The 144,179-nt window shown below is 43.8% G+C and overlaps 5 protein-coding genes across 12 annotated transcripts in view; 3 read left to right on the top strand and 2 right to left on the bottom strand.

Moving 5' to 3' along the window:
* Positions 1-7,264, top strand: part of LOC135898516 (sesquipedalian-1-like) — a 7,306-nt gene extending 42 nt beyond the window's left edge. Inside the window, exons 1-4 of one of the 2 annotated variants that reach the window (XM_065427486.1) lie at positions 1-146; positions 378-461; positions 2,810-3,054; positions 6,698-7,264. The exon at positions 1-146 is cut by the window's left edge and continues 42 nt beyond it. In XM_065427486.1, coding sequence (XP_065283558.1) covers positions 2,815-3,054; positions 6,698-7,207 — 750 coding nt within the window. In that variant the 5' untranslated portion in view covers positions 1-146; positions 378-461; positions 2,810-2,814 and the 3' untranslated portion in view covers positions 7,208-7,264. Of the gene's footprint in view, positions 462-2,809; positions 3,055-6,697 lie in introns of both variants that reach the window. The other variant, XM_065427485.1, reaches the window with a different exon arrangement.
* An 11,403-nt stretch (positions 7,265-18,667) lies between these two features.
* LOC135898514 (serine-rich adhesin for platelets-like) lies at positions 18,668-21,505 on the bottom strand. Its single transcript, XM_065427484.1, has one exon. It carries the CDS (start codon positions 20,990-20,992, stop codon positions 19,016-19,018), a length of 1,977 nt encoding a protein of 658 aa, XP_065283556.1. The 5' UTR covers positions 20,993-21,505; the 3' UTR covers positions 18,668-19,015.
* A 3,548-nt stretch (positions 21,506-25,053) lies between these two features.
* Positions 25,054-83,356, bottom strand: Lztr1 (Leucine zipper like transcription regulator 1). 5 transcript variants are annotated; one of them, XM_065427476.1, is made up of 21 exons: positions 83,163-83,356; positions 82,238-82,320; positions 81,972-82,128; positions 77,726-77,845; positions 77,560-77,639; positions 72,447-72,555; positions 70,785-70,923; positions 69,057-69,196; positions 67,128-67,274; positions 64,634-64,688; positions 62,925-63,128; positions 60,778-60,879; positions 59,254-59,395; positions 58,277-58,341; positions 52,560-52,676; positions 43,711-43,870; positions 42,416-42,594; positions 37,042-37,139; positions 29,428-29,533; positions 28,502-28,582; positions 25,054-26,124 (listed from the first exon to the last, which is right to left on the bottom strand). In XM_065427476.1, the coding sequence occupies exons 3-21, from the start codon at positions 82,112-82,114 to the stop codon at positions 25,933-25,935; spliced, it is 2,379 nt and encodes a 792-aa protein (XP_065283548.1). In that variant the 5' UTR covers positions 82,115-82,128; positions 82,238-82,320; positions 83,163-83,356; the 3' UTR covers positions 25,054-25,932. The 5 variants fall into 5 exon arrangements, with proteins under 5 accessions (XP_065283548.1, XP_065283546.1, XP_065283549.1 ...); XM_065427474.1 differs by having other exon boundaries at positions 82,242-82,320; XM_065427477.2 differs by lacking the exon at positions 82,238-82,320 and having other exon boundaries at positions 83,163-83,252; positions 83,322-83,340.
* A 341-nt stretch (positions 83,357-83,697) lies between these two features.
* LOC135898513 (P2X purinoceptor 4-like) lies at positions 83,698-118,180 on the top strand. Of its 3 annotated transcripts, none has more exons than XM_065427481.1 (11): positions 83,698-84,091; positions 84,782-84,965; positions 92,629-92,700; positions 93,795-93,879; positions 94,878-94,980; positions 97,133-97,222; positions 100,393-100,534; positions 101,184-101,314; positions 101,579-101,726; positions 102,349-102,450; positions 117,991-118,180. In XM_065427481.1, the coding sequence occupies exons 1-11, from the start codon at positions 83,961-83,963 to the stop codon at positions 118,024-118,026; spliced, it is 1,224 nt and encodes a 407-aa protein (XP_065283553.1). In that variant the 5' UTR covers positions 83,698-83,960; the 3' UTR covers positions 118,027-118,180. The 3 variants fall into 3 exon arrangements, with proteins under 3 accessions (XP_065283553.1, XP_065283552.1, XP_065283554.1); XM_065427480.1 differs by lacking the exon at positions 117,991-118,180 and adding an exon at positions 105,875-106,239; XM_065427482.2 differs by lacking the exon at positions 117,991-118,180 and adding an exon at positions 104,049-106,239.
* Positions 118,181-120,408: 2,228 nt separating this feature from the next.
* On the top strand, positions 120,409-137,238 carry LOC135898512 (P2X purinoceptor 4-like). The gene is made up of 11 exons (XM_065427479.2): positions 120,409-120,611; positions 121,715-121,898; positions 123,883-123,954; positions 124,025-124,109; positions 125,538-125,640; positions 126,415-126,504; positions 130,845-130,986; positions 132,035-132,165; positions 133,140-133,287; positions 133,887-133,988; positions 136,610-137,238. The coding sequence occupies exons 1-11, from the start codon at positions 120,448-120,450 to the stop codon at positions 136,733-136,735; spliced, it is 1,347 nt and encodes a 448-aa protein (XP_065283551.1). The 5' UTR covers positions 120,409-120,447; the 3' UTR covers positions 136,736-137,238.
* The last annotated feature ends 6,941 nt before the right edge of the window (positions 137,239-144,179 follow it).

The following is a 144,179-nucleotide window of genomic DNA, read 5'->3' as shown; positions in this document are numbered from 1 at the left end:
CCCACCATCTAGAGAAAGACGCATTGATCGCGAAAGTAGTGGGAGGTTCCTAAGAACCGAAGTTCAAAGAATACGAATAGCCTTGAATCAAAAGCACGCGACCGCTCGTTTGTTCACTTCTGCACATCAAATTCGTGTCTTGCAAGGTCACATATTTCAGACTTGGAAAAACGCCTCAGAGCCATTGTTATCACTCGTTTCGCCTATGTAGTTTCGCCTTTAAAGCATACCACTACTTCCGTAGTGACCCGCTACGTGCTGGCGAGAGTGTACTAGTGCTGGCTGCATTTTCAGTGGTCTGCTTATGTTGGAGCACCTTGTCACTTATGCTGCTTGTGCTACATTTGTGGATTTAGCATTACCCCTGCGGCGTGCAGGTTTTGGGAGAACTGTCACGGTACCACCGTTGCATTACACATGCCCTGCTGATGCCCTTTTTGCAGGACTGGGCGGCTGCTGAGGTGAGCGAAAACGTTAGTCGCTCTACAACACATTAGTCTCAGGAAAACTGCAGTATGCCGAGTAATCGCATCTTGTGGCCGGATGCTGTTCACTGCTGAACGGTCGCTGTGCCATGTGCATAGTGATCTTGCTCATGGGTTGACTGTAACATTTGGTAAGGTGTAGTTGATACAAAACAGGCATCTCTATATAGGTATTCTGTTATCAAATGTAGTCTTCGGTAACGTGTAACACGACGTCCTCTAAGGGCATTATGTGAAACATCATCGCAACAAATTGCAAGAGCAAACGGGAAGGCAAAGTATGGAGTGAATAAATTAAGCTTTCAAAGTACATCCCTCTTGGTGAATATGCAATCGTAACTTTTTCTATTGACCAGCTGTCGTGCAACTTATAGCTGCTACATGAAGAAATTATAGGAAAATTGCTTGAGTGTTTCAGTTGCGAGACATTGCAATTTTGATGTTATTTTTTTTTATGTCTGAATGTGGTGCCGTTTTCTGATTAAACTCAGCTATATTCTTTTCCCTCCTATGTCACTTGAGCGGCCAAACTTCCAACTGCTACAATTCACATGGCAAAAAAAAAAAATCACAGTGCATGGCAATGGCTTAGATTTGTTTCCTTTTTGTTTATACTTGTCCAATCTTTTCAGCAGAAAGTTCCAGCTATCAAAAAGTGAGGCTTGAATTGGCAATCATTGAGCACTGATTAGGTGTTCCCTCTCATATTAACTTGCCCCCATTACAATACATTAATAACAATACATTACATTAATATATAACAGAGAATAAACAGTCGAAAGTTGGCGTTACCCTTGTTCCCTTCTGTCCTTGTTTGCACCAAACGATCATATTTATATATATGGTCTACTCAACAGCGACTAGCCCAGCAACATGTACTTCTGAATCCCATTGCACTGCCTTTTAGGAATGCATCGTGGAACAGGTGTAGTTTAATGGATGTAGTAATGGCAAGCGAGAGCCAACTTGTGATTTTATTGGTAGCAGCCGGCACTTGAATAAAGAAAAGTTTGTTAGTATACTGTTTAACCATCTTTTAATGGTCCTGGTGAGTTCCTTGGTTACGAAACAATTAGCAGTTCACATGTTCACCCCTACATTGTTGATGGAAAACAATGGCATGCGCATTTATTGGAGCTGCGCTGCATGGACAGGAGCCTCTTTTGTGCTCGGAGTTTTCATTGCGGCATATTTCTCTTTGATATTGCAAACAGTAATGTTTACTACCAGTCACTGATGCCAAAAAATGGTAGGAAAGGTTACCATACTGTTTCAGCCATGTGAATCTGGTTCTTCATGAGCATGTGCATTACGTATTGGCAGGTTTGCTCATGCAGATGCCATTTACACTTACGAAAAAGTCGATTGCACTTTGTACTTAAAACATAATTTGTCATTTTATACATGCACTCGTATCTCTGTTATAATTCCAACCTGTTCACTCTCTTGCACCTTTCTTGCAGACTAGGTACTAATCTGAATTGTGCTTGTGTGCTAGCTGAAGCTTGCTTGCTACCTGCCCACAACCCTGTCATATCACCATAATCATCAGCAATGTCTACTTCAGGATGAAGCGATCTCCAATAAATATGTTCATGCTTCAGTTAACTTCATACTATGCTTGCAGGTTTTGTAATCTCACGAGTCCATCTAATCCACTACAACTTTACCCACAACCTTCGTATGCGAAGGTTGTGGGATTGTTCCCAATTTGTGGCAAGTTGTTTTTTCATCCACTTTCATTTTCCATTAATTTATCATTTCTTTATTGCATTTATTAAGCACAAGTGATTTCCCCTATGTTGTCCTTGGTGTCAATGTTTGTTGGCTTCTTATGATAAGGCTACCAGTTTGTTGCATGACCTGCACTGGCTGCCCGCATTTGTGTTGTGGACCAAACTATACTGCTCAATGTGCAGTCTTTAGCTTCCTTTCAACTTTCTTTGTCGTCCATAAAATTCCTGCCCGTCAGGCGTGAACTATCAGAACTTTCAGTTTCAGTGATATCAGCAAACTGCCATTCTTGACCAGGGAGTTCTTGTCAAATTCATTGCAATGCAAATGCTTTATGTATGCACAGTTGAGGTTGGAGTAGTCGGCTACAATTCGAAAACTGCAGTATCAGTAGAATGAGGTATCTGTATCTGTTAATATATTATTGTTTCTATTGTTAATAGTTATGTTGCTTGCAGTTGTCATGTTGACCTGTCTGTGGCTGACATTTTAAACATATTTACCTAGAAGAGGCCCCAGCCATCTTTTCAGCATTGGGCAGATCATAATTTTTAAGATATGGAACACATTCTTTGGTATCTGATGTGCAGGGACCATGAAGATAAACGACAAAAATCTGGTGAGCTTTGCTCTAAGCTCAAGCCCAGTCGACCGGGAAGGCTGGCTGCTCAAGCGTGGGGAAGTCAACCGTGCTTATCAGAGGCGCTGGTTCCTTCTCAAGGGAAACCTACTGTTCTACTTTGAGAAGAAGACTGACCGGGAACCATTGGGTGTGGTCATTCTTGAAGGCTGTACTGTTGAACTGGCTGAGAATGAGGAGATGTTCGCTTTCAAGGTAGGCATTCCCTGCACTTGTTTGAACCCTGCTTGTTGCGGAAAGAACAGACGAAAAAAAGCACAAAAAGGGAAGAAAGGTGCGGGCAGCTGTTAGTATAAACATAATGTCTACACAATGCTTCAGGAGAGAAAAAAAAAAGAAAGAAAACATTTCACCATTTAGTGCATTAACGTACAAGGAGGGCACTATATATTCAAAACATTTAAATACCAAATTGAATGGTATCCTATGTGATTCGGTCTTGAAATAGAATTGTGACTATTTGTAAATATAAATATTTTTCTAATAGTTTTGAATATTTCAGAATGTCAACTGTATGCTGGTTGGTTAGTTTGGGTTTAATGGCACAAAGGCAACTAAAACCATGCTGCGCAAACTATGTTTAACTGTATGTAGTTAAACATAATTGGAGCAAAAGTGCAATAAATATTACCCCTGCATAAACATGAGAACTAGCGTAGTGGAATATGCTACATTGATCAGGGAGCCAGACTTTACTGACTATACAGTAATAATTTGCACTCTCCAAAGAGTTGCTCTTTTGTGTGAAAGGTGGGGGGGGGGGGGGGGCTTTTAGTAAACAATGCTTCATAATGTGCAATGTAATGATGTAACCTTGCAACGGTTATGAATGCTGGAATGCGGACATTGTTAAATGTTAGTTGTGATAATGGCTGTTCATTATTCAAAAACTATTCGAAAAGCACTTCATACTTGATTCGATTCTGGCACTATTCAATTTATGTTTATGTCTCAAAATATACTTTTCACACACCGCTACAAAGACCATGTATTCACCTGCTGCTATGCTGTAATGGTTGTGGTACTCTGCAGTTAAGCACAAGGTCAATGGTTCAATTTTTGGCCATGGCAGCCGCATTCCAAGGGTGGCAGAACGCAAAAATGCTTATTTACCACACTTTGGTTGCATGTTAAGGAAACCCAGGGGCAGCATACTCAAGCAGTCGCTCTCTGGGATGTGATCACTTTCACGAGGTCTCATGTGAATAAATATTGGACACAGATATATACGATTGACATGTCTGGTGCCGAGTCACCCAAATCTCTCAGAAGTGATCATATCCCCAAAAGTGACTGCTTGAGAACGCCATCCCTGGTAATAAAAATTAATCCCTCTACTACGATGTTCCTCATATAACACTGTGCAGCTACGGTGTGGTAAATGCATGGTTGCATGACGGCAGAAGCTGAGATTGCCGACTTTTTTTATTTATGTAAGCAATTGGACAAGCGTTATAACTTTTCCTTCAAGCTCAACGTCATGGGATCAAATCTTGGCCGTGGCAGCCGTATTTCGGTGAGGGCGATGTGCAGGAACGTCCGTGTACCACGTATTAGGTGCACGATAAAGAACTCCAGGTGGTCAAAATTAATCCAGTGTCACCCACCGCTGCATGCTTCATAATCAGATTATGGTTTTGGCTTTAATTTGATTAACTTTTCCTTAACTGTCAATACTTAGGATCTCATCTTTAGCAGATGTATAGCCACGTGCAAAATGTCTACAGTTTCATTCCACTTGGTGTTTTAGCCAGTACAGTCATCACTTTAAGCCAACTGTTTTAAGGAAAGGTATTCAAGTAAATTATTGGTTTGGATTTGCATTAAAGTCCTGTAGGAATCTGTAACATCGAGGAAATTTTGTGAAAGCATGCATAGTCATCCGTTAGCCTTCTGGTCAGCTCAGTTGGTAGTGCAACATCCTCTGAAACGCAGTTGTGCCTAGGATTGCCAACTGTCCCAAATTTAGCAGTACAGTCCTCACTTTCGAGTAAAAGTCCTGACTCCACCCTGTTGATATGGCCAAATGTCCAGACTCTTACTTTTTTTCTTTTTTCTTAAACTATTTATAAACAATTTCCTTTGTACCATGCCTGACGATCGACCTAGTTCTTCTCTTTGGTTGAATTGTCATGAATATAAGGGTGATCTCATTTTTGTCATGGTTCTAGTTCTGCTGTAGGCCCTGACTGTTCATGGCATCTCTATCTGTATTGGTAGCTGTGTTAGCCTAAAAGAAATTCCTGCGGAAACCATCTCCACATGACTGTCGAAATTTTATGATTATGATTATCTGCAATGTGGCAATGCACCTTATATCGACTGCCAAAACATGTCAAGCTTAAGGCATGCACTGCAACCGTGCTACTCTCTCATGCTTCCCTCTGGATACGCTGCACCATCTAGTGGCGCTGGTGTGAAGTTCAGTTGTGGTGCATGTATGAATAGTATACAAGGTGTCTCACGTAATTTGAACCAGGCATTTAAAGAAAGTGATTAACCGTAGCTGAATGACACCAACTGCATATGGTTTGCCGTCATGTGGCACTCCTTAGAGTATTTTTTTATATTCTGCTTGATTAGTTATTTAACTAAAATGAATTGTGCAAAATTTTTAATATTCATTTTAGAGCCAAGTGCACTTCGTTGCGTTATAGAGGTGATTCAAAAACAACCGATGCAATCTTTTGTGGCAATGTACATGCTGCATGGGGATTTTTTTGGCGTTTAAAGAAAGCCAGCAAAATATGAAATAAAACCATGTGACTGCACTCGTATGCATCGTATTGCAGCGCTCTCAACCTTTCTTTGTGTGAAAGGTCTGTGCGTGTGGACCATGGCGAAGTAAGCGGCTGCGGCTCTAGACATCAGCTTCACAGTGCATCAGCATCTTTAGCTGTAGTACATGGAAAGGAAGCGCCGTCGTCCCTGATACTCTAAAGAGGGCCACATGACGGCAAACCATATGTTGATTTCATTCAGCTGTGGTTAACCACTTCTCGAAAATCCTTGATTCAAGTTACATGAAACACCCTGTTTATTAAGACAACATTGTCTGAAAACATGTGTCGTGGGTTTGATTCTTTTTAACACCCAAGAAATTTTAAACGATTCCTTCTCTCGCTCTCATTGAAGACCGGCACATACCCCGTGGCAAATACGGAGTGACATAAGTTGACGGGAAAGAGGTTCAATGAAAGGCGGTACACACCCATTGTCACATCCCCACTGATTCAAGTTAGTCTGACAGATGATTTCAAATCCTGTTCTCTCAGCACAGCAGCCTGATTCTCTATTCATTAGACCATTAATGCCCAACGATTCGAGTTGGCATAAAGAGGTTAGCTGAGGAGAAATATACAGGCATACTGCAAACCGGTTGAAGTTCCCAAAGAATGCTAATCGCATTAAAATGCTTGCTTCCACATACAGACTGGCGGCCCCTGGCACTGGCCAGCCCCCCTGTGCCGACTTTGTCCGCTAGAGAGTTGGCAGCACTAGTTGTGTCAGGTTTGATACCCGGAGCAGGGTGAATTTTTCTTCGACTGTGAGGCATTCTTTTTGAGAAACTCAAATGGATTCTCTTTGTAGGTCTATGCTACCTTTAGGTGCTATTTTCCCTTCCATTGATTAAATATTTGGAAGAGGGCAATTACTTTTAAAATATCCTTCAATGGTTCTCATTGATTTAAGTACCACTTTGGAGCTCCATCTTCATTTGCAGCACTGTGTTCAGGACTGACAGTGAAGCTGTAGTGGTATTCTCTGCAGGTTTGAAAGATAGAGTGGCAGATGTGTTCATTGCAGTAAAAGCTGTTGTTTCTTCCCTGGGTGGCAGGTTGTGTTTCATGGCTCTGGAAACCGGATGTACATGCTGTCAGCCGACACACAGGAGTCAATGGAGGCTTGGATGAAAGCATTGGCATGTGCGTCTTACGATTACATGAAGCTCATGGTTGCTGAACTGCAGCGTCAACTCAGCCAAGTAGCGGAGGCTGAGCGCCTTGCCAAATGTGGCAACACTGTGCCCCTGCTCATCGGAGGGCAGCTGCCTGGAAACCGCTCTGACAGCTGCTTGTGTGTGCGAGATACTCCATCAGGCCGTGCAGCACGTTTCAACCCTTTTGACCGCTGGAAGGAGGACGGGTGTAGCGGCAATGACAGCAGTGAAGCGGCCAAGCGAGGCAGCGGTGTCCCAACTAGCACCCCAGTGTCGTCACGGTCATCAACAAAGTACACATTTGCCGAGCTTCATCGACGGCACGGAATGCGATTTCGGAAACTCATAGAGGAGCGGAAGCGAAAAGAGGAGAAAGAGCGTGGCTTAGATCTGCTCATCGATCTCTGAGAGCTGTTTTGTCCTATAAAGAATCCTGATTTTTCTTTTTTTTTTATCAACTGGAGACATTTGCAGACCATCTGGGCCAGATATTAGTGCTGCTTATTGCATGATTTAATTAGTCTTCGTATGACCAAATGCCCTTTGCTTTTTGTATAGTCTGCTTGTTCCACTGTCTGGAGGAAGTTGCAGTTTCTGGAGAGTATGCAAGTCATCTGGAAAGCAGCAAATTTTTTAATGTCACTGCGAGGCTGTACATTATATACGTAGCACAGTGTAAGGAGACCTAGCTCACATTGAGTGCAACTAGCTTAACTTAGGCTAGTTGGTTTGCGATGTTGACATAAATTCTTGCCTTCTGTGTTGCTGAAAGGTTCCATGCTATCAGTTCATATGGGCCTGGCTGCATGTGTAATGAAATATGGTGGCACTATTCATTGCTGAAGCTAGCGACGGTCACGGTAGCAACTCCAGTGAAATTTTGCAGCAGCTCGTACATGCCTTCTTGCACTTGAGAGTTTTACACAAATATTTTGGCATATGGGTTTGCTCACGCAAGGTGATGGCATATAAGAATGACCCCAAGATTATGGTATATCTTAATAATATAGGTTGGTGATGCAGGGCTAGCACAATGGCCTAGCAGCATCATCTGCTGGGCTGATGCCTGAGTGATTTTTCTGTGCTGTAGCGATCATGCTGTTCTCCCCCCCCCCCCCCCCCGAAGTTGTGTTCATAAAAAGCTAGGAGCCCTCGCACTTAAAGTTGCTCTTAAAGTCGTGAAAAATGTCTGCAATATTTGCAGTCAGTTGTGTTGCTTGTGTTACATTTATGTCATCATGCCTTCTTAGCATGCATGAGCTAGTCATCTTAGGCGCTAGGCTTTACTTCTAGCTTATATACTTCTTATATGTGTGTATATATATATATATGTATATATATATACAGTGAAAGCTCGTTAATTCGAACTTCAATAATTCGAATTTATGGATAATTCGAGCTGTACGATTTGGTCCGGCCAAGCTCCACAGCAGTATATGTATAAAAAAGTTCGTTAATTCGAACGCGAGAAGGTTCCCTCACGGATAATTCGAACTACGCTCGCCTGGCACACGGCCAGAGAAACGCGCCTACTGCCTACACACAAGGCTGTATTGCCTCCGAAACGTGGAGAACGGCGAGAGAAGGCAAAATCGGAAAAAATTTAACCGACGCGGGGTCAGCCAGAAGGCAGCGGCGGCTGCCGGCTCTCCATTCTATGTAACCTCCGAGACTTCTTGCCCGTTGCGAATCTCGGAGGCTTTGAAAATCTTGTACAACTGCTAATGTTGGGCGGAGATAGCACGGCAAGCGCCAAAACACAGCGAATCAAGTACGTCGCAGCTGCGCTTGCAATCAAGAACGAACGAATCAGGGCCTTCGCCACCTTCACATGTTCGGCGTCTTTGTCTCGGCAGTCTTCATCGGTTGTGTACCTCTGTTTTCAGCTTAGGAGGTATCGGCCATCGCGATTCATTGTGATGGTGTTAAGCCTCGGCTAACGTTCGTTTCGGTGGACATCGGTGGTGTGGCACAGTCGGACCCAGAGCTTCGACTTGAAGATGGCGTGTGCCCGCGGCACACGCCATCACTTTCTGACCCGCCAAATTTCTGACATTCCCTACTGCTTCCAAATCGCAGTGTACTGTTGCTCTCCTTCACTTTCGTTAGTTCGAACTTTCGTTAATTCGAACTGAAGCGGCTTCCCCTTGCGGTTCGAATTAACGAGCTTTAACTGTATATATATTTTCCATTGCCAGTAAAAGCATGGAGAATTTCACTAGTGGGAAAATTTTGTGGGCAGCCTTCTAAACCTGTAGGTAGCAAAACGATATCGTATTATAGCGCAGAAAGCCAGGAAAGAAAGATTCTGTCTGTCACTGGGAATCTTTCTTTTCCAGTTTTGTGCCCTACAATATCATGTCGTTCTGCGAACACCAACTCGCCCACGAAAAAGTTATTGTGCTGTAGGCAGCAGGTGTGTGCAATCAGGCATGGAAATTTGTGTGCAAAAAAATACAAGTCTTCTGTTTGTTTTCTGTAGTGCAACTGTGTAAACTGATGGCATTGCTCTTGCTCTGTGCCACTTATGTTGTTGCACTGCTTCTAAATAGCGCCCTAAGTAACAAATGGTGACAAGTCACCAGCTAAACGGAATGGTGACACCTAAAACTAGGTCTCTGCTTTTGCATACAGAAGTATAAGAAGACTAGCAGGCAAGCAGGCACTGACCATAGTGGTTTACTTCATAGTAGCTTGAATAACAAAGTTTTTTTCACATGTAACCTAATGCCAGTTACACATAATATGCCTATTTTCTTGATGCACACCCTACTGCTCGCTGCTTCATTTGTAGGAAGTTACTGGATATCAGTTATTACTCAAAGCCAATTGTTGCCAACACTTTTACCATAAACATCAGTTATTAGCTGGACATGTTCATTCCACCATGCTTTTGTTCATGCACAGCACAGTTTGTTTTCTTCCCAAGACCACAAGAGAGTTCAGGCGTACACAGGAAACACAGGAAAGTGAGACACTTACAATACCTATTGCCTTTTCTTTCCCTCCAGCCACAACATCCCGCACCCACCTTTGTCCTTTTCTGTAAATACAATAAATAGTACTACTAACGTAAAAAAGAAACATATCAGAGCAAGTTGACCTGGAATTGTATCAAAAGTCGTGTGGTTTTATACTGCTGTCACTTTGCACAAGTACGCAAATAACACCATTGAACATTGTTATAACAAAGTCGCATCCAACACAAGAATACCTTTGTGATATTTGATATCCGTTTATTGATTCATTAATTACGTGACATATCTGCAACATTCTTTTTTATTTGCTTCCTTATGTCCTATACTTCGTTAAATAAATTTTCGACTTACTTGCATTTGACGTTAAGCAACTCCATCAATTATCTGACGAGATCATCTAGTGTGTCATACAATAGTGTTGGTTTAGGCAGTGCCTGCATCTTTAGTGCATGTGCATTGCAACACTCTCTCCACTGGTATTCATGTCGTTCTGCAAGGCAATAAGTTGCGGCCCTGTGGATCAAATGTGATGAGTAAAGCCAAACTCGGTAAAGGCCATTTTGTGGAGGGCTCACTAAGCGGGCATGTCTTGAATATCTGCTTGCAAATGAGAAATGGTATTGCGGCTTTTCTGCTGCGTGCTTCTTCAGATTGTGGGGGAGCCTCTTGAGTTTAAGGAGTTCTTCATTTGGCACTAGAGTCCTCTCAGAGTTTTCCAGTAGTACTCGAGGATTGTTATCGTCATAATAATCATCATAATTAGCCTATATTTATGTCCACTGCAGCACTAATACCTCTACCAGCGATCTCCAACTACCCCTGTCCTGTGCTCCCTGATCCCAACTTGCACTTGCAAATTTCCTCATTTCATCAGCCCACCTAATTTTCTGCCACCCTAGGCTGCACTTCCCTTCCCTTGACATCCATTCTGTAACTCTAATGGTCCACCGGTTATCTCCCCTACATATTACATGGCCTGCACAGCTCCATTCTCTCCTCTTAAAGTCAACTAGAATATTGGTTATCCCTATTTGCTCTCTCTGATTCACGCCGCTCTGTTCCCATCTCTTAACATTATGCCTAACATTTTTTCGTTCCAGTGCTCTTTGTGCTGTCCTTAACTCAGTCTCGAGCATTTTTGTTAACCTCTAATTTTCCACCTCATATGTTAATACCGGTAGAATGCATTCATTGTACACTTTTAAATGACTGTGGCAAGCTCCAAATCATGATTTGGTAATGCCTGCTGTATGAACTCCAGCCCATGTTTATTCTTTTGTAAATTTTCTTCTCGTGATCAGGGTCCCCTATGATCGTCATAATGTGAGAGTCTAAATGTGTCGAGAATTGAATGCTCATGACTGCTGTTAGTGATTAAGTTAAGTGAATGCGAAAGTCAATGGAGTCGGGAGTTTTTTATAATGACAGCAAACAGCAGGCCTATTAAAGGACATGTTTACTGCTAAAAGGACAGCCACAGGCGAGAACAAGAATTACGGCGCAGACGGTAACATCCAGCTAGTTTATTCTATGCTCAAATACGGGAATATATAGATGACGTGACTGGCACAGTATGCTCATATCGCCTTATTTGCCCCAAAAAGGTGATTTAGGAATCGTACTGGGTAGTGGAGGTCAAGCTGCATCATCGAAACTTCATTATGCTGTACATTTCTGAATTTACCTTTTTCAACAACTGGTTGTCCCAGTAGCCATTGATTGTTGTACCTTTCACACACCATGTCATTTCAATGTTGCATTCTGCACATGTTATCTTGTTGGCATTATTGTTCCGGTTTCTGGATCGTCTTTCTAGCAGTAAGCATATCCTTGAATAGCACCAACTAGGTCAAAAATAAGTTTTTCTATGTGTCCCTTTTCAATCTGTGCCAAGTACTCGCATTTCTTGCAATGTGCATGTAACACTGTGAGAAGTGTGCCATGATAAACTGTTATGTGTACAGTATATTGAAGCATTCTTTATTTTAGTAGTTCATATAGTTTTGAAAGCTTTACTGAACCAGATGCTTCTACCGAATACAACTCTGGTTTTCCTGATGCTTGGGATGTCATAAAGCACCTTGCATTCAAATAATGCTTCATTTGGCTTCATTTAGTACAAGGAACAAACAACAAAGAGCTGGAATGATATACCACACCACCTACCCATTGTATTGTTTTGTGATTCTTGCATGCAGACTTTGCAATCAACCACTTATCCCACAAATCTTATCTTTACTGCCCTGCAAGTTGCTAACTATAATATTTCTAACAAAAATGATCCAAGATGATTAATTACAGTGAAATTACGAACAAGCGTACACGTAAAATTTGTTAATAAAACAAATGGGGCCTGTGCTCATTTAATAGCATGGCCTAGATGCAGATAGAGAAATCAACATGATTGACACTGTCTAGTTCCAAGACTTTGCATCACAGCCAGCTGGCATACGCTAAAACTTGTTGCTGTCTACCCGATGCTAGAATGCACAAAAATAAAGCTATGCTCCTAGCATGAAAAGAACTTCCAAATGTTATTAAAAAGACTTGGCAATTGCCAACAACTTGCAAGTCTTTCTTGTAATCACAAGGGCCATCGAGTGAGCCTTGGAGGTCTGAACAAAATGTTAAATCCCTGCACTTGCAGGAAAGGGCAAAGTAGCCCTGTGGTGCGCTGGAAACTTCATGCGTTACTACTCCATTCAAATGGCAGGCAAGTACTTTCTGTATCATTTTGTAGTTTTCAAAACTTGCCAAAGTCGTAGGTGCATGTTGGGAAATGCAAGGCCCAGTAGTGGCTACCATTAAATAATGGGTTCTTGCTCAGCACTTGCTCAATGCGTGGTGCTATGTTTGCACTATACTTTCTGTTGGAGTTGTGTTATCTTTACTGCTGCTGTAGCACATTGAACAAAAGATGTACATAGCAGAGGTGCAGTCGCATGATAGAACCCGATGTGGATAGTAAAAGAGTGTTTGTTGGCATACATTTTACCACTAAGACATTTATTACTGTTTAGAACTGAATATTGGCAGAACAGCGGGTAGAAGGGGCTTGTTGCTCTTCCATGTATTTATGTAATTGACGTTGCGCAGGTTTATGGAAAACGAGACAAATTGTGGAAGGAACAAGATGGCTGACAGTGTTCTAACAGTACAGAGCACAAATTTGAAAAGGAACATATACGACAGGACTGGTGCTGAGCAAAACTGGAAACGAAGTGCACACCTTGTTTCATCTTTGAAGAGTGACTTGTTGGGCTAGTTGGTGCATGTTTATGCTAGGAGAATGCCAGCAAACTTGAAAAAGGGAAAGAATCAAGAGGCAGACATAGACAAAACCATCTTCCTGTCGCCTTCCTTTCATCCAGCCACCTTCCTGTTGCTTTGTCTATGTCTGCTTCTCAATTTTTTCCTTTTTTTCAAGTTTGTTGGCATGCTTTTAGTATAACCATGTTTCACGTCCTGTTTTCCAGTAGCCTATGTAGTGCAACTTACTTGGATCAGGCACACAACTATTGAGCTGCTGTTTTAAATGCAAGCAACTTTTGTTGAATCACTTTGTACTATAAAAAATTATGAAGTGCCACCCATTTGACAGAATGATTCCAACTGGGAACTGCTTCAATGTGAACTGTCATACCCAGTGAACATTCAGCATCCGGTTGCTTGTTAATGTGACGTTAATGCGAGATCTGCAATATAATTGCTCACAGTCCAATTATCTGCTCAGAAAATAAGAGCACACAAGTTTTCCTTTGTATTTTCAGCTGCTTTGTAGATATAGGTGCAATATTTTGAAAACACAATCATTACCATATGATTTACACATTGGGCTTGTTCGTTTGCAATTCCCAAACCTTGTAAAACTTCCTTAGAAGGTGTGGTCGACTAACTCTGCTGCAAAATGGCCTACAGTTTCAACAAACTGGTCTTGCTGGCAGTCCAGTCACATTGAATCGCCAAATGTTGCAATAAAACACACTTGCAGACATTGTGACCTAGTTTTCCAGCATAGTTGTCCCGAGGGATTGCATTCACTGCAGAATAACAACCCAAATTATCACATTAATTGTGCAACAAGTTTTGGCATCACATAAATGTGCACCAAAGCGCAGTACGAGGTATTGCAGGCCTAGTGCAGCCCACTTCCCAACAAATGCAGCTAGCCTCGGCAGCTGCCATGCGACATCACTGCTTTTCTTTTGCACTTTGTGTCATCAATACAAGGAAATGAGCTTGCAGTAGTTTCCCATCTTCCTCTCGTATGGCGCAACACTAATACTTGATTAACTGAGGACATAATACGTGCAGTAAAAAAAAGTTCTGTCACAGTAAAGCACAGCGCTAAGGAATGCTGTGCTCCTGCAAAAGCTGAAGTGGCTCAAGCTGAGTAGAAGGGAGACATGATGCAAGGCATAGCTATCAGCTATGCATTGGTGCCCAGCATAAACATTTACAATAAGCTGAATGAAGGAGTGAAAGACGGAAATACGTAGCTCCATTTTATGTAAGCACAAGGTGCAAATACCTGCATTTCAAGATGGACATCTGACAATAAAAATTTCACTCTGCTTAATTTAACAAAATATAATTTCTCACTTCTGTACAAATTAGGCACGCATTTCCACAAGTGACAAGATTATAATCAGCAGTATCTTGAACAAACTCTTGTGCTTTTATTTTCCCATAAAACTTCCTATTGCCAACTAGCCCCTCGCATGGATATACCCTTGAGTGACTATTTATAATGCACTGTCAGTATCTGAAAATTGCTTAATTTTATTCCCAAGTGTGGCAGGCTCTACCTAGAGGAAGTCAACATGGTAGGGCGATTCTTTGTGAATCTTCTAGCAAGTCCTCGTAATTGCAGAGTAATTAAATCTTGATTGTGTGCTCACGGTCGTGTTTCCACAAGAAGAATAGGATCACTGGCTCAAGCACATGAGAAGCACATGCAGGCCCCCATTACGATGAAGGAATAACTATTCCTTCACCATTACTGGCAGAATGCGGCATGTCGAACATTCCGTCAGACATGGTAGTGCTTTCGGTGAAGTGGCCAAGTTGGACTAAATTGAGATGGCGTCACATTGGGTATTCAATTTGCCTGCATTTCAATGTCCATGGTTTTTCCTTGCCACTACTGGACAGTATTGGCAAAACAAGTGTGCAAAAATGTACACCATGACTGAAGGGGCTATGCTAAAGTAGACATGACAGTGAAAAAGAAATATGGTCTTTTGGAAATACAATTGCATGTACTTACTTACCTCAAACGTTTATTCCTGCAAAAGCAGACAGTGAAATGACAAAAGGTAGTGCTATCAGTGCATAGAGGTCATGTAAGTTGATCGAGCTCACTGAAACTGATGCCAACATTTATTACACCATACATGGTAACATAAAAAAGTGTTAGTGATCTACTAGCACTTTCTCAATTACCTTGCAAAATGCTCGAGCCTGAAAAAGATGCTTTTGATCCACCTACACGTAGCATGAAGTTGCGAAGCAAAACCACATAGTTTTTTTATAAAGTATCACAGCTGAAGAAAAATTTCATAAGGTCCAGGGATCGAACCTGGCAGCAGCGCCTTCCTAGCACAATCGCTCTACTAGCTGAGCTAACCAAAGTGCTACAGAAAATGCAAATTATTCGACAGATAGACAGTGCTGAGGTGTCATATCCAGTATTTACAGTACAGCCTTTCTATAGGCACTATAACAATTGGTGTTACAGTGATGTGATTTCCTAATATAGACAAATTAAGGGGAAACAGGTTAAGGCAACTTCAACATATTTTGCTTTCTGCTTTTAAGAATTTACTAGGTGTCTGCATGATTTTTACTCGCATGCATAATTTGTGGCTAACTTCATATTTTGCAAAAGGATAGCAGCAGTACAAAATCACTCTTATTATTAGTTGTTAGGTGTTCTCCATGAGTGCACACAGTGCCATGAGACCAAACTCCCACAGAGCACGTGGTTACTGCAAGATATCAAGATGTCACTGGTGAATGTATCAATACTCAAATAGGAAAATGAAACGACATTCTCAAATTATCTTGTTTATGTGTGGACAAGGGCATGACAGGATATGAAGGGAAAGCTTGAGATTGTGTGGCTGCATGTCAAAGGCCACACACAAGTTGTCAACAGTTACAAGGTCCATACACATGCCACCAGATTGTTTAGTAGCACAACACTACATTGGGGAGTCTGGTTCTCTTATCACCAATAGGTAATTTTCATGCGACATCATGGAGGCAGCTCTCACCACACTAGTACCAATACATGGCAGCTACGATGTCAGTGCACTATATCACATGCACACTGTTTTGCTTTTTGACAGAGACTACCTTTCACCGGTTTAATAATGTTATCGCTTTGATGTTCAACGCAAGAAATGCCTATCGTGCTGTCATGTTTCTTGCTTACGTCGCTTCTGGACCTGGTATAACCCAAAGATGGCATCTGCAATGACATCTGTGCAAACTGTCTATAATTGCAGATTTCCTGTCACCATCAGCCATGTCAGAGTTGATACACTGGTTCTTGTCAGATTACCAAACCTGAAAAGTAATCAAAAGAGGCCACCAGGGAAGGCCAAGAGCTGATGTGCCATGGCATAGACGAGGTTTTGCCTTGAGCAAGACGACTGTGGTGTCTGACAGCAGACGACGCCCTCCCCCAACCTAACTTGACCTTTCTCTCTGGACAAAATCAGCTGAGCAATACAATGTTTAATGACCAACCTTTGATCTAGATTTTCGTGGGGATCTTAAGGGCAAAATTGCACTATACTCACAGACAACTTGCTGTGGCAATAAAGGGAAAGCTACGAAGGCAAAGAGCACACAAGAGTGCTCGCGCAAGAGCATTCCTGTTTGTTTAAGCTGGGAAATAGAAAAACTACTTATTTACAACAAAATAAGACAAAATACACCACCGAGGGTTAGATCTGGCTTGTTTTGTGGATCTTCCCCCATCTTTTGCAAAAGTGAAACTGTTGCACATGGAAGTTACTGATTCAGCATGTGTTCCAAGAAATCATAAGCCCTTTCACAGCTTGTCGGACTACCTGCTGCGGTAACACAAACAGAGGCTCTGCCCCAGTAGCTTTCTCTTCATTGCCACAGAAAGTTGTCCTCGAGTATAGACATTATTTACTCCTACACCACTGGCACTGCAATAGCATAAACACTGAATGAAAGGTGGCATTTAGAAAAGAATTGGTAGATGTAGAGCCTAGATATTTGTGAAAAGAACTAGTATCCCCCTCCCTATCTTTCCTTGTCTTTTCTTTCTTCTGGGACTTTGAGTTTGTATTTTTGAACATTTTATTCAGTAAGAGCATTGACAGAAAACAACTTCCATGAGTGAATATTTCAATGCAAAGGGTGGTTTACATGAAAAATATTTCAAGAAAATACACACAACTTGTTAGAGCACATTGTACTTGGCCTGTATGGCTTAGACTTGATAGCAGATTGACCGTTCTAGAAAAGTTTAAAGTGATTACTGATGAGCCAGAATGTTCGTAAATCACTTGCTCAACTACAGACGTCTTGAGTTTAATCAAGTGCTGAAAGCCTGTTACTATAGAGCATCATATACATAAATGCCCCCGTAAAGGAAATGCAACCAGTCTCCCTATACAAAATTCCTTCTTCTTCAAATACAAACTTACTTGCACAGCTATGTTTTCTTAACAATGAAAAGCACACCCACATATATTACAGCAAAGCCCCCCCATGTGTACACACTGTCTTTTCCATCAAGGAATATGTCAGGACACACAGACTAACTACACTTACATTTAGTGATGCTAACAAGTTCACAATTGCAGAATAAAAACAGTTCATACAAATGAGTGCCAGCTTCTCTTCTTTAACAGCCATAAAAAAAAAAAAAGACAACTAGCTGTGCCTGTGGACATTCTATGCAAAAGTCTGCACAGGTACACAGTAGACACTGGATTTTGCCATTAGTCACTTATGTCAGTTGGGCTATACTGGTCTCACTTTGAGCGAACGTCACAAAAAAAAAAACTCCCACAATCAAAAGCTTCCTTTTTTTTCATGTCGAGCATTATACTACAAATTATTCATGCATTAACACTACAGCTATAGTGCTGCTGAAGATTCTCTTACTTCAAAAAAAATCGCTTCAGCAGATGCACAACAGAAGAGCTTGCCACATTGGGTTGTTGCTTAAGCACAGTACCAGCTGTGGCAGAAAGAAATCATGAGCTAGGTTATGCACACATTCACAAATGTAAAAAAATTCCTGTAGAACCTATCTCACGATGAACGCCAACGTTAATGCGATTTGCACTGAAGAACATAGCAACACACCATATTTCCAACACCGAAACATGTCGTGTATGAGGCATGTATGCATCGGGCTCTTCTCTCATGCTTCTCACTGGACACGCTGCACCATCTAGCCGTCGCATCATGAAGTCTGCATCTGAATATATATTCAGCAAGATTGTCTGAATATATGGCAGGGGCTCAATTCCACACAGCACCACATAAATTTTCAAGGACTTTTTTGTCACTAATGAGCGACACATACCCAGTGACCCAAGTTGGTGCCAAAGAGGTTCATTGAAGAGCTGCATATACGTATAGCACACACCCAGTTACCCAAGTCAGTCCGATGGTTTATTTCGAACCAGATTCCCTCAGAACAGCAACTTGATAATCTGCCCATTAGACCACGGACTACGCAACTACACAATGATCCAAGCTGGTGGGAAATTGGTTACACTGATAGATAGCTAACAGAAAGTGCATGAAGAATGCTAATTACATCAAACGAGCATTAAATTCTGGCTATTTATCTCCTTTCCATAAGTGCTAAGGACACAGTGATGCTACAATGTCCATTACAATGTTTTATTTAAAAAAGAAGCATGAAGATCACTGTCGACAGAAGAGTATGGTGGTCAAAATACATTGCAAACAGAAGACTAGTAGCATGCACTACTTCAGCACAATTGAGAAACCACACAGGTCCAATGGGAACAACAGAAATGCTGCCGAACATTTGTGCCTAATCTGAATGATCAACAGTGTAATTCATTGTTGTGACCAGACCAATGTCATGCCAACAGTGATGATGTGCAGAAAAAGAAAGCCATAAGAAATGCAGATGCGAAGCACGAACAGCAACACACTGTAAAATAAATGAAGCAGCATGGAGGTATTCATAGTGGAATAAACAGTTTGTTCACGTATGCTTGAAGCACTGAAAGATGTCCGTAAGGCGAATGGTTGGGATGATATTTGAGACCTTCTGCCACTGAAGTAGCAGAACACGAACACCGTCCACATTTACATATGTATTCAGTGGGTCACATCCACCAAATACAACGGTTGGCCTTTGGCGACTGAAACCGGGGCCCCACATCCTTCTTGCATTAACTGACGGAACTTCGATAGTCAGATAGGATGGTCTGACAGATGGCACCCAGTCTTTAAGACTTAGCTGGATGGATTTCTGAAGACGATGATCAGAGGCTTTAAAATGGTTTGGCGACCACGATGACACAGCTTCAGCTGACTGGGCAAAGCTATTCTGTTCGAGGAAACTGTTCCCTGTCTCATCTGATTCAGTGTCAACACTGCCACCAATGTCTCCAACATTCAGACTGATAGCGCTATCATTCTTTAGTTCCTTAGATTTCATGAGCCTCTTCTTTTTTCCAACCATGGCAGACGCTGCACCACTGCTGTCCAGAATGCCCTCAACGTTGCTGCCAGCCTTGTCTTTGGCCTTTTTTGGCTTGGAGACCTCGCACGACTCCTCACGACTTTCATGTGTGCTGTGATCGACAGATGTGCTGCTCAGTGGACGTTCTTCATGAACAGCTTTTCTCTTAGCCTTGTTTACCAAGTTTTGCACCCTTTTACTGTCTGTGGGCTTGCCTCTTTTGGTGCTATTCTGCTCAGAACTTTGCAGACCTGGCCCGTCATTGTCACTTTTCACCACTATTTTATTTTCTGGGAATTCCTCCAATAGGTTCTTTTTTGATATCTTCTTACTAGGAGGCTCTGCAGACTGTACATCACCTTTCCTTGTTTGACTATGCTCTGTTATTTTCTTTGCCACTTTGGCACTGTCCATCCTTTTCACCAGTGGGCTGTCGCTTTCACTCTCCGAAGTAACCTTGCTTGCAAGTTTGGGAATGCGCTTTCTTTTTGCAAGGGAGCTATTACCTTCATTATTTGAAGCAAGCCTGTTCGCAAGTTTGGGACTGCGCTTTAGTTTCACAAGAGGGCTGTCACCTTCACTGTCTGAAGTAAGCCTGTTGGTTTTCACTGTGGCCTTGGTACCACTACCATCAGCACTTAACATTCTGCACCTCCTTTTTGCAAGGGGAACATCAACTTCACTGTCTGATGTAATGCAACTTTGTTTTGATTCTTGCTTTGTTGAAGGTGGTGTATCAACAGAAGACACATCAGAAGCTTCACTGCCATGGCGACGCTTGCGGCTGGGAGTGCTGGTGACACTCTCTGTCAACTTTAGACTGGCCGTTCTCTGGCGGGCAGTCCTGCGGGGTGACATTACAGCCTCATCTGGAGCCTTTATATCACTTGTGATAACCTCGTCTGAACCAACATCTGCGTCCGTCAAATCTGGGACAGCCTTGGTTGTTTCTTTGTCATTGCATTCATTCACAGGCTTTTCTGCTGCGTCAGTTTCAAGTGTGTTTATGTATTCCGAAGCTTTCTGGCATTTTAAAGGCTGATTGCTATCGCCGTTGGCTGCATTTTCTACTTTGCTGGCATCCTCTGAATCAATTTCACTTGCGCGTGACGCTACAATGTTCTCACCTTCTGCAGAGACGGAAACGCTCGTCGCTACAGTCGGTGGCTTGGATTCTTCACGCGTGGAAGCCGGCGTGCTGTCCCGTTCGCAGCCGTCTACAATGCTGGATGCTGGAGCCTTCGAATCTGTAGTCGGATCGCACCGGTCGTCAGGAACAAGGGATTGTTGTCCGAGCAACATGACGTCGAAAGGTTCTTCAGACAACGGTACGTCTTTCTTGGCCGTGGCGTTGAGTTCCGATATGATATCTTCAATGGTTTCCGCGCGGCCGTAGCCATTACCTTCGACGCCGGTTTCCAGCCTCATGTCCTGATGCTTAGTGGCCGTTTGTAGCGTGCCGTTGACCGTGCCGACCTTCGTTGGGGACTCCATTGCTCGAAAAACTGTTGGGTAACCTGAAGACTTGCAGTCGAAAGACGACAGCGGACGCGCAACCCACCTGCCGACTTGTAGGTCGAACGCTTGCGGCAACACTAGGAAACGTCAGAAATGACTTCGCTGGATAACCTGGAAGTCAGGCGGAATGTCTGCACGAAATTAATGCAATAATTTTAGGTCAGAATCGCAACAAAGAAACAGCTGCAGTTCAACGAACAGTAGTGCCTTCAGTAGCGCGTAAACATGTCTTCACCGTCATGGACGCGGCTGTCCTAGGCCCTACTCCCGTCAACACAATTAAAGCGTTACACTCGTACTTCGCACCCACTGCGCGTGATTCTCCCTACAAGCTCTTGGGCGTAAACAGCATAAAGGCCTACAGGCTTCGGGGACAGAAATTAGCGTACAATGACAATGGCTCAACAAAGCCGCTCGACCAGCAGTACTGCAGAGCGCTACTCTATACGCCGCCAACCCCAATACTAACTGCTGCGCAGACGCGCAGCGTGGCGCGGCGATCGACAAAGCCTACAAGCAATGCGGCTACAGTTCTAGCATGTCATTAAGTGTTATCTGGTCATTTTCTAGAAACGTTGTCGCAGTTCCTTTTTTTTTGTGTGTGTGTGTGTGTGACCTTCTTTTTGCGATTTTCTATTCAGGTATTTCTAACTACATTCATGTGTTTGTGGAACATGAACGGCATGGGCAAATAAAGCAAAACAAAAAACAAAAGAGCTAGGTGTTCTGCGATACAGCGCTCGATTCTGGGACTTCATCACCGCAATCATGCCGCTACCACACGCACCCGGTTTATGGTGGCTACCCGATTCTCTAACCAATGCCTCCTTTACTAGATGCCTGCCGCGTGACCCGAGAAGCTGGTTCCTGCCCCTCTCCTCTTTACTCTTCCCCACCCGGGTTAACCCGGGTCGGCTGCGAGCGCTAGCTGCGGTGGCCGCTGGAAACCTAAATCATGTAGCCCAGCCTCCGAGATTTTAGCGGCGTCTGCTGCAATCACGGAGGCAGCACCCACAATCTCTCGTCAAGCGATTGGTCGAGCGCGCGCCAGCCTAGTAATCGTCATTTCCTCCACAACAGGAAGTGGGTCGGCTGCGAGCGCCGTCTCTCTGCGACTACCCTGAACTACGGGAACCTCCGCTCCAATGAGAAGACTAGCGACGCGGCAGGCATCTAGTAAAGGAGGCATTGCTCTAACGCACGCTCTAGCCTGTGCTCCAGCATCCTTTGAAACCTTCGCTCTTCGTTAGCGCGCAGGGCGGCCTCGCCCCCACTGTGCCTCTTTCGCAACCTCATTCCCGCGTGCCCAGGCGCGCCTTCAACATAATAAAGTTTCTCATTATAGCCATCGAAATCATCCCATCATGAGGCAGCAATCGCGAGTGCAACCACCCGCAACGCAGCAAAAATACATGGCGAAACGGCATTATATGAAAATTAACGTGGCACCGACGTCACGTACTGCCCGACCCGACTCGCACCAGCCGCATTTGTCACACTTCCAATGGACGCGAATTATTGCTAGGCGCACAGAAAGGATTGGGCAAGGACATAAGGTCATTTCCAAACACTTTACTTCCTGGCCCATCGATTTGCTCTCACAGACCCGCGGCACCTCTTGAAGAGTTGTCCCGAACTGCGCTCATCTCCACGCCATTCACTCTTAAAAAAAGTTTGCACGCGTTGAGGTTTGTCCCACAACAATATTCATCTACCTTGCCCATATTTCCTTGCGTTAATGCTGCGCGCCGGGTGCTACCTTGTAACGAACGGAATGCGCATTATCAGCGTTACATTGCATTCTCCACAAGAATACTATCCAGCGCAGAGTTTTCAAGAACGTAAACACAAGCAAGGCAGATAATTATTACAGCGAAGTTGTATTTGGCCTGCCGATTCGTCCGTCCGTCGCCTGTACGCCGAAAACTCCGGCGCAACCCCGTGCGCATGCGCGAAAAGAAGAGAGAGAGGTGCGCGATTAGCAGCACCAGCAGTGACGTCGTTGCTCTCCGTTGCAGCCGTGCGTGCGCGCAGCCAGCGCAGCAGTTTCTCCACGGCTCCGAAATGCGTAGGCCACGCGTCATATATATTCCCGAGGAGCAAGCAGCTTTGGATCAGTCACGCCGCGAGCAGAACCGAGAATAAGCTCATCTACATCTACCTAAGTTGCAGCTCGGGCACAAGAACCGCTAGGCTTGTGCAGCCAAGTGCAAGCAGCAACTGCCTACCGAAGATCCGGCAGCCTACCACGCCGTTGTTTAATGAACCATCAAGATTAACCCAGTGATAAACACTAGGGCTGCGCGTTTCAGCTTCGCTGGTTAACTGTCTGTACGGAGTGTTTAGGTGGCGATTTTTGCGGGACAATATACAACCCAAAGGAGGAGGATTAAACTTTATTTTTGGACAGCAGATTTGAGACCTAGACCTCTCTACCTAGACAACGGCCTTGAGCCCTTGGGCCCTGGCGGCATCTTCAGCCTGCTGGATTGCCTTGAGTTGGTCTTCCAGTGCAGAGCTGAGCAACGCAGTCTCCCACTGCTCTCTAGTCTTTATTTTATTCTGTGTGGGTGTCCGAGAACAAGCCCAAACCGTTTGTAGGTCTGCCCTTTCTTGACAGAATCTACATCTATCCATGTAAAGGTCCAGTTAGTAGCAGTGGTAGGCCACCGGTTTCGAATATGTATCTGTTTGTAAGAGGTGCCATGCCGTCGCTTGACATCTACTTAGCGAGGAGTGTGCCGGGGGGAAATGGGCCCTTCCCAATTTATAGTGTTTGGTGATCTCGTTAAAGCTGGTCATCGGGTCTCTCTACGTTCCCAGTATTTGTTACGCGTCGCCTGCTTGGCCCGTCAGTTCTCGAGCCAGGTTGTGCACTATTTCGTTCCTGGGAAGGGAGGAGTGTGCGGGTGCCCATATAATGCGAACGTCTCGATCTGTGCAAATTTTTTTGAGAGTGTTGCTTGTTGAAATCGGACTACACCCATGCTGTGCATCAGGTCACCATCCGTTTATCTACAGTCCACCCTACTTACCTTCACAACACAGCTTTAGGCTGCACAGCAAGCTTTCAAACTGGAAAAAAAAAAGCGGCAGAAACCACCGCAGATGATCGTCAATGCACAGGAGGCTATGGTACTACATCAGTGATTGATAGCTTTCCTGTGTAACCTGCTGGCTATGATCAATGTAGCAATTCATAACTTTCTTGTGTAACCTGCTGCATATCCCTTGCCATGTGTGAATTACGAGACCATATGGGCACATCAGCAGACACATGAAGTGGCAGTCCGACTGCCGACCACAGTGCCAAATTACGCTGATGACACTTTGACATAGTATACCTTGTAATCACAGCAACCAGTAGCAACGCCCACTGTCCCTAACTGATCGCAACTTTGTTTCAAAGCTTATAGGTCTCTTGCATAATGCCGACAACCCTGTGCCCACACTGGCTTCCCGCCCCCATCGTGAAGGGTGAATGTGCGGGCAAGCGCAATGACGTATAGGAAGCTGTGGGAAGCTGCTACACAGTGATGGTGAAATGCTAGAGCGTCTGGCAGGTATGAAGAAGGTCCTGGGTTCGAATCCTGGTGTTGCCGGAAACCCACCGGTCTTTCTAATGGGTAGAGATGTACCACAACCCAGCACTCAGTTGTTTATATGGGTTCTCATCTCGAAAGGGAGTTCTATAGAGATTTGCGAAGGCCTTTGGGAGCCCTTTGTTACACCATATCTTTGGTGAAATAGTCAAGCCTCTGCCGCTTACGAGTGCTGCCGCCGGGTACCTACCGGTAAATAGGTACAAGCGCACTCCAGGTCCGGTGTTCGGCAACTACGGGAGTTCTAGATGCTTTGAAGAACACCAACCTGATGGGAACTTGACAGCATGGGACCGCCAGGCCCCTCATATGCACAGCCATTGTAATTGCACAAATATTTACAGTACATATCTTAATTTGTAGCTGGTAGAAAGTTGTCTTTTATTAACAAACATGGTGGCCAATAGGTCCAACAGTTGGCAACAACCAGCCAGCTGTAGAAATGTATTCCAGACGTGTATGTAATGAAGACCAGGAGTACACAGTGAACTGACAAAGATGGTGGTAGCTTGGTGTCGGCACACTACCTCAAAATTCTGTTGATTCGTATGGGACACCTACAAGAAGTAGGCTGAGAACTCTCAACAAAGTGCAGGCCCAAAACACCTTCCAAAATAATGTTCATGTTACACTATTGATAAGATACACAGACCTTTCAATTTTAGTTCTTTCAGGTCCACCCTGCTGTTCTCACCTGTTTGGCACACATTTCTTGTAAGTACCATAGAACAGCTTGTTTGCTGTCTTGCAGATGTAGCTTTGGTTAAGATTGAATAGCAGGTGGTGTCATACCCAGACCACAGGCTTAGTTTGCAGTGGTGCTACTGAAAGTGGGACACGAAGAGAGAGATGTGCAAGGCCTCGCCACCATGCCATGTTGTGCTTTAAGTAAAAGCATTTGACAGATGGATCAATTGGTCTTGTGAGCCCAACCCTGGAGTGACAAGCACAAGATTTCTGTATCTCAGTGAACTGCTGCACAGTCTAGCTGGTGACATGTTCAAGTTACAACAGTGAGATGTGGTGCACATAAAGGGCTGTGGTCAATTCTAGTTGGTCTCTGAATCTGCAGCAACAGCTGTGGAGAGGATGCATTTGCTGTTATCATCTGCTAAGCATCAATCTATACTGTGCGAAAGCAGCTTGGGCCATTTGCTAGTTGGCAAGTTCATCATAACGCAGAATTACGAGTAGACAGTGAGATTTCACTTGTTACCAGTCTTCCCAGACCTTAATGGCACATGATGTTGGTGAAAAACTTGCAACCACTACAAGCTCAGGCATACATTTGTACCGGGCAGTTTGAACCAAGGATCATTTGCAGCCACTCTCGTGGTAAGGGCTTGGATCTAGCACCAAGCTTGCCGATCCTGCAGAATCACTGCATAGACTCGCTGACGACACATCCTGACACAGCTTGGAATCACTCATGTCATCCGCCAGTGCTTCTAGGATGTCAAGCAGGAGATCTTTGCTAAGGCTCCGTATCTTTGGCAGTCTTGCAACCTGCATAAAGCATCACGATGGACCAGCACAATTAATAACAACGTAGAGGTGATATTCCACAACGCATATTTGCTGATAAGTGAACAAAAAGCATAAGAAAGGAGAGCCACAGAATGGGCAGTGAATTACCTAGCGGTTATATTAAACAATACAGAGTCAAAATGATCAACCGCTTCTTAATTCAATAAGATTCTATGGAATAAAATACAGTCACTTAATTTATCAGCCACTGAACACATTTGTTGATATCTTCCATTTTTATTTGTGAGAATGAGTTTATGCAGTCAATAATTTATCCTCCAATCCACTCCAACACCACTCAGCATATGGTCGTCATACTTGTACAGTTCATTGTCACTTCATCGCAAAGATTAACATTGAAACCGCCGAAAACAGCATCAATGTAATGCACTAAAGAATGAGCACATTTGACAAAAATTTCCTTTTTACCATAAAGAACAAATTACAGCAGAACTTGCCTCACGATGACTTTCATGGGTAATGTGATTAGCATTCAAGCAATGTAGGTACAGATGGCATTTTTGAAGTCACATTTACTTGACATATGTAGCAGTAATTCTAAGACTTCCATTGCTTCTGGCTATATGTATCAAACTTTGGTATCATCCCACTTTGCTATGGCACTTGCTTGCAAAGGTTGACCATGAGCATGGCAGCATGACAACGACTGTACGATGCTGACGTAGTGAGACAACAAAGGCAATATGATGACACTGGCAAAATGAAAATGAGATGGCGATCCCTAAATTATGACTATAGTATAACGACAACAGTTTGGTGACGACAACATGAGGGCATTAAGATGACAATGCTGCCATGATGAGATGGTAGAACGACAACTGGATGACAAAACTCGAATGACAATGATGGTACAACCAGACAGCATAATCACGATTGAATGATGACAGCATGTTTATGATAGAATGACAAAAAAGGAATGACATCGGTGGATCAACAAAAGCGGTATGATGACTACTATGTGACGACGATGATGTGATGGCGATGGGATGACAAGGCTGGGATGTAGAAGTTAGAGTGATGATGATAGAAGGACCCCGACGGCATCATGACAACACAATGACAATAAATGCATGACTGTTCGACGACGACACAATGAAGACGATGGCATGACCATGGTATGAGGACAATGGTATGACGAGGCGTGAATGACGCCAATGGCCCAACGACAACTGTATCATGAAGCTTGTATGACGACAACAGTGTGACAACAGTCTAATGATGAAGCTGGAGTGACGACGATGACATGACCTCGACGTCATGATGACGATAATATGACAATGAATGCATGATAGTGAATGTCTGACTATGATGCAATGACGACGATGGTATGAAATCAGTGGCCTAATCTTGACTGAACAACAACAGCATAATTACGATATAACGACGAAGAAAGATTGAAGTTGATGGAAAGGCAAAGGTGGCATGACAACGACGGCACGACAACAATGGGATGATGTTACTGAATGATGAGGATATTAAAACGAAAGTGCGACGACGACAATATGACGACGATGGCATGACAAGAGCTGGATGATTAAGTTAGAATGATGACAATGAAACAACCGCAACAGCATCACAACGAATGTATGACAATGAACGCATGACAACAACTGTATGACGACAGCACAGTGATGACGATGGCATGACTGTGGCCTGAGGACAACTGTATGATGACGAGTATAAGATGACAATGGTGTGACAACTGTAACACAAAGCCCATATGGCGATGATGGCATGACGAGAGTCAGATGACGAAACTGGAGTGATATGATTGAATGAGCACGACAGCAGTGTAACAATGAATACATGGCGACTGCATGACAACAATGGCATGACAAGAGTTGAATGACAAATCTGGAATGACGATGCGACAACTATGACAGCATCACGACCATGAGCACATGCCTAATGGCCCAAGCTATTAGACAACTTGGGCCTATGGGTCAGCGTAAAAGGCATGACGATGACATGATGAGAGTCATATTATGAAGCTGAAATGACGAGGATAGAATGACCAAGGCAGCATCACAACCACAAGCACATAACGAGTGGCCCAAGCTGGAAGATAACATGGGCCAATGGTTCGGCGTAGGAGGCTAGATTAGATAGGCTCAGAACGGCTGATGCAAGCAAAGAACGCTAATTGCATTAGTAATGTAATGTACTTTCAAAACAACAGTATCAGCCACAAAAGTGTACTTGAGGAGTTGGATGCATAAGAAATTTTTCTTATTTTTCCAGCTGTTTTTCACAATGCTTGTATCCGTAACAGCTCCCATGTTCCACCTTTGACAGTTTCCAAAGCACATAATAACGAGAAAATCAGCTCACTAACCTTTGGATAATGATGCACAATGAGGCTAAGGGCATGCTTTTTCATGTCTGTAGCTTGGATCCTGTCAGCTGCTTCCAGAATCTGATCATGAAGAGAAAAAGAAAGAGCACAATAAGAGCCTTTTGATGATCTTAGTGTTGTCTTTAAAAAGGAAAGGTAGTCATACTTTGCTGGGAGTCTACTTGTGAAAATTACTAAATGAAATGAATTTTGCAACAGAAAGTTGCTTTTGCTCATTGACTTTAAAATACATGATAAGCCCTCTGGGCAGTTATCTATGTTAAGATGTTAGGTGTACATGCTGACATAGATGCTTTCAGTATACACCTGCTGTTGTTTCCTACTGTTACCTACATTTTGACAATCAACTCTGGCAGGCGTGCCAAGTTTTATTGTTTTCCATTAGCACATTTTAAAAGTGAATCAAAAACTCTGACCGAGGCTGTGTCCCTTCTTCTCGCACACCTGCACGCTAGTGACATAATAGTAACAAATATCTCAATTAATTCTGTGCGATATCCTTGATATGCTAAGACCCTCTCTTCACAATGAAACATGTGTTGTAGAATGCCAGGCTTTTTCAAGTGCAAAGGTGCACTGCTCTCATTAACAAGCTAAAAGACGTAGCCCAGGGTTCTAAAGTTACCGACATAAGTAGCCTTGCAATACTGACTGCTCCTAGAGGGGACACATAGTATATAATACAGATGAGGTAGAACGCGGAAGCAACAATGTTCAGAACTTCTTCAGAGCTCCTTGCCCATCTCTTATAATAATTATCTAACAGTATCGAAATGGGCAGGGCAAGGCTATATGAAATACACTATTTCATACTGTTAACTAAATTTACACAACTGAAAAATTTTATTTGATTCAGAACTGCACAAACCCAGAGCTTAAAGGCAATATCACAGGTTTCTACTTACCTGAATAACATTTTCAAATGTTACATTCATCTCCAGGTTCTCCTTGCAGAAAGCTTGTAGGCGATTATTAGTAAAGCCATAAAAGTAAGGTGCAGAGAAAAGGTACCTGGGAAATAGTGCACATCAAGGAGAACACTGTGCAAGGACATTTTGATGGGTTCAATGCAAGTCCATATGCTGTTAGTGTGTATTATGCTGATAACTAGTCTCTTGTTTTACAGCGCAATGAATTGGGCTAGTTAGTGTATGTTCAATGTTACTGCACTATGTACAGTACACACTAATGGGGACAAGATGGACACTGAATGAAGGCACAAACTTTTGCACTTCTTTGTGTCAGTTTGTGTCTTCATTGCTATTCAATGTCCATTTTGTCCCTGTTTGTGAACAGTACATATCACAATAACAATGAACACTTATTTTATATACCAGTGTTCAAAGTCATTGATATTGTAAAACTGATGAGGCAGAGACAGAAATGTTTAGTATTAAAAAAAGCAAAAGAAAATGCAGGCAAGTTTTACCAGGTCTCTGGTCAGCTACATCAATTAAATGTGCTCTCGTGCTCCTCATTAGTACATTTACTCCACATGGTCATTGTTTCATTTTGGAGGTACAGATAGGAATGCTTTTTTATTTCTAGCTGCCTAAGGAAAGCATAAGCAGTTTTTTACAGGTTGCAAGAGCCTGAAAATATGGCGTGGCAGTACTTTGTTGCAAGGACATCCGGGGAATGATACATTGTAGGCACTCATCATCATCATCAGCAGCCTGGTTACACCCACTGCAGGGCAAAGGCATCTCCCATATTTCTCCAACAACCCCGGTCATGTACTAATTGTGGCCATGCCGTCCCAGCAAACTTCTTAATCTCATCCGCCCACCTAACTTTCTGCCGCCCCCTGCTACGCTTCCCTTCCCTTGGAATCCAGTCCGTAACCCTTAATGACCATCGGTTATCTTCCCTCCTCATTACATGTCCTGCCCATGCCCATTTCTTTTTCTTGATTTCAACTAAGATGTCATTAACTCGCGTTTGTTTCCTCACCCAATCTGCTCTTTTCTTATCCCTCAAAGTTACACCTATCATTCTTCTTTCCACAGCTCATTGCGTCGTCGTCAATTTGAGTAGAACCCTTTTCGTAAGCCTCCAGGTTTCTGCCCCATAGGTGAGTACTGGTAAGACACAGCTATTATACACTTTTCTCTTGAGGGATAATGGCAACCTGCTGTTCATGATCTGAGAATGCCTGCCAAACGCACCCCAGCCCATTCTTATTCTTCTGATTATTTCCGTCTCATGATCCGGGTCCGCAGTCACTACCTGCCCTAAGTAAATGTATTCCCTTTCAACTTCCAGTGCCTCGCTGCCTATTGTAAATTGCTGTTCTCTTCCGAGACTGCTAAACATTACTTTAGTTTTCTGCAGAATAATTTTTTAGACCCACTCTTATGCTTTGCCTCTCCAGGTCAGTGTGCATGCATTGCAGTTGGTCCCCTGAGTTACTAAGCAAGGCAATATCATCAGCGAATCGCAAGTTACTAAGGTATTCTCCATTAACTTTTATCCCCATTTCTTCCCAATCCACGTCTCTGAATACCTCCTGTAAACACGCTGTGAATAGCATTGGAGAGATCGTATCTCCCTGCCTGACGCCTTTCTTTATTGGGATTTTGTTGCTTTCTTTATGGAGGACTACGGTGGCTGTGGAGCCGCTATAGATATCTTTCAGTACTTTTACATACGACTCGTCTACACCCTGATTCCGTAATGCCTCCATGACTGCTGAGGTTTCGAAAGAATTAAATGCTTTCTTGTAATCAATGAAAGCTATATATAAGGGTTGGTTATATTCCACACATTTCTCTATCACCTGATTGATAGTGTGAATACGATCTATTGTTGAGTAGCCTTTACGGAATCCTGTCTGGTCCTTTGCTTGACAGAAGTCTAAGGTGTTCCTGATTCTATTTGCAATTACCTTAGTAAATAGTTTGTAGGCAACGGACAGTAAGCTAATCGGTCTATAATTTTTCAAGTCTTTGGCGTCCCCTTTCTTATGGATTAGGATTATGTTAGCGTTTTTCCAAGATTCCGGTACGCTCGACGTTATAAGGCATTGCGTATACAGGGTGGCCAGTTTCTCTAGAACAATCTGCCCACCATCCTTCAACGAATCTGCTGTTACCTGATCCTACCCAGCTGCCTTCCCCCTTTGCATATCTCCCAAGGCTTTTTTTACTTCTTCCGGCGTTACGTGTGGGATTTCGAATTCCTCTAGACTATTTTCTCTTCCATTATCGTCGTGGGTGCCACTGGTACTGTATAAATCTCTATAGAACTCCTCAGCCACTTGAACTATCTCATCCATATTAGTAATGATATTGCCGGCTTTGTCTCTTAACGGATACATCTGATTCTTGCCAATTCCTAGTTTCTTCTTCACTGTTTTTAGGCTTCCTCCGTTCCTGAGAGCATGTTCAATTCTATCCATATTATACTTCCTTATGTCAGCTGTCTTACGCTTGTTGATTAACTTCGAAAGTTCTGCCAGTTCTATTCTAGCTGTAGGGTTAGAGGCTTTCACACATTGGCGTTTCTTGATCAGATCTTTCGTCTCCTGCGATAGTTTACTGGTATCCTGCCTAACGGAGTTACCACCGACTTCTATTGCACACTCCTTAATGATGCCCACAAGATTGTCGTTCATTGCTTCAACACTAAGGTCCTCTTCCTGAGTTAAAGCCGAATGCCTGTTCTGTAGCTTGATCTGGAATTCCTCTATTTTCCCTCTTACCGCTAACTCATTGGTCGGCTTCTTATGTACCAGTTTCTTCCGTTCCCTTCTCAGGTCTAGGCTAATTCGAGTTCTTACCATCCTGTGGTCACTGCAGCGCACCTTGCCGAGCACGTCCACATCTTGTATGATGCCAGGGTTAGCGCAGAGTATGAAGTCTATTTCATTTCTAGTCTCGCCGTTCGGGCTCCTCCACGTCCACTTTCGACTATCCCGCTTGCGGAAGAAGGTATTCATTATCCTCATATTATTCTGTTCCGCAAACTCTACTAATAACTCTCCCCTGATATTCCTAGTGCCTATGCCATATTCCCCCATTCCGCCTTGTCACCAGCCTGCTTCTTGCCTACCTTGGCATTAAAGTCGCCCATTAGTATGGTGTATTTAGTTTTCACTCTACCCATCGCCGGTTCCACGTCTTCATAGAAGCTTTCGACTTCCTGGTCATCATGACTGGATGTAGGGGCATAGACCTGTACAATCTTCATTTTGTACCTCTTATTAAGTTTCACAACAAGACCTGCCACCCTCTCGTTAATGCTATAGAATTCCTGTATGTTACCAGCTATATTCTTATTAATCAGGACTCCAACGCCTAGTTCTCTTCTCTCCGCTAAGCCCTGGTAGCACAGGACGTGCCCGCTTTTTAGCACTGTATATGCTTCTTTTGGCCTCCTAACTTCACTGAGCCCTATTATATCCCATTTACTGCCCTCTAGTTCCTCCAATAGCACTGCTAGACTCGCCTCACTAGATAATGTTCTAGCGTTAAACATTGCCAGGTTAATATTCCAATGGCGGCCTGTCCGGCACTACATAACACCAATGAGGTAGCACTAACAGTTATGCTCTGACCACTGCAATAATGGTCAAGGGTAAAACAGTAAACGGAAGCCATTCAAACTTATCCATACTACTGATACCACGCTGAACTGCAATGGTGGCAGCCTTCCTTCTGTTTATGCCTGTTGTTTGCACCATCTATTCACACGTACATAATCATCTCCACCCTTTCGTTTACTTTCATTGTGAACAAGGCCCTTGTATGGGAGTCAAAACGTCTTGGTTTTCTTTTCTTTTAATGTTTTTGGTCGGCGTCCATTTTACCCTTGACTATGAGCAATCCCGACCAAACGAGTTTTCATCGAACTCTTGATTTCATTAATCTTTGCCAGGTGTATGACCAAGCTAATGTGACTGAAATTCGCCGTTACGTTTCCCTCATCACCCATACTTCTGCCTTCAAAGGTCACCTTCAGTTCAACTTGTCCTGCAAGTCCCAAGGTTTCATTCCTCGTTCCCGTTACCTCGGCCAACCCGTCATGTCGAGTTTTGACCTTATAGTTGTTGCCAAGGCTGAACGCTTGCTTCTTCAAGCCAGGATACTTGACTGCAGAGAAAAGATAAGAGGACTCGAAAACGAAGCCTTCTTCTCTCGTCATCATTCGGAGTTTCGGTACCCTGATGAATGTTCCCTTCTCTCTGAACCCTGATGAATGTGCCAGCATTTTTCTTCATGCAAACTTCGAGGCTTCACGACAGTCGTATCGAGGGGAAGCTACCCACAAGAACAAGCTAGAGGGCCTTCACTTTTCACACAAGCCACCAACCAGAAGTCTGACCACTACCACTGTGCACAACCTATCTTCTTACAGTCCAAGCGTTTCCGAGCTGTCCATCCTTAACCTTGGCCTCAACTTCACTACGGGACCAACGTTGGACACCAAGCGCTTGGTCTGCGCACGAGAAAATGCCGTGACCAAGGTAGAGCCTTCTCGTTGCAATGAAGACCGGACACGAGTTGTGGGTGTGCTGCTGAAATTTCGGCCCAGGCAATTCGTGTCACCTCTGACCCCAGAACAGTGCAAGGCGGTTAAGTCTTCGAGGAAACGATGATCTAGTTATCCTCCAAGCCGATAAAGACAATGCAACAGTCCTTCTGGATTGGAGTGATTACGTTGACAGCATGCTGTCCTTGCTACGGGAGAGTGCCTATTCTCATCTTGACAAGCACCCAACAAGCAAAGTACAGAAATACTTGCAAAAGTTTTTCAAGGATATGTCTCATTTCGTCCCTCCGAGGCATAAGCACCTTTACTATAGACTCCTTTGCCACAATGGCTCCGCTCCTGCTCTATATGGCCTCCCCAAGATACACAAGCCTGCTGTACCAGGCGGCCAATTGCGGATTACAGGTGGTCTCCTCTAAACGGCCTTTCCAAGTACTTGCACAGCATCCTATCACCACTTGTGGGCTGTGGCTCGACACATGTGCGTAACTCGAGTGACTTCATGAAAAAAGTATGCGATCTTAGTCTTGATAAAGACGACACTATGGCATCGTTTGATGTGACCTCCCTGTTTACTTGTGTGCCGACCAACCTCGCTGTTTACATATGTTCTGCTGCCCTCCAAGATGACGCTTCGCTGTCCAAGAGGACACCATTTAAGGTTACGGACCTGCACAAGCTTTTGCAGTTCTGCCTTGAAAATACTTATTTTGTTTTCCAAGGTTGCTTCTACATCTACATGCAACTTCAGGGAACGCCAATGGGTGCCTCCCTGTCGGTCACCGCTGCAAACCTAACGATGGAAACAGTAGAATGCTGGGCTCTAGCGACGTTCATGCCGTAACCAAAAATATTTCTTAGATATGTGGACGACTGATTTTGTGTGATAAAGAAAGATGCCCTGGATGCTTTTTCGTCACATTTCAACTAAATAGAACACACCATAAATTTTATGGTTGAATTGGAGGAGGATCATCGCTTGCCTTTTCCGGGTGTTATGGTGCAACGTGAAGGAACAGGACCTCGTTTTTATGTGTTCCAAAAACCTACGTACACGGGACACTACTTGAACTTCACATCAATTGATCCTGCTTGCCACAAACGTTCCGTCACTGTATCGTTCATACAATGTTCGCAAAAAACCTGCAGTTTTCCTAAAGACCTAAAAAAAGATTTGGAAGCCATTCATCTTGAACTTTCATGCAACAACTATCCTGCTTCATTTGTGGCTTCAGTGCAGCGTTACCTATCCTACCCTCCTAGTGCTTTCTCCGCCACATTTAATCCTCGTAAACATGCTATGATATCTTATGCTCCCAGCACTAGCAAGGCCTTAGCCCATATACTTCATTCTTTTGATGTGCACGTTGCACATGTGCCAGCGAAAAAGCCGAAAAACGTGCTTGTAAATATCAAAGACAAGCTTCCAAAGGAGCGGTACCCAGGTGTTGTGTATAACATTCCTTGTGAAGACTGCAGTTACGTCTACATCGGCGAGACGGGCAATTTTCAAAGGCGCATCAAGGAACACTGTCATGATGTCAAAAAACAAAAAGCTAACGCTCTTGCCGAGCATTCTGTAACAGAAGGACATGATATCAACTGGGGTAGGGCACATGTAATAGCCACTGAAAGTAATCTAACCTTGCGTTTGCATCTCAAGTCATTACTAATCCATGCTCATACCACGGTGAACTGCAATGATGGCAGCCTTCCTTTCGTTTATGCCCGCTGTTTGTGCCATCTATTCACACATACATAATCACCTCCCCCTTTTGTTTACTTTCATTGTGAACAAGGCCTCCATATGGGAGCCAAAACATCTTGGTTTTCTTTTATTTTAACCCTCTGACAGTCAATGACGCAAGTACACAGCGCCGCATACAAGTCCGAAAATGGTCGATGCCGTATATTTACGCCGCCATCTGAATGTTTAAAAAGCGCGCCAATTTCCTAATTTTTTCTTTTCTGTCATGTGCTGCCACTATGTGCGGATACAGGGAATTTTTTTGTGCGCTTCCCTCTCTCAGTTTTCGTTGCATGGTTTGTTTTTGTGCTAGTTTGCTCCCGCGCGTCTATATACCACTGCTCGTGCATTGGCGTGCGCGCTGGCGGGCAGCCGTTTGGATTTTGTTTTGCAGGCAGTTTCGGCTTTTTGCCCTTGCGAAACTGATTACTATCTCGTTCCTAATTGCTCAAAGGGCGACCACTTGTTTCTTGCTCGTTTAGTGCTCACAGGGGTGCGCATAAGGAAGGATGCCGCCATGCATGCCTTTCCGTTTCTTTTTTTTTAAGACTTGCGAAAACTAGTTGCCCTAGCTGGTTGGCGATAAGATGAAGATTAGTGGAAGTTTGTCACACATGTTGCTTTTTCTGATGGGCACATAACCAAACAGTTTTCTTGAGTGCGCGCACCTACGCTGTTCGATTATGCTATGGACGTACGTATTAGTGTAAGAACAGGAACATTTGAGGCTTGCGAAATATTCTCATGTGCGGATTTTCAAAGCGTTGAACTATGTGCATAAAAATGCATAAAAATTTTTATTCTGATAAGTTTATTCCCTTTTTATTGTTGTTATTCATGAATGAAGAGTGCATATATACCAACGCAAGATATTTTTTCGTACATTACGTCGCCCTATAAAAATTAGGGTAATTTTTTTTTTCGAAATAAATCCCTAAAAAGAATCGGAATCTGCAATAAAGAAAAAAATCGATCCTGGGCAGTCGCATATGGAAAAAAAAAATCCACCCTTAAAGGGCTAACGTTTTTGGTCATAATCCGTTTTACCCTTGACTATGGGCAAGCCTGACCAGATGATTTTTTGTCGAACTCTTGATTTTACTGCAATAATGCTCAATGCATGCATGCTCAAGTGCAAACCTCTGAGACAGTCCAGCTTGTACCTGTGCTGTGAGGTTCACTATGACAGTTGCTGCAAAGTGATGTTGAACACATATCTCCATGGATCAGCAGGAGAGTGTCGCTTAAAAAGCCACAGCAAGTTTCCCAAAAAGGATACAAAGAATCTTCAGGAGGCATACTGATGTCACCATAGTAGATATACCTCAATAAGGTGTTGAAGGACTGTAGGGATGGAATCATCTCACCAATGGCAATCTGAAATTTAAAATATCGATGAATAAAAAATTTTCTCATTAATCAAAAAATAGCCAGGCCGTCCAGCAGATCTTGGCGGCCCTCGAAAGGCAACGACCGAGCGAAACCGGAGGGAGGCTGCCACCCCAAAGGAGGGGCAGGCGCGGTTGACCAAAGGGAATAGTGCGGCCGCGGCCGAAGTAGAGGCGCCACACGCCGCGAAGACGTCATGGCCGCGTCACGGTAACGCCTCCCTAACAGGGGAAGGCTAACCGTTCTGCAGGCGTTCAGAACAAAGTTTCGTCACTCACTCACTCACTCTATATTTGTAAACAGGCTCTAGCATGTTAAAATTTGTATCTGAAATTTAAGAACTATCTCAATGAATAACAAATTTTTCCATTTGCAAAAATAATCCACAGTTCTTTATTTTAATTCAAAGTTTGTTAATGAGCTTTAGAATGTTAGAACGATGGCGAAGTTTTTGACAAAACAGCGAAAGTAAGAACACAGGCCGACAAAGCAGCGCACGTCAGAAGCAGAACGTGGCACAGGGAAACTGCGTACGGCAGGAACTTTTTCTGGATCTGGTTGGACACCGGATGCGTCAACGAGGTGTCCCAACACGGTAATCTGACGGCGGTAATCTGACGGCGCCTGAATTGACACTTCGTGGAGTTCAGTTGAAGGCCGGCTTTTTGGAAGACCACAAGAATCGCAGCGAGCCAGGTGGCTGCTGAATGTGGGAGAAAAAATGATAACGTCGTCAAGGTAACAGAGACAGGTGGTCGATTTGTAGCCTTGCAGAAGAGAGTCCATCACACATTGAAATGTCGCAGGAGCATTGCATAGGCCAAAGGGCATGACTTTGAACTGATATAAAACATCCAGTGTGACGAAGGCCGTCTTCTCGCGGTCCATTTCATCAACTGAAATCTGCCAGTAGCCGGATCAAAGCTAGATGGACGAGAAGTATTTCGCTCAGTGCAAGCAGTCCAAGGTATCATCGATGCGCGGTAGTGGGCACACGTCTTTTCACAGGATCTTGTTTAAGTGGCGATAATAGATGCAAAAACGCCAGATACCATCTTTCTTTTTCACAAGGACGACAGGCGAAGCTCAAGGGCCAGCTGATGGCTCAATGACCCCTTTTTGGAGCATTTTGTCCACTTATGATTGGATGACTCGACATTCAGCATGCAATACATGATAGGGATGCCAACGAATAGAATTCGTGCCTCCAAAAATTATACGGTGGTGAACAGATGTTTGTCCTAAAGGCTTTTCACTGAAATCAAACATATCAAGGTACAATTCGAGCAGGAGACATTTGTCCGTGACCTGTGCAGAGGTGAGGTTAGGTGCAATCATCTTCGCCAAATCATCCGTTAGGGAACCAGAGCTGTGAGCTGCAACTGGTGGTATGAAACCGCTCTCGGCATTCAGATTTTCAATGTCAAATTCAGAACTAAAAACGCTGGCCAAGAACATGCCAGCCAGAATCACTTCAGGGCACAGGCTGAAATTCAGAAGCGGTAGAACTACGGCATCATTAGTAACCATGACCAACGTATGCGGAACAGCAACGTTCCGGTTCCAAAAGACGTCGATGATTGGGCAAAGCACATATTCACCGTTAGGAACCTGTGGCTGGGCAGACAAAGTGACGTAAGTAACTGTCTTGGGTGGCAGATGCACACCGTGAAGCGAGCACAAATGTGGTGGAGCGGTGCTCGGAATATCGGCAAGTTGCGTCAGTCCTAACTGAAGAACGCCGGTCACGCAGTCGATGAGAGCAGAATGAGTGGATAAAAAGTCCAATTCAAGGATAACGTTGTGAGGGTAGTTGTCGATCACAGCGAAGAGAACAGAAGTAGGGCGGCCGGCTACAATTAAAGGCGCAGTACGCATTCCAAGAACAAGCAGCACGCCGCCGTCGGCCACACGAAGCACTCGGGCAGCTGCTGGGGTGAGGACCTTCTTTAAACGTCTACGTAGGCTAGCACTCATCATAGATACATGGGCTCCAGTGTCGACGAGTGCTAGGACAGGTACGCTGTCTATTTTCACTTCTATTACGCTTCTCCTTGTGGGCACACTTCTCCTTGTGGGCACAGACAGAGGATTTGCTGCGGTAGTAGGCAATGCAGCACCACCTTCAAGGGCTGCATTTCTTAGTTTTCCGAAAGGGTGCAGCCGAACGCCACCGGGGACGAAAGGCGACATGGCTGCGGCGAACAGGAAGATGGACAACATGTTTGTGGTGAATGAGACTGGTGCCCGCGTGGCGATGGTGAGTGAATGTACCATGTGTTGCTACCAGAGTTGTCAGCACTGTTAGACTCAGCGGTGGGTGAAACATTGCGGGCATTTTCATCAAAATGGCTCAGGTTGGTCGGCATGCAAGGCGTTGAGGGCCACGAGTTGCGACAGTATCGGGCGACATGACCAATGCGGTGACGGGTGAAACATATCGGCTGGCCGTCCACAGTTCTCTACTCAGTTGGGTTGCGATAACACGGAGAGAAGCATCGGGGCTAAGCGAAAATAGTAGAAGGGCATTCGTTAGCTCTAGGTTTGGCGACAGCACATACACAATGTAAACCAATGTTTTCAAGTTCCTGGCGAACGATGGCTTGTATGAGAGGAATGGAAAAAGTGGTAGCATCAGGGCTCACGTCAAACGATTTGCACCACGTCCTCTGATGGCGATGCATGATGCTGTGCAAATTGATCTTCACACGTCGACATTGCGGCAGTATTGGGAAGTCTGGCGAATGGTTGCAAGATGCGCCGGCTTTTGGCCTGCTCGAATTGTCGGCACTCTTTAATGATGGCATCAATTGTAAAGCAGCTTTTGCACATTAAAGGCCTCGTCAGCAATGCCCTTAAGCACATGCCTGACCTCAGCTTCTGTCATGTCATGATCGGCTTTACAATAAAGTGCCAGCACGTCCTGGATGTATGAGACATAGGACTCCGTAGGGGATTGGGTACGGGAGGCCAGTTCCTGCTTTGCAGCGATTTTATGGCCAGCTGGTTTGCCAAACAACTCTGTCAACTTCTCTTTGCATTGGTCCCAGCTGGTTAGCTCCTCTTCGTGGATTTCGCACCACACCTTTGCCGTGCCGCTTAGGTAGAACAGCAGGTTAGCTAGCATTAGCGTAGGGTCCCATATGTTGATGCCACTCACGTGTTCGTACATAGCCACCCACTCTTCGACATCGGCACCATCGGTCCTGCAGAAAGTTCCGGGATCCTTGGGTTGCACAACCACAACCAAAGGTGACAGCGACATAGCTGGCGACGGTGATGTTGGAGGCGGCAACGACGTTGATCCCGCATGCTCATCATCATTCATGATGCGGACAGTGATGCAACATCCACTGCAGAGCTCCGTTTCCAGCCGTGGTACCCCGCACTTCCCACCAATATGTTACGGGGATTTTGTGAGTATTGTGGAGATGCGCTACTCTCAGGTGTCCCCTGATATCTTGTTTTCCCGCATAGCTCCCGTCTCCTGTAATCTGGCTTCGCCGCGTGGCCTGATGCCCATGACAGTCGGCCTGGTTGAAGTGCAGTACGAGAGATGGCGCGAGTGTTGCGCTGCTAACACCACCTAATGGCGGGCTTACTTGGGCGCGGAATGGAGCAGGCGCATCTTCTTTGGCTCGAGATCGGCAAGCAGTGCGGACGTTCCGTGCGTGCGCTGATCCATGCTTCTGTGGGACTGTCTCACGAGGCCCCGTTTGAACGCGCCACCGTTCACGTGACCGTACGCACGAACGACCAGGCGTTGGGATCCAGAATGGGGCAAACGTATTCGCTCGCTATCTGGTCGCGGTGAGTCGGACTTCTAGATTTGTCACACGCCCATCGGCATGCTTTGTGGATAGCAAGTCGGCTAGCAGGCATTAAAGGTGCAATAAATGCCCTTGTGATTGTTTGCACTCGTGTTGTTGTTCCTTTGTCCCAAGAGCATGGGTGAGAATCCCACAGTATAGAAAGACTATATTTACAATATATACACAGGATAAGTCAGAGTAGTTGAGATGGCTGACCACCAACAACACGCAGCAGTAAGTGTCTCCAATCTTCTTCCTCTCTCTTTTTTTATCCTTCGGTAACAATATTATTCATTATTGATATGGAAGAAACTGTTTCAATGCATGTAATGTACTCACGAGAAGAAAAAAAAATCTAGTTTGTTCGGCGCATTCGGCTTGCCTTGCCGGCTGCCATTTTTGTTTTGGTGTCCCGCACTGTTACAGTGGTAGCTGTCTGTTTGTTGACCCGTTGTCATCACGCAGCAAACGTGGGATGAAAAAGATTTTTGTCTTTTCGTGGGAAATTTAATCCGCGTAATGATCGCACCCCTGAATTTGTGTCAATTTTTTTGACAAAAAAGTGCGATCATTATGCGAGTAAATATGGTACATAAGAATTTACCTGTAAATGAAAAAATAACTATTTCAGAGTGCATTTACGAAACTTGCACCAACTGGTGTTTAATGTCAAGTCTGGGTAGGCAGTCGTCAGCATACTGATAAGCTATACCTAAAGGGCTAGTTCATGATTTATAAAATAAAAATCATTTGCAAAACCAAACAGAACGAGACAACTAACTAAAACAAGTGTTGATGTGGCAGCATTTTGAAGTTTTCACAGCTTCAGATCAGCACATTAGAAAAAGAGCATGAACAACGCCACAATATTATATGCAAACCATGAACTATTTCACTTTCCATGGTTGCCATCAAATATTACGGGCTGCACATTCTATGCAAATGCAAGTCGTATAGTGCTTGACTTCTATAATATAAGAATTTTTCCTGAAAAATGCTACTTCTAGTCCTAACATAAAAAAGAAATTATTGCATTATCTAAGCTCCTTTAAACTGTCTTTCCAATGTTGCCATCTACATGAATAGTCATTTGCACCCATACCTTACATAGCACGCCACCTACATGCTTGGTGGCTGTGGTTGCAAGGAAAGGTACCCATGTTCTTGTGAACTTGCAAGTGTGGTCCACCTTCCCCATCTACAGTTTTCCATAAAAGAGGCTACACCCTGAACATCACACAGCATTTTAACAACATGGAAGAAGCTAGCGAAATATGCCCCTGGGTAATCACTACCCTGTAGTATAAAACGGTATGTATACAATGCCTTCCAAGCTGAGCAGTACAGTTTTGACAATTGAGATGTGAAGTAACATCAGCTTTTTGTAAGCTTAAGGAGCAACTACCTTGCCTTCTCAAGTAAGCATCTCTTAGCATCAATGATAGCGCTCACATTCACAGTGTTGTGGTCTGGCATAAAGGACCGGAACATGGCTTCGAAGTAGCTGCACCGAGCCACAAGCACTGATTTGTGAGCAGGGATCGGGTGTCCGTCAAGCAACAGCGTAATGTCACAAAACTCCCGACCCGTCTCCTTCAGGAAGGTCTCCATGTCTTGCTCCAGTGTCGTGCCTGCAACAATTTTTTTTAGGGACAAATAATAAATTCTTAAAAAATAATAGAAAGAAAAATAATAAAAGGCAAATCTAGTCACAGTATTGCATACTTGGCTCCTCTATAGCTTTACAAGCTTGGTTATTTAGTGCAATCTAAGATTTTAAAAATTTAGCTACAAGAAGCTCAATTGACTGACATGGTTTATGTTTCAAAGCAACAATTGAGAAACACTTTAGTGTATAAGGAGATTAACTGTAGCCATTATAGCAGTAGTGTATTAATTTCCAACGCTTGGGTTCTATAATGTGTACATACACCTGAAAACTAAATGAGTGTCTTGTATACTGTCCTCATAAAAATGTGGCCGCAGAAGCCAGGGATTGCATCCACAACTTCATCCTCAGCAGCACATCGTCAAAGCCACTGAGCTATCGTGGTGCGTAACCATAGGCAGCTAAACTAGATCTTTGTGCAAAACACTGCGGGAGAGCTATCAAATTTTAAAAATTCTAGCTGTTACCTAGGTAATTCTAAAATTACAGGTTTTTCAGTGTTGGTTCAAGTGTTTGGAACACTGCATGAATTGTGCACACAGTTTGATGATTACTAAAATTTGAAAATTGCTATTTTGTTAACTCATATTTATATTGACTACACATGTTAAAGCATGTATAAACGCAACAGCACATACAAAAACAAAATAATAAAGCAAGGAAATGAAAAGTAAAGAGACACCCATTTTCATTGACTATGCACCAGAACTTAAAAAAACCAATAGATAAACTCCAACACTTCCTCTTATGTTTACAAACTGGCACTTAATCATTCACCAAAATTACTGCCTTTACCAATTAGGCCAGAAGGGACCATCACCATTTTTGAGAAATTAGGCAAAAGTATGTATATTTTATCCTTCCTTCTAGACTAACCTATTAACCATTCTGTTCAAGTATTGACTGCAGTTATGTAATATTAGCATTATGGATACATTAAACTGTTCGTTCACTCACGTTCCTCTTCTCCAAATTCAGCCTGCTTCAACTAAACATTGGCAACAAGAAGTAATGAGTGAGTAATTAAGCCACAATGAGCTAAGCAGTCCTAGGAAGCATAAAGGCCCAAGCTGCTCACCAGTATAGTCAAACATTGGCTCAAGCAGTGAGCGTACAGCTGGCATCTGTCGGCGTCGGATGATCTCTACCATGAGTGGCTGTGCAATTGTCTCAAACTCCTTGCTCATCACAATCTGGTTGTAGGTGCTCTCCTTCACAATAAACTTCAGGCAGAACTCCTGCATTCAGGAATTGCACAGAGCCTGTCAAGCCGCCATAGCATGCCTGAGAACAATGGAGGCACTTGTAATATTAATAGAAGAGATATGACAGAAAATTTTAAAAATAAATGAAAGGGAAAGAAAATTGTGGTGCTGGCGACAAACACTCCAAGAAAAAAGAGCAATGAATCAACCACGCAAAGTTATAGATAACATCTTCATTTATAACAAACAGTTGATTATTACTGATGAAGACAATGTGACTGTCAAAATTTGCATGAAGTCAATGGTAGCCCATTTCAAACAGAATGAACATTCACGGAATAATAATCCCTCAGAGTTAATGCATAAATCCACTACACTCGCCTGGGACCACCATTAAATTCTGCACGGATTCAAGTCACTCGAGAATTAGAGAGCATTACGCATGGTATAGTGAGGCAACTCCTTCCCTGGCAACATCTCTGCATGGAGCAATAATAAGACCCTCATATCTCATATGGCAATGTAGTCAGCAATCCCACACCCCGCCTTGTTTTCATCAATAATACAGTCACATCCTTAGTGCTTTCAGTTCTCGTTTGCCTCATTTTCAGTCTCTAAGAGGGTATGTGGCTTTCACATGGAGAAAAAATGGCTAAAAATTTGATTTTTCGAAAATCACATTTTCAGTTTCTGTAACTCTTTTTATATCTGGTTCTGAAATATAATCACTGAAAATCATGCAGAAGTGCTCTAAAAAATTTGTTGTGTAAGTCAAGGTGGCTAGAAATTTCGTGAAAATCACAAAAGAAGAGCGTTTTTCAAGCCACAATAATTCCAGAACAGCGCAACCAAGCGCCACTATCTTGGTCCCGTCTGAAAGTTCATTTCTCCCATGAAGGAAGGAAAAAAACTGGGAGGGAATGTAATGCGATTCCGCTAGCCTCGGCAAGCCAACCTCCTCTGAAGCCGCCCCTCCCGCTCTCTCTGGGACCTTGTATACGGTGCCTTTTGGGTTGGAATGGGACCACATTGCTGCCGGACCATTTGTGATTGTTTGGTACGTGGTAACGATTAGTGGTGCCTGCCGTCAAAGGCATGGAGGCACGTAGGAAGTATAACGCGTGGGTTTCTGCTACCATGGGCATCATTCTTCGCTTTGAATGCGTTGCCTCGAAACATGGAGAGAGACTGGGGAGCCAGACCCATGACGACATAATTTTCAAAGCACAACTTGCGTTTATTACTGCAGTTAGTCAGCGCTCTCACCTCGAAGCCCATCCGGAGTATGCCCTAGCGTGGTCTATTGTTTCGTCAAATCAGCTGTTGTGTACCTCAAACTCCGGTGCATATTTTCTAGCTAACTTTTGTTCTGCTGTCTTGCACCTATTTAAGATGAGATGAGATGTTTCACGGAAGGTCGCGGTTTTAGTTCACAAAACAGTGATGGCCGTGGAACAACATTATCAACATCACGACATTAATCATGTGCTAGAGGAAGTCCTCCCACGGAGGAGGGGTAGACATAGCACTTTCATCCTGAATTTGTACAGTCTGCCGAGGGCTCAGAAGGACGACTTCTGCAATATCATTTATGACAGCATGAGAGCCACTGGCTGCAAGCAGCTGGTAGTGGTGGGAGACATGAACGCTAGACACTCGACTTGGCGCTACCAACAAGGCACACAAAAGGGGAGGTCGCTCCTCGATGCGGTTGACTAAATGGGCCTCGAATCGATAACCAACCTCCTCCAACCAACCCGAATAGGCAACAGTGTAAGTCTAGACACGTTTCCAGACCTGTCATTTGTCAAAAACGTAAGGGAATACTCATGGACGCACCTGGGCAAAACACTACGCAGCAATCACAACATCCTCAGCATCTCGGTATCCACCCCAAAACTCAAGAGAACAATTAGGGAAATTAGGCTCATGGACTGGGAGGCATACAGGCAGTACCCCCCGCCCGAAAACGGTATAACGGACATATCGGAATGGATGCAGCACCTCTGGGATGCCCACATCCAAACCACCAAAACCATCCAGCGCACGGTTGAGAGGCCCGAAGTCGATCGCCGGCTCTTACACCTGTGGGAAGCCCGTGAGGGCCTCCTCAAATGGTGGAAGCAACAGCGGTTAAACCGGAAACTACGTCTACGAATCGAGCATATAACAGAAGCCAGAAATTACGCGAACAAGCTGGCGCAGCAAAATTGGGTACAATTTTGCACCTCGCTCAATGGTACCCTGAGTACGGCGCAGACATGGGCCATCCTATGTTGCCTGATCGAGTCCAACAAGGCGAAATCGTCAACCAGTTGGACACTTCTAGAAATTGCTCACAAGTTCCCCTGGAATGACCAGGATCTGACTGACACCCTAAAAACCAGATACCTGGGTAGTGACCCCATACAATCCTGCCTCCTTAAATATGAAGGAGAACCAAGACCAGAACCGGACGCTCCGATCGTGGAGGAAGAGGTGTATGCTGCGGCACGAGCCTCACAACGCAAGACTGCTCCCGGGGCTGACAAAATTACCAATGCCATGATTAGAAAGCTGAGCCCGATGCACATCCTGGACTTGACCAAATAACTAAACGACGAACTCTGGAGCAAGGGCCACGTACCGAATGAGTGGAAACACGCGGCAATCGTCACTATTCCCAAACCCAGCATGAAGCCCGCGATTGACGCCCTGCGTCCTCATCTCGCTGACTTCGTGCCTCGCCATCAAAACCCGCCTCCAACACTACAAAGAGGACGGTGACCTCTTCCCGCATGCCATGCTTGGCTTCAGGCCGAAACTTTCTGCGCAAAATGATTTCCTAATCCTAAGGGAACAAGCTCTCAAGGGCATCCCGAAGGGAGGAGAACACCCCCTGCTTGCACTCGACCTGAAAGGGGCCTTCGTTAACATCTCTCACGAGGCCATTCTCAAGGAATTGAACATCAGCTGTGGGGAGCGCATCTTTAATTACGCCAAATCATTCCTGACGGGCCAGATGGCAACCATCAGAATAGGCCACACTTGATTGTATACGATCGACGTGCCGAACAAAGGATCGCTGCAAAGAGTGATGGTCTCTCCGATTATCTTCAACGTCGCAATGCTAGCGCTGACCAAAGAGCTGCGGAAGATCCCGGACCTAGGTTATGCCCTGTACGCAGACGACATCACGCTCTGGGCCACCAAGGGCTCCCTCACGCGGCCTCCTGAAGGGTCGGTATTTTTGTCTACTCTCGGTTTACAGACTGCCTATAGATAAAAGTTGCTAAACCGTATATTTTTTGTCTCTTTGCAGTTTATAAGTTTCCCTTTCACTAAAGCCGTTAAATTGTCTCTTTCTTTTATCTGTTTTAAGCCTATAAGCCGTCTATATACAAAACTTATTCGGTTGCCTATTTCTTTAGCCAATGTCCAGTTTATAAGATGTCTATAGAGAAAAGCTACAAATGTTACCCTTTCATCTTTGTCATTGAATTACGTGGTCCTTAATTATTATATTACCAGATAATTTTGGTGTTTCAGGGCCTGCTTGCAGATTTTCATCAAATATTAACTGCTTTTCAACATGTGACCTCTGGGTCATCCTAGTCTGGAATGCATCACAGATGATGATTTTTACTTGCGAACCGCATGAAGGCGGAATATACAGGGTGTTTCAGGTAACTTGAACCGAATTTTAAAAATATGCAAATGCCACCTATCTGGACCGAACCAAGGTAATGCTGTTTGCCATCGCTTCGAGATACGCAAATAATTTTTTTTGCACACGGCCTAATCAGACAGTTAGTCCTAATAATTATCCAACTTCTTGGTTGTTATATTTACATGGAAAGTGTCAAAGAGAAAATTCTACACCAACATGCAAAACCCCCGACACAGCTTTCTCTTGCTCAATACATGCTACATAAGATTGTTTTTCTGACGTGAAAGAAACCCGCAAATGCACGCAAAATACCCGCGTGACTGGCCACTTGAGGCACTTTACGTGTCACACCAATCCAATCAGGATAATAGATGTTATGAACGCCAACTTTAGCGACAAGCGGATTCCAAACCAGCATCAAGCTATGAGCACCAAGACTCGTTTGTAGTGGGCTATTCAGAACTTATGAGTGTGTGATGAACCGATGTCACACATTTGGTGTGAGCCTTATATGTCGTCTGATTCACAGATACTTTTCATAGATACTTTTCTCAGATACGTTCAAAAAAGGTGACCTTTCAGGAGGCTGCGACGGCCGCGGAGAGATTTGCGGCAGCGAGTGGAATGCGTTGCACGCCTGAGAAGTGATCGGGGTGATCAGGTGATCACCCCGAGGTGATCACCCCGAGTTCGAGGTGATCCGGGTGCACGGAGGAGGAATCTACAAGTCCCCTGGCCCTATCGACCTTTATCTGGAGGGCCAGAAGATCACGGAAAGCAATAAGACTAGGATTCTGGGTTCTTGGATCTAGAGAAACCAGAAAGCCTCCCACACCATCCAAACCCTAAGGTCTGCCACCAACCAGATCTCGTGGATTATCAAACGAATAACAAGAAGCCGCAAGGGCCTGGGTAAGAGGACACGCTTCGCCTCGTTCAGGCTCTGGTGATCAGCAGAGTAACGTATTGCATGTCGTATCACTACCACTCGCTAAACAAATGTGACCAAGAACAAGTTTATGCCATCATCAGAGGCGCGTACAAAATGGCCATGGGTCTCCCCGTCACCATCTCAAATGAGAAACTTAATGGCCCTCGGGATCCACAAGACCTTCGCTGAGCTGTCGAACGCGGTTATGGCTTCGCAAAAAGCCAAACTACGGAACACGGCGGCGGGCAGAGCCATTCCTCCACCGGACTGGAACAGCAACGAAACTCCGTGCCCTCGATGGGCAACGATCGCTCCCGCCTGAGGTCAGAGGCAAGATCAAGGCGAACCCCATACCGAAACACATGAGTCATGAACTCCATGAAGGGCGACGCAGAGCTTGCGTCGACAGACAGCGCCGACAATTCAAGGGTCACCCGTACATAACGTACGTGGACGTGGCGGCGTACCCTGTAGGGGGCCTTTTCGCGGTAGCCACCGTGAACAGGAGAGACAACTCCTTGACCCTCGCGGCCACCGTCAGGGCAGAGACCCCAGCTGCGGCTGAGACCATAGCCGCGGCGCTAGTAATAAAGCAACAAGACAGGGTAGGCAGGGAAGTTCATGTCGTTACCGACTCGCAACAGGCCTGCTGTAACTTTACCAACAAACGAACACCGCTGCTGGCGGCTCAGACTCTAGGCCCGAGGCTGCAAGAATCCCATCAAATCACGTGGATGCTGGGCCATGAGGGACTGGAGGGAACGAAAGGGCGAACGCCATAGCTCGAACACTAATAAACTGAGTGGGGCAAAACCAATCGTCTCATCAATCCCCACCCTTTACCTTCGTGCCCCTGCCATCCAATTACTGCGACCGACTTGAGATCCAGCGACTCAACCGCAGGATTTATCCTCCCTCTCACAGAAAGCTCAGCACTGAAGAGGCAGTAGCTCTCAGACTTATTCAGACTAACACATTCCCAAACCTATACAGATACAGCAAAATGTACCCACAAACATATCGCGGCATCTGCCCCTGGTGCAACAACACATGCCCAACACTCTTTTCACATCTCGTTGGAGTGTGGGGGCAAACCTCAACACTTAAAGACGCCTAGCACGTCATTTGAGCGATGGGAGGTACAGCTGACTGGCAATACCCTGGCGGGACAAGAAGCTCTTGTCCAGCAAGTACGTTGAGCAGCCATGGCCAATGGAGTCCTGGAATGAAGACACTATTACGTACACTATTTTGTAAGATTGTGTGGCGCGACGTCGTTATGCTGTTGAGATGTGCCTGTTGATTTTTTGCCAGTCTGTTGAGAGGCAGAAGGCATTGAGTATAATGACAGTGTTGACTAAGACCGTCTGCTATAACAATGGGCTGGCATGGCCTTGAGTATGGTTGGGATCCCCAGCTTGCCAGCCCATCATTGGGCCATTGGGCACAAGATGCAACAAATTTTTTTCACACAGCAAAGCAGTCGCTGTGGACCCTGGGTGCTCACTTGATTGCCTGTACATGTTCGCAGTGGTGAAAGACATCAATGTTTTCCAGAAGATGTCCCCAAATGCAATGAATCACCGTGGGAAGGGTGGCTTGGTTGCCTTCACACGCTTGTAGGGTGAAAGGTTTTGTTTTCCTGAAACCATCCCGAAACATTACCAGTTGTCCTTGAAGTGGCCCTCGCAGTTTGTTGGGCACAATGCCAGTTAATTACCTGATGCCGTCATACGCTACAGCCTTGGGGGCTGTCTGCTGCTTGCTTAAGCAATGCGCCATGTGGTGGTTTGGTGGGTTACTTGACTCACACAACACAGACTCAACTGCTTCATTCAGTTGAATTCCTACACTCAACCTTGGCATGTATTTGCCACGCCTACTATGTGCACATATTCCAAAACCCCCGCAGCAGATGCAACCAAAGCGAGCCATCTAAATCTACTGCTTGCCTATAACATGAGGGCCTATTTCCCATCATCTCATTTCTCTAAATGACGCTCCCTCCTAGTTTTTTCCATCCTCCATGATTTCCCCGTGTTGTTTCAGCGATCTTCTCCATACATTAACAAGTGCACTAAAAGCAAATTATTCAAGGTTGTTCCAGAAACACCGAGTGGCTGCGCCCACCACTTGACTCCAGCACGTTTCTCCATTGGTCCGGCACTCGCTATGCAGGGACTCGCTATGCAGGTCTGCTTGGCTCTTTGCATCTCGCGAGCTCTCAATGGTCTCCGTAATCTTGACGAATGTTAAAATGGGCGCTATGTGGACATCGCAGTAGTGTGGCCGATCCCTTCATTTGGGGACGTCTCAGACCTGTGGCTAAGCATTCCAAGCACCGGTGACGTGGAATTTGCGATCAAGCTTCGCACGCGGAATCCTCGGACACATGGCTAAGCCTTTCAACATCGGCGTTTCAGAATTCGCAATGAAAAAAATCGCGCATGCAATCCTTGGACCTGCAGCTAAAAATTTTGCGCAGTCGACGCCTCCGACTGCGCGACTAAACACGCGCCGACTCCTCGGGCTCGCAGCTAGGCGTTTCGTGCAGCAGCACCTCGTACTGCACGACTAAGCACATCGAGTGCCGACTCTAGCTTGGACCTGTGGCAGGCATATCGCGCACAGGCACCTCGGACCCGCGAAAAAGCACATAGCATGCTGACTCTTTCTATCGTATTGTCGCGATGTCTCATTACAATATCTATCATACCACCCCTTCATAAAGGGAATTTAACCATATCATGAGCTCTGTTCACTAGGCCCCTTCAGCTGGCACAGACACCTGGCTGCAGAAGTGAGGCATCACACAAAAGTACAAGCTGGAAAGCACCTAGCAGCTGCATCGCTGCCTATATATCAGTGGCTCCCTGATCCTAAGCTCCACAGCCATTGTTAAGGGAAGATAATTTGGAATGCTGCTGAGAGCCTTCATTCAATCACATGGTTGATTCTGCCAAAAAAAAAAAAAAAGATGCTTCACTGATTGCACTGGAAACTGCTATCAATGAGGCAGCCTGCAGGTACAACACTGGAACTATATTCATGCCCACACACAGCTCTGCACCTCACTTGATTTGAAAGCCAGGTAGCACCATGCTCTTTAGAAAGCAGCAGTAAAGATTGCCATTCGACTAAAAAGGGGGAGAATGAAGGCGCACAAGACCAGAGGCCACATGTTCAAGAAGTCCCACATTACGAAACACACCAAAGACTACAAATTTGGTCAGAGAACTGAAGAGAGACTGAAACATTGTGAGCCATTTTCTCAAAACAGATTTTTTTTCTTTCTGCTAAGCTTTTGGTGCTGATGTATTTGTTACCGTTTGGCCTTTTTGACTCTGCTCTTTTTGTCATTTTTCTTGGGTTACAGTGTAGCTGCTGACACTCCCGCTTCTTTATCTTGACTTTCTATAAACTTATGATGTGGGTATTCATTCACCCCAAAAATGTGCTTAATGCAAAGGTAACATAAAAAATGACAATTCAAAAAACTTGTGTTGCGAATAAAGAAGCAAGAATGTCACGACCTTCATCATGCATTTAGCTATGCTAGCTATCAATGAGCCTTCCATTACATTTTTTTTTAAGCTCCCCACGCACGTCAGTATATGCAAAGGAAAAAAATTCTGCTGTATAAAATGTTCTCAAATTATCATTCTGAAAATTTTATTGAAGCACCAGGGAGACATTTTAAATATTTGTGCCAATTTTCATGAAAATCCACGAAGAAATAAGGAAGCTGATTTCTAAAGTAATTTCCCCCTTTAAATGTTTCATCTTTCACAAAAGCTTGAACCAAAATGAGTTTTGAACACTCGAGTGTCGTAACCACATCAGCATCTTTGGCGGCACCAGAAGCAGTGCCAGTACAAGTCTAACATTGCACTAAATAGGCCATACATTGGAAAACATTGGCACAGTGCTGGTTACACAAATACTTCAAATATACTATGTCTGCTCCTTCATCCCATGCTACACATTTCTATCCGCTCCAGGCCCTATCGAGGCTGCATGGGAAAAGATACTCGGGAATCTCCAGGGCAATCACGGGAATGCAAAAGCATTTCATGAAAAAAAAAAGAAAGTAAATCCATTTTGAACCATCTCCGCTGGCAATGAGTTCTTGGTACACCCACCTTGATAAAGTCCAGACGCAAGTCAGAGGCATTTTGCAAGGCAACAAGGACATTGCGATGGTTGATGGCTGCCTCAAGATACTGGACACACAGGTGCTCCAAGCGCCTCATGTGGAACTGTCAATGCAACACACATGACTCACATGAATGTAGGCACCCACTGTATTCAAAGACATACACTATGATAACAAGAGCTCACTGCTTTTGTCAAATTAACCCATTACTCAATTAGATTATCATGATCATGGGTGATGTTAGTGATGACTCCCTAAGGAGAAGCTTATATTGAGTACTTACACTCAAATTTCTCGTCCGTGCACACCTTTTTCACAATCACATTTCATAACAATCATTAGCCAGCTAGCTCAACAAGTTCTGAAACCGAGCTTTCTAGTGAGTAATTTTGCAGCACTTTTTGTCCAAGCAATCTGTGACACTTCAAATTCAATGCAATGAACACTGTTTCAGAGAAATTTTCGCTATAGTGTAAGAAATTTTGGTTCTTGCTCATTGACCAATGGATCTCAATGCAGAAAAATTCCCACAACAGAGAACAAATTTTGGTTTGTCATTACATATAAGGGATTATTTTATGAAGTAAAGTAAAAAAACATATATGCATACAAAAAACTAGCCATTTCAGGCTCCTTGAACAACCAACAAAACATGACCACCAGGTAAAGAATGAATCAGTTGAATTCTGCATTCACTAACTTCTAGAAATTAGGCTTTGCCAGTACCGTTTTTTTCAGTTTTGTTTTGACAATCTAAAAGAAACAACGTCCTGCTATAATAAATATTCTTGCACATCTGTGAATTTCGTTACAGTGGAATTCAACCATACCAAACAATAAAAATCTGAGGCTATTGATATTACTTCATTTTTACTTATGATCATAAGATGGGTACAGCACACTGTGAGGCAGTCAGGTGCCAAATTTGGTCACATATGGCTTTATAGTTGACCAACATGAATTTATGCTTGGTAATCCAGGCTGAAAAAGGCCAAATTTGGTAAATAATTGCAAAAATCATATTCTATTGGCAGATTTAAAACGCGAGCAACCCATCATATGTTGTGAGCTAGTGTATCACTAATACAACTGACAAATGGACCAAAAGGGCTACATGTGATGCAAACATAAAAACAGAACATTCCTAACAGAACTACTTTTTGAATTTACGAAAAAATAACTAGAACACATAACTGAACTTATTGTGCTACATCTATTGTTGTGACTTCGGGGTGGAGGACGAGAGACGAAGAAGAAATGAAAAACTTTATACAATATTTACAGATAGTGGATGATAGTGAATGAAAGCAACAACGTTGCTTTCATCCACTATCAACAACAACAACAATGTAGCTGTAAGAGCGCATCAGACCAACTGGGTGGCTGGAGGCGACTCTCTCTGCTTGCAATGAGTCGGTTCTCCCTTAAGTCTCTTTGGCAACCCCTCGTCGGCAGGAACCAGTTTGGCAGGTGCTGACGTCACTCACGTCAAATTCTTGATTCGTCACAGAGAAGTGGGAGCTCCCGTCACCTCGCTGATACGCATATGATGCACATAGCATGGCAACTCCCGTCGCCTCGATGATAGGCATGTGGTATGGCACAACAGCACCCCCGCCGCCAGATAATACATCCAAAAGTCAAGCTGTTCGACGCAGCTCGATGTATGCGATGTGCTGATTGAGTGACGTCCTTGTTGGGGTTAAGATAATGGCTTTGCCGCCCTTTCATCCCCTGGTCTTTTCTTTGCTTGGATCTGAGAGAGCTCACGGGGTGACCGAAAATCAACGCCAACCACTTCGGTGAAAGTGAGCACCCTCCCAATGCTCTCCACAACGCCAGACCAAACTCCATGAAAACAAACGCTTTGACCCCCTCTGAGCACCATTACAGTTATTGTACTAAACACAAAACATACATCTGATAAAGAGCCTGGGATACAGACCTCTACAAATAGTGCTCTCAGAGACACATTCAAAGAGAATAAACAACTAAAGAATAAATTGCAAAGCAATTCTTAACATTCATTCGGGCAGGCAAGACACAGCTGGGGCGATCGAAGAAAACTTATATTTGGCCCTGTCTCGCTCCGAGTAAAATTCTGTCACTTGTCGTTGGGCTTACCAACTTGCTGACATGCATCACATGACCGAACAAGTGTTTCAACCTCTTTCCAGCATCCTGGCCAATAGAAATCTTGCACTAGCCTAGCCTTTGTCTCCTTGATACCGAAGTGACCCGCCCAAACATTCCCATGCACTAACTCTAAAAGCTGTGGTCGGTACTTTTCTGCCACGAGTAGTTGGTTGTATGTCCGACCCTTGAAATCCTGATATTACCGGTACTTGAGACCTGACCTAGTGCAAAACGAGATGTTCTTTCGGGACACCCCTTCATTTACATTAGCCTGCAGCACAGTTAGTAAAGGGTCACTTTTCTGTGCTGCGATAAGCGCCTTTCGTTCAACCCTACTAAGCTGCTCCCAGCAAAAGGATGCGGGACTAAGCAGTGAACCTTCCACTTCAGCCCTAGGCGCCCCGTTTTCCCCGAGTCTCGAAAGGCTCCTCACCCACTGTCACTGATCTGGTAATTGATCCGTCACAAGTCTGAGTCCTCTGCTTTTCGTTAGCCATATCTCCTGGCCTAGGCTGCCACTGTGATGATGTTACAGTGTCAGTTTCCTCGTTTGAATATGAGCTTTCACGTTTCTTTGAGAGGGCATGTGACCGCAATCGCGTTAATGTCATGCAAGCGAGACTGGTAGAGAACAACCAGCCCTCCTTTTCTAAAAGCTGCTCCGATTTGTTCGAAAAAAGATATGAAAAGTGTTCGGGTAAACTTGGACCCACGGCTGCCTCTGTTTGCACAGAAACACAGAAACACAGAAACACAGGGCATCCGTCCTGTGTTTCTGTGTTTCATCCGTCCTGTGGATGAGTAACATCAATGTTGGCGGCAGAATCGCGAAGTGCCCTGCACATTTTCCCATTTACCACGACATCCTGCATACTGTATATGGCTCAAGCAACCTCTGATTATCGTCTGACTAGCTAATGCTGGCGAACGCGATTTTCTCTTTGCCATTTGAGGAAATATGGCCTTCCTTGTTGCAACGAAGCAGATAACTGGTCTCCGTGCCTCGAACGCATGCTCTACGTCTGCCTTAGCTTTAGCGGCCCCAGCTAACTGGACTGCCTCTGCTAGACCTTCCCTCGCCACCTCAGCCTTAGTCGATACTCCTTTGTTGCTCGTAGATGATTTCTTATTCAGCAAAATTGCGCTACGAGGGGAAAATCGCTTTACAGAATAGTCCTGTTTTTATAGCCTATCTTCCTGAATTGGTTTTTCTTGGAAGTTTCGGCACGTGTAATATTCCTCCGCGAGCTGCAGTGCCTTCTCTAGGTCTACTTCAGGGAGCCTGTCCTGCTGCCAAAGTCTAACTTGTTCTGGAAGAACTCAGTAAAACAGCTCCAGTGCTATGCATTCAAGCACCTTGTCATGGTTGCCATACACTTCTGCACTTTTGAGCCACTCCCTTGAGTTAGACTTTAACTCATACGCAAACTCAAGTGTGCGACTCGCTGCCCCCTTTTGCCTGTCTAAACCGCTGTCGAAATGCTGCGGCGGAGAGGCGGTATTTGCGAAGAAGCGCGGCTTTTACCTTCCTATACTTATTATAGTCTTCTATAGGCAAGCATGCGAGAACTTATGCGGCCTCTCCTGGGTCAACTGAAAGAAGTTTTTGAGACCAAAGGCTTTCGTCCAGCACTATCTTTTCACACGTACGTTCAAAATTCACGAGAAAAAGTGCGATATCATTGCACTATCCTGTACGGTAGCATGAGGTCCTGTATTCTCAGTTTAGGCATATCGTCTACACCGGAAAGGGGACTTGAATGCGCCAAGCTGATTTAAATTTGCTCTATTTCCAGTTCTCTCATTTTAAGAGCATAACCTCACTCTTCGTGCCTTTCTTTCTCCTCTGCATCCTCGCGCCTTTTTCTCTCCTCTGCCTCCTCGTGCCTTTTCTCCTCCTCTGCTTCCTCGCGCCTTTTTTTTCTTGTGTCTCATTGCACATTTTTTTCTCGCTTCTCCTCTCAAGAATTTCTCTCCAAACCTCTTCGACTTCCTCCTCAGTTACCTCTTGTGCCCTTATAGCATGCAGAATGGCTTTCTTTCGCCTTGTCGCGGCAACCGAAATGCCCATCTCCTGACAAACATCAAGAAGGTCCTGTATCCTGAGCTGCTCCATCGCGATCTGATGGCTTGTCTCCGGTTTTGCCTCTAAATTAGCTTTGCTTCCGAAGCCGGAAATTTATGCAAGGCCTGAAGCGAACTAAGACAAAACCACTACAACCCTTTCAGGATACTTGAGAAATTGTCCTTAGCATTTACATGTGCAACAGAGGTCTGGCGATGCGAAAGGCAAACGCCGGGCACTCACCCCTCCAAAGTAGCTGATGCCGGTCGACCTCATGGCTGCCGTTGAGCGGTGTAGCGGGCATTATCTGGCTTTGAATCCCACAGCTTGCCATCCACTGTTGTGACTTTGGGGTGGAGGACGAGAGACGGACTTTTTCCACAGACGAAGAAGAAACCAAAAACTTTATGCAAATTTACAGATAGTGGATGATAGCGTACATTTAGCTGTAAGAGCGCATCAGACCGACTGGGCGGCTGGAGGCGACTCTCTCTGCTCACAATGGGCCAGTTCTCCCTTAAATCCCTTTGGCAACCCCTCGTCGGCAGGAACCAGTTTGGCAGGTGCTGAGGTCACTCACGTCGAATTCTTGATTCGTCGCGGAGAAGTGGGAGCTCCCGTCGCCTCGCTGATAGGCACATGATGCATGTAGTATGGGAGCTCGCGTCGCCTCGATAATAGGCACGTGGAATGGCATAACAATATACAGCAGGCTGGCACAAAACTCATGGTACTTACACATGCTATCTTTGAGCAGGCATATCCGCATATTATTCTTACATCTGCCTGATTTCAATAGATCAAAAGATTTCAGTAGTATGCCCGTAACGTCATGGATACAGCTTCTCACTGTGATAGTACACTAATATGGCGCCCATGATGATGTCAGTACACCATATCATTAAGTATGCATTGTTTTGCTTTTTGACAGTGACCATTATTTTACTATGTTATCACTGTTATCAATTTGTCACACAGTGCAAGATGTGCCAGTTGTGCTGCCACGTTTCTTGTTTAAACAACTTTTAAAATGCTAGTATACTCTCAAGATGGCAACCACGATGACATAAGTTCAAACCAAGGTAACCAGAGAAATGAAAGCATGATTCCTTTCTTTCACACGCATAATATAGAATTTTCTTTACTCTTACGATTAGTCAGCATAATTAGAATTTCAAGTATTGCTAGCTGGCAAAGCTCTATACAAATAAGTAACAATCACTGATTGCAAGAACATATTCAGGATTATCCAGCTTGACTGAGCTAAGTGTCCACTTCTCCAATGCTGCGGTCATTCATTGTCACATAAGTATAGAAAGTTCTCTCACATGTGTAACTGCAGCACAATGTTTAATTCTTTGCTAAACACAAGCAGCTTACCCCTTCTAAATTGGATTGTTGCTCAGAAATGTTAGCAGAATTGTTAGCTTGCCACTCCAGAATGTTCAAATCATCAACAATGAGTTCTCTTCTTTGCAACATTTCTACAATTTAGAACTTACCTGCACAGCCAGCCTATAGACATCCATCATAAGAAGAACAATGCGGTCACTCATAGGGTCTCGACCTGGAATCAAGAACACGAGACACAACAGATTATTTCGGACTGTTAAAAGTAATAAGTCAGAACAACTGGTGCTAGCAATCAATTCTCAACCAAAAAGAGTTAGATAATCTTTTGGCAAAGCAAATCCTCTGTGTGACTGGCTCAGTTTGTTGCTAGCATACCCATCCATTTCTAGTGACTGTCAGAACAGTCATTTTCAATATACAAGCATTTGTCAGGCTCATAGTACCATTTACATGTAACTAGTTTCCACCAGAATATTAGCATGTATCCTCACTGCTTAATAAAGGAAATAAACATTTTCTAGTGGCAGGATTTGAAACACTGGCCTTGGAGAAAGTATCCTCTAAGGGCTATTGAAATGCTGTACTATGTGGCTGTTCCTTGTCTTCTGTAACTTTCACGTAACTAAGAGCTTCATGGATTAAACTTTTGAAAATAGTGTTCAGCTAGACTTCTCGGTTTTCTCTGCTGCATTTGTGTACTCAGGTCAACTATGGTGAATAGTTGACTGCACAAATAGTAGGCATGGTGATGTTCTAGTTACCAGTTCTACATTTGAACATCTGCATAAACCTTCCTGCTGTTAACAGCGCAAAATGTAGATGAGAGACGAGACAAGAAGACACCACAGCACTTGTGGTGTCTTCTTGTCTCGTCTCTCGTCTACATTTTACGCTATTAACAGCAGGATGGAAAACCAACAAGCCCAAGCTGCTATTCTAGTGCATAAATCTTTACACTCCCCTCTCAGACAGGAGGGCCATCAAAGGTGGCTCTTTCCTGATCCCAACTCTGATGATCGACATGCACTGGAATTAAACTAGGGGAAAATTGACTGAATAAAAACTCCTGACGTGAAAAAGAAAGTGCTCAATCCACAATTTTATGACTCAAAGGAAGTTCACTAACTTTTTTTGGTAGGATCAATGCGATCAGTGTAGATGTATGTGAGCACAAGTTCAAATGCCTCGGGCACGGCATCTGGGAGGCGCACCTGAAGCGCAGCTGCAGTTGGGTATACACTTCCACCACCATCAAAAGTAGCCTCAGCCTGCAAATGGGACATGGGAGATGTGTGTGCAATAAAAGTCACATGAGTATTAGATATAAGATGCAATGAAACATACCACAATGCTCTCACATACACCTGCGAAGCGAGACATTGCATAGTTTACCCTCAAAGTGTGTTTGGTGCCCAAGTTCACACTCGTCACAGCTAATCTCCACAGTACCTTGCCAACATGCACGTGTGAATCAAATCTTTATGACATGACAGTGCTCCTTTTTTTTTTTTCCACAGAAAACAGCCCTCATTATAGGGAGTCGGACCAATAACTCAAGGATGTATTTCAGTCTATGAATGCAGTAGGAAACTGCATAAGGTCAAGAATTTCATGGCACAACTCGGGTTTAATTAGGTATCTCCCGAGTTAGGCCCTTTGATAACAGCTATGTAACTACCTTTTCCCAATTTAGACCAAAAATCGATCTAAACATTTATTCAAAGCGCAGACAGCTTTTGACGACGACTAAAACTGTCATTAGAAGCAGTAGCAGCTGTTGCTCTCGCCTGAGGTTATCACGGAAGGAAATAAAGGAGGAGCGAGATGTTGATGGTGGTGTAGAGGAAATATAGTGTTTCATGAAGTAGGCCTGCTTAAATTTGTTACGGCGACACTGTATCATAAAGAGTGGCACTAGACTTGACATGGCAAGTCTGCATTTAAGTCAAACACAAGGACATATACTGCTTAAAAACCCTAGAGGATTGCATATTATAAAAGCAATAGGGTCACAAATCGTTGGACCATTAAGCCTTGAACCTAACTATAGGGAGTCACACCTTTCTCTATTACCAAGTGCTTGCACACTTTGGCGGCCATGGTAGACTACGATATGCAGCACGTCACTGGTATTTTAAAGGCCACACGCAGCAAACGCAGCTACGTGCAGTGCAAAGATGACATAATTTTTCTGTCTTTTTGACATTGCAGACATGTATATTTGTTATTTACGTAACCCAAAATTTCCAATTATGTGTTACTGAGAATGCTCTCGTGATCATGAAATCAGCCAATAGCACTGGCTGGTCCAACTGCTTTTGATGCTGCTGCATAATGACATTACGGAAATGAGAGTAAGCAACTTTTCACTGTGTTTAACAGGAGATTATAAGTTCCATGCTCCATGCAGTGCAGTAATATTTGACCCACATGTTCACAGCAGCCTCTATGACAGATCAGCAATGTTTTCATACTATGTTCAAAAAGTGTTTCAGTTGCAATGACCTACAACTTGTAATCTTTGCATTGTTTAGCTTAACAATAAGACATGGTGCACCCAGGGATACAAAACTACTTGTGCACTGGTGCAAAAGTATAGCTCCCACATGTCATGCTTTAACATTTCTTCACAATGACAGACAGCACACACCTCAATTATCACTTGCGCCTCTCGTGCCTTGCTGATTTTGTCCCGAAGCCAAGTTGACCGGGCAGCCACAAAAGCCACATGTGCTAGAATGGACACTTCCTCCTGCGCACACACGATTTCACAGTTAAACAGAGTTAAAATTAATGATGTTAAATTCTAAGGTCTAAGGTCCCAGAACCCCAATCTGATTATGAGAATGCACACTGTAGTGAGGGGACACTGGATTAAATTTGACCACCTTGCCTTCTTTACCATGCATCTAAATCTAAGTACATGAGCATTTCTTGATTTCAGCCCTATCAAAATATGGCCACCACAGCTGGGAATCAAACCCACAACCTTTAGATCAGCAGCACAACACCACTGGGCTGCTGCGGCTGGTAGTTACAACACAATAATACAGGCACAGAGCACTGAACACAAACTTTGAAATAAATACCATATTTACTTGCATAATGATTGCCCTCGCGTGATGGTCGCACCCCTGAATTCTGTTACCAAAATTTGATTTTTTTTTTCTTTCCCGTATAATGATCGCACCCCAAACTTGCCGCAGCGATATTTCATATGCCAAGTCTATATAATAATTATCGAGCTTACCATCTATCGAATGCTGTCAAATGCTATGCGAACGACTCTTCAAGACATACCAAGTGGTCTACATGCACCAAACATTCTTAAGCAGATGCCCCATTTCATTCCTTTCATCACTTTCCAAACTTCCATGAAAAAAAATTAAAAAAAAACCTACAACCAAACTTGCCTTGGCTTTACTATGTGTTGGCTTTATAATGGTTGTGGTCAACAACAACAACAAAAAAGGCTCCTTTCGATTCTTCTTGTCTGCACTCGTGGGCACGCAACAAATCGTGAGCAGCAAAGATAGTAGCCACATTTACACTGATACGTTAGAAGTGCACCTTATTCATATGCCGACACTTGTAACACAGCTAAGATATTCGCCCACCCTTAGCGGAACATGCCGTATCAGGATAGTAGTGAAAACAAATGCCGCAGTTTCCGCAGCATGCCCGCCATGACACTATGTCATTGGCAGCTAAGCGTGCCCATATCTGTTTCTGTTGGCTCAAAGTGATGTGACATGGCTACGTTATTGCCGCAAACTTGCCGATATTAATGATATTATTCATTACCAATATGGAAGAAACTGTTTCAATGCAGATAATGCACTCACGAGAAGAAAAAAAATCACGTTCGGCGCGTTCGGCTTGCTCCGCCAGCCTCCATTATTGTTTTGGTGTCCCACACTGTTACAGCGGCAGCCGCCTGTTTTTTTGATCAGTTGTCGTACCGCAGCAAATGCGGGATGAAAAAAAAAAAGTCTTTTCGCGGGAAATTTAATCCGCGTAATGATCACACCCCTGAATTTGCGTCAATTTCTTTTGCAAAGAAGTGCGATCGTTATGCGAGTAAATACGGTACTCAGCATGCTACAGCAATCAAGGAAATTTCAAACGGCAGTATCACATAAGTGTCCTCCTGTCAGAAGACACTCCTTCACAGCTTGAGTACATTTTCAGAGCAAAAGGTTGAGACGACATTGAAAAATGACTTGCAAGATATTTTCTGGTACTATTTGTAATATAGTAACGATTTGTACTTCGATGTAAGCCTCGTACAGTGCAGACCTCTGCACCTTATCACATACGAAAGTGGTTATCACTGTTGCCAAACATGACAAACAATTTTCCAGGTAGTTCCGACCAATGTTTAGCATTTTACCAGTTATCCCAAAGCTAAAGCAAAAGAACACTGCTTAGGCTGTAGATTAACGTGAGTGCCAAACGAAACGGTCCCAGCAAATAAAACAGCAAATTAACTTTTCTGTGTACGCATCTGCCCGCTAGCAACATCACAGAGGTTCTTTTTTCACTAATTTGACGTATGGATATACTTCTTAACTGCATAAGAAAAATTCGCATAACTCTTTTTAAGGATACACCAATCAAACGTACCAACAGACTGTGCTGCTAGACCTGTTGATATGCCACATCATTAAGAATAAGAAACCGCATGAAAAGAGCAGGGCAGAGGTGGATGTCTCTGTCCCAATCTAGCAAAATAAGCAAATAAGCAAAGGCCTTCCCTTAACAAAGACTCCTGTAAAATATTCTACACTGACTCACCAGACCCACAAGGAACTGGACATCGCAGAACTGCTGCGTCTCGAGCAGGCGGCCAAAGTCGTCATGCAGCGTACACTTTGGGTAACAGGAGAACTGAAAGCGAAACATCTCGCGGCTTCGCACATTGTTGTCCACAGTTCCACCAAATATGTACTGGGCCTCCCCAACCACAGCAGCCGCATGAAATAGACGCCCCGATGGAACCTGTGGGTACAAATCATGTAGGCATGATTCAGCATCACAAGTGTTTATTCCTCAAGGATTCTGAACAACCTTCGTGGTATTTCTTTCAAAAACGTTTTTCTTCCTTTACTAACAGCAAATTTTCTAACAGCTTTCCTAACATCAAATGCCTGAGCTAGAGATACTTGGTCGTCGAGGGTTTCAGATGAACTTTGACAAGCTGGTCTGCTTTAACGTGCACCAAAGCCTTGACACATGATTTTTCTTACATTCTGCCACAACTGAAGTGCCACCATGATGGCTAGGAATTGAACCAGTAATTTCGTCTTCAGCAGCAGAACGACATAGCTGCTTAGCCACAGCTGCAGGTAGGTGCATCTTTATTAGTGCATAATTTATTCACATGAAAGATCCCACATTTTTAGTCATAATTTGCATTTAAAGAAATAATGTGTGTGACATTCCTGGAAACTCTGACACCAAGGACAACATAGAGGAACTTACTTGTGCTTAATGAATGGAATAAAGAAACAATAAATTAATGGAAATGAAAGTGGATGAAAAAACAACTTGCCGCAGGTGGGGAACGATCCCACAACCTTCACATTTCGCATGCGATGCTCTACCAATTGAGCTACCACAGCGCCGTTTCCCCATCCACTTTCTTGCGTATTTATGTTTCCTAGTAGAACCCTGGTAGCGTTAGCCAGTGCCACCACTTACAGACCTTGGCGGCGGATGTAGAACATCCTTTCTGCCGCAGGCGTCACGAGAATGTGATCTTTTTGGGTGAAGGCAACCGGTCGTTTCTTTATTTCATTTATTAAGCACAAGTAATTTCCCTATGTTGTCCTTGATGTCAGTGCTTGTTGGCTTCTTATGATATGACTAATAAAGATCGGGCCCCTCGGTTAAGCCCCTTTGTTCTAGTTTTTTCCTGGAAAATGTAGCACATACTGGCCCAGTTTCCTGCTTTTCTCCAACAAAATATGATCCCAAATCAGCACAATATATATACCTACAGTGAAACAGAGATGGTGCCATCATAAGGCATATGCAAGTGTTCTGGTGAATGTATCTCAAAATGTAGTAATAAAAACTATAAAGTAGTTGTTAGTCAACTGATACAAAGACACATGTTTAGCTCTTCTATTGTACAAAGAAGTGTTGTTACTGTAGTATTCATTATTACTATCCAAAAATTCCTTATAAAGCTGTAAAGTTTGCAATGTGATGGAATTTCAATACTGCATAATTCCCAACCGCAGGTGCCTGAGCACGTCTCCCTGTGCCAGACTCTCCCAGAAAATGAAGTTTCCTTAGTTTCATTTCATGCTCTCTCTTTTTTCTATGTATGCGTGTGTGTTGTGTGTGTGTGCACACGCATGTTCAAGCGACGGTTTACGACGAGTTTCAGCAACTAATTAACTTTTTGCTTCCCCCCCTCCACTTCTATCCGCCAACTAAGACACCAAGAAAATAAAAGTCAGCTTTAAATAAGTGTCAAATTCACACTGGAACATTACCTCGCTATCTGGGGATGGTTGAATAATGGACCATGTCTGAGAATCCAGGTCAAAGCTGCAAGAGGGGCAATTGTTCAAAAGGAAGCAGAGAGATGAGCCTGAGCTATTGAACTCTGGCATGCAAAGCAAACCATACATGAAACTTTCACCAAAGAGGTCTAGTGTAGCAGTGAGCACCCTAATGTTAAGTATACGAAATAAGTACTACTCCTCTAAAAACAAAAGTAATTATATTCCATCAAGAAATAGAGCACCCGAACTGCTAAAACCTATTTTATATGAAGGTCAGAACATCACTATAGTAAGCGAGCACAAGGTACTTGGTGTTACATTTCCTGCTCACCTAAGTTGGAACTCGCATGTAGAACAGCTGTGCAAAAGACTTTCATCCACTACTGGTGCGTTATCACGATGTCAGCACTTACTCCCTTCAAAGGTAAAACTCCAGGTGTATTACATGCTATTTGTGTCACACCTTAATTACTGCAGCTTGGTATGGACTACTACAACTAAACAGAATCTAAATAAAACCTTTTTTTTGCACAACAATTTATTTTTATTTTATTTTGCAAAGGCAAAATAAAATTTCGCTTTTGCAAAAGAAGATTCTTTGACATGTAGCAAACATTCCTTACCTGGCTTTAACTAAAGCGGTCCTTCAAGATTAAAATATCATACGAATTCAGCACTTATACCAATTTCGGATTTTACAATCTTTTTACTTTTCAGACACTTATAAAAAATTCCTTGCGACGATAGCATGCCTAAAAGCTAATGACACTAATACGCATACGCGACAAACCGCCTCATGGTTTTTACCTAACCACAATTACAAGCACTTCATTTCAACTTGCCATCTATTTTGAATAAATTTCCAGAAACAATGACTGCTACACACCAACAATTGTGCCGACAGTTTGTATCCATGTCGTGAACACTAGTTCTCACGTTGCGATTATTGGAATGACACATTTATGCGTTATTTTATATAGTGCTCTTACCTTGTTTGCCTAAGTAAATATTAGACTCTCTCATCAACTATTTCCCGATATGTCTCTTGAATTTCTATTCTTGTATTCTTCATAGTTAATTTTACTTGCTCATTTTCAACCACAAAGACTTATTGTGCAGTTAAAATACGTATATTAAAATGGTCAATTTATTTGTACTATGTTAACATTTGATGTACTTCATATTGTAAACCTGTTATATTCATAAGTAATTACAACATGCTTGCTTCATTTTCTACGTCTGTAAAAGTGCAGAAGGAACGTTGCATGCTGCCAATGTAACAGTCTTCAAGGACCCAGTCAAGCTGCCTAGAGCGGCTTTTAGCCCTGAAGACAATCCAGATTTACTGGATAAATAAATAAAGATTGATTGATCGATCGATTGATTGATTGATTTATTGATTGATTGATTGACACTGGTAGTATTAAAGGAAACAAAATGACAGTCCCACACACATTAATTATGGGTTACTTCTAGAAATGTACTGTGGCAGATTTTTTGCCATGTTTCATCAACTCATTGACACCTCAACACTTGAATTAAATTCTGTGGTTTTATGAGCCAAAACCATGATCTGATTATGATGCACGCAATAGTGGGGGACTCTGGGTAATTTGACCACCTGGGGTTTTTTGATGCGCACCGAATGCACGGTACACAGTCGTTTTTGCACTTTGCCACATAGAAATGTGGCTGCCGTTGCCGTGATGCAATTCCTTGAAATCATGCTTAGCAGTGCAACACCAGAGACTCTAAACCACCACGACACATTCATCCACACCTGTTCAAATTTAAGTTTGCTAGGCGCCTTTAACCACCTGGTTGATTTTAAATGCATTTTTTCGCCTGCAGAAATACTGATCCACAACAGAGTCACAGTAAGTATGGTTTAACTATGGTAATTTTCTTTTCAACCCTCTGCTTACTTTGCCATTATGTGTGGCTTCCTTTCATAAACATGACGTTCTCATGCAATAGGTCTACATGATTTATTGAATAGTTCAATTTTCCACTGTGTTGCTTCAACTTGGTTTGATGTCCACCAAATGTACAGTGCATAGACAAGAGCATGCCAAGCAATCAATTTGTTCATAAATATTCTCCAGGATTTTAGTCAAAAACAATTTTTGGTACTCAAAAGTGGCTATCAATATGAAGGAATTAGCAAACTTAAATCATACTGTGTATAACATTTAATCATTTAATATGTAACAAATATTTCCGCCCTTCACTTGCAGTAAAGAACCGAGGAGTCAGAGTAAGAGAACAAAAAACTTGTATAGTAGCTTTCACATTTCTTCAATGCCTTAATAATCTGCCTTGTTCAGCCACGCAGTCTACTGTGAATGGCAAACGTTTTGTAACGACAGATGGCGAGAGGCTGAGCTAACAAAGCCTAGTTGCAAGCCGATATCTGTGATGTTGCTAATGTTAAGGTTGCTGTTGTGCAAAGCTACCCTGTTCCAGGCACAAGTGTACTCACCAATGCAGATCATTTGGTAGAGTGCTGTCTGCAGTTCCTCCAAAAACATACAGGTGTCGGTCAAAGGCAACCATGGTGTGCCCATACCGTCGTGTGGGCGGGGCTGGTGCACCCCTTAGGATGTGCTCAGTAGAGATCCTGCTCCAGCTGAAACAAAGCATGTTTCACAACCTCACCCTGAAAATGCAAAACAAACTGCTACTGCCTGGACTTCAGTCTAATGGACACAAAGCACAAGCCGATTTCTTCAACCCTTTCAGGAGCCAATTAATTCTGTCCATTAAAAAGTTATCTTCAACATTAGCTTGCATCATCGAAATCATAAAAAATTTACCCCTGCAGAATGGATTAAAAATTTTCAATTATGCAGTGAATTTTGTCGAGTTTACAGAATGTATATTCCATACGAGAACTTTCTACGGAAACATCAGATATGACAACATCAACTATTTCATGTCTAGCATACTTGTATAACACCCATCCAACCACTTAAAGGATATGCCTGATGTAATGCATTGTGAAAGACAATGAAAGAAGTTAATCCAGTACACGACAACATATTGACATCCGGTTATCACTGGCTAACAAATGTTAGAATGTTATCGCTCAGCACGAGATACACATTCCTGTATCGGAGCTTTCTTAAATGGTGTCACCTATTCTATTTATTGTTGCCGAACCTTGTGTAAACAGATTGTGTGCACGATGTGACTGATGGTGTACATTCTAGAACTTTTGCGAGCTTCAATGATTATGTTGTAATGTTCAATGAGTTATGTATAAATAGCCGAGGAGCTGCACACAAGCTGCCAAAGACATGATTTGTTACAGCTCAATGACATCATGCTCATCTACAGTCTGGATCAGCAATTCAGCCTGACATGTGCATTCAGTTTTATTGCCACCTCAGTTTAACACGCACGGTGAAAGAATAATGTGGTCATATTGTATTTATCTGTATTTCGTATGTGCTAACATGTACAAAAATTGATCAAACATGAACTAGCCCCTCTCATAGCTTTGCAGCACATAGTACAAAGCAGTGTTAGCCACAAGCTGTTAGCCATTTTATTTAAGAAGCCACAAAAGCTGTGGACACTTCATACTGCACATGGTGGGATTAACACCACAGTGCCAATTGCTGCTATCAGCCACGGTAGCAACATGTAAATAATGCAATGTCAAGCACAAACTTCTAGCCCTCATTCACACCAACGAGTAACAGAGGTCGCCCAACCAAGTTGGTCGCAAATGGTCTCTTTGGTTGAAAAGTGACTAGTTTGGGTCAGTCGCTCACTGCTCAATTTTTAAGTTGCACGACTGCAGTCGCAAACCAGCTGAATCAATCAGTGGTACATGAGCAGGATGTCTGCATACATTGATGCTACTTCATGTGGTGATGGCAGTGCAAGCAGACATGAACTTCACTAATCGCAAGACATTTCGGTGTGGCGACGGGTAGGTCACACTTGCTGGTGTGAACACTGGTCACCGTAAGTCACTCCTTGGTTGCAATAACGGTCAGCTGCATGACCTCTGTCAATTGCCTGTATGAATGAGCCCTTATATGCTGAAATAATAAAATAATAATAAAAGCACATAAGAACAGTCACATGACCAGCAACATAGCCACACAACTAGAGAAAGCTACTGCAATATTTACAAACTTTACTCTTCACAAACAGTTGCTCATGGTCTTACTTTAAAAACATTTTTCTGCCTCTGCCGAATGCATAAATAAGGAAACAACTCAGCCGGCTGGGCTTTTTCACACATATAACTATGGACAAAGAGCATAAACAAGTCTTTTTCTTTAATCTGCACTCTGTCAGTTTAAGTTTAACATTTCTGCCACCTCATTTTGCATACTGCATCCCTTCTCTAGGTTAAAAGGTTACTTTGTGTATAATCAATGCTTCTTTTACTCACTACTTGTCCTTGAAGTGGAACTGGAAAAGGCTATTGGTGATCTTTGCACCACTCTGGCCAGAGAAGACAAACATGCTGTCACGAGCCACAGCTACTGGGAAGTTGCAGCATGTTGGTGGACAGTCACCTCGTTGTGGTACCTGCAGAGATTCAATAAAAAACGTATGCTGATGTGTGTGATGTGTGCAACACATGTTAAACATAGTGTGTTTAGAATGTGTTTATAAACATACTTGACCTTAAGGAGGCACAAGGGGAAATGCTAAATCAGAGTAAAGTTAGATAAATTATTTAAAGCTCTTCCTGGATTTGTTTGGTATAAAAAGGTTTGTAGCAATGGAGAAAATTATCCTTCTTTCTGGATTCTGTACCCATGTCATAGAAATAATAGAAATAGATTGCAAGATATTTTTGCCTATGTAGGATGCTCTCACAACGCAGCACAGAAGACAACTAGGCATGACAAAAACTGGACACACTAAAGCATTGACTTCCAACTACTTTAATTTACATATCTGCATGCAAATAGGTACTACAGTATACACACACACACAACAATTACATAAGCATGAGCGCACTGATAAAACCATGCTGCAAGATCAATATATGAAACAAGAGATATGTCAGCTGACACATGTGCACCAGTTTCCACAAAAGCACTCACTGTTGTAGTGCGCCATTTCTAGAAAAGACAATTATTTTCTCAACAAGTGTACCCACAGTGCAATCACAGTCATCGCCTATTTGCCTTCTTTTGTGTGCTTGAATTATTCCTTGTTAGTTGCTCAGTACTGTGGTCGATGACTGCAATGTCAGAACTCTGGGGCGCACTCGTAATTCATGCAGTGGTCTACCAAGTGCACATAAAAAGGCCATCTTAAACATTACGACCACATTCCCAGAGCCTTTCATTTAAGAGAATCCTGCCTTCCTTACTTACCTTTCCCACATGAGAACACAGTGAAGCTTTGTGTTAGTGCATAAAGAGTCAAAACACAAGTACAAATATGCACGCATGCACACACACAAACACACAAGTGGGGGCGGACACAAATTATACCGAACCTTTTGTTAGGCGGAGTTGCTGACTACTAGTGAGTGCAAAGGACACCTTGAATGCATCATGGTTACAGAGACAGCATGCACATAGGTATGCAGCACAATTTTTATCCATTTTATCCGCAAGAAGCGTTTGCTTTCTCATTACCATGCAGCTATGGATGCCCGAAAGTGAGCTTTCTGGTCCCTTTTTTTTTCTTTTCACTGCACGACTGGCACCGCCACTGCTGCGGATTCAAGTGACAAAAGGTGGCGGTGCAAGGAACCCAGTAGCGTGCACAGCAGGCATACTCCACTGTCATTTGTTGGCCTATTCAGCAAGATGCAGCCACGGTCACGAAACCCAGTGAGGTTCACAAAGAAAAGCTTCGCTTTAAAAAAAACAAGAGACATAAGCAATGCAAGTGTTAAATTCAGAAGAATATGAAGCTCAAAAGCTTAAGGTATTTCCAGGAATTTGTTAGGAAATTATGAAGAAGTGCAGGCAAATAATAATCCACGCCTTAAGGCATCTTTCGCACTTCTAGGCACAGTACTTATTTTTGAACACTTGTCACACTGGCAAAAGCAAAGTAGCAAAGCTAGCACAAAGTTACGACATGTACAATGAAGTGAAGCATGTGACACAAATGCGATTTGGCAACAAAAGAGTGTTTTTGACAGACTCACTTCTTCCCATGTCCTCGAGTCGCCTAGCAAGGAGACGCACCACATGTCGTTTAGCCGTGCATTGCCATCATAGCCAGCAAAGATCCAGAGGCGATTATCATACACTGCTGCTCCATGGGCAGACCGAGGCACTGGCATACTTCAAGAAATAAGAAAAGCATGTTTGCCAGCTAGCTTACACTGTAAAAGAATAAGGCATCTATTTTCCATTGCAGGGCCTAAGCTGATCTCCCTATTTGAACTCATATGAAAGGCATCAATGTTCTCGTTAGGCAATTTCTTAGCAGTTTCAATTTAATTTGTTGGATTTGAAAGAGGAAGTTTAAGTATTCTATGATGTTGGGAGCAGGTACTGATTTAAGTCACGAAATGTTTTAATGTTTTACAAAGTTACTGTTATTTAATAAACTTGAAAAAAATGTTAAGCACCATGTGTGCAACTCCATGTTAGAAATTTTAATAGAAGCAAAGCACAGAAATGTGATATCAGCCCTTGGTGTACAGTTAATGAAACTGTGACTTGGTGCTTCAAAGTATTTTTTATCAATATTCAGCAATTTTTCTAACACTGAAAACTTAAAGAAATCAGTCACTTGATTGTAGAATTCTCTTTTAAATAGAACAAATTTCAGTTAAATAGTTTCAGTGATTATCAGAAAAGAGGATCTCTGTATTTTACATGTATTGACAGAATGAGAATTCTAATTTATTACTGATAGTTCAGTAATGTTACAGGTATTTAGCATAGAGAAGGAGGTCGCTTAGACTGTATAGGAACATCCTGTACAATAACAATTATGATGGATAACAACTGCATGTTAAACATGCATGCATGCTGAAAATATAGTTACTACTGCTAATTACATGCTTAGATGGCTAAAAATTTGGCTCTGTTCCTTTACACCTAAAGCTCATCGAGTACAGACTTTTACTTCATATGCTTCCTCACGGCATCGAGGCTGTCAGAGTGGAGGTCTGCTCTAAGCCATGAGCAAGAACACTAAGGGGAACCAAGGTCCTCGATTTTTAGCAGCCTGGCAAGCCTTGTGGAAGCCTCCAAGGATTTAGTGTCCAGTTGTGCACTTTAAAGTCATGTGCTACACAGTACCTCCGTTTGAATTAATGTTGCACATCCATCACATTGCATGTAAGCCATGCTGGCTAAGATCTCCAAGGTAATGTAACCCACACATGCACATAAGAAGCTAGAAAAGTGGAAAAAGGGACAGCTTAGGTTCTTATGTAATTCCATTTTTCCTTTATTGAGAGTAACCAGCCTATTACAAACTTGTCTGGTATTTAACTATTTGGGCAAATGGTTTTATAAAATAAACAATTATATTTACCCGATGCTTTCCACAACTTGACTGCTTATTGGCATCACATGAATACCTTACCTTAAATAGGAACATTAAAGAGCCTTTCTACCAAAACATGCATTCTTTTTCACTGCTTCACAGTATTCATGACACAAACTTTGCTGTTTCTTCCGAGATTTTGCTATTAGCAGTAATGCTTTCATTAAGTATGATACCATGTCCGAATAATGCAAAAGTAAACTTCTGAGCAATAATGGCATAGTGCCAGTGCAATCTGTACAATGGCGTGAATGAGATTTAATAGGCAGTGGCATTAAGTAAGGGAAAACACAGTGGTACATACCGGCCTTCAAACTTCCATTCAGTCCACTGACCAGTTGTGAAATTATATTCAAACAGGTCATTCTTGTTCGCCAGGTTTGAGTTAGAGTGGATGTCCCCAGTGTAGCCCCCTAAGAAGTGAGGTAGAAAACAACTGCATTAAACACTATGCAACAGTTCTTTCTGCAGTATCTACATCTACATTTTCTTTCATTTCAAATGTGAATCAGCATATATATTCTCTAGTATTCATCCTTTCATTTATTTACAATGAACATGCTTGTTTCCCTGCTTAACATACTTATTTTGCTGAGTTAGGTGCTTCAAAAACTCCTTCATAATCATCAAATTGTGGTTTTGGCATGTAAAACGCCAGAATCCGTCTAAAACTGCTTTAATTCCAACTCATGAAAATATGAACTGCATATAAAAAAAACATTCTTTTGTTCCTACTCCCGGACATACTCAGCCCTGTGCCTGGAGGATTCCTGGCCTAAACGCTCCACAATCCGCAACACTGCTCCCTACTACCCTGCCCTGACTATACAGATGACTCTCTTTATACTGATGTTACACTCACGCAATTCTTTATAAGATTTGACTGAGTGCATCATCACCATTTCCACAGCAGGCCACTTAGTATGTGTCTAGGCAAATTGGCAACGCGGTCGCACAGAAAATTCCAGATGAATGCCATTTAGACTGTTTAGTTTAGACATTTAGACAGATAATTAACCAGCGAAGCTGAAACATGCGGCCCCGGTGTTTATTATTGGGTCAATCCCGACGGCTGCACGAGCCTGTTCTTGTGCCAGGGCTGCAGCATAAGCAGGGCATAGACATGCTAGTTGCCAGTTCTGCTTGTGGCACTGCTGATCGAAAGCTGCCTGCTCCTAAGGAGTATGTGCGACCTACCCATTTCAGAGCCAGAGAGAAACTACTGCGTGTGCTCGGCTGCGGCGGAGAGCAACACTGTCACTACTGGCGCAGCTGACCCAACACCACCTAGATAGCATAAGACGTTTTCACTCTGGTCCATGACGTCATGTTCCCCAGCCCGACTGCCATATAATCTAATGGGGATGCTCCCAAGCAGGCAACAGTGATTTTGACATCACCGTTTTCATCACGCCAGCCTTGTCAAAAGAAATTTCTGGCCAGGTAGCATGACGTCATGGATCGGAGTAAATAGGTCTTATGCTATTTAGGTGGTGTTGGCTAATCGAGCGCCTCTCTTTACCTTTTCTTTTTTTCGTACATGCGTTTGGGGTTGTGCTTGAGGAGTTTTCGGCGTACAGGCGACCAGTAGACGGATGAACGAATTGGCTAGCCATATACAGCTTCGCTATAAATATCATAGTTTCGCCCGAAAGGAACCATTCATTGCAATAGCAAATGTGTAGACAGCTCTACGAAGGAAGGATAGCAGCAGGGTGTCTACCAAGTTGACATTTCCAAATTCCCTGAGTTTTCCAGGTTTTCCCTGAGTGCCATTGCAAATTTCCCTGAGTGATGCAGAACTATGTTTTATATCAAGACGGGCTGAAACCATATCGCCTGATGCTGTCACTCTTTAGTAAATGAAAAAAAAAGCAACTTAATCCAATTTGAATACTAAGGAGCAGTGTTTACGTTATTCAAAAAGAGAACAGAAGGCAGGGGTTAGTAAAATGCACAGCAAATAAAGTGTCTTCGAAAACAATTGCAAATAGGGTCCGACATTATCAAATACGAATAAAAAGGAGATGCATACAAAGGCAAATATTTTCTAATATGAGCTATTTTTATCAACTGATAGCAACCTCAGTGGGATGAGGCCTGAACTCTGTCACAATTGAGATTCTCTCGCAACAGCTCGTAAGTCAACCTCAGCAGTCGTGATATACTCTCGGCCCGCGCACGACGCCCGAGTGTTGTGTGGCACTGCTTCAAAGGGTGTATTTTGGTTTGGATGAGGGACACCTGCATCTCGGCATCAGCCTAAACTTTACTTTTTGAGCTCAAGCTCTTTCAAAACGGCAGCAAAAAGCTTCCTTTCTCATTTATTCCTCAATGCGTAGGTCGCTTCTGTTCTTGTCCGCCTTCCGCCACTCGTTCGCCCCAAGGACCATTTGAAGCATCTTGATCAGCTGCACAGTCCACGACCGATTTTTCGGGCTCCCTAGGGGCCGTGAGAATGTCCGAAAAATCAGCCAGTTGGAAAAAAATAAATGCGTGTCATTCACTGCCCTTAGGGGCTCAAACCGCCACAGGCACGTTCGAAAACGCTCTGGAGGCCTGTCGGTACACATATTAGGCATACCTGTGCTCGTACTGTGACAGGAAATGCCGGGTGCCCGCGTGTATAATTAAGATATACATACTGTATTCCGTGGCAATAGCCCCTTCCCACGCTTGTTATGCTTCACTGCTATGCTTTTCTGTAAGCTTTACCGAGTACCATTCTTTACAGAGGCGAAGCTGACTTTCACGAACCGGCATTATGCGACGCACCGTCTTTTCCAAGTTTCTAAGCCAATCGCGAGGACCACAAAGGTGGAGTCTGTGCCACTGCTGACAGCAGCGAATTCTTTCAATAAAAAGTTCGGCACCCAATGCCAAGAAGCTTCATAGCGAACGTCGAAGCAGCTAGGCCTAGCGTTGCCGCAGTGGCGGCAACGGGTGCCAGCGGATCTGCGTGCGAGAGTGCCGGTTCGAGGCGGCGAAGTAATCAAAACGGCAGCGGTGGTGCCTTTGATTAATGCCGTTTCGGACCTGCGGTTGCGGCAAAACGTCCGGAAAATCGGACGGCAAAGAGTTCTTGCATCGGAAATTTCACACGTTCTGACATATTCACACTATGGGGTACGAGGTGGCGCCGCGAAGCCGTCCAAATTATCAGTAATCCGTAAAGTCGCTCGTTGACTGTACACTGGCAACTCCTCCTGCCAATGACAGGGCTTCAAAGACGATTCATTACGATTCCTGTCTGCTACTCGAGCCAGCATTACCACGACTTTCAACCCTTTCAATAAAACTGCCGCTAATTTTCCCTGATAGAGGCCCAAATTCCCTGAGTTTTCCCTGACTTTTTCCAGACTACTCAAAATCCCGGAGAATTCCCAGTTTTCCCGGCTTTCCTGGTTGGTAGACACCCTGAGCAGTTTTATTGGCCATATAAACTTGAAAGCATTCGCTTACTATCTAAATGAACAAGCATGGTGTCAGCACGTACAGGCTAACATAACACATCAGACTCAATGACCGCGGACAATCACTGTTAAAACACTGGCATCAGGAAGCGCAGCAGCAGCAGCGAGTGAAGTAATCTTTGCGCTGCGTATTGCTTCAATGCAAACTTAGTGGCGAGAACATGCACAAAGGTATGAGCTCCCATCACACCTAGACTCAACCCCCGACGCAGATCGGTTTAAAGATGAGGCGCGCATAGCCATGCAACGCACAGTTGCTGCCGGAGTACAACGCTGCCACCCCTCACCCCCGGCGCCATGCACATGACCAAGGATGGCTCATTTCCTTCTCACTTTCCTCCCGTTTATGTGCAAGATTAGGCTGGAATCGTTGGCGCCCCACAGGCGCTGTCATGCAATACACAGTTGCTACTGGAGTACAGTGCTGCCCCCCCCCCCTCCTTCCTCCCCGCCCCCGGGGCCTTTTGCACGACAAAAGATGGCACGTTTTTCCTCCCTGCTTTCCTCCCTTGTGCACACGAGATTGAGCTTCCCTCGCACACTTTCATTCGCACCTACTGCATGTAGCGTGCGGTGACAGTGTTATCACTCTTGGACTTTATACGGAACATCACGGCGACCTCAAAAATGCACCTGGAGTGTCCATATAATTGCTAGCACAATAAAAATGTTCACAAAACAAGTTTAACAGACGTGTACATCATTCCAATAACAGAAAGCTTTTTAATTAACAAGAAGTAAATATTTATCCTTGTGCACCTGTTAAACAACAGTGGAAGAGTAAGACAATACAAATAAACAATAAAAGTAATCTTCCCAGTCATCTGTTTTCATGGCTTGAACAGCCCTTAACTAATCAGGAAAAGCACACATTGGCAATTTACTACTATGCTTCCAGTGTTCCAAGACTTGCAGCTGAATTTTTCACTGGAAAGCCTCTTTGTGCAACAAACGATATTAAAATTTATTCAACAAAAGCTGCTGCAGATAATGAAAATGAATATGGTAACAGCTTGTCACATGGCATAGTTGCCTAGCCTCATGTACCAGCTGATTTCCCACCATTCAACAATCTATAATTCTGATGAAAGGTCTCACAAAGAACTAGTCAGTGTAAATAAATCTTGCTTTGGAGACACCAACAATGTGCTCTGAGTCTAACCAGGTGTGCAGACTATAGCACTTCTGGTGCAGTGGCAAGAACAAATGCATAAAAGAATGCCTGACAGCACTTCAGTCAATTGCAAAACTGAAGCGCTTGCATTTCAAGCATCCATAAAACCAACTTCACACATTGAACATGTGGACAAAGACGGAAAGACATTATGGCACACATAAGCTGCACTGCCAAAGACTCAGTTAAGACATTGACCAACTAGTCAAATGAACAAGGAGCAATACACTTTATGCAGTGCATAGCTTCTGCTCAACAGCACAGAAAAATTTACAGGTCTGCCTCACACGTGCGTCTCCAGAATCATTTAACAGTGTTTATGTCGTAATGTTTAAGCCAGACAAGACAAGCTACGTTCCAGAATTATGCTGCGAGTAACTTAAGGGCAATTCAAATTATGGACACTAGTTTATATCATTTGGTGGACCACTATGCTTGGATCTAGCTGCCTTGCATCATCATCACAGCAGTCGTTGGAAACACATTTCAAAATAATGACCAGAACGTTTATCAACAATGTTCATATATGAAATTACTTTGATATGCACTGACAATGATGACAACCTGTGTCAAGCAATCTGCTTCAGATAAATTCTCGCAATAGTATTTACACTGCACATTTCTTCATTTCTTTTGATATGAAGTACCACATAGGATAAATTTAGAGCCTAACATTAGTGTGTGTGCTGAATTTGAAGAAGGTGAAAAAAAAAGTTAAAAAAAGGGTCACACCACAAATCTAAAACTGTGCAAAGGCAGTGCAAGCTCACCAAAAACAAACATGCTCTTCTCGTGAACTACAGCAGAATGATGGTAACGTGGAGCGGGCGGATTTCCAGTTGTGAAAGCCCTAGGGTAAAGCAGTGAAAACAGGCATAAGGAATATGTCACTGTGTAGGTGATAGACACATGCACAAAAAGAGTTACTATACTTACCTTCCCCATGACTTGTCCCGAACGTCGAAGCGTAACAAATCATTCAGCATCTGCTTCCCGTTGTCGCCACCAAAGACATAAATTGCGTCTTTGTATGCCACGACTGTATGTTTGCTCCTCCTACAATGTTTTTGTTTTGAAACTGAAATCAATCTGCGACACAACACACAAGCACACAAACAGCAGATGAAAACAGGTTCCTTACTTTGGCACACTAACCAGTTATTCTTTCCAACCATTGTCCTCGACCATGGATGAACTTTTCCATTTCATGTTAACATGAAGACATAAGCTTAGAACCATTACATAACAGCAAACAGTACTCGAAGCCGGGGTGTCAAACCAAACCGATACTAAATGAACTAATCCAAAAGGCAGGGCTGAACTGTTATTTTCAGCTGAACAGGAACTGAACCCAACCATTACTTTTTGCCACCTTGGAGCCAAACCATAACATATTGTATGAACCCTTATGAAGCAGTTCAACAAATGGTTCAGAAGGCACAATGGACGCTCTGCTAGGGCACATCAGAAGAGAAACATTGGACAAAGGATCAGAGTTTCCTGCCATGATTATTCAGTACAGATCACTGGCCTAGGAGCAGCGTTAGCTCCTACCACCCCTGCTTATCTCTACTGTGATTACTTTTCAGTTAGGTTTCTTGAATAAAATTGAGTGGTTTCTGGTGAATAAACAGTTGGAAGTTGGTGCCCACATATGTTGTTTATGTCTCACTTCGTCCTCGTCTGCTTAGCGCTGTACTTTTTTTTTCTTTTTGGGAGAAACACTTTCTGGAGAAGGTGCTTTCTGTGTGCAGAGCACCCTCATCATAATGTCATTGATCTACATCAACTATAAAACATGCTACAAAAATTATGCAAAATCTTGTAATGCAATAAGCACGTTCATTCAAACACTTATGAAAAAAACATGTGACAGTCTCCAGGTTTCAGCCCTTCGAACTAACAGAACTTGGATGGGTGTGTTGTTAGAACTCGGTTGCAGGCTGTACAGAAGAGAACATCCTTTGTAAGAGCAATTCCTGCCACACAGGCCTGTGTTGCAACCACATCTTCATATATCAGTCCCTCACTGGTCTGTCAACCTCAATGGATGAAGTGCACGCAGCTGTAAGGCAGCCTACCGGTGAAACGAAATGGAATTAGATGTGTTTTCAACGTACTGGGGCACTGTGGCCATCTAAAACAAATCACAGTATGTGTCTGTGCCTTGATTCATAGTGTATGCAATTTCTTGCATAAAATTAAAGATACCGGAATTACAAAGTCTGTCCTAAATGTTAGTGCATGTATCCTTGAGAAAACCATTTCAGAAACTTTCAGGTACATCAATGTGGTCACCTTCAAAATACTCCCCAATAGACAAAATACACTGGTTACACCTCTTATTTCATTGCTCAAAGCAAACTTGGAAGTCCTCTTCTGCTAAGCACTTCAGTTCAGGTGCTGTGTGCTTTTGAGTTGTCACAACTCTGAAATGCTGCCCCTTGAGCACCAGTTTAGATTTGGAGAAAAAAAAAATATATGTTACAAGGGGCTAAATCTGCTAAGTGGGAAAGGTGTTCCAGCAACGTGATGGAATTGTGTGCCAAAAACTCATGCACTATCAATGCTGTGTGTGCTAATGCTCCTTCGACAAGTTTCATCTCTCGCAGCACATACAATCTCTCAGATGCTTCAGGACCTCCGTGTAGAACGCTGCCTTGACAGTTTGACCTTGAGGTACAGCTTCATTGTGCACAATTCCATCACAGTCAAAAAAACATCATCAGCATTACTTCAAATTTTGCTTTGTACCTCCATGGTTTTCTCGGCCTTGCCTCATCTTACTTTTCTCACACCTTGCTCTGTGACTTCAGCTCGATGCTGTATTTGTAAATTTAAGTTTTGTCGCCAGTGACGGCTCTTCGCAAAGATTTACTGCTGTCATCAGAAGTTTTCCAATCAATGTAACATTCTTTTTGTCACAGCTTTTGTTCAGGAGTCAAGAGTCTTGGTACCATCTTGGCAAAAACCTTTTTAATTTCCAAATTTACAGTGAAAATCCTATGAACAAATGACTTCCCCAGACCAAGTGCCTCTGATGTCATTGTGACAGTCAATTGGTGATCCCTCGGCATAATAGAATGCACACAATCAATGTTTTCATCTTCACAGTAGATGGAGGAGCATCCTGATCTTGCATCGTTCTCGGGGTCTTTCTGGCCTTCCTGAAAATTCTGTACTCACCTGAACACAGTTCATTCCTTTAAAGCATTCTTTCCAATGTCCTTTTGCAACATTAGATGAATTTCTGCGCCATTTTTGCCCAGTTTCATAAGAAATTCGACATTAATCATTTGTTCCATCTGTTCGTCGATCGTCATTTTGACAAAGGCTTATACCCTTATGCTCAAATGATCCTCAACCCGAAGCTGTTTCTCCACTTCACTGAGATGAGCAGAGCGCCTGCCCTTGACTGAAGAATGTGCGATGATTTTCCAAGATTGCCATGAAGTGTCAATGAAGTGCAGTGACCACTTTTGTTGAGAGGCAGCACTGCCATCTACTTCCTTGGTTCGAATTGGAGTGGAGGAGCATTGTAGGATACGGGGGATAGGGGCACAAGAAGTACATGCATAAAATTGTGCCTTGTCATGCAGCAGTCTGGTTTGCATTAGAGGTCAGATGGGTTCTTTCAAGCGGAGAGAGCAGCGCTACTGTAGCATTTCTTTGCTGACTCACTTAATTGAACTTTTGCGACAGGCCTTGTAGACATGCTTAAATGCTGTAAAGGTTTGAGAAGATGTATCTGGGGAAAATAATACACCCAATCCCGGAAACAGGACTCACGAGTGGATGTGACAGACTGTTGCAATTGGAGCCAAGGTCTGCATGTCGTCTCAAGCAAACCTCCTCCTCGTACGGCCTTTCTAAAGTTTTCATAATTTAACTTTCAGAATGTGTCGCAGCCTTGCCAATAAAGAAAACATGCAAAAGGTTTAGTGTAATCAGTGAGTCTTTTATGCAACTGAAATACTTATCAAATTTTTTTCAAAGCTTAGATTTGAGAGTCAAAATCATGACCTTTCACATTTATGATGGAGAGACTCCAAATTGCTTACTTGCTTGTTTGTTTCTCTCAATTTCAAAGTAAATAGCTTTCTTTGGCTCTTTCGGTAATTTCTGTGGTTGGACTCGTTAAGGAAAAGATACATTTGCTCTCTCTCTTTTGTTCGCTATCACTTCAAGCTCTTTGCTTACATTGACAATCATTGTCGATGGTTTCTGCAATTTTTTGCTGACTTTGAGACCACCCTCGCACATCAATTTGTGTCACATAAGGGTAGAAAGAACTATATTTTGCTGAAATTAATTAATGAGGAAGGCTGGAAAACACTATTTTCTAAAACATTCAACTCTCTGTAACTCCGAACCATTATGAACCATATAAACTGGTTCAAACCATGATATTTTTGCTCCGGATCTGAACCTGAACGTAACCACAAGACATGCAGAAAGAAGCCTGAGTGCAAACCGAACCCAAAAACTTTTCAATTCGACACCCTGCTCGAAATAGCTGCTGATAAACACAAATGGCTGCTCTTAATTGTCGGTTAACTCTACCACTCTTCATTGTAAAAGATAAGCAAATCCACAGGCTCGAAACTGGACATCAAAGTTACTCATCAACCAGTTTGTCGGAAAGCTATCAGCAGCAAAAACAACAAACTAAGCACTTAGTCACAAAAGGCACAGAAGAACTGATGCCTCTGTTTTACCGCACTGTTTCGAAATCAACAATTAATTAGCACCACTAAGGTCAGGTTCACAGTAACTGTTTAAACAGCCTTTAGCAGCTAAATTCCCTAAAAAAAAAAGAGTGGGCAACATTAAGCTTCCTGAACCACAAATGCACAACCAAACCTCACTTGACACTGAGTATTTTATATACGGAGTCAATACACATGAATAATCTCTTCAAGAGACTACAACACTCTCAGTTATTTGCTATTTCATTACAAAGCTGTTGCTGACTGTTAGTTCTACAAGCAAATGATATCAAGTTGGTGCTTTGATTAATGGTGCCTTTAAACTGTAACTTAACTGCAACTCGTGCACTTCAGGCACAAGAGGCAAGTTTTGTAGGGCTAACATATTTGACGGTAAAATCACATGAACTTGCTTGACTAACTGGATTATATATAAAGACATGGATAAAAAAATAACCAAAATGAGTACAGACCTTGCTCCCACAAATTCGTCACAGTGTGGCATCTGACGCCATCGGTGCACAGTCTCAAAGGGTCCAAAGTCAAGCGTAAGGCATTCCGCACTCTCTGGCCAGTTGTAATCGAAGTCCAACCCTGGCGGCCTTGCAATGGCCATGTCAGAAACGTCTTCTGCAAGAAAATGATGGAAGCAGCAAGAGAAAACAAGGCAAAGTCAACAGAATATAGATAAATGCACAAAGTGTTCACAGCTAAAACAGCATGTTAGCCTGGAACTCACATACCAATCAATGGTGTGCTCGGTTATATGGATATCGCAGAGTCAAACAGTGAATCAGTAGGTTCTCCAGTGACCTGCAGGCTCTGGCCAAGCAGAGTCAACACAAAAGGTCCCAGTTATGGCAAAACAATGAATGAATTGTGCATCACAGTAATGCTCGCAAGCGCAACGCTCTTTCCATCTAGCGGTTTCCGGCAAACAAAATCCCATGCTGGACTAGACGAAGTGCGTTTTCTTTTTTTCGGAGTGAAATCTATTTCAAAAGAAATTTACCTGCGGACAGTAAATAGGTATCGAAGTGAAACCTGAGGAGCCCCATCACTGCTTCCAAATACGGATAAGTCGGTCTAGTGCGAATGTAATTAAGGAGCTTAGTAATGTGCGTTGTTGGACGAGTTGGTTAGAGGCTAGGAATGAGCACAAAATTTACGTGCGAGGACACAGGACACTGCTCACTGACAAGAAGCGAGGGCTGAGGCATTGGCGTAGAAGAACAAATAACACGGCCCACTCTATGAGAAATTCATCTTAGTAATGTGCGCTGTTGGGAAAGTTGGCGCATACTTAGAAGCTAGGAACAAGCACAAAATTTTGTGCTCGTTTCTAGAATCTGAGTACGGGAGGTGTGCTACTTCAGCTCCCCTGTAAGCTTTTGAAGGTAAAGCGCACTCGCCCACACACATGTTACTAGCTTTCTTTTTGACATTGTGTACCACGACTCAATACGTCGTCGTCGCAAATGCAGCGTTAGCTTTGTTCGCGGTCGTGCGTCCCGTCTAACGTAAACATTTCACACTTGACGAAGTCCGAACAGAAAAGCACCAGTTGCGGTCGCTCAATAAGTTCAGGGAAACCGTGTCCCATTGGGCAGATCGGCATATAATGTTCGCTTGCGAAAGTGCCATAAAAGCAATCGCCTACGTACGAAAGCAGCAAACTTGTCTTTCAAGCCGTTTCCGCACAGCCAAAAGGTGCAATACGGTGGATAAATGTCATTGATGGCAAATGCGTTTGCCTGGGTACGCAAAAAAAACCACATGTAAAGTCACAGCATTTCACAGTAAGAGTTCAGCGAACAACCCACCGTGCAACCCACGATATGTCAACAAACACAAGTAGCAGCTGACAGTAAAACCGAAGGACGTGAGTGGTGTCGCTATGAACGCGACGGATTCAGAGTTGTTGAGTAGCAAAAAATGTCGGTCAACGTGACAAAGAGAACTGAAGAAAGCGCAGCAAGAAAGTGGCAAGCAACGTTTATTTGATGACTTGACGATTTCAGCAGCACAACTGCAGCTCTCCTCATATGTTGCTGTCCACCTGTGGTCCACAATGCCCACCGTGTCACAATATGTCCATTTTGCTCCTACCTATAGTGAACTAGAATATTCTAGTTCACTATAACTCCTACCAAACGTTCATTCGTCTATACGTTTGCATGATCACGTGAGCGCTTTAACGGGGCAAGCGGGAAAGCATAGAGGAGGTGAGGGGTGGAGGTGGTGGAGGCGTGAAGTTTGCAACGAAGCTTTCGTGGAGGCGTGGACTGGCGTGCGTGCGCTTCCGAAACCGTCGGCAACTTATCCTCTCTTGTGCACCGTCGGTCGGTGACGTCGTATCACTAGTTGTCGTATTCCTGCAAATCGGCTCACCGATCAGCGCACCGATCGCGTCGGGCTGCTCCTACCGCAGTTGTCTGTCAGAGTGTCTTAACGCAAGAGGGATGAACTGTGTTAAGGCTACAGTAAATTATTTCTTCGAATATGACACTCTGAAAGTCGTCCACATCGGAAACAAAAAGATCGGCGCACTCAACAGGCTCATTCAGCTCTTCATCTTGGGCTACATAATTGGGTAAGCATTACAATTCATTATTTCTTCCTTAAGGAAAAAAAAATGACGAGAAACCGCTTTGAAAGCATACGGGCTCTACCAGGCTATATATATACATGCGTGACTTGCCGCACGTCGAATTTATCGGTTTACTCATATATTGGTGATCTCCGTTGCCGAGTTCGAACAAACGCGCAACATATATACAGCAGGATATATATTTATATATATATTTGTCATGTATCGGATGTGAATTTCAAAAGCCCAGGGCTTCAGCAATTTAATTTTCTTTAACACAACGTACCTTTAAGCTGACGTCGAGCGACCGTCTTACGCCCCGCGCGAGTCCGCGGTCATTGCACACAGTACGTCGAACCAGCAGATAATGCGCCGTATTGTTTTCCTAGTCGGCATTCATTTTTATCTTTGGGGCGTCTGCCAGTATTACACCTCACGCAGGGAACTGCAGCAACAACCTAGCTGCTTTCTGATGAACTATTGATTGCCTCGAATGTGGTCACTCGGTCACGTATACCAATTAAGGGGATGCCTTTTCTCACTAGTATAAGTATCTATGTTGATCACTTTTATCACAGAAGAGTAATCAGTGTCACATTTATAAATGATCGATGTATGCTGTGCTGTAGAGCATGCAGTAATATTAAGTTATTTGACCATGAAAACTAGCCCCACATGTGGCATACAATGCAGGTACGTCATCGTCTATCAAAAAGGATACCAGCAGTTCAGCACTTTCACATCAGCTACGACAACAAAAGTCAAGGGTGTTCTGTCCACAGAAAACATCTCTGATGATTCCTTTTACCCATTCCTTGAGAACAAGTCTGTCTACAAACGTGTCTGGGATATAGCAGACGTTGTTGTCCCACCAGAGGTAAGATGCAGCCATGCTTTTTGATATGATGAGCTTCCATGTCAGAAAGCCCTCCCACAAGAGGACTGTAATTGTGTCTTTAGAGTACTGAAGCACAATGAAAGAGCACAAATGTGCTATCCTGTGCAGTGGGATGGATGGGACATATACTGGCCCTGTTGCTTTCTAAAACGTATAATCCAGCAAGGGCAGATCCAGGGTAGCCTTTAGGGGAAGGGGCCATTGCCAAACTGAACTTAGAAAGAGGGGGGTGGGGGGTGGGGGGGTTGCGGTTTCAGTGGTGGTCATGAGTTGCAGTTTCAGGGAATGAGAAGAGACACCTAAAAAAATTTTTAGTGCACGTTCAAAAATAACATTAAGGCAAACTTATGTGTCAGCTGAAACAGCACCGCCATTGTACCTCTCACACCAGAACAAGAATTGGCCTTCCTGATGCAGTATTTGGCCACTACCTCCTTTGTGACTCTTGCGATTAACCCTTGCCCCTCACATTCTCATTGGCTGCGGAGCACCTGACCAAATCATCGGTCGGACTTGTGACACTGCAGAGGGTGCTAACAATGTCTGGATCCAGACAGGCCATCTCTGGAAACTGAACCTCATAACATTTAACATGTGAACCCTCCTGATTTTGGCTGGTTTTAACAGGTCTCTTTGAGGAATTATCAGGCGTTAGCCAGGGTATTATTGACCTTAGTGAGTGTAGGAGAACTGGTGAGACTTATACAGTGCTGACTAATGGCCACGTCCTCTGCTACAGAGGTCTTCCAGATAAGAGAGAATACAGGGTAGGATAACTAATTTATACGGACGTTACAGGCAACACTGATGAATTCTATAGCATTAATGAGAGATTAATAATCATAATAAAGCTAAATAGGAGATATAGATCAAAGGTAGTATAAGCCTAAGCTCCTACCTCCAGTCATGATGATAAAGAAATAGAACAGTATTTATGAAGATGTTGAAAATAGCAACGACGAAGGTCCAAACTCAGTATACTGTAGTCATAGGCGTCTTCAGTGCAAAAGTGGGAGAAAACAGGATGGGAAACAAGCAATTGGCAACTACAGTGTCGATTCTAGTAGAGGAGAGATGTTGGTATAATTCATGGAAAAGAATAGGCTCCAAATAATGAATACCCTGATCAGGAAGAACAGCAACAGGAAATGGACCTGGAAAAGCCTTAATGGACAAACAAGACACGAAATACATTTCGTACTCTCTGCCGATCCCAACTTAATGCATAATGTCGAAGTGCTAAATAGGGTAAAGGGCATTGATCATAGGTTATTGAGGTGTAGGATTTCTCTCAATTTGAAAAGATGATGTGTAAAATTAATAAAGAAGAAACTGACCAATCTAGACTAAGTAAAAGTAAAGGCAGACAAATTAAGGCTGGTGCTCACAAACAAAAATGCAGCATTAGAACAGAAAGATTAAGATGACATAAAGGTAATGAATGAAGCCATAAGTAGGCCAATTTCAGAAGTAGCAATTGGCATAGGAGGTAAAGCACCAAGGCAACCATAAGGTGAGCTCTCTCAACTAACAATTAGGACCTCAGTGGCTCAAGAGATCAGATAGAATTTGCTGAAATGTCAAAGTGGATGAACAAGAAAATGGTAAGCAATATTCAAAAGTATAAAGTCATCAAGGTTGAGGAAGCAGTAAAAAATGGCCACAGCATGAAATCAGTGGGAAGAAAACCTGGCATAAAAAAAGGCAAGATGTATGCACTGAAAGATAAACAGGATAATGTCATCAGCAATTTCGATGATATATTAAGAGCAGCAGAAGGATTCTATACTGACTCTGTACAGTACCCAGAGCAGCCAGGCAACCTTCATTAAAACTATTGATGAACAAGACATAGGGCTTCTGCAACTAGCGATGAAGTTAGAAGGACCTTGCAAGACATGTCCCGGGGAAAAGCTGCAGGAGAAGATGGAATAACAGTCGATTTAATGAAAGATGGAAAAGATATTATGCTTGAAAAGCTTGTAGCCCTTTATACGCAATGCCTCATGACTTCAAGTGTACCAGAGAGCTGGAAGTATGCCAACATTATACTAATCCATAAGAAAGGGGACATTAAAGAATCAAAGTATTACAGGCCCGTTAGCTTGTTTTCAGTATTGTATAAAATATTCGCTTAGATAGAGAGAGATAATTTAATTGAAAGAAGGCAGTGAGGTCGGCCTGAGCTAAGGTGCTCTAGCCTGCTACTCTGCACAGGGTGAGGGGGAACGGGGACATAAAGATGTGATGAGGGATGATGATGACATAGCAAGAAGGATGCGCAAAGGTGAAAGCAAGTTCAGCACTCTGATGATAAACATTCACAAATGTCGTTCATGAAGCCACAATCAGGTTTCGCATCAAGTCTGTAGTCACCAATAGATAATTTTCAACAGAATCAAGGCAAGACTTGTCTTCAATCATTGCCTCCTCTATTTTTGCAGTGCCAGCACAATTGCTTGCTCCCCAATGGGAGCCGTTGGTGCACCTTAGTTCAGCGAGTTTCCACAACGTGATGCTACCTAGATGTTATGACTGCTTATGTCATGAGGTGCATCTGAGCACCCGCCACTGCTATTCCAGTGGAGAAGCAGTAGACGCTCTGTCCCTCTTATATCACCTGTCTGTTGGGTATTTTTTTATTCGTACCCCTTTCAGCTCTCTCTTCATCCACGGCACGTCGCTTTTTGCATTTGCAAAATGCTGGAGCGTCACTCGCTGGATCAACATCTTAGGCGCTAGCATCAAGGCATCCTATGGCAGGTTTTTTCGCTGTTCGCAGTGGTAATTCAGCTGACTACCGTCTTTTGCTGGACGTATAAAGTTCTGTATGTTGTCACATTCATGTTGCATGGCATGGTTGTTGATGAAAGCATTTTGCGTGTGTAAATGGCATGGTCCGAGACAACTGTCAAGCTGTCTTTGCTGCAGCAGTAAAACGGCACCGGTTCTCGCTCATGTCTGTTTTCTTTTGAAATCTGGGCATTCTTGGGCTTTTTGATTTGAATTACACCAAAACCTGCTTCAAAACAATTTATTGCCATATTAACTACCTCTAACCTCTCATTTCATATTCCTGTTATACAGTTTCACTGCCTTTCCCAGGAGCTTGCAATGTTGCAGTTAAGAGTCACTACATGATTTGAGCATTTCGCCATGGCATATCAAAGCAATGCCACTGTCGCCACACAGTACTTGTGTGGCACATTTTAAATCCACTGCCTGCAGCAGCAGCGTCACTGTGACACGTCCCGATTGGTAGCGCACGTAATGCTACGGTGCTATGAATGGGGACGCCTTCCCAGAAAAGACCACGTCTCTTCAACATACAGCATGACAACCAATATGATGATCATGAGGGATACAGAGCATGGCCCCATAGATCAATGCACAACTTAACAAAATGATTACTTCCTCCAACTTCCATCGTAAGGCGTCACCCAGATGGTACTCTCCCCCATGACTGTAAAGCAGGTGTGAATGCTAGCCGATGAGGAAGAGTAGGAAAGGACAATAGGAAAGGGTGGTGAATCTTCTGATTGACCATATCTGGCATAATAATAATAATAATAATAATAATACTAATAATAATAATAATAATAATAATAATAATAATAATAATAATAATAATAATAATAATAATAATAATAATAATGCCAGGGACCCTTGAGGTTCAAATAAATAAATAGATGATGATGATGATGATAACAACAACAAAATGAGGAGGCATTGTTTCAATCAACCAAGAGAACAGGTTGGCTTCAGGAAGAGATGTTCTGCAATGGATAATGTCCATGTCGTCCGTGAGGTAGCTGAGAAATCTGCAGAGTACAATAAAGCTCTTCATATGGCTTTCATAGATTATGAGAAGGCATTTCATTCGGTAGAGATACCAATGGTCATGGAGGCATTGGTAATCAAGGAGTACTGGAGGCATATATGAATATCTTGGGAAATATCTACAAAGATTCTACAGCTGCCTTGTTCTCCATGAGAAAATTACCTATCAGGAAATGGGTCAGGCAAGGAGACACAATCTCTCCAATGCAAAATCTTATCGCTGCTGTTGTAAATTTTCAGCAGCGGCATAATCGTGAACATTATGCCGCTGCTGAAAATTTACACCATCAGCGAAGTAGAATAGACTTGGTGAGTGTAGTAATAGCTCTGTGTTTGTCAGGTTGAGCTCTGCGCCACTAGATGGCTGCACCCTACAGGCCACTCATGTTTGTGCTCCTGCTCAGATGCTATCCCGCCCAATCTGTCAGCATTTAGTGAAATACCGGACATGCTAAAACTCTCTAATGAAAACATTTTCTACCCTAAGATGAAATTCAGGAACTCTTTAGCAGGTATAAACTCAGCAATGACTGACATAAAATGAGTAAAGTTTTCATAAGGTAAGGCACAATTATACCAGAAAATTGAAAGCCCTTGTTGCTCATTTATAACCTTCTGAATTATATGAATTATAGACAGTAGCAACCTACGGTTGCCACCACGAGTGAATTGCTCATCCACTTGATTCGCGTCAATAGCAATGCCCAGGTGAATGGAACGCAAGCAAGGCCTAGCAATCGCTCTTCGCACATCACTGACCGAATACAAGTTTTCAGCTGACGAAAAGTAGAAAAGCTCCTCTCTACTGTCGCAGCGCTGATCAGCAGAGTCGCAAGTGCTTGTAGCAGTAAGTGGATTGCCGGAAACAAGTGCAAGCCGGAACCCGTAACGGCCTCGAGGGCTGTCGACGGAAGGCATGCACCATGTTTCTCTCCTTGCCTCCCCCCCCCCCTGGATCTGCCTGTGTATTCCAGTAGCTAATCTATGAATATTAGCATAAAAACCTTCATTCTTTTGAATTAATGTGTTTCTTTATTTGATTTGATGGAGGAAGTTTTATAAAAAGGAAGACTGTCATCTGTCCTTTGTAGCTTCATGTTACTCTTGAAAGGATGACAATATACTTTCCTATAATGAAGTATATTTGTTTGGAAGCTGCTATAAAACAGCCTAGAGTTATGAACATGCAAAGAGTATATAAATGGATGAATGAAGATGGGCTAATTAATTGTGGACTGCCAGACACATTTAGAAGCACTACAGCACTAGATGGGCTTAGATTAAACAAACGGGAAAATCATGAATGAACATGCTCATGTTGACTGTATAACATAGTAAATGATGTGTGTTGCCATGAAAGAGTAGACAATGCTTTTGTTCAGCCTCATGCATGGTACACAGAGAAAAAGAATGTTTATGCTGAGCTCTTGGATGCAAATTCTTGCACAGAACAGAGACGCATCAAAAATGAGTTTCCGTTTGGACTGTAGCGTGTTTAAATGTGACTTCTGTAGGCAAAAGAACACCTAATTATCTAGCAGTATTTGATGCATTCGTTTTCGTGAAATTAATTACCCCATGTGCGTATTAGCTGTGATGAAATATCTTAACACAAGCTACACATGGCACCTTCACCTTAGGGTAGGGACATGAACAGTATGATTCCTTCAGTCACTGGTGACCGACATAATATATCAGGGTTGATTGAAGTTTTTCTCATGACCCGCCGTGGTTGCTCAGTGGCTATGGTGCTGGGCTTCTGAGCACGAGGTCACGGGATCGAATACTGGCCACAGCGGCCGCATTCCGATGTGGGCGAAATGCGAAAACACCCGTGTACTTAGATTTAGGTGCACGTTAAAGGGCCCCTCACCAGGCCCCATGGCAAATTTTGGTTATACGCTGGAAGATGTTACGTGTCCTCTAGGAAGCATTCTGCTGCAAATTTTTTTTCATATCGGCTCATTAATAGCCGAGATAGAAATATTTCAGTGCCTAGAACCCATTATTTCAGCAGGCGGGCTCCACCGCGAAGCAAGACGCTTTCTCTACTCGCCCCATCTAGCCTACGCAAGCGAACTTCCTTTCCTGCGTTCTCCCATACCGGACCTCAAGGATCTCATAACGCATACGTCACAGGCCCCACCTTCATTTTTTTTTTTGCTCCTAGATTTTTTTTTCTTTTTTCACTTCTCATTTTTGCCGACGGCATCGTGCACGAGTTGTTGTCTCGTTCGCGCAGTGCACAATGTTGCACGCTGTGCACAATGAAACATGACCAGTGGTATAATGCAGTGCTACACAAATACTGAGGCAGAACAAGTGGACTGCACAGCGTGATCACACACTGGAACACGGTAGAAAATGGCATAGTTTCGGTACCTGCGCATGTGACTGCACAACTGTGGGAAAAAGCAGACGAAGCGGAAGTACATCTCTCTTGCTTCGGTGTGAAGTAAAGCAGAAAACACGCATACGTTCCATTTGTGCGTTTTATTATTTCTCTAAACTTCAATTCGTCAATTCAAGCAACAGATCGCACAGATAACAGATGTCTTGAATAATTCTCGAAGTCATGTGTCATCACGAGCGACGTCACACTGTGGACACGATTACGTAGGCACAGGAGCCCGACTACGGCACCATCCTTCTCCGGGTGGATTCGCCGCGAGTGAAGAGGGAAACGGCGTTCAGATTGAAATTTCAGGCCCCTCCGCAGCATTTAGCAATGTAACACTTTGCAGGCACGATTTTTATCGCACAATGTGTGCACTGCACTTGTCAGCTCAAAATGGCCAGACCTAGTGAATGGCTCTTTAAAGAACCCCATGTGGTCGAAATTTCCGGAGTCCTCCACTCTCGTGTGCCTCGTAATCAGAAAGTGCCTTTGGCACATAAAACCTCATAATTTAAGTTTTTCTCACAACAAAATTCTACTCAAGTTTATATAATTCATATTAAATGACTTCCAAGCTTTAGTTAAGGACATGGCTTATTTACTCCAACGAGAACATTTGGTGAAGCTGAGCTTCTCACAGAAGCTTTGGGAATGTAGGAATCATGAAAAAGTGCAATTATAGTCATTCAGCAAGCATAACTTCCATGAAGAACACCTTGCAACTTCCTCCACTTTCTATCCATCGTAAGTGCTCTTGCCTTCCTCCGTTTCACATGTTATACTTCCAGAATACCTATCTGCGTAGAAATCTTATTTCTCCCCCAACACACATTTCATCTCACACTGATATCGCCATAAGCTTGGAATACTGTAGTGCCACACTAGAGCCTGTCATGAGTCTTTCATTCCTAGGACTTCTCAAGAATGGAACCTCCTTCCCGGCATGGTTATGGGGATTGAAGACAATGCAAAATTTCATCATCGCTCCTGTCTTGACTTGACCTTAATCGTTATCTCTTGCTGCCTTATTTTGTTATTTCTGTGTTTGTTTGTATTTTGCCCACTCCCCTCTTTAATACCTCTAATCCTGAGGGTACAATAAAAATGTTTTAAATTTCATTGCAGCTTGAGCATGAGGTAAAGAATGGAGCTCTGCAAACAATTATGTTTCCACCCTACACTGTGCAACCTAAAACTCATAGCTGCAGACCTTGGCATAAATAGATCAGTTACATTGTCCACGTAGCTACAATGTTTCAAAAAGATTATTGTAATGTTGCACATTTTAAAACCGCAAATTTTTATTGCCATTAGGGCTATATTTTTGTGTCAACGAGCTTCCTATAAATGTTAATGAAACAAGCAAGAATGCAATCAATTTATGCTTGAACTGTCTGTTTGCAGGAAAGCAACCAGTTTTTTGTGACTACGAACTTGATTATAACACCTAGCCAAGAAATAAAGACGTGTCCGGAGGTGAGCATGTGCTTTAATGGTTTATGTTGCTATTAATGATGATCAAAAAGTATCCTAGTCTGCACACAGAGTCTTGGCCATCTGAGAGAGAGAGAACAACTTTATTTCATGTAAACCTTAGTCCAGGTTCATTAGCAAATTTCATGCAGATAACTAAGGCTAGAAAAAGTCGGCTGCTATCATCTCAGATGGCTGCGAAAAGTGATTTGATGTGATAGCAACTGACTGTTTCTGGCCTCGGTCATCTGCATGAAATGATGTATGTCTTCAAGATAATTTGCTTAATGTGGCCCAGTGCTGAGGGAGTTGTAAGAGTATTAGCGACATTTGTCTTGATCATGTGCAGCCATTCAGTTATTATTGTGATAGCAACTATATGGACACCTCCTGGCCAATTTCCACTGTCGGCGTTGCCGTGATGTTCTGTATTAAGCCCATGTGCGATAAGGTCGAGGCCGTATGCCATAGGTGCGAGGGTGAGCCGAGGAGGATGGTGGCTTGGCGTGCGCAAGGGAACAAACTGTGGGGAGAAGGAATGCCAACTTTTCACACGCACAAGGTTGGAGCAGGGAGATGTGTGTACGCTAGGAAGGAGGGGGGGGGGGGGGGGCGTAGCACACATGTCCGGTTCTACTACCACAGCCGCTGCGCATGGAGCGGCTGAGAGCAGCCACGCGCATCCTATCTCGCAGGTAATCTGTAGTGGGTTTGAAGACTAGCTGACCGGACATAGCTGGTGGCTTCGTGTGTGCTGTGTTCTCGCATAGTTCACATTGAAGCGAGAGACAGCACGAAGGGGAATTTGCTCGCTGCTGCTGCCACTCTTCATCACACGAGCGTTCTGACAGCGAGTGTCCACAGTCATCGAGTGAGATGTGTTCATGTTTGTCTGTGCATGCATGACCATGCTAGTTAATTTAGTTAGTAAGTGAATATCAACAGCAATTTATTCATCTGATAACATACTAACCTTACTGCGCATAGCTGTCTAATAATTTGCTATTGCAATCACTGCTTTGCCTCTAAGGTAGAACTGCAACCTTTTTTTTTTTAGTCTTCAAATGTAGTATCATTTTGTGTGGTGACCATTCTAGGACCCAGAAGTTAAAGACGCCCACTGCAAGTCTGAGAATGATACCACATCCTGTACACCAGGAAAGCCGCTCTTAATTGGAAATGGTAGGTCTTGTGCTGCCACCCTTACGTGGCTGTTTCATTGTTCTTATTTGCACGAAGGGCTTTCCATTAGCAACTGCCAAATATTGCAATAGTAAATTGCCAGCATTCCTGTCCATGAGTCACATGATATAAGACAGCGGAGAACGGAGGAAGAGAACCATGACACAATGACTACCATCTAATACTCTTATTTTGTGACATGCATTATGTGTACGTTAAAGACAATACATCGCTCCATGCAGTCAGCAATAATTTATTTTTATTGATTACAATGTCCTAATTTGAAATTTGAGTACAAAGGAAACGGCAAAATAACAATTTAAAACCAACTACCCCTAGCTGCTTTGTAGCGGAAGCTCGACATTCTATTCACTTATAATTATTATATTGAATAACTAATAGCACACAAATCACATACATAAGAAAAAGCAGGACAGAGAGTTTTTTTTTCTTTGTTCTCCATGTTATCTGGCTTCATTTGCAGGCTATGGCAGACCAGCTCGCCCAACAGTACATTTTGACAAAAAACATGGGGACCCGCCATGGTTGCTTAGTGGCTATGGCATTGGGCTGCTAGGCACAATGTTACGGGTTCAAACCCCGACCCCGGTGGCCGCATTTCGATGGGGGCGAAATGAGACAACACCCATGTACTTAGGTTTATGTGCACGTTTAAGAACCCATGGTGGTCCAGATTTTTCCTGAGTCTCTCACTATGTCATGCCTCATAATCAGATCGTGGTTTTGGCACTAAAACCCCATAATTAAAAAAAAATAAACATGAATTAGGAGTAATGGTGTGTGTTTGTCCAGTAGCTAGTCTTGCCATCATTTTAGTGCCATAGTAAAAGGAATAAAAATTGTGAGCTAAAACGGTTATAATCTAGTTTGCAGCAAGTGAGCAACATAATGCAGTTTTGTCAGTTGTTGGTGTATGAGGAGGCCAATTTCCAATGTTTTGTTTTTCTGACATATTACTTGGGCTTTGCATGATGCAGGTGTCATGACAGGACGTTGTGTAAGGGCAGCCAAGCCAAATGATACACTGCATGTGTGTGAAATTTCGGGCTGGTGTCCTGTAGAGCAAGACTTCGGACCCTTGTGAGCATTCTTTTATTTCTGCTTTCTTCAAGCGTAAAAAAGTTACAGCTTGCAAGATTCGACTGTGTATGCTTTTTTGCAAGCAGCATTCATATTGTACACAACTCACTTCTGAGCTTTTTTTTTGCTGTACCAAATCAACCAACCTCATCTTTTTATTCAGGCGGTCTATTACACAGTTGAACGTCAATATAACAAATTATTGTGTGTAACGAATAAGTGGATATAATGAAGTAAGTTGAAAACATCTCTCATCAATATCATCCTTTAACAAATATGTGATTATAACAAACATTGAAAGTATTTCATATATCAAATGCGACTCTGTTGTAACAAGCGAGGCTCAGCTATAATACTAGGCACACTCTAATTTCTGGCCATGGCTGCCGCATTTAAATGGGGGTGAAATGGGAGAACACCCATTACCTAGATGTAGGTGCACATCAAAGAACCCAGGTGGTTCAAATTATTCCGGAGTCCTCCACCACAGTGTGCCTCATAATCATGTTGTGGTTTTTGTATGTAAAACCCCATAATTTATTTTTTTAAACTCTAGTTTCCTTGAACTTAATGCCTACAGAGGGTGCCTTTACAAAAAGGCTGGTAGTAACATAATCCACATGTGTAATTTCATGCCAAACATGAAGTGACAGGGCCCTTTACCATCTCAGATTAGAGAGCTTTAGAATAGTGGCCACAAACATTTGGGGCCCCAAAGAAATAGCATCAAAGCCTCTGTGCATGCGTGAGATGTGAATTGCATTTGGGTTTCCCGTCAGGCAAGCTATTACACTGTTTTGGCGGGAGCCCCAAAAGCTTTGCATCAACATCAACAAACATGGCGGCACCCATCGAAGTGATGTCTCTAACCTAGCACCAAACTGGGTTCGATTCATGGTAACACGTGAAGTTCTGTGAAGTGACTGTGGTTATCGCTTTCTCTCAACCAGCATGTGTTATGAAGATTGATTCATTAGATGCCACTGATTCCAAATTCAATAGTCGATTTCATGGCTCGTAGGCCTAACACGGCTTAGCTTGGCTGGTGGAGACACGTAAAGTTGATTACTCAAAACTAAGGGCAACAAATTGCTCGCTGCTAATAGAATAACCTCTAAATTGTAATTTAATGTGGAAACTTGAATGTAAAAATTACTCTTCTTATCATAAAATGGTATATATTATTTAATTATTTATGATAGCTTTTCTTTGACACTTTAGTGGCACTGCAAGCACAATACGCTATCCACAAACGCGAAGCCCTATTCTAAATCTCTTTACTCCTGCATGCCCCAACGCTAACACCTGCAAAGCTCCTTGGGGCCCCAAACTTTTGGGGCCCCTATTGTAAAGTTCTCTGTTCTTGCACAAAAACTTTAGTTCAGTATGGCTTATAGCAACCCTTTGAAGCAATATTTTCAAGAACAGCCCATAATAAAAAAAAGAAACTTTTTGGTTTGTAGGTACAATAATTTTTTTTCTATTCACTTGTATTAGTTTCTACATATCTTGTTAGAGTTTGAGTAATTTTTATACTTACAATATGTACTTCATTTTAAGAAAAATTTACAAATTTAGGCAGAAGATTATTTTTCAGTGGCAGCTTCTCTAGCCACATATTGTATTTATTCAAATCTAAGCCGGCCTCAATTCTAAGGTGATCCCCAAAATTCGGAATTTCAGAAAGTAAGAAAAAATAATATGTCACAGTTTCGCCTGAAAGGCGAAGCACTGATTGCGATAGCAAATTAGTGGATAGCTGTACAAAGTAAGGATAGTAGTTTTAGCGGCCGTGTAAACTTGTAAACATTCACTTACTAACTAAATTAACAATGATAGAATGTATAAGCATGACAGAGTAAGGACGTGGGAAGGAACAGACAGATAGGGACAGCGCTGTCTTTGTGTGTCTGCTTATTTCTACATCCTTGTTCAGTTGCACTTACACTTTATATCATGGATCCAAACCAACTAGCCTGCCAATGCGTTTTAACTAAACTGACATGCACGGTGTCACGCGTGCACAGGTAAACATGAACACATCCCGCTCGATGAGTGCGGAAACTCGCTGTGAAAATGCTGGAATGAGTGAAAGTCTGGTAAAAATGCACACCTGTCATTATTATGATTTGTGTTTATTATGTCTTTGCAGGAGGGATGGCACAGCACTGCTGTCTGGTGTTCGAAACTTTACGGTGCTCATCAAGAACTACATCGAATTTTCTCTTTTCCATGTTAGAAGGCAAGCACCCAGTATCTGCCGCTAACTTCTCGTAGTGTTACCATCACCCCTCTTCATGTCTTGTATGGCTCATAAGAATGGTTAGGGTATTCATGAGCTAAGCTTCCAGTGTTCCGCTTTACAAACTTTACATATTGTGTATGCACACAATATGCACATTTGATTTCTGCTGCATCTAGTGCATCCTAAAGCACTGCAAAACGTAACTGCTTATATATCTTATTCTCAAGCAAACATTTTGGTGTGTCATTTAGCTCTTTCCTTACCGCTAGAAATATGCTAATTTTCGGTGCTTTTATGTTTAACACTTCCTTTCAAGGCATAGTAGTTGCAATATATACCATCGTACATAAAACTATAGCCTGATCAATGATGTTTTGAATGGATGTATATTGGTAGTCATTGCTGAGAGTTTTTGAGAATTTTCATGTGAAGCTTCATACAAGCGCCTCATGCAACACAAATGAAAGTAATAATTTGACGATTGTAATATAAGTACTGAAAGCAAAAGAAAACTTAATTGTATACAAAATATATGCACGTGGCTCCTCGTTCCTAACTTTTGTAAGTCATACAACATTTTGAGACTGAGTCCATTAAAAAAATGTGTTTAACATTGAAATCATTTGTGCCACACCCCTTCGTAATAGTCTCGCTTGCAGTCTATACACAGCTTCCAACGCTTCTTGAGGTCTTGGAAACAGTTGGAAAACACTTCTTTTGGCAGGGCTGTCAGCTCCTTTGTCGTGGCATCTTGAATGGCCTCCATGCTCCCCATCCAGCGACCTTTTAGGGCCCTCTTCACACAAGTAAACAGGAAAAAATCGCATAGGGAGAGGTCAGGCGAGTACGGCGGATGGGAAAGTACAGTAATGCTGTGCTTGGCAAGAAATTTTGTCACGCTAAGAGCAGTGTGTGGCCTTGCATTATCGTGGAGAAGGCTCCATTGTCCAGATACCCATTAGTCAGGGCGACGGCGTCGCAGTGCATCACGCATGTGTTTGAGCATGCGGATATAAAACTCCTGATTCACCATCTGCCCTTGTGAGATGAACTTGTGGTGTATGACACCTCTGGCACCGAAAAAAACTATCAGCATCGTCTTTGTTTTGGTCTTCTGTTGCTGCATCTTTCTCGATGCCAGAGAGGTTGTGGACTGCCATTCGGCGCTCTGCCTCTTTGAGGATCGTATTGAAAACACCATGTTTCGTCTTCAGCAATGATGCTGTCAATGAATGCAGCATCCTTCTCTGCCTCGGAGAGCAAATCAGCGCTGACTGATGGCCGCGTGTCCTTCTGGTTCTGAGTGAGGGAGTGCAGCACAAGTCTGGCATTCAGCTTTCGTTTCCCCAAGTTCTCATGCAAAATTTGGTGGCATGTTGTCTTACTAATGTCGAGAGCATCCGATAGCACGCGGACTGTAATGGTGCGGTCTTGCTGTATGATCTCCTTGATCCGAGCCACGTTGTTCTCATTCCGTGAGGTTGCAGGGCACCCCTACCTTGTGTCGTCTTCCACCGACGTTCCCCCCAAAATGGACCTCTTGTGCCACTCGAAAACTCGCGCCCGCGATAATGTCTCGTTGCCGTAAGCGTCACGAAGGAGCTCGCATGTCTGTGTGGCTGTCTTGCCAAGCTTCATACAGAATTTTATGTTTACATCTCTCCACATTCACTCACAGGAGAATGCGCAGACTAGTGACAACATATTTTTGTACATGTAGTGCCATTTAGCGGCTGCCACAGCAATTAACATAAATAGCTCATGTTAGCCCGAAAAGATGGTGCTACATATATGCACCAACATTTGTCACATATGCACCAACATTTGTTTTGGGGAATCATTTCTAAAGAAGAAAATAAATCAGTCTCGAAACTTTACAAACAAAAGTTGTATTAGGCAAAAAAGTTTATGAATATTTCTTGGCATCAATCCTAGCCATAGTGATTCCCACGCTATGGAGGAAAGCAGTAGCTTTGTAAATGTCAAAACAAGTAAGAGTCCATTGCACAGGCAGCATTTGCTACTCCTTGCAGCAGGCACCTGGTTAGTTCTTTACTGCATTATTTAGGCTTGCGGAGCAATGATTGTCAGGTCAGAGTCAGAGAACATGCAGAAGCTTCCTTATAATTGATTACTGTATTCAATCAAATTTTCTGTATAAGCAATGTGGTCTAGTGTGCCTTTGACTGGCACTGGAGCCTCCATGTGCTATGTTCAGTTCCTGTACAGTGCTGTACAGTAACGTGGAGTGTAGCACAATATTGTACAATAATTCATAAATTTGCTTGTACAGGCGGTGTTCAGAATGTAAGACATTAGACTGCTAGTCAAGCTTTGGTCACAGATCGGTCTGAAATGGACTGCGTGCTCTTTTGTGTGTGGAAACTCCACGTGATCGGAAGAATTGCTTGTAATAATTTCTATATACCCTGTCGAAATGCTGCTGGATAAAAGCAGCCCACAAGGGGAGCAATAACATTGCACTTAATATTGGTTAACCACAATTATCAATACAGCATGCACCCATCAGCATCTATCTTTGTTTGAGACATCATTAAAACAGACTAGATGTCAGATTGGAAAATTAGACAGCCTGACAGAAGCTTCTGTGTCTTCACTGCTGCCATCATTTAAAATTTTGCCGAGTAGACCAAGGCACATATGTTGCATCATTCTATTTTGGAAGTGCTAGGAGCACTGGCAGCCAGCTACGACAATTCTTTCGGACGAATTTTTATTTTTCTATACTCCCCAGTTTGCCAAAAATGGACAAATCTGACAAATAGTTCAATTTCAGTCATTTGAGATTATGCATGACATTGCTGGTAAAAGAATTCAAACTAAAATTTTTAACAGGACATAAAAAAACTGTCAATCAAATTGATCGATTTTTATAGGTGTGGTAACGAATGAGTTAAAGTGCGTATTTACAACTCTGCAGAACAGCTATGGCAGAAGTTAATGTGTGATTATATTCAAATTTGTGAAAAAAATGAATGGGCAATTACATTGCATGTGTACATTTACATTTCCACTTGCTCTTTTTATGCTTGCATTTTCTTTTAAAGAAAAAAATTACGTGGGCTGTGCAGTACTGTTGTATTATGTGAGAGTCCTGAAATAGGCAGCAGCACACATTCCTGATTTCAGTCACATTCCACTTGCAGGAGCAATGTCCGCGATGTTGAAAATTCAACATATCTCAAATACTGCCGGTATCATCCTGAAAAGGATGCCCACTGCCCGGTGTTTCGCATTGATGACATGTTAGATGCTGCAGGTGAAGATTTTGATGATATTGGTACTAAGGTAACGTGGCTACATTTTTGTGCCTTTTGCATGTTCCATATTGACAACAGAAACTTTTGTTTTGTAAAGTTTATTATGACTGCCAACTTCTGTGGTGCTGTACTCACTACATACATGTGCTTTGTCTTTTAAAGAATTTCGAGGACTTGAAGTTAAGCGCTAAGTGTCATTTAATTGATCAGCCTAAAAGATCCCTAAAAAGGTCTTGTCTACAAATTTCTCTGATTGTTCTAGTCAGCTGGTGTCCTTGGTTGCATCATGATGGCTTTTCACATTTGATGGATTATGCCAATGACATGGTACCACTGTGTACCAGTTTTCTTGTATGAATGAAAGAATGGAGAGCTTCTGGTATGGCATCGGCAAAGTTCAGTACCGAGAACTGCAGCATGAAGGTATAAAGCTCACGAATGCATGTGTGATGTGTGGCACAAGGCCACCCATTCCAGACTCTTAGTGGTATTCAGAGAAGTGGCAAAATGTTAAAAGCAAATAAGTGACAGAATTTACACAGGGCTTTCTAGCACCTAAGAGGCATACAGCTTATTGAAGCTAAGCTATGAAACTTTGTCCTCACATGTACCAAGCATTTATTTCAATTGCAAGTCTAATGTAATGTATACTTCCTTGTTTGTCTTTTTGTTTATAGGGTGGTGTAATACAGGTGCTTATATCGTGGGATTGCGACCTGGACTTCGATGTCAAGTACTGTGTGCCCAGCTATTCTTTTCTTCGTCTTGATGACCCCAAGGCAGCCCTAGCCAAGGGTTGGAATTTTAGGTGAACTATTGTATTTCATCTGCCGATTCATTTTGTTGCTTCATCTTTCATGGCACAATTAAACAACTTTCTATGACACTTCATGTCATGTAATGCTGGCACATGTCATAAACCACTGTCATTATTTCAGTGCATGACATATGTTAACATTACTGCAAAAACTCAAATCTGCCATGCTAATGTAAGAACTACAATTCATTGAAACTAACATGCACTGATCATTAGACTGAGCCGGTCTGTATATGTGTCACTGATTCTTGACAGGTACCCCAAGTACTACAACGAGAAGGAACGCAGCCTTGTGAAGGCATATGGCATCACCTTTGTAATCCTAGTTCAAGGCAGGGCTGGCAAAACCAGCCCCATTCCTATTGCCATCAACATAGGATCTGGCCTTGGATTAATGGTTGTGGTAAGCAGACAAGTAGTCATCATCTATTTAGTAAAGCAATGAAGGGGGCTAGTTGGTGGACGTTCATGATTATACTGCGCTTAGTGTTACACTGACGATTTAAGGGAAGGACAGGACGCGGACGTACTTAGCGCAAACTACCAACTGTTTAATGCTGTTAAAGAACGCGGTTATATACATATCTCCCTGTATATAAGCACGTTCTTTAACAGTATTAAACAATTGGTAGTTTTCGCTACATACGTCCGCGTCCTGTATATAACCGCGTTCTTTAACAGTATTAAACAGTTGGTAGTTTGCGCTAAGTACGTCCGTGTCCTGTCCTTCCCTTAAATCGTCAGTGTAATAGTAAGCGCAGTATAATCATGAATGGATAGTCATCAACTAAAGGCATGACTAAGTGTGGAAAGAAAAGCTTTGCACTGTCAGGTATGACAAACATAGTGCACACACCCGCTGTCTAGCACACTGCGCCCCTTCTCATCTTAATTTTCTAATTAATGGTAATTTGTTATGTTCGGGCTTATTAGATCGGTTTAGTATTAACTAGGTATATTTATTTAGCTGAGAGGGCAGTCTTCAAGTGTCTTTTGATCCTTCTTGCTTTGCTTTTTCTTTACAGGCCACTGTGTTGTGTGATCTTGTTGTACTTAACTGCCTAAAGCGTCGGGATTTGTACAAGTCAAAGAAGTACAAGTTTGTTACAAGTGAGGAGAACTATAACGTAAGTTGAATGGTTTTTGCATCCAATTAAATTGCTGTCAAAACTCGTAATTTGTAAAATGACCACATGATATTAACTTTCTGCAGGTATTTGTAATATAACGTAAGTTGAGTGTTTACTTCCAAGTCCACTTTCATTAAAACTAGTGGGCTCCAGCATGACAGATATCTTCATGTGAATGCCAGTAGAGCACCTCATTTCATTGCTTTCCTGTGATGGTTGATGCAGTGTACGAAAGTCATCCAGTTTATAAAAGGTATCACGTAGGTGTGATGGTTACCAAATCAGTGTGATATATTTTTATCTATATCAAGATTACCTATTTACTATACAAATATCTTTATTAATTAGTCTATAAGATTGAGGAGTAATTATTAAAATGCAACTCGTCATGCTGCTTCTATGCTGATATCCATGAGCCACGGCTAAGAGATGCCGTGTTGACAAAGCCAGCTGGTTTAACAAAATGTGAGGCATGCACCCTTTTAGCCCTTGAGATAGCAAAGATTGGCAAGGACACTCAATAATGTGGCTTGACCTTTTTACTACAGGTTAAAATGTTCATTGTGATAAATATTTAACGTGTGCAACACATAACCCTTGGTATAAGCGTAGAAACACTGCAGATTTAATGGCAACTGTTCAATGTAAGTTGTGTTCTTTCGTGAAAAGGCCAGCTGGCCTAAGTTAACTTATTATTCTCTGGAATTCCCCTTGCAATATTGTGTAAAAAAAATGCAGCATTTCACAGTATAGCTTGTGCAAGCATTCTTTCATGTCGTGAGCAGTTTTTTCTGAGCATACAAGTATATATGTCGAGCTCAATTTGTTATGTCGCACCTAATTCAACACAGCCATCATAGGTACTTAGGTAGCTTTACTTGCCTGTTTGAGATGCTTGGACACAGTATAATGCTTGCAGTGATGGCTAAATAATCTTGCCACATTAACTGATATTGAAAAATAAAAAGGGCTGTAAGTTGTGTTGACAGAGTAGCCTGCTATAAATGGGTCTCCTGCGCAAATGGCTGGTTTGTTTGCACTTACTATTTTTATGTGAGTGGGATTTCACAATGTGTTTTGCTTGGCATGACAAGGAGACGTAATGTTCTCCTGTTTCATTTATGATGTAACTAAGATACATGTCACCTGCTGTGATAGTGTGCCAAAAGAGTAATCTTCTCAGAGGAAGGAACAGTGGCACCACCTGTTCTAGGAAGGTGAAACATCTGCTAAAGACAGAACAATATTCATTATCCTTGACAGCCGATGACATGACTCAATCTTTCTGCTAATAAAGCCTACATGTTTCATATGGCATTGCGACAGATTATATGCGCTCCTGATATATTATTGTTCAAACAGATGGATACATATATATATATACATGTCAGTACATTATATGAACAAAAACTCACTGTGATATGGTGGGAAATTTAACCTCGAATGAGCCAGCAATTTACCTGAAACAGCTGTTTATATTGGGCTCCCTTGTTGATACTAAAATGTGCACTTACTCTGTAATGCAACTCAAATGTATTTGTGGGTGCTGTTTACCTACGTGGCCTGGTTGACTTCCTCTTTTACTCTTTTTGCAGGGATTCACAAACCAGTCATTCTCTTAGCTCATTCAAACACACGTCCAAAGAATGCATAGGCAGTTAGAAGAAATATTTGTGTTTGTGTAATATTGAAATCAAGTGCCTCTGCTATGTCACTTTTTTGCAGTGGGAACATTGTTAATCTGCTGTGGCTTGTTTGTGCATCATTTTAAACAGGCATTACATTATTTTCTGGAATTTTTACTATATATATATTTTCATTATACTTCAATAGTGCTCTCTAAGCATAGTATTTTCATATGACAAATATGATGATGAATTTTATTTACTAGATTTCTTTAAAATTAAGTTACGTATAATTCTGTATCCAACTTCATCAACAGTATCAACTTCCGTGCAGTAATAAGAAAAATAACCAGCTAAACAACTCTTGGGTTTGCGCTTATTATGGCCTGTGTATTTTATTAAAGGGACACTAGTGAGGAATATTAAATATTCATAAAATGAGCTTCTGCAATAGCAAATTGGTGACTCCTGCCATGGAAGGAGGCATGAAAAGCCAGAAAAAACACAAATGTGAAAGACTACTAATGATGCCACACTGAAGTTCTCACACCAACTTGCCATGATGTCATGGATTTTGTTGGTTTCAACCTTGGTTTTATTAATTGTTTATTGTTAAAGAAGGACTACATTGCGTTCTAAAGGAAACCAGAAGATTCAACCTAGCAAGATTCGTAAACTTTTCCTACATGACAGTGCTACACAATACGAGAACATACATTGAATATTCTACTGTCACACTGACATATTGGCACTGACGTTACAGCACAAAATTAAAAAGGGCAAAGTATAGCCTTAATTTTCTTCAGTACCGACTGTCTTATGTGAAATAAATGAATGTATGGGTTTGAAAGACTAGTTCAGGCTGTTTTGCTGTTGCTTTTTAGTTTGCCTTGAAAGAGTGCCAAGATAACAGAGACATTTAAAAACTAGCTGGAACATTGGAGCTGGACTGCTATGGCTCAGCACTGTCATTCAAATTGATCTGTCTTTAAAACTTATCATGCAGTGAAAAATCATGGCAGGTGTGAGGGCATGCCTGTGCGAGTCTGTACTGCATCATAATAGGCATTGCCATTGCTAAACCTGCATTGGTTTCTTTAGCTTGGCAGCTGCTTTGTTACATATGTAAAAACAAGATTGAAGCCAATATGGCTGAAGGAATTATGTACTGCAGTTAATATCCAAGGAATGTGGGCATTCAAATATTTTAGTGCTAGCTGAATTTAGGCAGATTTGCTAGTAAAACACCTGCCTTCTCTTTCTTATTCCTTCAAGAACGTTCATTGATAGTATAAATATTTTTTTCATGCATCAATACCAAACAAAGTTTTGAATGGTTGTGCCAGATATCTTTTTTTAACTGTTTGTCATTTGTGTCAGCGTCCCTACTGTGGCACACCTTAAAATGATAAAAGCATAAGACAGTGAGTGATTGAATGTGTAGTGTGATAAGGAGTGGAAGCAAAGCTTAATATTGAGATCCATTAGACGGTTTACAGTTTACATTTTTCAGCTGTAGTTACTTGTAGCTGTGTCTTAATGTCCATATGTAGAGAAAAGTATTACATTACCTGCCTCTTTTTAGTACACTTACACATATCTCAAATTAATTGACATGCCTGTGATTGTTATAACTTCTGCTGACGCTTTTCGCTAGCTTTTTAATTTTATGCATAAGGCTTAGCAACCCAAGTTTACTTGCCACTTAGTTCTGAGCATTTGTTTAATGAGCTTCCCCTTTTCCTTCTTTTTTTTTCTGTGGTTGTGTTCTTGTCTTTACGTCCCAATGTTGTTAGCAAAAGACAGTGGCATGCTTGGGAACCGAAAGCTTTTATCTGAGGTCATGACGCAACTCCATGGAGCGTGCTAATGAGCACTCAACTGCATGCAGCAGCTACACGGATGACAGACCAATGACAAGAGCTGAGAGATTTACCAGTTGTAAAAGTGCAGACTAGATTTTGTTCTTTTTCTACCAAACTCATTAGTTTTATATGTGTGTCCAGCATCAGCTGTTGTTGCACTTTTATATGGTGACTTTTACCATGTCTATGTCATTTTGCCTTCTAGTTGAAATGCACTGTCATGCATGAAAGCTTCTGATTATTTTTATATGTCCTGCTCCAACTCACTTCTTGTAATAAATTTTATGTTGTTTGTATTTGATAGTCCTATGTAATTTTTTTGTTTTCAATTGTATAACAGGTGATATGTGTTTCTCTGTCAATCACCAAGGCATGGAAGCAAAAGAAACTTGATTGTACTGCCGAGAACTAAATTTATTAAACACATTAATTCTATGCAAACAGCAGGTACAGGTAGGTTTACAAATGTGCTACATGGTACAATATAATCCATGGGAATGGTAATTAGTGCAGTTTAAGTTTTGAGACTGCAGAAGCAAAATAACGAGTGCTCAGAATGGGAGGCCAAAGTAGGAAGCATGTTGTCCAGATGTGGGTTAGTACTACTTGCACACTTTAGGCATAAATTAAGGTCCCTAAGTGAAGCTTACAATAATTCATAATGATGCTTTGATAAGCCAACATTAAGGGCGCTGATAAAATGTCTTACAATTTTAAACATATGTTAGCTTTGTGCTGTGGTGTGGAAATATTTCGTTAAGTTTCATTGGTTCATGCTGTATTTCTGCTGACCAGCAGGAAATATAACAGGTCTATGTGATACAAATATGCAAGTCTGCATTGCCTCATTTTTCATCAGTCGTAGGGTATTATTACCGATTTGTTGATTTACGATAAACTGTGCACAAAAAGTGAACATGCATGGGCACATATACACATGTGCAAACAAACATGCACACAACGCTTTTTGTGTTTCTTAATTTTATGAGTATTGCAAGTGGTTTAACACCTGTTATTTTTTTAGCAATGCATAACATGTAGTTGCCTCTCCTTGCCATGCTCAACTTAAATTTTTATACGTACATTAATTTTTTGACAAAAGGGTGAAGTGCTATGTAAATCACTTTGTTGCTAGATCTTATTTAAACAACTGTAAAGAAAAGGCGCAAGGAAAATGGACTGTCAACATGTTCAAATATAGTTGCAATACACCTGGTTTGTAGCAACAAGTCGGTAACTGTTCCTAAGTCATGACCTAGCACTGTCAGACAATCGAGTTGAACTGCCAATTAAAGGGAGTCACTAATCAGAAATGCTAAATGAACATGTATTAGCATACTACACTTCTGCAACAGCTTAACGGCTGATTACTATAGGAAAGGTAGCATGATGAGAAGGTGCAAAACAATTGAAAGGCATGTGGTTTCTGCACCATCTCAGTGTAACATCACATATTTTGGATTTTGATAGCATCTCATGTCTAGTTAATTGTTTGTGGGCATAAAGTGGCTGCATTAAAATTTGATGTAACCAAAGATTCAACTTGGCAAGTTTCTAGAACCTCTCCTGCAACAAAAACTGTCGAAATATGTTATATCATTTGAAATCGGTGACTATGCCACACTGACGCATACATGTGCTGAGCTTGTGACACGAAATTTTGAAAAATTGAATTTTGATCTTTACTTTTCAATAGTTAATATTTTCTGCTTAATGAATGAATGAGGAGAGAATGATTAAAGTCGAAGCTCATTCATAAATCAGCTGCAGTACATCAGTCTAACCTGATTTATCATTGGTATTATAGTTTCATCTCCAGGGACACCATAGTACTGTTGCAACTGGGGATTCGAAGATGTGGAATATACTTTCCTCGTGGAGGAGAAAGGAAACGTGGAGCTGGGCCCGATATCCAGGACGCTTTACAAACAAATTTATGTGCCAGGCATCAGTGAAACCCTAGCGCATGTATTTCGTTCGTATGACGTACAGACCGCGTATGTACCAGCTCGAAATCTGAAGAATCAGCTAGTCCAAGTCAAGGACAAACTCAAAAAAGATAAATTTCCTGGTGTGGTGTACTCGATTCCTTGCGCCGACTGCCCATCTGTGTATATCGGCCAATCAGGCGACTATGAACGAAGGTTACGCGATCGCCAAAGGGACGTCAGAAACCGGCACACAGATCAAAATACACTTGCTGAGCACTCGCTATCTGCCCCACACAACATAAACTGGGCAGAGACACCTGTGATTGCACAAGAAAAGGACAAAGTTGCGGATCTATTTCGACTCATTGATCATCCCGACGACAGCACATGGGCTTATTTGCGATGACGGAGGCTTGCCTCCGATCTATATGCAAGATGCCTGGGTACGCCCATGCGCTGTACTTAAAGAGAGATACAATGATATCGTTCTGCCTCATTGTGAACAAGGCTCCCGTGTGGGAGCCGAAACGTCATTCTATCTTTACTTTTTTGGTCGGTGCCTTCTAATTTTCGTCAAGTTTATATCACATGTTTGCAAGAAAATTCAAAGTATTACAAAAAAAGTTCATGAATAAATTGTAGCAGCCGATCACTCCAGCCGTCCGTCGCTCTTTTTTATCCCTTGCGCGGTCATTGTTCAGTCGCCTCCCCCAATCCGGCGTCAGGAGACCGATGACCTCAGGTCCCACCAGTCCGGAGGTTTGTTGACCTTTCCTCCGAAGAAAGTTCTGTCGGAAACACACGCACATCATGGCACAAACAGGGGATGGGTGATCGTACACTGGCTCCGTCTCCGACGTGGACGTGCCAATTTGAGCGGCTGACAGGCGAGGGACCGTATCCTTGCCAATTGCCCAAACCTCTCCCGACCGAGGTACTCCAGTGGTGGCCATACAACATCCTATTTGAGAACGACCTTGACGAGGACGTCTGCCGGTTTCCCATAATCTCGTTATGCGTAGCCGGATTGTCGCGAGGTGAACGACCGATCACAACAGTACGAACGGTGGGGAAAATATTGACTGCAAAATTATATATATTTTTAATTTCGCGCTCGTATCGCAACGCCTATACGTCAACCTGACGTCATGGACTTCAAGCTAAGTAGGGGGAGGAAGATGTAGGCTGTAGGCGAATCTAGCCTTGCTCCGCCCGAGCGCCATCTTTCATAAATGTTTGTCACTGTTCGGAAGTACAGCCACTGTATCGGAAGCGTGGAACGAGACGGGTGCACAAGAAGATGCGCACAGCGAAGCGGAACAAGGACAAGTCCGAAGCCCGCGATGCAATATTCCGCACACGGGTGTAGTTATCAATCATTGGGGCACCACTTATGAAAACTGATCAGGAGGCGTCAGGGACACCCCCTTTCTGAATGGCCGAGATCCACGAGGAAACACCATGACAATTCACACCACACCAGCATTTCTATAGCCTATAGAGGCTTGAATGCGTCAAACAAAAGGCTGCGCTTTGTAACGAGTCCGGGATACTGCAACAATTAATGTTAAACATAACCGAAAGTTGTTCAAGTCACGCCACTTTTGCGACATTTACGCAGCTTTCATGCAAACACTTGCTGGAATGATTACTTGATCTCTTCAAGTGATAAATAATTAACTATTACCGAGCAGGCGCTGTCAAAATTAATTACGTCACGGCCGGGAACTCCAATGTTGTGACGCCGCCCGTCTCTCGTTCTGGCGTCTTTTCTAGTTTTCCAGAAGTATGTTCCGGCGAACTCATCCGTTTGGCAATATAGAAGAGCAAATTACTGAGCCAGCACAATTTTTCTCTTCTGTGGCCCTGATATCATGTGCTGGAACGAAAAGCTCTTTACCTCGAAGCATTGTGAGCGTGCCAAACACATCCAACTCATTTTGGGCGCCTGCAAGGCCAATCCAATAACTCTGCACATTCACGTTTGGCTTCGCCCCATTCTATATCTTCTTGCGGAAAAGCCAGCTTCGCAGGAATCGGTTTCGAAATTTTGCATGTGTCGGCATAATAAGCGTAAAGTCCAACACCTTTGCAACGAAGTGCTTGAAGCATCCGCGATTATTCGTTATACAGTTCGCTTCGTTGTAAAGGTCGATCACCGCAGAGATAATTCCTTCATTATACAGATCATTTCGTTGCAGAAGCGTTCGTTGTAGAGGCGGTCACGACTATATATGCAGTGTGTCCCAGCCACGACCTACTGTATAAAGAGCGACCTGCGCATCCCGTGGTCGCCTACGGCAGCGCGCGGCCGAAGAAATACCACTTGATAATTGAGTAGGGACCAAGCGTGCCGGTAGACCCCGCCAGTGCTCATCCTCACAGCAACGTCCGAAACGTTACGGCCCTGCCTTCAGGAGTACGGCGATGACGGTAAAATTTCGCAGAGGAGCCGCAGTAAACTCGGCATTTCACATTATTGACAGGGTGCGGCTAGAAAAATGCGCGTCGATACATGCGATACATGCCCAAGATAATTGATATCTTCGCTGTGCAGTGTAATGAAACTACCTTGAAGGCGCGGCTGCTAGGATTGAAATAGTGTAATCCCTTAGAGCTTTGGGGCCCAAGCCCTCTCCGAAGTTTTCCTGGGAGGGGGGGGGGGGGGGGGGGGGAAGGGGGCGGTGCTCTCGATACACACACTCACCTAAAATATAATTACCAGAGTTCTGTCACCCAGCTGCTTCTACCTTTTCACTTAAAATTTTATTGTGGCTAAAGCTTACCGAATTATCGTTGGCGCGGACGTGCACGGCTTTTAAATCATACTTTCACTTTATTCCTGCAAATCCTGATAATAGGAGGACAAGCGCATTAGAAGCACCAGAGGCGGCTACCTCATCCTTATTTTCTCTTTTCAACATTTTTTTTCTAATTTTCACTGTAAACAGTGGAAATACACACAGGACAAACTATATCATATTCTTTAAAGAGTAGAGGTAGCCAACTAACAATTATTTCTAATGGTATGGATAGCATAAGCCTAGACAATGAATGTGTCAATTGCTCTGTGTTCGCCTAGCTTCAGATTGTCTTACGTGCTTTTCTGACATCAAAAAGACCATCGGACTTCAGTGACCCCTTCGGCAGAGTCATTTATCAACTATGAGTGAAATGCACGTTAATGATATGTGTCTCAGTATTGCTTAATTCTCTTTCCAGTAAGCAATGCTAACGACACGAAAAAGAAATAAAAAACTCTTCTAATAATTTACAACATTTACTAGGGATGGAAACATCGCCACTTGCATGCAGTGGTCATGCAGCGACCAGACTCACTGGTTGATCTGGAGCAGAATTTTTTGCTCTACGGCGGCGAATACAAATTTTGCTGGTCGATCGGAGCGGGTTCGCGCTTTCCACTGGTCATTTCGGATCAACTCGCTCCGTGTCGGATCGCTCTCACTTGCTCCGCTGCCGAGGCGCGGATTCGGGCGGAAATAGGACAAGAAGCATACGTCACTTCCGCTCGCTGTGGAACGGCGATTTTGGTGGACATGAACACAGAGCAGAGGGTGCTACTAGGGTGGCTAGAAGGGCCACCCTAGTGCTATTAGTATACTGTAACATGGAAACGATGGAAACGCACAGAACGGAAGTCTGTTTGTGTGACGTTTTGTGTGCGCACATACTTCCGGTACGATCCACCGCGGAGCGTTTTCGCTCTCAGCTAGCAGATTCGGATAGGTGAAATGCGAGCACTCGCTCCATGATTTCGGTGACCGCTCCAAATCGACCATTTAAAAGCACTATACAATTCGCTCAGTAACCGAAATTAGGCCAAACCGGATTCACTCGAAATCAGAATAAATAGCAGTCATGCGCAGCAGCGCTTATACTCAGGCTCACAGTAAAAACGAGAGAGAGAGAGAGAGAGAGAGGGGGGCTGCAGTTCCGCCGGTAAGGCGAAGCAGTATTGGCGGCGAGGAGTTACGGAGTCGCCCTCTATCGGAAGCGCCTGACTGGCGTAGTATGAGGGATCACGTGGCGCGCTCCTCATAGCTTTTGCTGTCAGCGCTCACTGAAAACACCACGCGCGAGCTTTCCCGGACATTTCTGTAAGCACTTTCGAAACGAGAAAAGTTTCTTACTGTCTAAATAATAATCTTGGGCAAACTGAACGCACACAATCGTTTACAGTCGCTATCTCTTTACCGAATACGTAGAGTGAACGCCACTGCGCGCGGTCGCCGCGATGGAGTCTGCCGAACCGGCTTCTTGCGTGAAATGTAGGTGAACGCTGAGAGCAAACTATGTGAAATATATTCTTATAGTGTTTGTATAACTAAATGAAGCGTAATAGAATGAAGCCTCAATGCAGCGATCGCGCATATTCGCAGCGACCGACTGCGCGTCTGCATGCTTGTCCGCGCACTGTTTCGCTTTCTCCGCGCGTGCGTTTTCGCACCGTGCCATGAGCTTTAGGCCGCAGAATATGAGCATTTGACAGTATACAAGCAACCATTGTTGCGTAGGCGCTATCAGAGCTGTTCAAAAAGAATTTCATTGTAGAGACTTCAACGCCTACGGGGACTGTGATGTGCCGTCGCGACGATTCAATCTTTTTTTTCTTCAAAATTCTTTGACCATTCGATACTGTTTCTCGAGTTGCGTCGCACTGTATGTTTATCGGCGTTCTCAGCGTGCAATTTCCCGCTGCTCCTTTTTTGTAATCCAGTGCATTAATTCATAACACAAACATGACCATATGCCATGCTTTCTTCAAATGTGCTTCTTACCGCTGCCTTTCCACTCCACTGAACTTGCCAGTATCTATAGTATCGACAAGTTGATAGACCAAACCGTCATGACATTAGTCGGGCAGCGGACTCGGGCGTGCGTCTCAGTGCGCGTTTTCAGAACATCGCAGACCGGGCGCCGTAGCAGAAATCTTCCCCACGTCTGTGCTTGCTGCATACCCGAGTTGTAGCCGGTGACTGTTTGACGGTTTTATGTTTCGCGAGCCAAGCTTCACACAGCTTCTTGTCCTGCGGCTACGTGTGAATAAGGCTGACACCGGCCTCCGTGACGTGCGTCCGGCCCTGCGGCACCGAGCAGTAGCCTACCATGTCGCGCGCCTTCAAAGGCAGCCACTACCTATTGTAGTGCTTTCAAGCGTTGTAAAGGAGACACTCGAAGCGGGAAAATTTCGCCACTAAATGAAAACCGCAGCGTACGAGGGAATTTAAACTCGTTTTCAGCTCGCTTCGGCGCGCCCGAAGCAGCCGACGCGGCCGCTATGTCCACGTGATCCCTCCTAGCACGTCACGCCGACGGTGGCGCCAGCTTTTCCAGTGGTGGAGCTCGAGGCCAATAGTGATGGCGAAGTGTAAGACAATTACACGAAGGGAGATTACACCACCGAGAGACGCCAGATTCTTGGTAGTGCGAGACGTCTCGGGCTGCGAAATTGTATTGTCCCCTACTATGAGGTGTTGTAACTACTCATATAAGACCCTTACTTCAGTGAAAAACTCTTCGAGGTCGCACGAAGTTTCTTCAAGTGCAACGGTTATTAAAGCTTATATCATCATCAGCAGCAGCAGCAGCAGCAGCAGCATGATTTAAGTGCACTGCAGGACAAAGGCCTCTCCCTGCGATCTCCAATTACCCCTGTCCTGCGCCAACCGATTCCAACTAGCGCCCGCGAATTTCCTCATTTCGTCGCTCCACCTAGTCTTCTGCCATCCTCGATTGCGTTTCCCTTCTCTTGGAACCTATTCTGTAACTCTAATGGTCCAACGGTTATCTAACCGGCGCATTACATGACCTGCCCAGCTCCATTTTTTTTCTTTTGATGTCAATCAGAATATCGTCTATACCCGTTTGCTCTCTGATCCAAACGGCTCTCTTTCTGTCTCTTAACGTTATGCCTAGCAATCTTCGTTCCATCGTTCTTTGCGCGGTCCTTAACTTGTTCTCAAGCTTCATTGTCAGTCTCCAAGTCTCTTCCCCATATGTCAGCCCTGGCAAAATGCACTGATTGTACAGCTTCCTTTTCAGTGATAATGGTAAGCTTCCAGTGAGGAGCTCGCAATGTCTGCCGTATGCGATCCAACCATTTCTTATTCTTCTATGAATTTTCTTCTCACGATCAGAGTTCCCTGTGATTAATTAACCTAGGTAAACGTAGTCATTGACAGACTCTAGAGGCTGAACTTCATCCTGAACACCATCCTGAACTCTTGTTTCCTTGCCCATCTATTGGTCATTATCTTTGTCTTCTGCATATTAATATTAAGCACCACTCTTACACCTTCTCTGTTAAGGTCCTGAATCATTTGTTGTAACTCGTCTGCATTGTGGCTGAATAGAACAATATCATCGGCAAATCGAAGGTTGCTGAGATATTCGCCGTCGATCCTTACTCCTAAGCATTCCCAGCTTAATAGCTTGAATACTTCTTGCAAGCACGCAGTGAATAGCATTGGAGAAATAGTGTCTTCCTGTCTGACCCCGTTCTTTTTAGGTATCTTCCTGCTTTTCTTGTGTAGAATTAAGGTAGCTGTAGAACCTCTGTAGATATTTTCCAAGGTATTTACGTAAGCGTTTTGTACTCCTTGATTACGTAATGCCTCTATGACTGCTGCTATCTCTACTGAATCAAACGCTTTTTCGTAATCTATGAAAGCTATATAGAGAGGCTTATTGTACTCTGCGGATTTATCGATAACCTGATTAATAACATGGATGTGGTCCATTGTAGAGTATCCCTTCCTGACGCCAGCTTGTTCCCTTGGTTGACTAAATTCCAGTGTTGACCTTATCCTATTGGAGATTATCTTGGTAAATATTTTGTTTAATACTGTGAGTAAGCTAATGGGTCTATAATTTTTCAATTCTTTAACGTCTTCCTTTTTTGTGGATTAGTTTAATGTTCGCATTCTTCCAGTTTTTTCGACCCTTGCGGTCGATAGACACTTCGTATAAAGAGCCGCCAGTTTACCAAGTATTATGTCTCTAGAGGAATATACCTCAGGCCAACCTCTCTGCATTTCGTATCATTAAACTTCTCTCTCTCTCTCTCTCTCTCTATCTCTGTTATTCCATCTTCTTCTCTTCTCATATATATATATATATATATATATATATATATATATATATATATATATATATATATATATATATATATATATATATACGAGAAGAGAAGAAGATGGAATAACAGAGAGAGAGAGAGAGAGAAGTTTAATTATACGAAATGCAGAGAGGATATATATATATATATATATATATATATAGTCACGTAGTAGCGACGAGGCAAAGACAGCAGGATAGCAGCAAAATTGTGAATGACGAAACTAGCGTTTTGTTGGGCGAACCTGTGCCCTCAAAAACAGGCTATACACTCAAAAAACGACGACAACGGCGAGAAAACAGTCGGCGATCGTAGAAAGACTGAGCTGCCGGTCAAGCACGTCGACCTTTATACATGAGTCACTACACCTAACAACACTTAAGAATAACAACACTTAGGAACAACAACACTTAACGTCTACGGAGTGGTGAGGAGCGTCAAGCATTGTAGGTGGCGCCATGGTAGAGGAGGGAGCGTGAAAACGAGTAGAAACGAGGAGGAGTGAAGGCGGAGGAGAGTGTCGCTACTTCACGTTTGCTTTGCGTACCTCCCTCGAGGTAAAAAATAATTGCTAAAGTATGACTCAGCGCACTCTAAGACTGTGAAGCGTGGAATCGCCTTACTTTGCCTGGAATTGTCTCTGCGCAAGTCATGTGTGCATGTGATGCAGGCGATCGAGTTTTTTCCATCAGCTTGAGAGACTTCTAAAAGCAGGCTACCCTCAGTCTGTCTGAAATGCCGTGGTCGAGTCCCTCCTACAGAAGCTGAAAACTACCGCTGCGAGTGGGAAAACGCACTCGAAGGAAAGGGAGCGATTGAAACCAGAAAAAGTACCTTATGTGCACCGTGTGAGCCATAACCTCAAGAAGGTATACCAGATATGGCATTCCAGTTGTCTTTTCGGCTCCCAACAAGTTGGCTCAATAGTGCCCCCGCATCACACGCGAGGGGCCGCGGGGCTGCCAGAAGCACCACGCCAAACATTTCACGGGCTGCGTTGAAGGGGTGGTCTAGGAGATACCCCTAGATTGCGGCAAGTCAAACGTCGGACAAAGGGGACGTTGTATTAATGACAGACTGGGGGAGCACGCTAATAGCATCGGCAAGTGTGACAACGCCCATCTTCCTGCGCACTGTAAAGCCTGTCGTAGTAGGCCATGCTTTGAACAAGTATTGATTCTTGGCAAAAGTAGGGACCACACTATAAGGGAGTTGTCGGAAGCGTTTTATATTAAAAAGAAAGGGTCTGATTGTGTCAGCGATACATCTATCGTATTATATTCCGTAGAAATGTGCTTCGTCCAAAGTATGTTATTATGACCATGTTGTTCTGTCACACCTTGGCTCCCTGCGCAAAAGCGGAAGTTGTATTTTCTTCTATACGTTTGCTCAGGCTGACATTAAAGAGTTGGTAGTTTGGCGCTTCACTGTCTCCCTTTCTTCTGTCCCTTTTCAAGAAATGTATTTTGCGCCCCAATGTATACCTAGGAAATGTGCTATGTTCCCATCATTCGCCCCGCTTGCAGATCCCGTCGGCACTACGCCAGAGTTCTCTCAAATCGCCGCTGCCAACTCGGGGGCCACGCGCAGCAGATGAAATGATTTTTCTGTCATTTTGGGATCGCGGACATATATTTGCCATTTATTTAACTCAATACTAGCGATTATGTATTATACTGAAAATGTTCTCGTGATCACGAGTTCAGCTACCGGCGTTGGTCGCCCAACCGCTTTCGATCAGGTTTTGATGCCTACATTGTCGATGTGAGAGCAAGCGTCTGTTCACTGCTTCTGACCCGAGATCAGGCACGTACCCAGCCCCCCCCCACCCCCCGCCGAAATTAAGCGGCATACCCCCCCCCCCCCCCCCCACCCACCTCTCCCCGCCCACACCACCACTCCTCACGCACATTCCTAATGCGCTGACAAATCAATCTATTCGGCAGTCAATATTTTGATGACTTTTACAGCGAGAGCTGTATGGCATCAAAACTAACTTTAACAGTTTTTTCGTCATCCGTCAACAGATATAATCATCATGTGAGCCGATCCTGGTGATAGTGCAAAAAGGGTCCAAGCTCAATGGCACATACCCCTGTGGGGTCGGGAACCTGTAACGCGCCCTTGGAAATCTTCGGGGTGGGCCCACGTGTGGGAAGTGCTTAAGGCACCGCGGCGGAGGTGAAGCAGGTATTGAGCACTCCCCATACGTGGGCCGATGACGAACATAGTGCAATACTGGGCCCAACCGCGGCGGAAGTAAAGCAGGCGTTGAGCGCTCCGCATACGTGGGTCTATCCAAAGGTATCGCAATGCCGGGCCGACCCGCGGCGGAGGTGAACCAGGAGTTAAGCACTCCCCATACGTACACTCTCCAAACAAGAGCTTATTGGCGCAGCCCACCCCCCGGTTTCAGTAAGTACGCTCATAGCATTGTTATGGTTCACTTTGTGCGGCAATGAACGGAACAGATGCCAAACGCCTGGGACACGGCGTGCCTAATCGTCACGCACGTCATCATGAAAATACTTTTCCGTCGGGTGTGTTCGACGGGATTATGCGCGGAATGCGCAAATCTTACTCCAATCTGTTTTACGTTCAATCTGTCTGCGCCAAGGAGTGGTTTCCCTCCCATTACTTTCTGTGTGGCTTGACCTGACGTGGCCTACGTTCATCCCATCTACGCGAATGAGTGGTTCCCCTCCCATGACCCTCTGTGTGTGCTGACCCGACGTGTCCTGACTAAGCCCATTACTAAGCAGCAGCAGAGGATTAGGTTACCCGGATGGTGGAGGGTATAAGAAAGCCAGCGAGCCGCCACGTGTAGTGGCATCTCTGCCCTTGCGTGCAGGTGTACGCACGCTGGGCGTTTCTGTATTTTTTGTCCTGAAGCGCGCTGTTCACCCGTAATGATGTATTAAGCTTCTGCTACTTGTTTTTACATCACCTCGTCTTCCCTGCCTAACCCTCTCCGACAGGTCAACCTGGTTCGAGCTCCAAGCAGACGCTGTTGAAAGTCACAAAACCCCGGTCCCCATCACAGCATCCATCCATCCGCACCGGCGCCGGCCGTGCGGGTGGTCGAGCTCAGCGTTAGAAACCGTGACGCGTTGCTAATACGATTTCCAGGGAGGGTGAAAATGACGAGTGTGATATTTACTGCGCTTTCTCAATCCCGCGCGCATTGTACAGACACGGCCTCTCCCAAGCTTTTCTGTTCCTTATTCATACATCGTTCGACATATATTAAGAGCCGACAATATGCACACTATTAGCAGAATATATATACTGCTCCCAGTGATGGCGTTGAGTTGTCGACAAAAATAAAGAAAATGTCCGGTGCGTCGATTCTATTGAGCATGCAGTGCTTTGACCAAAAACCAACGCACGTGAACAACTGTACAATGCCTTCTTTCGTTTAGTCAAAATTTGAGCTACAAAGATGACTATAATAATCGTAGTACATATTATTATAGAAAGACAAACTTCGACGCGCCTGGCCCCTATCACGAGAACAAGTCGCAGCGGTATGTCCCAATATTTTCGCGAAGCTCTATAGACTTGGCAATTTTTATCTTAGCTGTAGCGGCAGCAATGTGTTGTCTGCGTCAGCTCCATTGTGAGGACAGCGATTATCGGGTCACTGCGGGCCGTGTAAAAAAGAAAAAAAAAGTATGGGGTCATATACTTTCAGCACGTGGCTACATATGAGGCGTCACCTTTCTCAAGTTTCTGTCTGAAATGCGTTCGACTGTCACCGCTGTTACTTCAACGAAGATCACAGAGTCGTTAAAATACGAGACGCCTCAAACATCGCCAATGGCATTTGGCTGTGCCCATGAGTGTTGGCTATCTTGTAAAGTGAAATAGCCAGGACAGCCAGATATTTTCCCTATATATGGCCAGGCTACAAAAAAAAAAAAATAGAGTCACAGGATACGAGGATGGCGTCAACGATGTTTTTGTAGTCGCCTTGCGCAAACGGTAGACTTTCCCTCTTTATTATTGATTCGCTAATTAGTCAGAATTAATTATTTTGATTAACAAGTACTTGCATGATTGCGTATGCTCGAATGTCAAATTGTGCATAGCATTCGAAAACATGCTTCAAACGTTTTGAGCTCGCTACGCTTTTCGCAGCGATATTTCCCACTTTTCAAAGTTGTGCCGCAAAACGCGAACAAGGACAAGTTAAAAATTAAATTATGGGGTTTTACGTGCCAAAACCACTTTCTGATTATGAGGCACGCCGTATTGGGGACTCCGGAAATTTCGACCAACTGGGGTTCTTTAACGCGTGCACCTAAATCTAAGTACACGGGTGTTTCTGTATTTCGCCCCCATCGAAATGCGGCCGCCGTGGCCGGGATTCGATCCCGCGACCTCGTGCTTAGCAGCCCAACACCATAGCCACTAAGCAACCACCGCGGGTGCACAAGGACAAGTGAGCGCCGGCCCGCATGGCCTGCGCGCCTTGCGCGCGTTCTCAAAAGTGGTTTGGAGTAACTTGCACGACTGTATACATGGCTGACTTGGTGGCAGCGTAAAAGTTACAAGGCAGTAGTATAAACAGCAATCAATATTTTTCATAATTTTTCTTTAGTTGCTTCGCTTCATATCGTGCTCGTTATCGCCACCCTAATATAAGCCAGTGCGCATTGATCTATAGCATGCAGCGTCACACAGATGCTTGCTTATTGTGCGCTTATAACAGCAGCCAACATTCTCGGATGATCACTTTCGGCAATACATCTCCATATTCTTTATGTAATCTATAGAATCATACTGCCCTGTATATGTTAGGCTCTTGATCAATAAGGAATCAACGGCGTAAGATAGTTTTAGCTTGTCCCCAAGCTTCTTACCGTTTGTGGTTTACAGGGCTACCGGAGAGGTGTGCGGTAGCAACAGTTCGCTGGTAGCGACATATAGTGGTGTTTCATCCAATGATTTATACCCGTTTTCGTGTTAGATGAGCGTTACTGCCGGGAAAAAAAAATTAAAAAGGGAACGTGCTCACGATTACGCCGCTGCCGAGAATTCGCAGCAGCGAAGAAGAATACACTTAATTACTGCAATAATAGCGCCGTGTTTTTCTGGCTGTGCTTTGAGCCACCAACCTAACCGCCATTTACGTCTCCGGTAACCCGCAAACAGTAAGAAGTTTGCGGACAAGCTAAAACTCTTATAGTGATTAAGGACTGACTGACAACTATACACAATTATGAACACGGGTGCATTGGGTTTATGTATTCTGAAGTCGTCCCTATGTACGGGCTCATTTTCTGATAGGTGACACTGTGAGCACAACGCCCCAACAAAATAAAAATGGTCGGTTCGGCGATAGACAGCGAGGTCACAAGGCGCGACGTTTCCTATCAGTGTCGTACGCGCTAGCGACTGCTTACTCCGTTGCGCGCATACACTCGCCAGACATGGACTTCACTGCGGCGTTGGCCGCCGTCGAATCGGCTACCGTCCATGTGTTCTCGACGTTTTTCTTCGAGTACCAGACGCTTAAGGTGGTCCAGATCGGCAACAGGAAGATTGGCCTGCTGAACCGGACCATACAGCTCGTCATCATAGGCTTCATCATAGGGTGCGGAGTCTTCGCTGAGGCAAGCACACTCTGGGCGCGACGGCGTGGTAGCGAGCTTCGCTGGGCAACGCGATCTATGATTGGTCGTGTCGATCACATAGAGCATGCTCTGGTGTCAATCGATGGAACGCTTTCGGGGACGCTGGATTTGCTTTTTTTGTGACGCAGTGGTCAGCATGTCTCCTCTATAGGGCATCTGGCATTCTGCCAATAGATTGACACTGAAAGTGGTACATCCGAGAGTGATCCGTGGGCAATATACAGCTTCTGATTGTTTCGAAGAGGAGAGAGGCTGTTTCGGTATTGGTAAAAAAAAAGACAAAACAAATTTCAGGAATTCACTTATGTGTTTCGCGTCACTTATCGGCTTGCTATGCGTGCCTATTGGAAACCGTATGAGCGTTAGCATAAGTCTGTTTCCCCATTTGTGTCGCTACATGTGTCATCTCCCTTTTTTCTTCCGTCGATATAAACGTCTCTCCCCCGCCCCCCCCCCCCCCCTAAATTTATTTGTGCCAGGGTACCTTGTATAAAATAAAACGACGTGCGACAACACGCGCACCCGCAGTGGTGGCTTGGCGGCTACGATATTGCGCTGCTAAGCATGAATTCGCGGCGGCCGTGTTTCGATGGGGGCGAAAGGCAAAAACGCCCGTGTCCCGTGTGGCCCGTGCATTGGAGTTAAAGACCCCCGGAGGTCAGCACTATTCCTGAGTCCCACACTACTGCGCGTATCATAATCAAATCGTTGTTATGGCACGTAAAACCCCAGAATTCATTCACAACACCCGACTGCCTGGCCACGCCCCGGTCAAGTGACCCCCCCCCCCCCCCCATCCAAATATATTGCCGGCTGCGCCACTGGCGACATGGCAGTGACCTCTTTCATTTCTATATAGTTAAGGTGGCAGCTTTGCTTCTCGACCAGTAGCGAAAATCTTATCAATTTATTTCTCTTACCATTGTGATAGCGATCACTGTTAGCTCGTAATTCTCGGGCAGAAGTGCTACGCGAGTGAGAGGAACTCGACGCCGCAGTTCCTGAGCACGGTGTCCGTTGTTAACCGACAGCTTTCGGTTCACAAACTACGTTCCTGGCGCAGGTACGCCCTGATCTACGAGAAGGGCTACCAGCGCTACAGTTCTTGCACGAGCGCTGTGACGGTGAAGGTGAAGGGCGCGCTGTCCACGGAGTCCCTCTCCGAGGACGCCTTCAAGCCGGCCCTCGGGGATACGCACCGCTACCGCAGGATGTGGGACAACGAGGACATCGTCGTACCGCCGCACGTGAGTGCTTAGGCTTTTGCTTCTTGTTGAAATGATGGGCAAGCGCAGCTATATACGTCGAGGAGACAATAAAGACGGATCTCAGGCTGGATTAGTAAATTGTTCTGACGCGCCATAAGCATCAGTCTTAGCGTGAACAGAGTCTTGGTGAGCCAGAAAAAAAGAGCATAACAAATGACTGGCGGAAATATCGAGCGCTGACCAATCGTTGAAAACAAAAGACTTTTCGGCTCTGCGCTACGCGGGGTTTTTGTACGTTGTGGACAAGGTCCCCGTAGTATACATATATATATGGGGCCGAAACTTCATTTATTTATTTTTAACGATTGGTCGGCGCTCGAAATTTCCCGCCATGAATGTTCCCGACCAGACGGGTTTCCGTCGATCCCAGGATCATCAGAAATAACTGTTGAAGTTCCTGCGTGTGATGTCATGAAAGTTGAACCACAGAGTTTGCTAAAAATAACTTCAGGAACAGCGTTTGCCTAGGCATTTAATAGTTCACCAATAAACAGTGATTGCATTTCATTCTAAAGGAACAAAGGACTCAAGCCAGTGAGTCTCGAGAATTTTTTTCCTGCACAGAAAGGGCAATCGCAAAAATACTTTGAAATCCATCACGTACATGCGCCGCAGTCCGGCCGCGTAATTCAAAAATGAAAAATTTGCCCTCGGTCTCTTCTAATAACTAACCTTTTAAAACAGTTATTTTTAGTCTAATAAATTCTGAAATTTTCGAAACTAATCTTCAATCTGTGTCCTTTTAAGCAGCATTTGCAATGCCCTTTTCTACCCGAACACCACGGCTGTGTCACTCCACATTCCGGGTTATGTACAAACACTGAAAAATGAAAATAATTAACGAACTTGCCAACACGAAAGCCGACTCGAACCACCCTTCATAGAAAATGAGAAAATAATTACAAAGGCGGACGCAAGTAGGAAGACAGGACGACTGCTCGCCCTGTCTGGTCTTCCTTCTTGTATTTTGTGCGCCACTGAAACTTTTCAATCAGCGACAGGAAACGGGCGAGCCCCTCTCCTAGTTCTCGACCACGATTCACTGACGCGACTTTCACCACAATGCACGTAGTTGCTCAAATATAATTCCGCGGTTCGATGCGCCAAAATTACAACCTGATTATGAGGCACGCCGCGTCGGGTGGCTCCGGATTAATTTTTACCCGCGGGGGTTCTTTACCGGACACCACCCGATGCACGGTACAAGAGCGTTTATTTGCATTCCGCCCACATCTGAGTACGGCCGCCACGTCCGGGATCGAACCTGCTACCTCGAGCTCGGTGTAGCGCAACGCCATAACCACAGGGCTACACCGCGTCAGGTCACGCAGTTACTGACGGGAACAGAGTGTCGTAACCGCGATTTGCAGGCCCTCGGTTCGATTCCCGCACTTCATGAAATTTTATTGCCACCATGATCTGTCTCCCACACAGAGCAACTACTATATAAACAGTGATCGCCGGTTTATTTACTGCAGCCCGAGCGAGCCCATTCTGTCCGAGTTAGGCCGAGCTGGAGTATACGCGGGCGCATCTGGTGGAGAGGAAGCTTGCAACCTCGCCTCCCTCGTGTAACCGTGCACTGGCCGGCCGACTCGTGTGGACTGTATAGCTTGAGTGTCACCGTTATTTTTACTCCGCTACACCGTTACGCAAGTGACAAAAAGAACAGAAACTGACAACATGTGCGTGACACACACGCGTGTGTGTGTCAGTTTCTCGTATTTCGTCCTTTGTTTAACTGTACAGCGCAGGGAACGGAACGATGTCACGCCAACTAACCCCAGTCGAACCCTTATTGATTAGCCAGAATCACAAATGTGCCTGCCGACAGTTCATTTTGTCTTATCCTCTCTACTGGTTTAGCCAAATAAATGACGCCCCAAGATCACAATGAAACTGATATCTGCAGAAGTACGTGTTCGATCGAGAATACAGTTCTCACCATTGCCATTAATTGCAGGACTCGAACCAGTTCTTCATTACGACGAACGTTATACTGACACCTAACCAGACTATAAGCACCTGTCCTGAGGTAAGCACAAAACGGAACGAAGGGCACTTTTCTTTGCGTCGCGGGCTTAAGGACATCCGTTGCGTTTCAGGAACTGAGCATCAAGCAGGCGAGATGCAAATCGGAGAACGACACCACAAGTTGCAAGAAAGGCGCCTCCCTGAGACGTGGACACGGTACGTATAGTGTATGCCGCTCGCCGCTACAGATGTTCGAGCAAGAACGCGGCAGATCGCAGCTCGACCTCGCCCGGCCGCTTCATGCGCCAGCCTGACGGTGAGGCGCGAACAGTCACGCCAAAACCAAAATGGGCGTCTGCGTGACAGTTTCGGCAGCTCAGCTTCGGTTTTATGAATGAAAATGGCAGCAATTCATTGCGCTGGAGAAATTAGCAGCGTCAACTCTTTGCCTAATTGGAATTGGTTCTCTAAACTCCTCGGATAGCGGGTTACAGTCCTTTCGTTGAGATCAATTGTCTGACTGCTTCACTAAAAAAACTAAGTCTAATATTCATAAGAACTCGTCTAATGACTGCCGCGAGTCATTTAAAATGTACGCCCCTGTGGTAAACGCAATCCCGAGGAAATTGTAGAATTATCGCATAATTCTGTTTATTTATTCAAAATTCACAACGCATCTTCTGAAACATCCTATATAGAGGGTATTCCACTCACCTGGGCCAAACATTAAAGATGTGCAAATGCTACGTAGCTGAACAGAACCAAGGTAATGGTGTTTGCCGTCGCATGGAGGTACTCAACCTGTTGTTGCATACCGCTTAATAACGCAATTAATGTTAAATAATTAATCAACTTAGATTAAAAGTGTCTATGAGAAAATTGTAGAGAAACATGGGAAACTTCCGATACAGTTTTTTGTTGCTCAATACGGGCTACATAAATGTGTTTTTCCGAGCGTGAAAGAAGTGAAACACCCTGTATATATGGTGAAGTGTCTGTGTGTGTCTCCCACGATCCACCTTTTCTCACAGTACACTCTCTCTCTCTCTCTCTCTCTCTCTCTCTCTCTCTATATATATATATATATATATATATATATATATATATATATATATATATATATAGAGAGAGAGAGAGAGAGAGAGAGAGATGTTACAGTTGGAATTGTTTACCTTTCTAGGGTGTGAGCTTTTCACCTCTAACAAACGTTATCGCTCAGCCCGGGACTCGCCTGCATGTATCGGAAGTGTCTAGAATGTTATCGATGGTTCTATCCACTGTCTGTTGTCATCAAACCTCGTGTAATCTGATTGCATGTCTGCGCGATGCGAATGGTGTAGAAATTTCTATAAGACACGCGAGCACCATCGATTACTCTGGAACGTTGGATTACTTGTTTATAAATGCTGACGCGCTTGACTGGCGAATGTGGTTTCGACACGATCGCCGACCATGTTCGCCGCCATCGCTGTGCTTTAATTAACTGTAGCCTGTTTTTGTGGGCACAGTTTCACCCAATAAAAATTACTTTTGTCATTCACAGTATTGCGACTGTGTTCTTTGCCGTCACTACTGCTCGCGTGCTCGTTGTACGCGTGCCCGCCTGTGACGTAATTAATGTACGGATTCCTTGGCATGACGCAGGCATCATGACGGGGCGCTGCGTAAGGGCGGCGCACCCCGAGGAAGACCAGTGCGTCTGCGAGATACGCGGCTGGTGCCCCGTGGAAAGGGACGTCCTGCCCTTGTAAGCAGCCTGTATACATGTCCGATTGTATGCTGTGCGCTCGTGTCTGCATTGCATCGCAATTACGTGCGGCCAGGCATCGGGAGACTGTGTGTGTTTGTGCACTTAAGATGACTTATAATTACGAACATTCGCGCACTTTTCGTGTTTTTCCCGGCCCCGCTGACCGTGTTTGATGACGCGTGCGCTTTGGGCGCTTGTGAATAGCATAAACTGCGTGTTCCGATTTTGTTCACCCCATAGAAAATAACTACGATGCACGTAACGCGCCCGTTTGACGGTGTACAGATAATAAAGTTGTGGTTTTAGCCCTCACGTTCTCCATATTTTTTGTCCTTGTCCTATAGTGAAATGTACCAGGGTGTTAAAACAAGGAAAAGGAACACGAAAAACACGTCGCCTTTTTCTTCTTCCTTATATTTTAGCGAATAAACCATGACTACATTCTTATTATTCGTCCATGCCTTGACAATCTTTTACATTTGACTCGTCAGAAGTGTTGCAGACCTAGCTCTTCATGACCCGTCAGCAGCACTGTTTTTCTTTTCTTTAGATAAATAGATGTCGCAGAGGCGTAACGCGAACGTATTTCAACGTTGTAGCCCCTTATTTGTGTATATATAAGCGGTATGACATTTACATACTTTTAATAAGGGCGTCATGGGTACATGTAATTTATATTTTAATACGGACAGTAATAAGCCACACCACGTTTTCGAACAAAACATTTTTTTTTATTATATATTCACATCTGTTTCTTCGTTCTCGTTCCAGGAAGAATGGGGCTGGACTCTTGACCGGCGTACGCAATTTTACGATTTTCATCAAAAACTACGTCCAGTTTCCTTTATTCAAAGTACGAAGGTAGGCATATATCGTCTCATCGGCTATACCGTATATATGGGACACGTATGTTTAAAGATTATCTTCACGGAAAGTGCTGCATATCCTCACTCCCTCCCTCTGTTTGCATGCGCTGTATATACGTATACATCATGTGACTGACCGCACGTTGTTGGCGTGCTTTTTTTTTTCCTTGATTATTTTTCCTGTCGACCAACTACGCTAATCGCGAAATTGCCTCTTGATATACGTACGTACATACATCGCGCGGAAACAGCTGGGATGCAGTAGCGCCCTACACTGGATGAAACAAAATTTCTTACGTGATGACATTGCACGACCGCATTGCTCACAGCACAAAGCTCAGGGGAGCAAGGGAGTGCCGTATTTTGTACTATATATATATATATATATATATATATATATATATATATATATATATATATATATATATATATATATATATATATATATATATATAATATGTTTTCTGAGGAGGACGAACATGTAGGACATGTAGGAAGGAATAGCACGAGGTCGCGCCTCCGCTATCGCAGTGATCGATCACGAGGCGGCACGAATGATAAGAAACATATGGAATCGCATGAAAATAATATTTACAAAATACGACACAGCAGCCATGCACGCGCGTGGCCGATATGTACGTTTATGGCCGATAAGACATCCGCGCCGTTTGCTAAGAACCGGTGCTATTGGCGAAGTTAAGAAAAATAACGCTGCAAAAGTCGTGACATGCAGTTGGTTAGGGTGACTGCATATAGTACTATGGCAGCGACTACCTCGGGGAGGACACGAGTCGTGGATTACGCGCGCGATTGCGTTAATCCCATGGACGCAGCCACGTATGTACCGATTCGGTTATTTGGCACACAAGAAGGTTCGCGAGTGCTGCGTCATCGGCATGTGCCTGCATTTCGGTTTACCGAGCCAGCGCACACCAAAACTACGACAAGTGCTTGGCTTTTACAGCGAAGCTGTTTATGCGGGCCCTGTGCCGTCGTCGTTGTCGGACTTCGCTAAAAAGGGCCCACATGACGTAGCAGGATACAATTGCAGCGCCCGCATCTCCAGTGATGGGCCTTGCGCCCAATATAGGGAGCTCTGGATTAGTGGTTCCGCACATTCCATCCCAGCTACAACTAGGGAAGACCACGAGTAGTGCGTACTCCTGAGGAAGAAGCTGCCGACCGCGGGCGTAAGCGAAAAAAAAAAGAAAAAAAAGGAAAAAGACGGAGCAACTTTCACGCGAAAAAAAAAATGCACGACAAAACACTGACAGTAACCTCCCGCCTGCAAAAAAAAAGGGGGGGGGGAACCCGCTGGGAGAACCGAAAAGAAAAATAACTTCTAAAGCACGCAAAAGCGAAAATGAAGTTAAAGAATGGTGAAACAAAAGATGGTACAATATATATACTGCTTGCGAAGTTTGACTTGCATGGTGTAACACTTGGTGTAATTAGCACAGTTCCGCTGTTCGACCATACCTTCACGGACTGGAGGGAGCGGTGATTTTTTTGCAGTGCGCGCTCGTATATATATATATAGATATATATATGACATGACATTGTCACATACCGCCACATTGTCGAATTCGCCATCGCGTCAGCTCTGCAGTAGAATTGCTCGCTGGGCAGGTTGGTGCGTCTTTACAGGAATGTGAACAGCGCAAACGACAAGGGACAATGGAAGGTGACGAAAGCAAGCGCCGATTCGCAACTATGATTCAGCTTGAAAGAACAGTGGCAATATAGCAAGGAAATCTAGCAAAATCGGGCTGTGAGCCGGAAGAAATCAAAACAAATGAAAACGAAATATAAGCGGAAAGCACGACATATACAAAGCGTATGAATCATATTACTGGCAGTCAAGATACGTTACTTCTTTTTCATGAATGGCGGCTGTATTGTTTTTTTTTTCCAGCTCAAAGTATGCGTATGCATATAGATTTCCTCCGCTGCATAGCCATTGCTCTTCTAGATTAAACTTCAGCAATTGCGAGTCAGCGCTCGTTTTCATCTTTCGCTGTCCCTTGCCGTTTGCGCTGATCACTTTCCTGCGAAGTTGCCAGCTTTGCAGTATATTTGGTGCTTCATGCTACGGACTCGTCTGGTTCGCTCAAAATGCCAACATTACAGAATACGCCGATGGAGCGGAATTTGACGGCGTTAGCACCCCGGGTATAAGAAGGACAATGGCGGGCCAGAGTATACAACGCGGCAAAACAGAAGCCTGTAGATATGAAAGCTTTTCACTGCGGCTCATCACAAATTTACAGTACAAATTTCACCGTGCATTAAAAAAGAAAACTATAGATACGTCTTCTTGAGGCATGATAGGCATTTATTTGAAAACGTGGAAAAGGGCGGACGCTCGTACATTCAGCAACCTCGCCTTTTTTTTTTTTTTTTTCCCCGCAGAGCAGTCGTCTGGAGCTCATATTGGCAGCGCGCCGTCGCATCGTGACACAGCGGTTTCCGAACGCGCGTGAAGGCGACCTGCAGTATAGTGCCGGCAGACGTGCGGTCGCTTGGCTCGTCTGGCATGACTCGGCACTATCCTGTGCCGAGTCACGCCCATCGACGTGCCTTCGCGTGCCGTCTGCTGCGGCGGCTTCACGCGAAACGATATTCCGGAGCGTACGTGGCACCTTTATTTCAGAGGCCGATTCCGCGCTGTCAAGTAACGCGGAAAATGAAACAAGGGACTCAAGCGTTTCTGTGATGTAATAACGAACGCGTTCCTTGGCACAAAGCAAATGGTAAACGGAAGAGAGCGCAGGAGCCACGGGAATGCCCTTAGCTATACCGCTGCTTTTTCTTTATTTGCAACTATACATTCTTAAAACGGTTGCACCCTTTGGGGTGTATATTTGTCCCACAACAATAATCGTCATCTGCTTAGCTTGAGTTTCCTTGTTGAAAAGTCGGCGCTCGCTACTTTCCTGTCAAGAATGCTGCGTCACACTACGCACATGCCGTTCGTGACTGGGAAGTACCGGGCTCGCAGCGTTAAAGAAAGGAAACGCGGGCAAGACAGATGACGATTATTGTTGTGGGACAAGATGAGGCCCAAAAGGTGTAAATTTTTCTAAGAGTGTAGTATACAGAATTTAAAAACGCCTGTGGCAGATAGCGTAATTCTGATCCTCGAAGTGGATTACTCGAAGAGGTGAACTTTACTGGCACATGAAATCAAAATGCATAATCGGCTATAAGTAAAAAAAAAAATCACTAAATAATTTTTATCTAAGTACGTTAGGGCTATATTGAAATGTATGAGTTGTCGCTAATAAGCCTGCAAGGCGTGTCTACTTAGAACGGATTCTCAGGACGGCACCAGTTCCGAGACCAAATACATTGGAGTTGCGGTTACTTTAGTGATTAATTGCATAAAACGACGGTTTATTAATAAAGTGAGTGGAACACGCTGCATTTTGGATCAAGTTTGGCCGCCCATATCTCGAAACCGGTGCCATCCTCAGAATTCGTTCCAAGTCGACAAGCCGTGCAAGCTCACCGGCAACAATTGGTAATTTGCAATATATTGACCGCGAAATAATTAGTAAAAACGTATTGTTCGTGAAATTAGGTAATTACTCGATTATAAATTTAGATTTGTCGTGCATGTACGCATCATCGAGTAATCCAGTTCAAGGATTAAAATTGTGCTATCTCCCACAGGCGAGTATTTTAAAATTCTATAAACAATATATATATATATATATACTTTATATATTTCAAAGGTGATTTCGTTCGTTTGTCTCGTTCTTTTCTCTTTTTTTTAACCACAACCCTTTTCTTTTTGCACATTTCGGGAAGTGCGCCCGTGGAGAACGTGAATGGCCTTGAGCTGCTGTGAGCATTTCCCACAGTTCCCAAGAAAGTCTCTTGCGTTTCTTTTATTTATTTATTTATTTATTTATTTATTTATTTGTTTATTTATTTATAGCCTTCTTTCCTAGTTTATACCCATAACAAGCTGGCGTGAATCGTGTCAATCAGTATCAAGCTATATCTGGGCGTGTAATTTTGATCAATGGGATGTCGAACATAACTGAAGTGTGGTTGTTGTAATCTATAGTTTTTTTTTTTCCATCTCGGACTGTTCTTAGCCGACTCGTTCGACCTTATAGTGTAACTGTCACAAGTGAGCTGCGCTGCAACTCGTTCCCGCCGCAGCTTTACGAGCGCACGGCCTACAAATGTCGTGCTGTCCGGGTGGGACTATACGAAGGAAGACATGAAGTACATTGTCACAATGGGCGACTTCAGATGCGCGATCTTCGGGGAAGGTGTACGCGGGTGTTCCACTTGTGAGTTGGCCGACTGCTCGACACGCAGGCGCAACATCCCCGACCGGGTGAACGCGTCGTACCTGAGGTCCTGCCTTCACGAGGCCAGCAAGTCGTCTCTCTGTCCGATTTTCCGCATCGGCGACATGGTCGAACAGGCTGGCGCGGACTTTGACACGATGGCGCGAAAGGTGCCTTTTTTCTGTTTCTTCTATTGTTATGACATGAAAAAGAAATTCCGAGCACCGATCGAACACCTTGCCTCTATTTCAAAAGGAGGGATAATACCAAATCGCATCGACGCGGCACCCAAGGGGCTGCTACATTCTTAAGCAAAATTGCACCCTTTTGCCACACAACGATAATGGTCATCTGTCTTGTCCGCATTTCCTATCTTTAACGCGGCGAGCCCGATATTTCCAAGTCACGAACTGCATGCCCGTTATCAGCATGCCAGAGCATTCTCGACAGGAATGTAGCGAGCGCAGCGTTTTCAAGGGAGGAAACGCAAGCAACACAGATGACGATTATCGAATATATACCTCAAAGGGTGTGCATTTTCTGAAGAGCGTACAGCCCAGGATCAGCAAACATGCGTCATAATCATGCCCCGAATGCACCCACTGTACGCGTATTAATAGTACCTCCGGTACTTCCTTGAGCCGTTTGCGTCTGGAGTACGCAGGCCTGATGGATCGGTCGATCGATCGACTGATTGATTTTAGAGAGACTTAAGCGAAAGCTGCAAGGCGAGGTTAAGTGACCTTAACGCGGATGCTGCTCCAAATGACTATGAAAGATCGAAAATAACGGAACATATTGCAAAAGTCGTAAAGGATAAACTACAGCATAATAATAAGGAATGAATATTAAAAACGAAAATTGTATAAAGCATGCAATCACACTTAAATAAAAAAGAAAAAAAAAGGTATCAGGGCACAGATATGTACGAAATGGAGAAAGGTCCTAAAGAGATACATCTGCAGTTGTGAGAGAAGATCGTAAAGTGTGTGACCACCTGAATTTTCTTATTGAATCTGAATTTAAATGCACGAGCATTACCGTATTAGGCCTCACCCACTATACGGTTGCTCTGTACACGGTTACGGCGCTCTGCACAAGGTCGCGGGTTCGGTGGCCCCGATGAGGGCGGAATATGTCGTCGTCGCGCAGGCACGATGAATGGCGAAGTTATGAATGATGCATTCTGCTCCGTCACCACTCCATTACACATTCCAGGGCGGGGTGATACAGATCATGATCACCTGGGACTGCGACCTCGACTACGATCCCAAGCACTGCCTTCCCGACTACTCCTTCCTGAGATTGGACGACCCGGACGCCAGGGTTGCACAAGGCTTCAACTTCAGGTCACTATTTATTAACAGTTCACACGGGAAGCTGACAGCAACAACAGTTTGATGGGAGCGAGAAGAGTTCTCCTTCTCTTGCTACAGAATTCAACTGGTGGCCGGTGGTGTCAAACAACAACAACAACAACAACAACAACAACAGGAATCCACAAAGTGACAAAGGGCCGCATGGAACGCTTATAAGACTCGTTTATTTCCGGCGCATTTTTGCGCGCTCGGCGCCAGCGACCGAATCTATGTATACAAGCAGCAACACTCATTTGAAAGCTGTGTCATCAGCAATGATCATTGCCAAGATGTATAGCAGACGCAAATGTGTGCTTTCGCGCACTTTCTGTCGGTGTGAAAGGGAGAAAAAAGACAAAAAGTATTAAGTGACAAAGTAGCGTGCATGGGGCCATCAGTGAAACGTGATGTTTTCGAAGCTAAGCTACTAAAAAATTATCGTGTTTTACGTGCCAAAACCACTTTATGATTATGAGGCACGCCGTAGGGTGACTCCGGAAATGTTTATAACCTGGGGTTCTATAACGTGCACCTAAATCGAAGTACACGGATGTTTTCGCATTTCGCCCCCATCGTAATGAGGCCGCCGTAGCAGGGATTCAATGCCGCGACTTCGCGCTTAGCAGCCCAGCACCATAGCCATTAAGCAACCACAGTGGGTGAAGATAAGCTACCTTATTTTCTTACGAGCCGTAGGCCAGAAAACCAATGTGAGGAGTGACCTCGTTAGTCTTTGCTAATTGATTGGCATAGAATAATAAGAGTCATGCGTAAGGGATCTGTGAACAATACAATAACGCTTATGTAATTTACGTAGCTCAAGGTGAAGGCAGTGTCAAAACATAAACACTTAAATGTATTGTAATGGCACTATAACTAATTATCGCGCCCACAGATGTAATTGACAGCGTTAATGGCCGGTCCCGTCATTGTTTCGAATTAAACCAAGCGAACGCATTGTGCAGGTATGCCAAGTACTACAGCGAGACTACCCGGAGCTTGGTCAAGGCATACGGCATCAACTTCGTCGTGCTGGTGCGAGGCGAGGCGGGTAGAACGAGCATCATCCCCATAGCTGTCACACTTGGCTCGGGGCTCGGCCTGCTCGCGGTGGTGAGAAATCCCGCATCCCGTCATCCAGGATCGGACACTGTTCGCCCGATCGTTCGAAGAACGAGAGGGATTGCTTGCAAGTTTGCAATGTCGTAACGTCGATCGTAACGCATGCGCCATGATGTTGCTTCAAGAAAGCAAACTGTTTGCAGAGTAATTAAATGCGCAAAACCAGAACAGCTTGCGAAAGTGTGTGCAGCGTCGTCGTCTATACCACACACATCTCAGGGTTCGGTCGGCGCCGACATTGTTACTGCACAATATCGCGACAGGTCCAGTCTTATGCACTTCCTTTAAGGTAACTTTCTTGAATATGTACAACTTCCTTGAACGGGGCCTGTAGTTACATAAAATGCAACTCCCTCAGCTGCGCCTCAAGCTCTGCTCGCAGCTCACAAGCGTTCACGGTGAGCGTAACATATCTGGCAACAAGCTGGCGTAATTTTTTTAGCGACGGCTGAGATCGTTTTGTGAGGCTTATAGCGCGTTAAAAAGACAAGGACGAAAGTGAGACGTGACACACACAGGCGCTAACTTGCAACAATATTTATTTCGAGCAAGGGACCCATACATAGATCGTTTGATGCCTCCGTACGCAGGCTACCGTGCTGTGCGACTTCGTGGCTGTCCACTTCGACAAAAGGAAAAAACTCTACAAAGCCAAGAAATTCAAGTTTGTCTCGAAGAGGGACAGTTGCAACGTAAGCGACCTTCCAGTGTCTCACATTAGTGCCAATATCATTTCTAGGGAGAAGCTTCCACTGCCTTAGTGAGCTTCCCCTCTCTCTCGAAAAAAAAAAATATATAGAATCAACTCAGCATCATTTTAGGACGAGAACAAAGAAGGAATACACCAAAAGCAACGAAGTTTGTCTTATGAACTGGAACGCTTCTTTAAAGCCAATGACACCTTATATATATATATATATATATATATATATATATATGAACGAGAAGAAAGGGGGTTAACCGAGGGGCTCGATTTTTATTAGTCAGTTTTTTCATCCACTTTAATTTCCATTAATTTATCGTTTCTTTATTTCATTTATTAAGCACAAGTAATTTCCCCTATGTTGTCCTTGGTGTCAGTGCTTGTTGGCTTCTTATGTATATATATATATATATATATATATATATATATATATATATATATATATATATATATATATATATATATATATATATAGTTATAGTTATTAAAAACATGAGGCTGTCTGTTTCCGTCCTGTATACATATATATAGAAGCCCATGTATTGACAACGGACGGGAATTCCAAAATATTTACAACTTCACTGTGAACTACGTAATTGCGACAAGTGGATGAAACTCGATGTAACGTTAGAGCCGTCTTAGCGACTAATTGTCACATAATTTGTTTCGGTATGTTTTTGATAAAACAAGAGTTACAAACGTTTTCTGTAACCATACCCCCTCCGTATTCACAGCAGACGGGAATTCTGTAAGGTTTACAACTTCACTGTGAAGTAACTAATTATGACAAATAAATGAAACTTGCCATAATGATAGAGTTGTCTTAGCGGCCAATTTCAGTATGATTTTTTCCCGAGACACCTTCATTAGATTGAGAGCTATTCGCGAGAAACTGGACGAAATTTTTTTCGTGTCGACGCGACGCGCAGACGGACGGAAATCGACCACCGCTGGAGGCTGCGCTGTAAAAAAAAAAAAAAGAAAAAAAGAGGGAAATCATTGAATGGTAGCAGGGTACGTTTCGGGCGGCCCGGACACATTTACAAGACCATATATTGCGTATACCAGTGGATGGGAGGAAAACGTGGACGGGACGGGTTTGCCTGCAGAGATATATGCATGACCTGACTGCGGCATGTAGATGATTATCGCTTTCTTTACTTCATACCCGCGTCCATGGTAACATGAGGAAGCAACGTACTTTATCGTACCGTCCATCACTCTGCACGCATCCGATTTAGTTCTACAGGCATGCATGGCGTTCTCAAACAATACTTTGCGAATAACTTCGTTCGACGTGACGAACGGCAAAGAGCAGTGTCAATGCAGTCATTTACTCGCGTTGCCTGCACTCCGTCCTCTATTGCAGTAATTAAATGACATTACCGCTATTGACATGCAGTATAAGGGCCTACAGTAAAGAGTTGATGTTTATCACGAATTCGGAAGTTTGTCACGAATAATTTACGCGGGCAAAACACCATCGGGAAGCGCGTCAGATCACGTCTGCAGTGATAAATCCGATGCTCAGCGCGAAATTTCGTCAGCATAACTTCACGTGCCACCATTGCGAAGAGCCACCCTCTTCAGCGGCTCCGTTCTGCCTATTCGACGTGCAAAAGTTGAAATCCCAAAACGAAACACGGGCCGGACGAGACAGACCTGGTGGCGATCCGAGAGCGCGGCCTCTAGAGTTCGGGTGGTAGAGCCCACACACAGGCGTGCGCATGTCGTCAGAGGGCGGCTATATCAAGTGGGGCGGAAGGGGGCAGCCGACACCCCAATATTTTCTCCCCCCCCCCTTTCCACCATGTAGTGCCAAGTGATAGGGTGCCCTCGCGAATCCCCAACGAAAACAGAGTATCATGTACTGCCCCCCCCCGCCCCCTCCCCCCACCCCACAGCATTGATTACATTCCAGCAAAACCATTTGTCACGGCCGCTAATATCGCGAAAGGAATAGGATTTTTTTTTTCTTTTGCAAGAAAACATATGGGTAGACCGAGCAATATTTTTTCCTTCCTGTTGTACGAGGACATACAGTCTAGCTAACTTTTTCCAGAGGTTGCTAACTTTTTCCAGAAGTTAAAAATATGCGAATGCCACGTAACTGGATAGAACCAAGGTAATGTTGTTTGGCGTCGCTTGGAGATGCTCAGATTATCTTTTTCGTTCTACCTGAATACATTACTAGTACTAATTTCTTAATCAACTTCTCAAATATTATAATTACATGAAAAGTGTCAATTGGAAATTTGTAGAGCGACACGAAAAACTCCCGATATAGCTTTCTTGCTCAATACGTGCTACATAAAATTGTTTTTGAGAGCGTGAAAGAAGCCCGCGAATACACGCAAAATCCCTCTAGCGGCACATTATCGTGTGCGATAAACCACGTTGCTATAGCGCCGAGTCTTTTGTCTTCTCTGTCGTATTGCGTGCCCTGTTTGCGCTCCATATCACGTGATGTAATGCCAACTAGCCAATCGTTCTTGTGTTTTCTCTATATAGCCGCGACTGTAGATTTATTTGCGTCTGCGTCTCTCTCGTGCCGCTCCGTTTTGTCGGTGTGCTGTCATCGACCTGTCTCCGATATTTGTCCTTCCACAGTTGAAGGTGCCCTGTCCCGACTTGGGTGGGTCGAGACTCAAGCGCCGGAGCCAGGTGCCCTTCCTGCGGGCCCAGAGATCCGCCAGCAGTACGGACAGCCGGCCCTCGCAAGAAGACAGCAGTTGACTGATCCGCGGAATGATACCCAGCATGTACCGATAACTAAAATGTATACTGGCACCTTGGAACGCTGTCGATCGACATGTAGCCTTTCGCGGGCGGTGTCGGTCGCGTGTCACCTCGCCGTGATTGATGAGGGGTTGCGAGGTACACACACACACACACACACACACACACACACACACACACACACACACACACACACACACACACACACACACAAACGCGCGCGCGCGGTAGACATGCCGACACACGCACGGTGCGAAATGTGTGTTGCGCTCCGTGTGTCGCCTTGTCCTTCTTCTTGAGCTCCGTCCCTCTGCGCTACGCAATCCGATTAAATGTTTTCGTTTCCCCCCAACCCCAAGCAGACCGTGAGCGTGACTTTTCGTTGGTGTTTTTCGAAATGTGCGAGTTGACTTGCCATACATAATACACATATACTGCTTTTATTTTCAATTTCAACACATCTTCGAAATAAAGTATCGGTTGTAGCGGTTGCATCATCATCATCATCATTATCAATCATCATCATCAGCCTGGTTACGCCCACTGCAGGGCAAAGGCCTCTCCCATACTCCTCCAACAACCCGGTCATGCACTAATTGTGGCCATGTCGTCCCTGCAAACTTCTTAATCTCATCCGCCCACCTAACTTTCTGCCGCCCCCTGCTACGCTTCCCTTCCCTTGGAATCTAGTCCGTAACCGTTAATGACCATCGGTTATCTTCCCTCCTCATTACATGTCCTGCCCATGCCCATTTCTTTTTCTTGATTTCAACTAAGATGTCATTAACTCGCGTTTGTTCCCTCACCCAATCTGCTCTTTTCTTATCCCTTAGCGTTACACTGGCCATCATTCTTCTTTCCATAGCTCGTTGCGTCGTCCTCAATTTAAGTAGAACCCTTTTCGTAAGCCTCCGGGTTTCTGCACCGTAGGTGAGTACTGGTAAGACACAGCTATTATACACTTTTCTCTTGAGGGATAATGGCAACCTGCTGTTCATGATCTGAAAATGCCTGCAAAACGCACCCCAGCCCATTCTTATTCTTCTGATTATTTCAGTCTCATGATCCGGATCCGCCGTCACTACCTGCCCTAAGTAGATGTATTTCCTTAACATTTCCAGTGCCTCGCTACCTATTGTAAATTGCTGTTCTCTTCCGAGACTGTTAAACATTAATTTAGTTTTGTCCAGATTAATTTTTAGACCCACTCTTCTGCTTTGCCTCTCCAGGTCAGTGAGCATGCATTGCAATTGGTCCCCTGAGTTACTAAGCAAGGCAATATCAGCAGCGAATCGCAAGTTACTAAGGTATTCTCCATTAACGTTTATCCCCATTTCTTCCCAATCCACGTCTCTGAATACCTCCTGTAAACACGCTGTGAATAGCATTGGAGAGATCGTATCTCCCTGCCTGACGCCTTTCTTTATTGGGATTTTGTTGCTTTCTTTATGGAGGACTACGGTGGCTGTGGAGCCGCTATAGATATCTTTCAGTATTTTTACATACGGCTAGTCTACACCCCGATTCCGTAATGCCTCCATGACTGCTGAGGTTTCGACAGAATCAAGCTGTATATAAGGGTTGGTTATATTCCGCACATTTCTCTATCACCTGATTGATAGTGTGAATATGGTCTATTGTTGAGTAGCCTTTACGGAATCCTGCCTGGTCCTTTGCTTGACAGAAGTCTAAAGTGTTCCTGATTCTATTTGCGATTACCTTAGTAAATAGTTTGTAGGCAACTGACAGTAAGCTGATCGGTCTATAATTTTTCAAGTCTTTGGCATCCCCTTTCTTATGGATTAGGATTATGTTAGCGTTCTTCCAAGATTCCGGTACGCTCGAGGTCATGAGGCATTGCGTATACAGGGTGGCCAGTTTCTCTAGAACAATCTGCCCACCATCCTTCAACAAATCTGCTGTTACCTGATCCTCCCCAGCTGCCTTCCCCCATTGCATATCTCCCAAGGCTTCCTTTACTTCTTCCGGCGTTACGTGTGGGATTTCGAATTCCTTTAGACTATTTTCTCTTCCATTATCGTCGTGGGTGCCACTGGTACTGTACAAATCTCTATAGAACTCCTCAGCCACTTGAACTATCTCATCCATATATTAGTAATGATATTGCCGGCTTTGTCTCTTAACGCATACATCTGATTCTTGCCGATTCCTAGTTTCTTCTTCACTGCTTTTAGACTTCCTCCATTCCTAAGAGCATGTTCAATTCTATCCATATTATACTTCCTTATGTCAGCTGTCTAACGCTTGTTGATTAACTTCGAAAGTTCTGCCAGTTCTATTCTAGCTGTAGGGTTAGATGCTTTCATGCATTGACGTTTCTTGATCAGATCTTTCGTCTCCTGCGATAGTTTACTGGTATCCTGCCTAACGGAGTTACCACCGACTTCCATTGCACACTCCTTAATGATGCCCACAAGATTGTCGTTCATTGCTTCAACACTAGGGTCCTCTTCCTGAGTTAAAGCCGAATACCTGTTCTGTAGCTTGATCTGGAATTCCTCTATTTTCCCTATTACCGCTAACTCATTGATCGGCTTCTTATGTACCAGTTTCTTCCGTTCCCTTCTCAGGTCTAGGCTAATTCGAGTTCTTACCATCCTATGGTCACTGCAGCGCACCTTGCTGAGCACGTCCACATCTTGTATGATGCCACGGTTAGCGCAGAGTATGAAGTCTATTTCATTTCTAGTCTCGCCGTTCGGGCTCCTCCACGTCCACTTTCGGCTGTCACGCTTGCGGAAGGTATTCGCTATCCGCATATTATTCTGTTCCGCAAACTCTACTAATAACTCTCCCCTGCCATTCCTAGTGCCTATGCCATATTCCCCCACTGCCTTGTCTCCAGCCTGCTTCTTGCCTACTTTGGCATTAAAGTCGCCCATTAGCATAGTGTATTTTGTTTTCACTCTACCCATCGCCGATTCGACGTCTTCATAGAAGCTTTCGACTTCCTGGATGTAGGGGCGTAGACCTGTACAACCTTCATTTTGTACCTCTTATTAAGTTTCACAACGAGACCTGCCACCCTCTCGTTAATGCTATAGAATTCATGTACGTTACCAGCTTTATTCTTATTAATTAGGAATCCGACTCCTAGTTCTCGTCTCTCCGCTAAGCCCCGGTAGCACAGGACGTGCCCGCTTTTTAGCACTGTATATGCTTCTTTTGTCCTCCTAACTTCACTGAGCCCTATTATATCCCATTTACTGCCCTCTAATTCCTCCAATAGCACTGCTAGACTTGCCTCACTAGATAACGTTCTAGCGTTAACCGAATTGCCAGGTTCATATTCCAATGCCGGCCTGTCCGCAGGTCAGCTTAATCCTTGCTAATTAATAACACCTTCTTGACTTCAACCAGTGAACTTGCCACGTATGTTGCAGGATTGAAGTTTAGGGAAAACAGGGAGAATGCGGGAGTTGGAAATTCAATGTGATGAGCAAAACGAGAACAAGGTGAAAGCTTTCGCCTTGTGCTCTCGTTTTGCTCATAGGATTGAAGTTTATCACTTACAAAGACCACTACATCTTGCTAAAGTGTCGTACAAACAGCCGAATGTCTCATTTTGGTAGAGCGAAGCGGGCTTTGACACCCGTCCTCAATTTGATAGGACATGCGAAATGACCTTGAAATAGGAGTGTTCGGCAAGCTTAGCATAGGTTCTAAGCTTAGCAATTAACAAAGTATGGGGTTATTCCACGCGAAACATCCCAGGCCCCAAAAGTGACCATCGCCGATTCTCTCGGGAAAATTGGGATAGTTGGTGACTGCGTGAATTAGGTTTCACCGAAGTACTTTTCTCGAAATGAATTTTTTGGGTGACGTAAGCGCATCTTGAAGTTTCCGCAAAGAAGCAAAAGTTGGTTGGAAGCACGATTGAGGGTATTTTCTTTTTTAATCAAGTGTTCAACTAGATACAATGGCAAATCTTATTTTAGGATGTTCTCCTGGCGTGGTTCTTTCACGTAACGTCATAGGTGAACACATTTATGAATTTTCCGCGTTTAATTGACTCAGCAACAAACAAAAAATTGTGTGCTTTCAGAACTCTTTTTTTTTTTTTTGTCTAAACAACGTTAGCGTGTCAGCTACAATATGATCGTGCCATTTTTTTTACCGTTGCCATAGCTATGCTAAAAACAATATTCGACTATGAAATCAATTTTTCAGGAAATTACTTCCAAATTTGGGAAAAAGTCATTTTCTGGCGGTTTTCAGACCCAAGTCAAGCGTTGAGGCCTTCCAGACAAATAAATATACGTTAGCGTAACTATGTTATATAAAACAAATGTTGTTGTTTTTTTTAAGAAGATTATGTTAGTGAAACCTCATTCACACAATCACCAATTGACAAGCGCAATTTTTTCAAAAATAGTCGCCGATGGTCACTTTTGAGGTCTGGGACATTTCGTGTGGAATGACCCAGTACTAAAACTTACTTAATTATCTGATTAAATAACGCAGTTCGTTGAAATGACGCCACCAGCCACAGGTCCTATTCTTTCTTTCTTTTTTATTTTCGATCTGTGAGGCAACCACACTAGTAGCCTCGCTTTTCACTAGTTGTCCCTGTTCGATGGGGGCGAAATGCGAAAACACCCGTGGTGCTTTGATTTAGGTGCACGTTAAAGAACCCCAGGTGGCCCAAATTTCCGGAGTACCCCACTACGACGTGCCTCATAATCAGAAACTCGTTTTGGCACGTAAAACCCCATAATTTAATTTTGTATTACTAGTGTATGTATACTATTTCGTACCTGCCCGATGCACGCCTAACGACACTTGTTTTGGAGGCAGCAGTTCGGCGGAGCTGATGACGTCGGCGTTAAGCGCCAGCTGGTTACTATTCGAGCTAAACGTAGGATCTGTATGCGTTCCACGCTGCATGCAGCTGCTCACGATCGTACCGTTGCCACTAGACGAAAATACGGCGTACTATTAATTGCATGTGGGAAGCTACTTTGCGTATCCCCCAAGTATTTTTACAAGACGCAGTGAAAGTGCTTGGGTGATTTCAATGGCATCGGCGTGTCACTGCGCGCATTTCTTGTTCAGCTTTTATAGTATATTTTGCAAAATGATCCCAGCGTGTCCCCGTCTAACGTTTAATCTCTCTCTCGTGCACTCGCACCATGAGGGATGAGCTCCCTCTAACGGGTATTTATTTCATCCGAAAGCTTTCGCGAGTGCTTTGTGGCCGCATGACGGGCACTACACTTTTGGCATGGACAGGTGCTCACCGTTTACAAGCAGTCTACCGCTTGGAAACCCAGTGCTTAAAGCTGTTATCTCTGTTTGCTATACTAAGGAAACGTTCCTTAAATAGAGCACCGAGGTTGAGGGCCGTACCCAGGACTTTCCTTCAATAAAGTGGGTGGGACTAGGGCGGCCATGTTGAAATATTCAATTATTTTCGAGTGCGAAGCAACGTGCCACCGCAGCGATATGATTCGGGGGAGGAGTTTTCAGAATTCCCTAGCGCCTCATAGGTGCAGCCATGCTGAGGTACGTACGTACCTTACAAACTTAACAAGGGCAAACTGGTGTCTAAGCGCTGGAAGCCCGGCACCTCTGACCGCCGTTATAATTACATCTTCGCCACTGTACATGAGCCTACACGGTATAGAATTTGATTCGAGATGGCCAAACTTGATTACCGGCCACGAACAGCCTCCGCCAAAAGCTTCGCCGCCGGATACCGCGAGTTCAGAGAGCGGTGGGCGTGTCTCCTGGCAGATACGCCGTAACCTTCGTGGCGTTCGAGAGCCGAAGTGCGCGATAACCATCACTCCCCATAATCCCCGGAAGTGTGCAGCGCCGAAAGTTCTACAAGCGCCCGTGTACGCGCGCGGTGGCTTCGAAACATTTGTCACGCACTGCACGTGCGGCCCTGGAAAGTTGCAGATCCGCATTGCAGCGCGCAGGGCACTGGCCAGGCGCTCGCCTTATTTCACCATAGTTTGGCTCCTGTTTCCTCTATCTAATGTATTTATATTCTGGGGTTCGACGTGCCCAAAACGATGATTATGAGGCACGTCGTAGTTAGGGACTCCGGAGTAATTTTTTGACCACCTGTGGTTCATTAACCAGCACCCAATTCACGGTACACAGGCGTTTTTGCATTTCTCCCCCATCGAAATGCGGCCGGGATTCGATCCCGCATCTTCGGGCTTATAGTAGGGCAACGTCATAGCCACTACGCCACCAGGGCGAGTTCCAAGCTGCGGACATCGAATATAGTGCCTGCAACGCTCGGTATGGTCTGGCGAGCCGCTGTGCTCTTCTTTTCCTTGTAGCGCTTCTAATCCAGTGACGGCGAGGTGTTGATTTGAATAACGGCATGAAGAGTTTAATTAGCCAAGGTTTGTATGGCCGCCATAAGCAACTTTCAACGATCACAGACTACTGACAACCACCATTATCGCTCCCCTCTCCCTCCCCCCTCACGTTGTCGCTTCCTTACGGCGTACTGCCCAGTGCACTACACTCTTAAGCAAAATTAGACCCTTTAGGTCGTACCTTGCCACACAACGATAATCGTCATCTGTCTTGCCGCATTTCCTTTCTTTAACGCGGCAAGCCCGGTACTTCCAAGTCACGAACGGCGTGCGCGTTATCAGCATGACAGGGCATTCTCGACAGGGAAATAGCGAGCGCAACGATATATCGTTGTGTGGCAAATATACACCCCAAAGGGTATACATTTGTTTAAGAGTGTAGATCACATCGCGGCGTGTGCTTCTTTCTTTTTTTTTTTTTACTTCTTCATAGAGCGAGCGCCGAAAGGATTCGAGAAACGGCCAGGGAATGGACGGAATCGTAGCCCACACTCTAAAAACAGTTGCACCCTTTCGGGTGTATATTTGCCACGGAACGATAATCGTCATCTGTCTTGGCCGCATTTCCTTTCTTTAACGCTACGAGCCCGGTAACGAACGGCATGCGCGTTATCAGCATGACACAGCATTCCCGACAGGAAAGTAACGGAGCGCAGCGTTTTCAAGAAAGGAAACGCAAGCAAGACAGATGACGATTTTCCGTGGCAAATGTACACCCCAAATGGTGCAACCGTTTTTAGAGAGCAGTGCTGCGTGGTTCCCAGTGTCACCAGGGCGCGAGCTCAGCGCCTTCCGCTTCGCATGCGGGCGCTGTTATAAGAACGATGCACTCAGTTGCGCTTTTGATGCGTGCACCACGTGCCGACCCGCAGGTCGCCCGCATTTATTTTTTGCCCTTCTTGCCGCGTTTCTTCTTGCCGGCTGCGGAGCTGCTCGGGGTGGCCCCTGTGGTGGTCGCGAACGGCTTGCCTTCGCTGGTGGCCCGCGATCGAAGCTCCTGCTCGATGTTCTTTCGGATCGTTTTCTCGAGAGCCTGCGAGCGTAAATGGACAGTTTCGCCTGAGCAACGAACCATCGAAAGC

This window comes from Dermacentor albipictus, chromosome 2, assembly GCF_038994185.2.
Source record: "Dermacentor albipictus isolate Rhodes 1998 colony chromosome 2, USDA_Dalb.pri_finalv2, whole genome shotgun sequence".
NCBI classification, from domain to species: Eukaryota; Metazoa; Arthropoda; class Arachnida; order Ixodida; family Ixodidae; genus Dermacentor; species Dermacentor albipictus.
Note: the sequence above shows the minus strand (reverse complement) of the source record. Positions and strands in the feature narration are given on the sequence as shown.

What these genes read in the sequence shown, in the direction of transcription:
- LOC135898514 (XM_065427484.1), bottom strand. Translation starts at nt 20,992, where the DNA reads ATGGAGTCCCCAACGAAGGTCGGCACGGTCAACGGCACGCTACAAACG.
- LOC135898513 (XM_065427480.1), top strand. Translation starts at nt 83,961, where the DNA reads ATGAACTGTGTTAAGGCTACAGTAAATTATTTCTTCGAATATGACACT. An exon ending in ACGTTGTTGTCCCACCAGAG is followed by an intron (nt 84,966 to 92,628) that starts GTAAGATGCAGC and finishes GTCTGTTTGCAG; the next exon opens with GAAAGCAACCAGTTTTTTGT. An exon ending in CAAGTGAGGAGAACTATAAC is followed by an intron (nt 102,451 to 105,874) that starts GTAAGTTGAATG and finishes CAATGTTGTTAG; the next exon opens with CAAAAGACAGTGGCATGCTT.
- LOC135898512 (XM_065427479.2), top strand. Translation starts at nt 120,448, where the DNA reads ATGGACTTCACTGCGGCGTTGGCCGCCGTCGAATCGGCTACCGTCCAT. An exon ending in ATCATAGGCTTCATCATAGG is followed by an intron (nt 120,612 to 121,714) that starts GTGCGGAGTCTT and finishes TTCCTGGCGCAG; the next exon opens with GTACGCCCTGATCTACGAGA. An exon ending in CTCCCTGAGACGTGGACACG is followed by an intron (nt 124,110 to 125,537) that starts GTACGTATAGTG and finishes GGCATGACGCAG; the next exon opens with GCATCATGACGGGGCGCTGC.
- Lztr1 (XM_065427476.1), bottom strand. Translation starts at nt 82,114, where the DNA reads ATGGCCATTGCAAGGCCGCCAGGGTTGGACTTCGATTACAACTGGCCA. An exon ending in CGGGACAAGTCATGGGGAAG is followed by an intron (nt 77,640 to 77,725) that starts GTAAGTATAGTA and finishes GCTTTACCCTAG; the next exon opens with GGCTTTCACAACTGGAAATC. An exon ending in CATTGATCCTACCAAAAAAA is followed by an intron (nt 58,342 to 59,253) that starts GTTAGTGAACTT and finishes TCTTGATTCCAG; the next exon opens with GTCGAGACCCTATGAGTGAC.